Below are 144179 nucleotides of genomic sequence, written 5' to 3'. Positions count from 1 at the left end.
AAACACACTCAAGAAAAACATCTCTAAAAGTATAAAATAAATACTGGTACAAAAAATATGTAGAATAAGGAGATAAAAATCATGGCACTAAAATACTGAAATAGGATCTTAATTAAAAGACAATAAAATTTGATGTAATACATTTAGAGAGATACTTTTCTGCTAAAATTATGCCACATTTATTGTGTAATAAATATTGCCCGAGTCTTCTCTGACTATAATCACAGGTGTGACAATGTATTATTCTCTAGGAAAAGATGCAAAATAAGCAAAGTTATTCCTTCTAACTTCATGGCTTCTTGTTACACTAAAGTAACATAGAATATTTTTCATTAAAAAGGGGAGAGATCCAGTTTGCAAAACATTTTAAGAAAGAGACCTTTTTTTCCCTAATTTTAAAAATTTATTTAGTCTCGATACCTGTGACAATTATATTCTATCTAAATATATTTTTAAATGATTTATCTGCTCTCTATAAGAACATTTGATTAAGATTAAAAATAATTAAGTAAAAATTTATCTGTAATTATAGTCTCAGCCAGGAACGACAATATAATATGATAGAGTGATGCAATTTGATCCACAATATAACCTGATAGAACACTATAATTTTATAGAGACTTGTTATAAAACCGTTCAATTGCTCTCTAGAAATAAAATATTTTTTTCCAAAAAAAGTAATAAATCAGTTTTTTGAATTGTTAAAAAACATAAACAAAAGACACTTGAGGGTGATAAAAAGAGTAACAGATGCTTAAGAGAGAAGGGTGTCCCGTGAAGTTAAGAAAAATAAAATAACTTGCAGTAAACATAATCACTAGAAACTAACTAAACAATTAAGTTCATTTTTTCCTCAGAAATGTGAACTATTTTGCTTCAGTAAAGAACCACTTAAAATTAAAAATAGCAATCATCAAAGCCCCTTCAATAATCATTGTCTTTGTCAGAATACTGATCTGCACATGCAGGTGAGGAAACTACTATAATAAGGCATAAAACCACTACAAACAGTAGATGGTCCAGGAATAGTTAGTCCATATTGGTTCCTGCCATGGTGAAAAGGTCTCCATACATCGAAGCACATTCCTTAAAGTGTATTACCTCACTGGTGGCGTAACATTTACTCTGAAATAAAATGTTGGAATTTGATTTAATAAACTTTAAAACTAGCTTCTAATGGATCATTTAGAAATTTATCTCTACCAGATCAAAACTATCAAACATTTAAAAGAATATAAATAAATAAATAAATAAATAAATAAATAAATAAAGTCCAGTAACTAAGGTAAAATCGTAGTGAAAAGTTCTGAAATATTCAACAAATCATAAATATGTGACATATATGATATAAAATATGGCATATTACTTAATAGACTAAGTCACAGTAATGTCACAGATGATGGAATTAGTAGACTTGAAAATAGCGATTATAAACAGCTTATGGCTATTGAGCTTTCTTTAAGATAATCCTCCAAGGATAGGTTTTGCTATATTTTCTAATTGTATCTGGTTTAGAGAATGCTATTGAGTTTTACAACTCAATATTTTATCAGACAATCTGTTAGACTCTTTAGTTAGTTTTAATATTTGTTTATTGATTTTGCAAGTTTTCTTGCCTGGAGCTTTTGAAAGGATATATCTTTACCATACTTAGCAGTTGCTCTGTATTTCTGTGTGTGAATTTTAAATTTACATGAATAATACAGTTTAGACCTGAAAAAAAAGTAGCTATGGCCAGAAAAACATAAAAGTGAGCATGTGAGGAGGAAAATAAAAGATCTAAACATGAGCCAATATTAAACTACCAGAGATGAAATACGTAACATCTAAAATTAAGAATACTTTGGATAGTATTAACAGATTAGACATACTATAGAAAAATATAATAAACATTAAAATAGTGTAATATAAACTACTCAAAATGAACAAAACCATTCTTCACTCCCCTTACAAAATAAACAAAGCATCCCAACATGCATGTAATTAGATTCCCTAAAAGAGGGAACATCAACAGAAACCAATTTTGAAAGAAATAATAATTATTTTCAAATTTGCTGAATTCTATATATGCCTACGTCCCAGAAATTCAATTAACCAGGTAAAAAGAAAAAAAAAATCATCCCAAACACATAATCAATGTATTGAACTCCAGTTATAAAGAAAAAAACCTTAAAAATTGTAGAAAAGTTTTAAAAACCATATCACCTAATGAATGAAGAGAATATAGAAACAGACTTCTCATTAAAAGTAATGCAAGATAGAAAACAATAAAGTTAAATCTAAAAAGTCCTGAAAACAATACAATCCTTGTAATAAATATATGTATGCCCAGACAATTAAATATACAGCAAACATAATTTTAAAAATAAAGACTAAAGATTTTTTATAGCTACAAGAAACAAGAAAATTAATCTTCTCTAGAAGACCACTGCTTTCCAAAAAATTAAAGGCAGAAGAAAAATAATATCTAGTGGATATTTGGATGTAGGCAAGTGAATGGAGAGTGTTAAAATTATAAATATGTGTGTGATTATGAAAGACGTTTAAAAATGTTATTTAATATCACTAAAGGTTAAATGACTGCTTAAAACCAAAATAATAACTACTATTATTTATTGTATTGTGAAGTTATAACACATAGATGTAAAATATATGGCAATAATAGCAGAAAATCTGGGAGGAGGTACAGAAAGTATACTGTTGTAAAGTTGTTATGCAAAAGATGATATTAATTGCAAACTGAACGTACAACTACAAAAAAAAGGAACACAACAAATATCTAAAAGGCCAATAAAAATGTCAAATAGAATTATAAAATATATTCTACTAATTCAAATTAAGGTAGAAAAGAAAAAAAAGAACAAAGAAGAGATAAGATGAATTTATAAAACAAATAGCAAAATAATAAATTTCTCTTCAAACATATGAATAATCACAATAAATATAAATAGTCTCACTACTTTCACTAAAAGTTAGACATTGTCAGATTGGTTTTTCTAGACATCTATATGATGTCTAGAAGAAACTCATTTTATAAAGAAAAAGTTTAAAAATAAAATGAGAATACACATTTTATAGCAATACAAGTATAATAAAACAGGGGTGACTACAATAACATCAAATAAAGTAGATTTTGGGGGAAATTATTAGAGAAAAATGGTGATTTGATAATTAAAGTTGTCATTTCATCAAGAAGACATAAAAATCAGAAATATATATGTACCTAAGAGCATCAAAGTAAAGAAAGCAAACTGATGAAAATTAAAGGAGAAATAGACAGAGTCCCATTTATACTTGGAGATTATTATGACCTTCTTTTACTAATTGACAAAATAAGCATATAGAAAGTAAATAAGAAATAATAAAGTTCATATTCTTCATGAAAACATAATTCACAAAAATTAAATGTTCTTGTTATATTTTACAATATACAACATGCCTTTTTAAGGTGCTTTTTCTGGGCATTAAAGTTAGGGTTAGGGTTAGGGTTAGGGTTAGGGTTAGGCCTGCATTAATTTTGTAAAATCTTCATCTTTCTTGTTGTTTTTATTTTCTGCAATGCTTTTGCTTATGTACTTTTGTTTAATTTACTTTCAAATAAATCTGTTATAAAAAGTATTAAGCTCAATTTTTTACCTTCATCTCAAAGATTTTATTTGAACTATTTTTATACATAGTCATACAAAATTTCACACACAAAGGTAAAACAAATACTAATCTATTTGATAGCCATCTAAAGAAATTAAATATTATGATACAATTCTATCTATCTTGTCTGCTCGTTTGCTCCTTATGACTGTGACTTCAATTCTTTGATTCTCATGTTCTTTGTAATGATTTTTTATATTTATTATTAAGATATATTATTTTATATATTTTTAAATATTCAACAGAATACACAATATTCTATTAAATATTATGTTGATTTTTATTACATGTGTGCACAATTTCCCACAGTGGTAAGTGACTTAGTAATACCTTTATATTGGATCTTGTCCTTTCCCTATTTAATGTTACCCACTGCCCTTGTGGAATTACCTGGCAATGCTTTTTACAGAAATAATTTGCACTCAAATTTTTTCCTGAGAGCCTATTTCTTTGGGAACTCAAAACAGAGAGTAATATTGTAGCGATGCTAGGCCATATAGCTATAAAAACTACATTACTGGTAGAAGTGAGGGAAATATCACTTGGCATGCAGTACAATCACAATTACTACTATTTTCATTATTGGTGAATTGTGGTGAGGAACAGATGGAAGAGGATGGACTATTCTTGTGCAAAATCTACACTTAAGAAATACGGGACCAATAACGATTATAAGATTACATAGCTGTTAGTTTTGTTTATTACCTTCAACAACGTAAGGTAGAAAGAAAATAAGAGAATCAATTCAGCCATGTATATCTCAGGACACAATATAAAGCAGAAGGCATCCATGACAGGTTTTATTTTTTTATAGTAATTATTTTCTCAAACTTTTGTTTTAGGTTCAGGGGTACATGTGAATGTTTGTTACATAAGTAAATTCTGTGTCATGGGTGTTTGATGCACAGATTATTTCATCATCCTGGTAATAAGCATAGGACTCAATAGGTGGTTTTTTGATCCTCGGATGAGGATCCTCCCTCCACTCTCAGGTGGGCCCCAATGTCTGTTGTTTCCTTTTTCATGTCCATATGTACTCAATGTCATAGCTGCCACTTATAAGTGAGAACATGTATTTGGTTTTCTGTTCTGGTGTTACTTTGCATAGGATAATGACCTTCAGCTCCATCCATGTTTCTGCAAAGGACATGATCTTGTTTTTTTGTTTTGTTTGTTTGTTTTCTGCTGCATAGTATTCAATTGTGTATATATACCACATTTTTTTCATTGACTCTACCACTGATAAGCATTTAGGTTGAATCCATGTCTCCGCTATTGTGAATAGTGCTGTGATGAACATGTGTGCCTATGTCTTTAAGGTAAAATAATTTATATGCCTTTGAGTGTATACCCAATAATGGGATTGCTGGATTGAATGGTAATTCTGCTTTGAGTTCTTTGAGAAATCACCACACTGCTTCACAATGGCTGAACTAATTTACATTCCCACCAGCAGTATATAAGCATTCCCTTTTCTTTGCAACCTGGACATCATCTGTTTACCTTTTGGCTTTTATATAATAGCAATTCTGACTGGTGTGAGATGGTATCTTGTTGTGGTTTTGATTTGCATTTCTTTAACAATTATTGATTTTGAGTAGTTTTTCCTATGCTCATTAGCTGCATGTATGTCTGCTTTCAAAAGATGTCTGCTAATGTTCTTTGTTCACTTCTTAATGGGGTTGTTTTGTTTGTTAGTTTAAGCTCCTTATAGATTCTGGATACTAGACTTTTGTCAGACACATAGTTTGCAAGTATTTTCTCCCATTCTGTAGGTTGTTTATTGTGTTGATAGTTTCTTTTGCAGTATAGAAGCTATTTAGTATAATTAGGTCCGATTTGTCAATTTTTGTTTCTGTTGCAATTGCTTTTCTTACCTTCATAATGAAATCTTTGCCAACTCCTACATCCAGAATGGTATTTTCTAGGTTATCTCCCAAGGTGTTTATGGTTTTAGTTTTTTACAATTAAGTCTTTAATCCATCTTGAGTTGTTTTTTGTATGTGGTGGAAAGAAGGGGTCCAGTTTCAATCTTCTGCATATGGCTAGCCAGTTACTCCACCACCATGTATTGAATAGGGAATTCTTTCCCCATTGCTTGCTTTTGTTGACTTTGTCAAAGATCAGATGGTTGTGGGAGAGCTTGGCTCTCTATTCTGTTCCATTCGTCTATGTGTCTGTTTTTGTGCCAGTTATTTTGGTTACTATAGCCTTATATACACTATACTGTATTTAGAGTACAGTACTTATAGTATAGTTTTTAAAGAGACCCTTATGTCCCATAGCAAATGGGCAAACTGTCTTGAAAATCATAACCAGGACCTAATCTTTGGCTTATCAGAATTACAAAGGATGCTGAATTCATAACAATTATTATTTCTAGCCAGCTCAAATATCCTACACCAAAGCCAAGACATAGGTTTGGGACAGATGGATTGATGTATTTGAGAACCTTGAACCTCCATATTCCCCGAACCCTATAGGTCAGTTGAAGACACCCTTCTCTTTGCTAGACAATTAAGCATCCTCTTGCATGCAGACAGTGGATAGAATTAAAGTTTATAACACACAAAATACTCAATATATGCCCCTCTCACCTTCAAACTTCTAGATCAGGAGTTGTTAACATAACATATATAATATTAATATGTAATAAACATTATATTGTGTATACATTGAGTATGTATTATATAAGTACTCTATGTCTATTTGACAGATAATATATAATAAAAATTATTTTTTCTAAAATCTGTTTCTTTAAGAAATTTGTCATTGGTATTGTTAGGCAAACAAAAAAAAAATGTAGCTCTCTTTTTGTTTCTATGTGGTTAAATAATTGTTTCAGGTCATTAATTAAGCAATCTATAATTTTTCCCATTTCCCAGTGGTATGAAATGCAGTGACATATTAGCTACACATATATGATTATGTCTCTACCTTTCTTTATATGCTAGTTTTCCATCACTGTGTTGTTACTACCTTAATATCTGTTCAAGTGAGTATTTATGACTTTGTCCTTCAAATGTATTTTAGCTATTTGAGCCCAGTATTAGTCCATTATCATGCTACTGTGAAAAAATATCCGAGGCTGGGTAATTTGTAAAGAAAGAGTTTTAATTGACTCTCAGTTTCCACATGGCTGGGGATGCCTCAAGAAACTTACGATCATAGCGGAAGGCAACTCTTCAAAGTGGGGACAGGAGAATGAGTGCAAGCAGGGGAAATGCCAGATGCTTATAAAACCATGAGATCTCGTGAAACTCATTCACTCTCAGGAGAGCAGCATGGCAAAACTGCCCCCGGGGATCCTATTACCTCCACCTGGTCCTTCCCACAACATGTGGGGATAATCAAGATGAGATTTGTGTGGGGTCACAGCCAAACCATATCAAGCCCATTATTTATATCACAGATTTTGGAAATCAAGTTCATACAAACACAGAATTAACCATTGAGATAATTTATTTGAGAATTACTATAATCTTTTCATGTTACAACTATTACTAGGTATATTGTATTATTTGTAGTGTCTCATTCAGTAATTTTAAAATTTCATTTCTGATTGTTATGTGTGTATAAGACTGCAATTTACTTTTGCATATTATTTTAATATATAGCAATTCTGGTAAACTTTCCGTTTTGAATAATTCAGCAATTTCTTTGTTTTAGAAAACAATATGTAAATATGTATATTGCATTAATTAAAATATCAAATTAAACATTAGATTGAAGAGATGTTAAAGAACATCTTTGTCTTGATCTTGATTTTTAAAAATTATTCTAATCATTCATTTTTAAGTAGATAATTTTCTGAAGTTAGTTTCTTGATTGTTTTATTTTGTTGTTTTTTATTTATTTAATAGCTGTTGTTTTTTATTTTTCATCTGATTAAGAAATTTCACTCCCAACACTATGTTGAGTAGGAGTGGTGAGAGAGGGCATCCCTGTCTTGTGCCAGTTTTCAAATTAAATGCTTCCAGTTTTTGCCCATTCAGTATGATATTGGCTGCGGGTTTGTCATAAATAGCTCTTATTATTTTGAGATACATCCCATCAAGACCGAGTTTATTGACAGTTTTTAGCATGAAGGGCAGTTGAATTTTGTCAAAGGCCTTTTCTGCATCTATTGAGATAATCATGTGTTTTTTGTGTTTGGTTCTGTTTATGTGATGGATTATGTTTATTGATTTGCATATGTTGAACCAGCTTTGCATCCCAGGGATGAAGACAACTCGATCGTGGTGGATAAGCCTTTTGATATGATGCTGGATTTGGTTTGCCAGTATTTTACTGAAGATTTTTGCATTGATGTTCTTCAGGGAAATTGGTCTAAAATCTTTCTGTGTGTGTCTCTGCCAGGCTTTTGTATTAGGATGATGCTGGCCTCATAAAATGAGTTAGGGAGGATTCCCTCTTTTTCTATTGATTGGAATAGTTTCAGAAGGAACGGTACCAGATCCTCTTTGTACTTCTGGTAGAATTCGGCTGTGAATCCGTGTGGTCCTGGAGTCTTTTTGGTTGGTAGGCTATTAATTACTGACTCAATTTCAGAACTTATTTTTGGTTTATTCAGGGATTCAACTTCTTCCTGGTTTAGTCTTGAGAGGGTCCATATGTCTGAGAATTTATCCATTTCTTCTAGATTTTCTAGTTTATTTGCATAGAGGTGTTTATATTATTTTCTGATGGTAGTTTGTATTTCTGTGGGATCGGGGGTGATATCCCCTTTATCATTTTTATTGTGTCTATTTTATTCTTCTCTCTTTTCTTCTTTCTTAGTCTTGCTAGCTGTTTATCAATTGTGTGGATCTTTTCAAAAACCAGCATCTGGATTCATAGATTTTTCGAAGGATTTTTATGTCTCTATCTCCTTCAGTTCTACATTGATCTTAGTTATTTCTTGCCTTCTGCTACTTTTTGAATGTGTTTGATCTTGCTTGTCTAGTTCTTTTAATTGTGATGTTAAGGTGTCAATTTTAGATCTTTCCTGCTTTCTCTTGTGAGCATTTAGTGCTATACATTTCCTTCTACACACTACTTTAAATGTGTCCCAGAGATTCTGGTATGTTGTGTCTTTGTTCTCACTGGTTTCAAAGAACATCTTTATTTCTGCTTTCATTTCATTATGTACCCAGTAGTCATTCAGGAGCAGGTTGTTCAGTTTTCATGTGGCTGAGCAGTTTTGAGTGAGATTCTTAATCCTGAGTTCTAATTTGATTGCACTGTGGTCTGAGAGACATTCGTTATAATTTCTGTTCTTTCACATTGGCTGAGGAGTGCTTTACTTCCAACTATGTGGTTAGTGTTGGAGTTAAGTGTGATGTGGTGCCAAGAAGAAGGTATATTCTGTTGTTTTTGGGTGGAGAGTTCTGTAGATGTCTATTAGGTTCACTTAGTGCAAAGCTGAGTTCAATTCCTGGATATCCTTGTCAACTTTCCGTCTCATTGATCTATTTAATGTTGACAGTGGGGTGTTTAAGTCTCCCATTGTTATTGTGTGGGAGTCTAAGTCTCTTTGTAGGTCTTTAAGGACTTGCTTTATGAATCTGGGTGCTCCTGTATTGGGTTCATATATATTTATGATAGTTAGCTCTTCTTCTTGAATTGATCCCTTTACCATTATGTAATGGCCTTCTTTGTCTCTTTTGATCTTTGTTGATTTGAAGTCTGTTTTATCAGAGACTAGGATGGCAACCCTTACTTTTTCATTTGTTTGTTTTCCGTTTGCTTGGTAGATCTTCCTCTATCCCTTTATTTCGAGCTCATGTGTATCTCTGTACATGAGATAGGACTCCTGAATACAGCACACAGATGGATCTTGACTCTTTATCCAACTTGCCAGTCTCTGTCTTTTAATTGGAGCATTTAGCCCATTTACATTTAAGGTTAATATTGTTATGTATGAATTTGATCCTGTCATTATGACGTTAGCTGATTATTTTGCTTGTTAGTTGATGCAGTTTCTTCCTAGCACCGATGGTCTTTACAATTGGCATGTTTTTCCAGTGGCTGGTACTAGTTGTTCCTTTCCATGGTTAGTGCGTCCTTCAGTAGCTCTTGTAAGGCAGGCCTGGTGGTGACAAAATCTTTCAGCATTTGTTTGTCTGTAAAGGATTTTATTTCTCCTTCACTTATGTAGCTTAGTTTGGTTGGATATGAAATTCTGGGTTGAAAATTATTTTCTTTAAGAATGTTGAATATTGTCCCCAGTTTCTTCTGGCTTGCAGAGTTTCTGCTGAGAGATCTGTTGTTAGTCTGATGGGCTTCCCTTTGTGGGTAATCTGACCTTTCTCTCTGACTGCCCTTAACATTTTTTCCTTCATTTCAACTTTGGTGAATCTGACAACTATGTGTCTTGGGGTTGCTCGTCTTGAGGGGAAGTTCTGGCCAGGGCAATCAGGCAGGAGAAATAAATAAAGGATATTCATTTAGGAAAAGAAGAAGTCAAATTGTCACTGTTTGCAGATGACATGATTGTATATTTAGAAAACCCCATCGTCTCAGCCCAAAATCTCCTTAACCTGATAAGCAACTTCAGCAAAGTCTCAGGATACAAAATCAATGTGCAAAAATCACAAGCATTCCTATACACCAATAACAGGCAAACAGAGTGAGTGAATTCCCATTCACAATTGCTTCAAAGATAATAAAACACCTCGGAATCCAACTTACAAGGGATGTGAAGGACCTCTTCAAGGAGAACTACAAACCACTGCTCAGCAAAATAAAAGAGGACAAACAAATGGAAGAACATTTCATGCTCATGGATAGGAAGAATCAACATCGTGAAAAAGGCCATACTGCCCGAGGTAAATTATAGATTTCATGTCATCCCCATCAAGCTACCAATGACTTTCTTCACAGAACTGGGAAAAACTACTTTAAAGTTCATATGGAACCAAAAAAGAGCCTGCAATGCCAAGACAGGCCTAAGCCAAAAGAACAAAGCCGGAGGCATCACGCTACCTGAATTCACATGATACTACAAGGCTACAGTAACCAAAACAGCATGGTACTGGTACCAAAACAGAGCTATAGACCAATGGAACAGAACAGAGCCCTCAGAAATAATACCACACATCTACAACCATCTGATCTTTGACAAATCCAACAAAAACAAGAAATGGGGAAAGGATTCCCTATTTAATAAATGGTGCTGGGAAAACTGGCTAGCCATATGTTGAAAGCTGAAACTGAATCCCTTCCTTACAGCTTACACAAAAATTAATTCAAGATGGATTAAAGACTTAAATGTCAGACTTAAAACCATAAAAACCCTAGACGAAAACCTAGGCAGTACCATTCAGGACATAGGCATGGGCAAGGACTTCAAGTTTAAAACACTAAAAGCAATGAAAACATAAGCCAAAATTGGCAAATGGGATCTAATTAAACTAAAGAACTTCTGCACAGCAAAGGAAACTACCATCAGAGTGAACAGGCAACCTACAGAATGGGAGAAAATTTTTGCAATCTACTCATCCGACAATGGGCTCATATCCAGAACCTGCAAATAACTCAAACAAATTTACAAGAAAAAAAACAAACAATGCCATCAAAAATTAAGCAAAGGATATAAACAGACACTTCTCAAAAGAAGACATCTATGCAGCCAACAGACATATGAAAAAATGCTCATCATCACTGGCCATCAGAGAAATGCAAATCGAAACCACAATGAGATACCATCTCACACCAGTTAGAATGGCGATCATTAAAAAGTCAGGAGACAACACATGCTGGAGAGGATGTGGAGAAATAGGAACACTTTTACACTGTTGGTGGGACTATAAACTAGTTCAACCATTGTGGAAGACAGCGTGGTGATTCTTCAATGATCTAGAGCTAGAAATACCATTTGACCCAGCCATCCCATTACTGGGTATATACCCAAAGGATTATAAATCATGCTGCTATGAACACGTGAAGCACACATGAACATGTATGTTTATTGTGGCACTATTCACAATAGCAAAGACTTGGAACTAACCTGAATGTCCATCAATGATAGTATGGATTAAGAAAATGTGGCACATACATACCATGGAATACTATGCAGCCATAAAAAAGGTTGAGTTCCTGTCTTTTGTAGGGATGGATGAAGCTGGAAACCATCATTCTGAGCAAACTATTGCAAAGACAGAAAACCGAACACTGCATGTTCTCACTCATATGTGGGAATTGAACAATGAAAACACTTGGACACAGGAAGGGGAACATCACACACCAGGGCCTTTCATGGGGTTGTGGGAGGGAGGAGGGATAGCATTAGGAGATATATCTAATGTAAATGACAAGTTAATGGGTGTAACACACCAACATGGCACATGTATACATATGTAACAAACTTGTACGGTGTGCACATGTACCCTAGAACTTAAAGTATAATGAAAAAAGAAAAAGAAAAAGGAAAAGAAATTTCACTGCTATTTTTTTAATCAGTAAGGGTGTTGGGTTACATTTAAGACTTTTCTACAAGTGTTGCTTAATAGAGTCAATTAAAGTTAGAAGTACATATTTAAACATTTCAACCAAAATTGAATCTGAAAAGCATGAAGATTTTACTATATTAAGGGCTTCAGGAATTAACGGACAATATATTTTAGTCTTTACATACTTGCTTTTTGGGGGGGTGCAAATGGAAACATTTGAAAGTGTTCAGTTATCTGTGCTCTATTTAAATGTTCATGCAACTACCATAGGCTAAAATAAATTAATTTTTGGCAGCAGGAATAGCAAAATATCATTTAAATCAATACAATTAGAAATGTATTAGAATTTGCCTAGATATTTTTGTGCTTTTTAAATCTGTTCTCATGTGACAATAATTTTGCCAAACTTTAGTATAATTCCTCAACTATATTGATGAATTTGAGTTCCTGGAATATCTGACCCTATTTAATTTGATGTCTCAAAATATTTTCAAGTGAAATATAACCAGTTCTATCAAATTCAATGCATACTCCCCCTTTCAACTTGCATACACAACACAGACACACAAACACACACACACACACACACACACGCACACACACACACTTTCCCCCAGGCTTTTTCTCTGTGAAATGATATTTTCTCATGGAACTATGATGATTATACAACATGGATACAAACTCTCTATTTAAAAATCTTCAATCAAGTTTTTCTGTAATTTGAATTTATATAGACCCCTAATTGAATGACTTTGAACAAATTAATTCTTACGACCTGGAAAATTATCTCTCATTTAAACTCAAATGTGAGCGATTTCCAAATGGCATATTAAAACACAATAACGCTAGGCTTACAATGTCTCATTTATCATTTTGTTGTTATTGTTATGTTAACTTTGTTACTTCCTCAGGAAACTAGGTATTGAACATTTTGAGATGAGACAATACTATTTTCCAGTATTATTGTGAAACTTAATTATATTTTAATTCAATGATCTTGAAAATTATATCAGACAATCCTGGATATTAATTACATTTTAGTGGAAATAGATTTAGAAGTTTTAATATACAGTATTGAGTAAAAATTATGTCATTTTACTGTTTAAAATTATTTTAAACCTGTTAATGGAGTCTATATGTTGCTAATGAAATCAGCTTAAACCTTTAATGTACTTATATCTTTGTTTTAACTTTAACTTATAAATAGCACTAGCTCTAACCTGAAAATGTCTTTCTTGATAAATACCAAACAAACTAGAGTTTGGAGAATAACCACAGAATTTCCCAATAAATATATTGTGTGTGTTCATCTCGGTTTTGGGGAGAGAGAGAACTATTATTTTGCCATCAACAAAATTATTAAATTCCTAGTAATTTGGACCCGTCACACTTATTCAGCACTATCAACCATCATCCACATGAGGGCAGCATACCCTAAAGGATGCGGATTTTTATATTAAAGTTTTGAAAGTGCTTTTACACATCGTTTCACGTTGAACCCTAGCAAAAGTTCTCTGATCCTAACTTTATTTTACTGATGAAGAAATCAAAATCAGAGAAGTTGAGAAATCCCTGGTGATTGGAAACTGGAATTATATTCCATTTTCACCAATTACATATTTCTTATTCACTTACCTTTTAACTACAAAACAGTAGTAAAAAAAAGTATGGGCAAGAGCTTATGCATATGTTTCTTACTCCACTATCATTAATTAGAGGTGCCACATACACCGGAGGTACTTTCAAGTGGGACAATGAAACTTAAAGACCCTTCCAAAAAAATAAAAATCTTTGGCAAAGAAATTTCAAAGTGTCATTAGTTTTAGATTTGTGTAGTAATGACAAGCTACAATCCTAGCTAAACAGGGAATTGACAGCTTGCACTTCTCCATTTATTATTTCCCTTAATGAACTGTTGCATATTCTAGTTAGAAGATAAAAAGATTAGTTTTAATTATTATCGATACATAATAGTTGCACATATTTATGGGGTACATGTTGTTTTGGATGCAAGTATAAAGTGTGTAATGATCAAATAAGGATAACTGGGATTCCCATCACCTCAAGCATTTATTGTTTTTGTGTTGGGAAAATTTCAATTCCACTCTTTCAGTTCTTTTAAAATATACAATAACTTACTGTTTACTATGGTCACTATATTGTGCTACCAAGTACTGGATATTATTCATTCTAACTTGATTTTTGTAGCCATTAACCACGCTCTCTTTAAACTCCCCATTCTCACCACACTTTCCAGCCTCTGGTGACCATCCTTCTACTCTATACGTCCGTGAGTTAATTTTTGTTTTTAGCTCCAACATAAGAGTGAAAACATGCAATATTTTTCTTTCTGTGCCTGGTTTATTTAATTTAACATAACTGGAGGAAACGCCAGATCTATCCATGTTGCTGCAAATGACAGGATTTCATTATTTTTATGGCTGAATATTAATTCATTGTGTATTATGTACCAGGATTTCCTTATCCATTTGTCCATTGGTAGAATGGATTTCATATCTTGGCTATTGTAAATAGTCCTGCATTAAACATGCATGTGCACATATTTCTTCAGTATATTGATTTCCTTTATTTGGATATATACTCAGCAGTATTAATTGCTGAATCATATGGTAGTTATATTTTTAGTTTTTTGAGGAACCTCCACACTGTTTTCCATAACGGCTGTACTAATTTACCTTTTCACCAACAGTGTACAAGGGTTCCCCTTTATCCACATCCTTATCAGCATTTATTATTGCTTACTTTTTTGAGTAAAAGCCGTTTAAACTGGGATAAGATATCTCATTATAGATTTTATTTGCACTTGTCTGATCAGTGATGTTGAGCATTTTTTTCATATACTTGTTGGCCATTCTTTTTTTGAGAAATATCCGTTCGGATATTTTACCCATTTTTTGTTTGTTTGTTTGTTTGTTTGTTTGTTTGTTTGTTTTGAACGGAGGGAGTCTGGCTCTGTCGCCCAGGTTGAAGTGCAGTAGCGCCATCTCCACTCACTGCAAACTCCTCCTCCCGGGTTCAAGCCATTCTCCTGCCTCAACCTCCCGTGTAGCTGGGACTACAGGTGCCCGCCACCGCGCCAGGCTAATTTTTGTATTTTTAGTAGAGATGGGGCTTCACCCTGTTAGCCAGGATTGTCTCAGTCTCCTGACCTCGTGATCCGCCCGTCTCAGCCTCCCAAAGCTTTTACCCGTTTTTAAAATTGATAATTTGCTTTTTGTTTGTTTGTTTGTTTTTTCTCCTACTGAGTTGTTTGAGCTCCTTATAGATTCTGCTTATCAATCCTTTGTCAGATGGGTACTTGGCAAATATTTTCTCCAAATTGGTAGGCTGTCTTTTCACTTTGTTATTTGTTTACTTCACTGTGCAGAATCTATTTAGGTTGATGTTATTTGATTGTCACTCTTTGCTTTGGTTGTCTGTATTTTTGAGGTCTTACTCAAGAAATCTTTGTCCATAACGCTGTCCTAGAGTGCTTCCCCAATGTTTTCTTATAGTATTTTCATAGTTGAGGTATTAAATTTAAATATTTAATGTTTCTTTATTTAATTTTTATATATGGTGAGAGATAGGGGGTCTAGTTTCATTTATCTGCATATAAATATCCAGTTTTCCAAGCACTGAAAAGTCTGTCAATTCAGCAATGTATATACTTGGCATACATTGTCTGTGTAATCTCTTTATAGCTTCTCTTACTGTGCAGTTCTTTAATTTAATTATGTCCCACATGCTAATTTTTGTTTTTGTTGCAATTGCTTTTGGAGACCTATTCAAAAATATTTTACCTAGGCTCTTGACAGGAAATTCTATCCTAGGTTTTCTTCAAATATTTTTATAGTCTGAAGTCTTCCATTTAAATATTTTTTATAGTTTGAAGTCTTTCCTTTAAATATTTAATCCATCTTGAGTTAGTTTTTGTATAGGGTGAAATATAAGGGTACAGTTTCATTCTGCTACATGTGGCTAATCAGTCATACCAGCACCATTTATAGAATAGGGAGTTCTTTTCCTATTTCCTGTTTTTGTCCACCTTTGTCAAAAATCAGATGTTTGCAGGTGTGTGTCTTCAATAGTGAGTTTTCTTTTCTACTCAATTGGTCTGTGTGTCTGTTCTTGTAATTGTACCGTTCTGTTCTGATTACTGCAGTCTCATAATATACTTTGAATTTGGGTAGTATGGTGCCTCTGGCTTAGTTTTTTGGCTTAGAATTACTTTTGCTATTCACACTCCTTTTTTGGTTCCATATGAATTTTTTTTTTTCTGTGAGAATTAAATAATATTTATTAAAATGCCAGCACATTATCTGGCACATAATAGGTGCTCCATAATGTGTCTTTTTCTCTCTCTTTTTCTTTATACTTTAAGTTCTAGGGTACATGTGCACACCGTGCAGGTTTGTCACATATGTATACATGTGCCATGTTGATGTGCTGCACCCATTAACTCATCATTTACATTAGGAATATCTCCTAATGCTATCCCTCCCCCTTCCCCCCACCCCATGACAGGCCCTGGTGTGTGATGTTCCCCTTCCTGTGTCCAAGTGTTCTCATTGTTCAATTCCCACCTATGAGTGAGAACATGCGGTGTTTGGTTTTCTGTCCTTGCAATAGTTTGCTTAGAATGAGGGTTTCCAGCTTCATCCGTGTCCCTACAAAGGACATTAACTCATCCTTTTTTATGGCCACATAGTATTCCACGCTGTATATGTGCCACATTTTCTTAATCCAGTCTATCATCAATGGACATTTGGGTTGGTTTCAAGTCTTTGCTATTGTGAATAGTGCTTCAATAAACATACGTATTCATGTAAAATACGCATTGTAAATGCGTCATTTACAATCTTTGGGTATATACCCAGTAATGGGATGGTGGGGTCAAATGGTATTTCTAGTTCTAGATCCTTGAGGAATCACCATACTGTCTTCCACAATGGTTGAAATAGTTTACAGTCCCACCAACAGGGTAAATGCATTCCTATTTCTCCACATCCTCTCCAGCATCTGTTGTTTCCTGACTTTTTAATGATCGCCATTTTAACTGGTGTGAGATGGTATCTCATTGTGGTTTTGATTTGCATTTCTCTGATGGCCTGTGATGATGAGCATTTTTTCATGTGTCTGTTGGCTGCATTAATGTCTTCTTCTGAGAAGTGTCTGTTCATATCCTTTGCCCATTTTTTGATGGGGTTGTTTTTTTCTTGTAAATTTGTTTGAGTTCTTTGTACATTCTGGATATTAGCCCTTTGTCAGATGAGTAGATTGCAAAAATTTTCTCCCATTCTGTAGGTTGCCTGTTCATTCTGATGGTAGTTTGTTTTGCTGTGCAGAAGCTCTTTAGTTTAATTAGCTCCTGTTTGTCAATTTAGGCTTTTGTTGCCATTGCTTTTGGTGTTTTAGACATGAAGTCCTTGCCCATGCCTATGTCCTGAATGGTATTGCCTAGGTTTTCTTCTAGGGTTTTTATGGTTTTAGGTCTAACATTTAAGTCTCTAATTCATCTTGAATTAATTTTTGTGTAAGCTGTAAGGAAGGGATTCAGTTTCAGCTTTCAACATATGGCTAGCCAGTTTTCCCAGCACCATTTATTAAATAGGGAATCCTTTCCCCATTTCTTGTTTTTGTTGGATTTGTCAAAGATCAGATGGTTGTAGATGTGTGGTATTATTTCTGAGGGCTCTGTTCTGTTCCATTGGTCTATTTCTCTGTTTTGGTACCAGTACCATGCTGTTTTGGTTACTGTAGTCTTGTAGTATAGAATAGGTTTTTTTCTTCTAATTCTGTGAAGAATGATTTTGGGAGTTTTATAAGAATATCATTGAATCTGTAAAATGCTTTGAGCAGTATGGCCATTTTGATATTCATTCTTTCAACTAATGAGCTTGGAATGTTTTCTAGTTATCTCTATCATATCTGATATCTGTCAGCAGTGTTTTGTAATTCTTCTTGTAGACATTTTTCCCCTTTTTTGGTTAGCTGTATTTAGAGGTATTTCATTTTCCTTTGGTTTTGTGTTCTTTATTTGGTTCTCAGCCTGGAGGTTATTGGTATATAGAAATTGCTGACATTTCTACATTGGTTTTGTATCCTGAATCTTTACGAAAGTCATTTATCAGTGCATCAGTTGTGAGCATCTTTTTTGAACATCTTTATGGAGTCTTTAGGGTTTTCTAGGTATAGAATAATATCAAAGCAAAGAGAGATAGTTTGATTTATTCTTTTCCTATTTTGATGCCTTTTCTTATTTTCTCTGGTTGATTTTCCTGGCTACGACTTTCAGCACTATGTTGAATAGGAGTGATGAGAGTGGTCATTCTTGTCTTATTCCAGTTCTCAAGGGGAATGATTACAGCTTTTACCATTCAGTTGAAGTTGACTGTGGGTTTGTTACAAATGGCTATTATTTTGACATATGTTCCTTCAACTCCTATTAGTTGAGGTTTTTACACTAAAGGTATGTTGGGTTTTATCAAATACTTTTCTGTGTCTACTGAGATGATCATGTGGCTTATGCATTTAATTCTGCTTATGGGGTGAATCACCTTTATTGATTTGTATATGTTGAACCAACTTTGCATCCTAGGAATAAAGTCCACTTGATCATGGTGAAGTAACTTTTGGATGTTCTGCTGGATTCGGTTAGATAGTATTTTGTTGAGGATTGTTTCTTCTGTGTTCATCAGGGATATTGGCCTGAAGTTTTCTTTTCTCATTGTCTTTCTGCAAGATTCCAGTGTCATAGTGATGTTGGCTTCATAGAGTGATTTAGGGAAGTGTCACTCTTCCTCAATATTTTTGGAATAGTTTTACTAGAATTGGTACCAGTTTTTCTTTGTAGATCTGTTAGAATTTAGCTGTGAATTCATCTGGTCCAAGGTATTTATGGTTGTTTTTTTTTTTTTTTTTTTTTATTACAGATTCAATTTGAGAGCTTGATACTTATCTATTCAGGGTTTCAATCTCTTCCCGATTCAACCCTGGGAGAGTGTGTGCTTCCAGGAAATTATCGTTTTCCTGTAGATTTTCTAATTTGCGTGCATAAAGTTGTACATAGTATTTTCTGAGTATCTTTTCTATTTCTGTAGGATCACTTGTTATGTCGTCTGTGTCATTTCTCAATGTGTTTATTCAGATATTCTCTTTTTTTATTTATTAATCTAGCCAGTAGTCTATTAATCTTGTTAATTTTTTCAAATAACCAACACTTGGTTTCGTTGATCCTGTAGACTTTTATGTCTCAATTTTGTTCCATTATTCTCTAACTTTTGTCTTTTCTTTTCTCCTGCTTTGGGGTAATGTTCTTTTTTTTTTTTTTTTTTTTTTTTTTTTTTTTTTTTTTTTTTTTTTTTCTGTTCATTTGGATGTGAAATTAGATTGCTTATTTGAGTTTTTTGTTTTTTTGTTTGATTTTGTTTTGTTTGATTTTGTTTTGTTTGATTTTGTTTTTTAGATGAAGTTTCACTCTTGTTGCCCAGGCTGGAGTGCAATGGCATGATCTTGGCTCACTGCAACCTCTGCCTCCTGGGTTCAAGCGATTCTCCTGCCTCAGCCTCCCGAGTAGGTGGGATTACAGGCTCCCACCACCATGCTGGCTAATTTTTGTATATTTAGTAGAGATGAGGTTTCACCGTGTTGATCAGGCTGTTCTTGAACTTCTGACCTCAGGTGATCCACCCACCTTGGCCTCCCAAAGTACTGGGATTACAGGCGTGAGCCACTGTGCCCAGCGTATTTGAGATCTTTCTAATTTCTGGATGAAGGTGTTTCACACTATAAACTTTCTTCTTAACACTGATTTTGCTAAAACTGAGAGATTTAGAGGAAGTTGTGTCTCTATTTCATTAATTTCAAAGAATTGTTTTATTTTTTTCTTAATTTCACTGTTCATCAATGAGCCATTCAGGAGCACTTTGTTTAATTTATATGTATTTATTTAGTCTTAAGAGTTATTCTTGATATTTGATATGGTTTGGCTCTGTGCCCCCACCCAAATCTCAAATTATACTCCCTACCTGTTGAGGGCAGGACCTGCTGGGAGGTGATTGGATCATGAGGGTAGTTTCCCACATGCTGTTCTTTTGATAGTGAGTGAATTATCACAAGATCTGATGGTTTAAAAGTGTTTTTCAGTCCCCGGCCCTCTCTCTCTCTCTCGCTGCCTGCCCTGTGAGAAAAAAGGTACTTTTCCTTCACCTTCTGCCATGATTGTAAGTTTCCTGAGGCCTTGCCAGCCATGTGGAACTGTGAGTCAATTAAATCTCTTTTCTTTACAAATTACTCAGTCTCAGGTAGTTCTTTATAGCAGTTTGATAACAGGCCAATATAAGATAAAGTATTGTTTTTATCACACTATGGTTCGAGAGCATGCTCTCTATGATTTTTATGTTATTAAATGTGTTGAGACTTGTTTTATGACTGTATTATTCCATTCTCATGCTGTTAATAAAGATATACCTGAGACTGGGAAATTTATACTGGAAAGAGGCTTAATGGACTCACAGTTCCACATGGCTGGGGAGGCCTCACAATGATGGCAGATAGCAAATGAGGAGCGAAGTCACATCTTACATGGCAGCAGTCAAGAGAGTGTGTGCAGGGGAACTCCCCCGTTACAAAATCATCAGATATTATGATAATTATTCCCTTTCATGAGAATAGCATGAGAAAGTCCCGCCTCCATGATTCAATTAACTTCTATCATGTCCCTTCCATGACATGTGGGAATTATGTGAGCTACAAGTCAAGATGAGATTTGGGTGGGGACACAGCCAAACCATATAAATGACTAAACATGTAGTCAACCTCAGAATATATTCTATGTGCATATGAGAAAAATGTATATTCTGTGATTGTGGTGCAGAATGTCAGTTCCAATTATTTAAGTATTGAGTTTAAGTTTAGAGTGTCTTTGTTAGTTTTCCGCCTTGATGATCACTCTAATGCTGTCAGTGATGTGTTGAAGTCTCCCTCTGTTATTGTGTGCTTATCTCAGTGTTTTCATAGGCTAATAAAACTTACTTTAGGAAGAAGTGTGCTCTGATGTTAAGTGCATATATATCAGATAGTCAATTTCCTTGGATTGTACTCTTTATCATTATGTAATGCTCATCTTTATCCTTCTAAATTGTTATCGTTTTAAACTCTGTTTTATTTGATGTAAGAATAGTGGTTCCTACTTTTTGTTTCCCATTTGCATAGTAGATCTTTCTCCACATTTTCAGTTTGAGCCTGTGGCTGTTGTTACATATGAGATGGATTTCTTGAAGACAGCATATAGTTGAGTCTTACCTTTTTCTCCAGCTTGACACCCAAGTCCTTTTGGCGGGGTGGTTAGCTCATTTACATTCAGGGCTAGTGTTGATATATGAGATTTTGATTTTGTCATCATATTGTTAACTGGTTGCTACATAGACTTGATTGTGTAGTTGCTTTATACTGCCTGGGGGCTACTTGCTTATGTGTGTTTTTGTGGTAGCAGATATTGGTCTCTTGATTCCCTGTTTAGCACTCCCTTAAGGAACTCTTGTAATGTTGGTCTAGTTGATTTGAATTCCCTCAGTATTTGCTTGTCTGAAAACGATTTTATTACTCTTTCACTTATGAAGCTTTGCTTGCTGGGATATGACATTCTTGGTTGGTTGGAATTTCTTTTCTTTAAGGATGTTGAAAATATGCCCCCAATCTCTTATGGCTTGTACAATTTCTGCTGAGAAGTCAGCTACTAGCCTGATGAGGTTCATTTTGTATGTGACATGACTCTATTGTGTTTACCTTGGTGCATCTGATGGCTATATATTGCAGGGATGGTTGTATTGTTTAGTATCTAGGCAAGGTTTTCTATATATTTTTTTGAATTTGCATGTCAATCTCTAGTGAAATTAGGCAACTTTTCATGACTGTATTCTCAAACAAATTTTCTACGTTACTTATTTTCTCTCTTTTTCTATCAAGAATGCCAATGAGTTATAGATTTGGTCTCTTTACATAATCTCATATTTCTCTAAGGTTTTGTTGATCTTTAAAACTCTTTTAAATTTATTTTTGTCTGACTAAGTTGATTCAAATAACTCACCTTTGAGCTCTGAGATTGTTTTCTTAGCTTGGTCTATTCTTCTGTTAATACTTTCTACTGTATTATGAAATTACTATGAATTTTTCAGCTCTAGAAGTTTAGTTTGGTTCTTTCATAAAATGACCTTTTTGCCTTTAACTTTTGGATCATTTTACTGGATTTCCTGGATTGCTTGGATTAGGTTTCAATTTTCTCCTGAATCTTTTGAACTTCCTTGCCATTATACATCTGTCATTTCAGTATATTTAAGAACCCCTGCTAGGAAGCTACTGGACTCATTTGGAAGAAAGGGAACCTTCTGGCTTATTGAATTGCCAAAATTTTTGTGCTGATCACTTCTCAGTTGGGAGGGTTTGTGTCCCTTTAACTGTGGTATAAGTTGAGTATAGTCAGTTGACTTCATTTCTAGATGTTTTCAAAGGGTCAAGGCTAAGTACAGGGTTTTTATCTGTAGTTGAATTATTGCCCTTGGTTTCACAGGGGCGTATATTAGTAAAATATATTTGGTGTTATACTTTGGGTTGCGATTCAGTAAGTAGTACTTAAGAGTAAGGGGAAGTAGGTAAGTTCTTACTTAGCCATATGGCTCCTTTGGATTTCCTTGCATTTGTAGCCGTGTGCTGTGGTGCAATGGGGAGAGAAGTGGCCCCTTCAACCAGGTCTGCTCCTGGGCCTTAATGGAGCCCCCTCCAATTACTGGCACTGCACCCATATTTCTTTTTATTAGGTGCTCCAGGTCACAGGACTCACTCACCCTTTCCAGGCTGGCTTTTTTAATGGAAGCACACCAAACTCCTACTCCAGCCCACAAACACAAGCATCTCATTTTGCTCAGTGCTTTAAGAGTGTGGGCTACTTTCTGCTCAAATTATGGCCACATATCTCAACTCCACATTTCCAAGCTTCATGACACATCCATGGGTTTCCGGATCAGGGTGTGGCTCTGTCCTTTGGAGTTAGGGAGCATTTTGTCAGCTCAAAAGTCAACGGGGAAAATGGGGTCCTCTGTAGCTAAAATCCCAATAGTCTCATATTTCCTTCTGTTACTCATTTGCCAGAAGCCATTCAGGACTGGAAAGTAGCTCTAGCATTTGGGTATCCCACATGGGGTTACCAGCTTCCTTCTTTAGCTTAAGTATTTGCAATGTGTCTTCATCTACTTTCAGCATTTTCTCTATGAAGATCTTTTCAAATTATGTTTGTTTACTCAAAATTTTGTTATCTCTGTGGGAGTGACTCTTCCTGGCTGCATCTAACTGGCCATCTTCGCGTTTTGTATTTTATTTTATTTTTAATTAATCAATTAATCAATTAATTTTTGAGATTGGGTCTCACTCTGTCACCCAGACTGGAGTGCAATGGCACAATCTTGGCTCTCTGCAACCCCCCCCCCCACCCGGATTCAAGTGATTCTCCCACCTCAGCCTCCTGAGTACTTGGGATTACAGGCACCCGCCACCATGCCTGGCTAATTTTTGTATTTTTAGTAGAGATGGGGTTCCACCATGTTAGTCAGGCTGGTCCTACACTGCTGACCTCAGGTCATCTTCACCTTTCTCATTTCTTGCACCTTTAATAAGATCTGTCCTTCAAATCCATAATTGTTATATTTGTTTATGTTTAAATTTTACACATTCTTGATTTCACCCTAGTTCTATTTTCCGTAAGTTTTATGACTATATTATACTTAGTAATTAAATGTACCATCTAATTTAGAGTACTTAGTTAATTAGCTCCCTCATATATATCATAGAGCTATAATGGTACCTTGGAATACATTTAATGAAGGAGGTGAAAAGAGCTCTTCAAGAAGAACTCCACTGCTGAAATAAAAGATGACACAAATAAATAAAAACACTTTATGCTTAAGAATTGGAAGATCAATACGATTAAAGTATACTGCAGATTTCATGCTATTTTTTATCAAACTTCCACGTGATTTTTCACAGAATTGGAGAAAACTATTCTAAAATTCACATGGAACCAAAAAGGGGCCGGAATAGCCAAAGTAATCATAGGCAAAAAGAACAAAGCTCAAGATAGTCACACTACCTGACATCAAAATACAATATAAGGCTACAGTAACCAAAACAGTATTATACTGGTACAAAAACAGACACATAGAACAATGGAACATAATGGAGAGCCCAGAAGTAATGTCACACACATACAACTATCTGGTCTTTGACAAGCTCAATAATAAGAACCAATCAAGAAAGGACCCCCTATTCAATAAGTGGTGCTGGAATAACTGGCTAGCCATATATAGAATATTAAAACTGGACCCCTATCTTTCACGATATACAAAAATTAACTCAATGAATTAAAGACTTAAAGGTAAGAGCTAAAACTACAAAAATCTTAGAAGAAAACCTAGGAAATACAATTCTGGAAATTGGTCTTGACAACAAATTTATAACTACATTGTTAAAGCAATTGTAAAACCCTCCAAAATTTACAAATAGGATGAATTAAACTAAAGAGCTTCTGCACAGTAAAAGAAATTATCAACAGAGTACACAGACAACCTACAGAATGGAGAAAAAATGTGAACTATGCATTTTATAAAGGTCTAATATCCAGAATCTAAAAGGAACTTAAACAATTTAATGAGCAAAAAACAAATAACCCGGCTAAAAAAACAGGAAAAGGATGTAAAGACACTTCTCAAAAGAAGACACACATGCAGCCAACAAATATATTAAAAATGCTCAATATTCCTAATTATTTTTATTTTTTATTTTTTGAGACAGAGTCTTGCTTTGGAGCCAAGGCAGAAGTGTAGTGGCATTGTCATTGCTCACTGCAGTCTTTAAATCTGGAGCTCAAGTGCACCCCTTATCTCAACTTCCTGAGTAGCTGGGACTACAGGCATGTGTCACCACACCTGGTTATTAAAAAAAAAATCTTTTTTTGTACAGATCAAGTCTCACTATGTTGCCAGGGTTGAACTTCACTAATTATTAGACAAATTCAATCAAAACAAAAACATACCATCTCACACCAGAGTGGTTATTATTAAAAAGACAAAAAATAACAGATGCTGGTGAGGATGTGGAGAAAAGGGAACACTTATACACTGTTGGTAGGAATGTAAATCAGCTCAGCCAATGTTGAAAGCTGTGTTGAAGTTTTTTTAAATAACTTAGAGCAGAACTATTATTTGACATAGTAATCTCATTACCGGGTGTATACATACGCAAAGGAAAATGAATCATTCCACCAAAAAGACATATGTATTCATATGTACACCACAGCACTATTCACAATAGCAAAGACATGGAATCAAAGTAGATACTCATCATTAGTGGACTGAATAAAGAAAATGTGGTAAAAGGAATGTTTTAAGAATAAATACAATGGTACAAGATCAGCTCAGTACTTGGAACTTATGAATTATTCAATGGTAGTTATTACTGTTATATTTATGATTTTTAATTGTCTTATTTGGGAAATTATATTCAGTATACATTTCATGATAGATTATTCTAATTCCTTTCTTGTATATTCACTCAGCTTTGTTGCCTCTCTCAGCCCTCAGCATATTTGTTTTGCAAAATCCCAAGTCTAAATTCAACATTCCACCCATTTTGTACTCAAATATGGCTAAAGAAAACACATTGCTATAGTGACTGGTCTCGTTTTATATTCATGGCATGACCATTCCCATGGCTCTTCCTATGTTTTCCTACACTTCTAAAAAATAACATTCTACATCCTCTTTGCTATTTTTCCTTGCTCTACTTTGTGTTTTACTTTTAGGTCCCTATTTCTCATCTTCTTTTTTGATAAATTTGCTAACCCATCCTTTCCAGAGCATAGTGAGCCATGAAAGCCACATATGTGTGAGATAATTAAATACATAATTTAGTGCAGCACATACTGACGTTCAAGTTTGTGAGGGCTTTGTGATAAAATTATTTATAACTCCAATTATAATAACATTGGAGTTATTTATCAGCACTTTGAGGAAAGACATTTATTCATCATGGGACAAAACAATAGCCTTTAACTCACTAGACTTGCACATTATGGTGAAGGTAGTTACACATCTTGGTAGCAGGTAAGGATGCTCAAGTTTACTCAGAATTATCAGGGGACTACCCAGGGTAACTCTTCACAACTCTCAATTAGAAATCAAGCCCCTGAATAAACTCCAGAGTACTAGAGAGAATTAGTTAAGACAACAAAATAAAGCACAAAAGTGAAAGATACTACCAGTGTTTCAAAAAAAAAAAAAAAAAAAAAAGAAAAAGAAATGAGAGGAAAGAGGAAGAACTACTTTCACAACAGGTGCTCTATAACGACGGTGAAAGTTTGTACTTTTCCCCCACTGCTTTCAATAGAGATAAAGAGAAAGCACTACCTTTTTCACTTTAACATTGTCCTGAAAAGTAACTAACCTAATGGGTCTGCAGCCTTCCCAAATATACACCTCTTTTTCATCTTTTATCAAGAGGGCACTGTATTTTATCAAGAAACTTTTGTTTCTCAAACTTAGCTCTAGGATTTTTCAGAAAGTATATGATTAGGAAAAAACACTGATAAATCTTTCAGCAATTTTTCAAAAACAAGACACCACACAAGCAGTGACAATAAAATTTTTAAAACCCTATGTATCCAGTCTTTCAGTTTCTCTTAAAGAGTAACCTTACAGAGCTCAGGGGCACCTGAAACCAGATCTGAAATGATTCACTTAATCTCAGTAGCACTGTTTCATTCCCCATTGTTGTACTTTAGTCTTCTGAAATACTCCTATATATATATATATATATATATATATATATGAATTCATATTAAATGGTCCAATTTTAATTGGGAGAATTTCCAATATTGAACTTGCCTTTTACTCTTTATTTCATTGTAACTGACCATTTATAAATCAACAGTAGGCAGAGTGCGGTACCACACACCTGTAATTCCAACTACTTGGGAGGCTGAGGCACAAGAATTGCTTGAACATTATGTGTCTGGAATTGGTGGCTTCTTGGTCTTGTTGACTTCACCAATGAAGCCACGGACCCTCGCTGTGAGTGTTACAGTTCTTAAAGATGGTATGTCCGGAGTTTGTTCCTTTAGACATTCAGATGTGTCTGGAGTGTCTTCCTTATAGTGGGTTCATAGTCTGGCTGATAGGAATGAAGCTGCAGACTTTCGCGGTGAGTGTTACAGCTCTTAAAGGCAGCACATCTGGAGTTGTTTGTTCTTCTCGGTGGGTTCGTGGTCTCGCTGGCTTCAGGAGTGAAGCTGTAAACCTTTGAGGTGAGTGTTACAGCTCATAAATGCAGCATGGATCCTAAGAGTTAGCAAAGAGCCGGTTGCCACTGCTAACTCAGCCAGCCTGCTTTTATTCCCTCATCTGACCCCACCCACATCCTGCTGATTGGTCCATTTTACAGAGAGCTGATTGGTCTATTTTACAGAGAGCTGATTGGTCCGTTTTGACAGCGTGTTGCTTGGTGCCTTTACAATCCTTGAGCTAGAGGCAGAGTGCTAGACAGGAAAGTTCTCAAAGTCCCCACTAGGTTAGCTAGGTACAGAGTATCAATTGGTGTCTTTACAAACCTTGAGCTAGACACAGAGTACTGATTGGTGTATTTACAAACCCTAAGCTAGACACAGAGTGCTGATTGATGTATTTACAATTCTTTAGCTGGATATAAACGTTCAAGTCCCCACTAGACTCAGCAGCCCAGCTGGCTTCACCTAGTGGATTCTACATGGGGACTGCAGGTGGAGCTGCCTGACAGTCCCTAGTTGCCCTTGCACTGCTCAGTCCTTGGGAGGTAGATGGGACCGGGCGCCATGGAGCAGGATGCGGCACCCGTCGGGGAGGCTCGGGTGGCGTGGGACCCCATCGGGAAGGGAGCTCGGACATGGCAGGCTGCAGGTCCCCAGCCTTGCCCCGTAGGAGGCAGCTGAGACTGGGCGAGAACTCAAGCGCAGTGCTGGCTGCCAGCACCCTCTGCAGCTGCTGGCCCTGGTGCTAAGCTCCTCACTGCCCTGGGTCAGGGGCGCCAGCCAGTTGCTCCATGTGCTGGGCCGCCTAGCCCGCGCCTGTGCCCGCAGGAACTCCTGCTGGCCTGGGAGCCAGCCAGCGCCTCTCCCTCCACACCTCCCTGCAAGTAGAGGGAGGTGGCTCCACCTCGACCAGCCCAGAGAGGGGCTCCCACAGTGCCCTGGCAGGCTGAAAGGCTCCTCAAGTGCTGCCAGAGTGGACAACCAGGCTGAGAAGCTGCCAAGAGCCAGGGCTGCTAGCACATTGCCACCTCTCAATAGGAGGTGGAGTTTCAGTCAGCCGAGATCCAGGGCTGCACTCCGGCCTGGGCAACAGAGCGAGACTGTGTCTCAAAAGAAAACAAATCATTGTTAGTACTAAAGAAACTAATTTTTAAATTACGTATTTTAGAAAATATTTTTTCTAGTTTTACCTGTTTTATAGTTCTTAATCTGGCCTGAACACATTTTCTATAAATGATTAACTCCTTGAAATGTTATATTTAAACTATTCTATGTGCCCCAATATAGAGTACATAGAACGTGCATAGAACCTGCAGTGTGTGCTTAGAGTTCCAACCTGGTGTTTTGAGGGTGGTAGGTGTTCCTGTTAGTTCCTCTTGATGACTTTACACCCTGCACATTTTATTCAGACAAATATTAATACACATAGGCTGAAATAAATGAACATTTTCATCTCTACTGACTCAAATGTCAGAAAAAATAAAATTATAAACATCTGGAGAGAATAGAAAGGAATTACCATTTTATAATTTACCACTTCCTGTTTTTGCCAAATCAAAAACTGCGTGGAACTGACCCACTCATAATATTTATGAGTTCTAAACAAGAATATGAATGGAAGTCCTAGCCCACAGCACCACCCAACTCCACTCACCACCAGAAGGGTCTCATATAAATATATTTGAACAAACCATACCTCAAGTTAAAGCTCTGTCCCACCCTTTCTTCCATGCAAAGAGCCACCATGGGAAGAAAGCCTCATAGGTCTGCTAGTGGGCCGTGACCATATGGGCAGAGAATTTCTGAGTTCGGGACACCTGAAACATGGCCTACATAGAAGGACAGTCCCTGGCTTTCTGTCCATAGTGAGGGGTACAGCAAGAGAAAGGCCAGAGTACGAGCCCCTGAAACTTATGGCTCTCAGCAGATAACAGCTAGGGTTATATTTCTCTCAGTCAAAATGAGACTAACCTATTGGATAAGGATTATGGAGGAGATAAAAAGTAAATAGTAATAGCACCATAAATGCCCAGACTGGTGAGAGATGAGGCGAAAGGGCTTAGCCGTGAAGGAAGGTTTCATGTGTGACATCCTCTAACTGTTTGTGTTTTTATTTTCTATTTGAGTTACAGAAATTACCCTATTGCTTCAGGGTTTATCCTGCACAACTAAGCCTTTTAATCAACACTTTGCTTTCTAAAACTCTACAGTACTAATCAGCTGTCTTACAGCTTTCCTACATGGCAGGTAAGAACTCACGGCATTGTTTTCTGTGATTTCAACATTACATAAAAAACAAGGGAGGAGTAATCAACACTGCTTCCTAGAGATTGTGCAATTATTTTGTTTCATAGAATTGATAGGAAGAAAAGTAGTCACAATTACAATTGAATAATATTTGTATTCCAATGAATGAAATAAAAAGCAATGGACATTTCAACTGTAATAGAAAATTTTGTTTCAATGTTAATTATTAGTTCTATTTGTGGTGATATTTTTAAATGATGTTAATTTGTAACAGTCTTCTAATGAGAGGGGTCTTTGTTACCTCCGCTTGAGTGTGGACAGGCGTCAATCAAAAGAGTATATCAAAGTGACACTATTTAAATCCTGATTCTAGGTCATAAAATGCTGTGTAACTATCCCTTTGTCAGAATACTTGTTCTCGGAGCCCTGAGTTGCCATATAAGAAGAGGACACTATTTTGTGTGAGAGCCCAAGCCATAAGGAAGGAACACAGGTAGCCCCCTGGTGTTCATTACCAGTTGAGTATAGTCTTCAAGTTATCACAGCCCAGACTTCCAATCTGTGATAGAAGACACCTCCAAAATATTTCAGCACCCAGTCATTTGAATCTTCCCAGTGGAGTCTCCCAACGTTATAGAGGGAAGCCAAGCCATCTCTCTGTACCTTGTCTGGATTCCTGATCCACAGTAATTTTAAATATGTTTTTTCATACCACTATATTTTTGGGGTAGTTTGTTGCATAAAAGCAGATAACCTGAAACATTTTAACAATTGTGTGTGCGTGTGTGCATGTGTGTGTGTGTGTTCTACATAGGTACAAATATGTTAGATGAGAAATACTCAAATATTACAATAACTAATAAAGCTATTTAAAATTTCATTATACAGTTCATTTTATGTTTACTTTTAATTGAATCTCTTAGTATAATATTTTGTTGCAAAGGATGAGGTGTCATGGACCTTTCTTGACTTTTCCCATTTAAAGTTCTATAGTTGTGGATTCATTTGTAGAGCTGTGTTAAAATTATTACATATTTTGAATGTGCTCATCTTCTTAGTGTTTGAAAGAGTAATTTGAAAAATGTTATGGCATTTTAAATAACATTTATTATATAATACATACATCTAGGGGAAGAAGAAACTGAGATTATTCAGTCTTAAGCAGTTTGAGAAGTACTAGCATACAGATTCTTTAAAACAAAACTTCCTTTCAAAGTTGTAATAAAAAGAAATAAAGCAATGATTATTATGCATAGAAATTACTTAGGTAATCTAGATCTTCAGGGGTCTTTACATGACTTTAAATCTTCAATTCAACAGTATCTGATTTAGATCTTTATACCTTGGAGAGTTCTTTATTATACATTTTCTTCATTTATTTTTGTCTCTATTTTCTGTTTTTCCCTCACTTCCCATTTGCTACTGGCCACTATATTATTAGAAAAAACTAACCTAAGTAAAGCAAACATACTACTGCAGTTCTGCTCATTTATTTGCTTTTAGGGTGAGATATTTTCTACGTCAATATTTGCATCAGATGAGAGCTAATCAAACCAAACCTCAGTTACTTTTTTTTTTTTTTTTTTTTTTCTTTTTTTTTTGAGATGGAGTCTCACTCTGTTGCAAAGGCTGGAGTGCAGTGGTGCATCTCGGCTCACTGCAAGCTCCACCTTCCGGATTCAAGCCAACCTCCTGCCTCAGCCTCCTGAGTAGCTGGGACTACAGGTGCCCACCACTAGGCCTGGTTAATTTTTTTGTATTTTTAGTAGAGACGGAGTTTGTGTTAGCCAGGATGGTCTCGATCTCCTGACCTCGTGATCTGCCCACCTCAGTCTCCCAAAGTGCTAGGATTACAGGCGGGAGCCATCGTGCCCGGCCCTCACTTACTTCTTTTAACTTCCTTGTAGATCATCTGCTTGAACATCTCCAATATCTCCTTCCTCTGGAGACATTATGGTGTTTTTTCCCAGAAAGAACCTTTACTTATGGGAGAATGACATTTGATGATTTTTAATACTTCTGATGAGTGGGATGGTTTGGTGATTTGGGACAATTATACACAGATAAAATGTGATTATGCCCAGTCTGAGAAAGAAGAAACTAGGCAAAGAAAAATAAAGTGAGTTTCTAATGATCACATAGCTATTAAAGCAGAATTAGAAATCAGGTTTCACTTCTAAATGTTTCTGCTCAATTCATGCTGTTCATTTTTTGTCAGTCAGACTTTCTAACTCTTCTGCATGCTGAAGGATATTCTTTTTAATTCCATCAAAATAGAAGCTCTTAGTAGTATTTTAATCTATCAAAGTTTAAAATTTCAGAAGTGGGTTCATTAAAATGCATTTTGAAAAATCGATAGATAAATGATTCATTTAAGAAAGGAAACTGATTTTCCTACTGATTGCCTGTAATACTTCCATGCACTGATTTTAAATTAAAAATTATCTGGAAAATGTGATAAAGTTAATGGGATTATTTTTAACATATGTGTGGTGAGATAAAAGAGGTAAGAATATACTGATATTGAGTGAGAAAAAATTTGAGAGCGAAGGACAATTTTTTTTTTAAATTTTAGAATATTTACCAAAACCCCTTATTAAGCTGTATTATTTCTATGTAATTTTGCAAGATCTTTGAATATCAGGACAAAATGAGAAGATATGCATGAATTTAGTTTGAAAATTATTTATACCTCTTTAATGAATCTGTATTTTGTAAGATTATTTTCACTTCAGAAAAAAACTACCAAATTGTCTCATTGGCTTTCAGGACTCAAGAGTTCTTTTGTCTCTAATAGAAAAACTGTGAAACATGAAGTTATACTCCTGTTTATTTCTTTGGGTTTCACTTACTCTTCAGAAGATCTACATGAGCTTCTTAAACCTGGCTTGTATAGCACTGTTTTTGGCAATGCTAAAATCATGTTTTTGGCACATCACACACTATCTCATTATTACTCATGTCAGAATGTTCTCACTATCTGGGAAATTTCCTCTATAAATTCTTTGAACTAAACACACCCGTGATGGCTGGCTGGGGCAGAATCAACACAGCTATGAAATAAAGTGTTGCCTAAGGCAGGAGACGTTTACAACTGCCTTTCAGTTCTAGGCATGTTGGAGTTTGTCTCCCTTTTCCTTTTCTTTACTTCTTTTTGTTATTGTTGAGTGTGTTTTTAAGTGTGCCTTTACACCAGATAATCATATTTAATTTCATATTTCATGGTATACATGTGACAGAATAATTTGATGGAAATTCATCAAATTTCATCAAAATTGACTATGAGTCAATATTCTACATGTTTCTCCCATTAAGATATATTTGTTTCTTTTTTTTTTTTTTTTTTTTTCAAAATGAATCATCTGGATTCAATTTTATGATAAGGGTTGAAATTCTCATTTGGATATTATATTTTAAAGTTAAAAATATATTTCTGTCCATTAAAAATCAGAAAAAAATTTACTCATACAAGACATATTTGCTCTGTGTGTGTGTGTGTGTGTGCCTTTCCCATTCTGCCATGCTAATTTTTAGACAATTGTCTCATGCTTGCTTTTAGAAAAAAATATGTTGCTTTAAGAGTTTTGTTTTTGCCAGGCTAGTCTCCAGCAGATAACATTCGTTCTCTAAAATGATATTCACAGATGAGATGAGTAACATTTCTTTAGATCTACTATCTGTGAGTAACTTCAAAGGGCTTGACATATGCTTTCTAATTTTACTCTCATTACACTCTCATGAGCAGCCACTATAATTGTGCTCATTTTTAAGGAAGGAAACTGAAGCAGAGGCTAAGCTACCTGATCATATCACCCTGCCAGAAAGTGGCAAAGCCCACAATCTTAACTCTCATGTACTACTTCATTATATAATTTCAAAAATAATTCAAATAATAATAGTAATTACCATTTTTACATACTTTTTATGTACTCTATGTGAGATTTTGCATATGTCATTGTATTTTATTCTCTTCATAATGCCATGAAATACTTTTAGCAATGTGGAAATAGAATCAGACATGCTAACTAATAAGCCAAGGTCATGAAGCTAGTAATTGGGAACATACAGATGTTAACCTCTATATTAGTCTGTTCTCATGCTGCTAATAATTAAAAAAAAAAAAAAAAAAAGACACTCCAGAGTAGATAATTTATAAAGGAAAGAGGTTTAATGGACTCAGTTCCGCATGACTGGGGAGGCCTCACAATCATGGCCAAAGGTGAAGGGGTAGCAAAAGCATGTCTTACATGATAGCAGGCAAGAAGATGTGTGCAGGGGAATCCCCCTTTTTAAAACCATCAGTTCTCACGAGACTTATTGACTGTTACAAGAACAGCATGGGAAAGAACTGTCCCCATGATTCAATTATCTCACACTGAGTCCCTCCTACAACATGTGGGAATTATGGGAGCTACAAGTCAAGATGAAATTTGGATGGGGAGACAGCCAAATCATATCATTTGGCCCCTGGCTCCATCCAACTCTCATGTGCTAACATTTCAAAACCCATCATGCCTTCCCAACAGTTTCCCAAAGTCTTAACTCATTTCAGCATTAACTCAAAGTCCAAGTCCAAAGTCTCATTGGAGACAAGGCAAGTCCCTTTCACTTATGAGCCTGTAAAGTGAAAAGCAAGTCAGTTACTTCCTAGAAACAATGCGAGTACAGACATTGTGTAAATGGCCACTCATTCCAAATGGGATAAGTTGGCCAAAACAAAAGGACAAGATGCTCCATGCAAGTCTGAAATCCAGCAGGGCAGTCACATCTTAAAGCTCCAAAATATCTCCTTTGACTCTTTGACTCATATTCAGGTCACACAGATGCAAGAGGCGTGTTCCCATGGTCTTGTCCCTGTGGCTTTGGAGGGTACAGCCCCCCTCCTGGCTGCTTTCACAGGCTGGCATTGAGTGCCTGTGACTTTTCCAGGTGCACAGTGTAAGCTGTTGGTAGATATACCATTCTAGGGTCTGGAAGACAGTGGTCCTTTTTTCACAGCTCCACTAGGCAGTGCCCCCTAGTAGGGGCTCTATGTGGGGGTTCACAACCCACATTTTTCTTCCACACTGCCCTAGCAGAAGTTCTCCATGAGGGCTCTGTCCTTGTAGCACACATCTACCTGGACATCCAGGCATTTCCATACACCCTCTGATATCTAGGTGGAGGTTCCCAAACCTCAATTTTTGACTTGTGCACAGACCCAACACCACCTGTAAGCTGCCAAGGCTTGGGGCTTGCACTCTGAAGCAAAGACCTATGCTGTATGTTGGTCCCTTTTATCCATGGCAGGATGCAGGACACCAAGTCCTGAGACTGCACAAAGCAGCAGTCTGAGGACTGGGCCTGGCCCAGGAAACCATTTTTTTCCTCCTAGGCCTCCAAACTTGTGATGGGAGAGGCTGCCTTGAAGACCTCTGACGTGTCCTGGAGACATTTTCCCCATTTTCTTGATGATTAACACTTAGCTCCTAATTACTTATGCAAATTTCTGCAGCTGGCTTGAATTTCTCCTCAGAAAATTGGTTTTGCTTTTCTATTACATTGTCAGGCAGCAAATTTTCTGAAATTTTATTCTCTGCTTCCCTTTTTAAATAAGTTTCAACTCCAAACCATATATATGTGAATACATAAAACTGAATGCCTTTGGCTATACCCAAATCACCTCTTGAATGCTTTGCTGCTTAGAAATTTCTTCAGTCAGATGCCTTTAAACTATCTCTCTCAAGTTCAAAGTTCCACAAATCTCTAGGGCAGGGACAAAAAGCTGCTAGTCTCTTTGCTAAAATATAGCAAGTAACCTTTGCTCCAGTTCCCAACAAGTTCCTCATCTCCATCTGAGTCCACCTCAGCCTGGATATTATTGTCCATATCACTATCAGCATTTTGGTCAAAGGTATTCAGCAAGTCTCTAGGAAGTTCCAAGCTTTTCCACATCTTCCTTTGTTCTTCTGAGCCCTCCAAGCTGTTCCAATCTCTGCCTGTTACCCAGTTCCAAAGTCACATTTTCAGGTATCATTACAGCAGCACCCCACTACTTGGCACCAGTTTACTATATTAATCTCTTTTCATGCTGCTAATAAAGACATAATTGAAATTGGGTAATTTATAAAGGAAAGAAGTTTAATGGACTCACAGTTCTGCATGGCTGGGGAGGCCTCACAATCATGGTGGAAGGTAAAGGAGGAGCAAAGGCACATCTTACATAGCAACAGGCAAGTGGGCTTGTACAGGAAAACTCCCCTTTATAAAACCACCAGATCTCTTGAGACTTATTCAATAGCATGAGAACAACATGGGAAAGACCCACGTTCATGATTCAATTACCTCCCACCTGCTCCCTCCCAGGACATGTGGGAATTATGGGGCTTACAATTCAAGATGAGATTTGGATGGGAACACAACCAAACCATATCGACCTCTTTTCATTTTAATTGAATGACTAAGCTCATTTTACTTTTCTAATTTGCTGTTTTTTCTATCTGTTACTTATTTTATATTTGTGTGTGTTCCTCTGTGTGTGAGATAATAACAGGAAAAATGTGGATGGTTTAATAATATATTTCAGCTTCAACTAAAGGATTGAATCTAAAGCCAATTGTGCAGACAAAAAATATTGCTTTGAAGGGAATTACATACCTTGGGGAAGAAACTAGATGAGATTTTTCTGGACTAGCCAAAAACTAAAATGCTTTTAATGTCCTAGGCAAGTCACATAAATGTGAGAGCGACTGAGAAGGATAGTGGGGCTTATGTTGAACTGGAGATTATATGCCCCCAGCTAAAGATATTCAAATTCTTAAAAAAGTAAATGCCACACAAATACCTGAGTACCAACAACAACACTGAAAATTCTACTGGCCAAATAGAATACTTCCAAAGCCAAATTCCAGTGAAGAAATTCTAACTTGCCTCTTCATTGCAGATAATAATCAACACCTCATTTTCAAAACCTAGTTATTATATTAGGAATCCAAAGTAAGTAAAAGACACTTTTTATATATTTTGTACATAAAGTTTTCAAAGTAGAGAGAAACACCAATTTGTTAAGGGGAGAGTGAGGAATTCCCAGTATTCCAGGGAAGAGAGGTGCAGAAGCAGCTAATGTGCACAGATGAATTCATGAGAAGAGACTGAGGTCCAGGAGAAGGCAGGAGAGCACAGTGGTTAAGACTATGCTCAGGTATTAGACTACCTGCTGTCAAATCCCAGCTCCACTTCCTCACAACTGAAATACAATAATTTTTTTTTTTTTTTTTTTTTTTTTTTTTTTTTTTTTTTTTTGAGAAAAAGAAAACCTAGGTGGAGGGCAATATCTAACTCAAATGAATGAATGAACTGGTGGAATCAGGTAGGTCGTCAGAGATGAGTTTATTGAGGAAAGATTTCTTGCCAAGAGTTTCAGTATGAGCTGTTGTTGTGCTGAACTCCTGTCTACTCCAGTAAGGATGGTACCAGGTTCAGGAGGCCAAAGAAGAGACCAGAATGAGCAAATGACACATCGGGTTTTACTAGAGACTTACCTACAGGCCTAAAAATCTAGTATTAGTGGGCTGGACAGGAGAACCAACCACATAGCCCAGTGACAGTGGACTGGGCAGAAGACTGAAACTCTTGCAAAAGGAATGCAGTTTGTACAGGATTTTCACATAGTATCCTTTCCCTAACAATTTCCACCTGACAACGTTTATGCGACCCAAAACTCACTTCCCTGTATGTCCCATGTTCCATAGGAGAAGCCAGGGTCTTAGATGTTCCTCATAGCCAAGAAACAAATCTCTGGATGGCTACTCCAAGATTCTCTAGCTCTAGCTCATAACACACATTCAGGTGCATGTACCATGCAGGGTCATTCTCAGAATATGCTTAAGTTATTGCTATCAGGTGCATTTACCATACACCTGTGCCTCATCTCAGAGTGGTCAAATCCTACTCCTCAACTTCCCTGATATGGTTTGGCTCCGGGTCCCCACGCAAATCTCATCTAGAATTGTAATCTCCACGTGTTGAGGGGGTTACCTGGTGGGAGGTGGTTGGCTCATGGGTGTGATTTTCCCCATGCTTTTCTCTTGATAGTGAGTGAGTTCTCAGGAGATCTGGTTGTTTGAAAAGTGTCTGGCATTTCCCCTGCTGGCTCGCTCTCTCTCCCTGGCCCCTTGTGAAGAACATGCTTGCTTTTCCTTCACCTTCCACCAAGATTGTAAGTTTCCTGAGATCTTCCCACCCATGTGAAACTGTTAATCAATTAAACCTCTTTTAATTATAAACTACCCAGTTTCATGTAGTATCTTTATAGCAGTGTGAAAATGGACTAATACACATCCCTGCCTCCTTGGGTCATGTGTTGGTAGGCAGATGAGCCTTCTTCTAAGAAAAGGAGGAGAAAGAGGTCTTTCTCGAGCCCCTCTCAAGGATCAGATTCTGCTGACGTTTTATCATCTAATTTCATCCTCATAATACTATGATCCTATGACCTATCCTTGATAGAGGTATTCTTTGTCCTGGTGTTCATGCAATTGAGGAAACTGAGATTCGGCAACAGTAATAGCTTGCATAAGATGAAAGAGTTAGTACGTAGCAGAGATGGGATCCAAACTCTGGTGTGTTTGACAGGAAGGCCTGTGCTTTTCCTCTACAGTACACCATCTCCCTCTGCCACTTCGTTTTACCAAATGACACTGCTGCAACCCTGGCTCTTGGCCCTAACTGTGAGGTTAATTTCTATTCTGCTCAGAACCCTGGTGGAAGAACCTCCTGTAGGCTCTGGAAAGCTGCAGGGGCACAGTGATCCTCCCTATTAACAGCATCAATCTTTTCTTCAAGGTAGAGGGAACTTAATCAACCAGGTACTACACAGGAAACAAATGGCTAAGGGGAAAAAGGAAGGTCATAAGTAAAAACTGGTAAGTATGCAGAGGGGTCACACAGGAACATGATTCAACTTGCTGTCCTCAAAAGGTGGTGCTACCTTGGATAAAATTTTCCCTAACAAATATAAGAAAATAGTTTGGGACCCATAAAGAGAAATTAAAACTTAGTTACTGGAGCTATTTTCTTGTGCATTTATTTGATCAACTGTTAAAAGAGTCTGGATATTTTTCTATTTCATTTCTCTTCACCCGACCTCTGGGACACTTGTTTCTGTATATGAAAGGGATGGGAAAATGCCCTTACCAAGGTCCAGACAATGATTTCAGAAAATAACCTCCAAAGCAATGTGAGCAGGCAATGGTGGATGGGTTCCATGAGCCAGAAAGCGCTATGAGATGCCCAGGAGCTGAACCCTGGAATCCTGCTCTCTGATTCTGTATAAAAATACAACTGATGAACAAATACAAATTATATATATTCAAGGGGTACAAAGTGATGATTTGATTATCATGCAATGAGCATCAGCTGTGGGCAGTGAGCATCAGCTGTGGTAATCATTACACAATAATCCTGCAGCAAGTGTCATCTGTGTAATAACTTGTGTAAAGATTACCATGGCTGATGCTGACTGCATGCCTGCTTGCCTGCTCTTATTGCAATGTAGCAGCAACAGAATATCTCACTTCCTGGCATGCAGAAAGTCCCTGTATAAACAGCACTGTCCCTATAATCAGTGGAACTGGATTTGACCCTGGCTTTCAGGTATCAGCTCTAATTTTGTGAAAGTTACTTAACCCACTGAGCTTCGGGTATTCTTACCTTTAAACAGGATAATATAAGACAAGAAATTAAATAAATTTGTGAATTAAGTAATAATACAACTTGGCACTTCAAAAGTTGTAGTGTGGCAAGCCACAGTGGCTCATACCTGTAATCCCTGCACTTTGAGAGGTTGAGGAGAGAGAATCACTTGAGGCCAGGAGTTTGAGACCAGCCTGAGTAACAGAGCAAGATCTGTGTCACTACAAAAAATGTAAAAATTAGCTGAGCATGGTGATACACGTCTGTAGTCCCAGTTACATGGTTGATTGAGGTGAAAATATCACTTGAGCCCAGGAATTCCAGGCTGCAATGAGCCATGACTGAGCCACTGCCCTCCAGTCTGGTTGAAAGAGCGAGACCCTGTCTCAAAAAAAAAAAAAAAAAAAAGACAAAGAAGTTGAAGGGTGAAGATAAAAAATGTTTCAAGTGAATTATATTGATATGCACATATTAGAACATTTAAATCTTGAAATTAGGAGAAATATGTTCTGGTGTTCACAGGAGGGTGACTGTGGTTATGAATATTTTACTGTATATTTTTAAATGGCTGGAAGAGAACATTTAGAATGTTCTGAACACAAATAATAAATGAGGTGATGGAAATCTCAATTACCTTGATTTGATCATTACACATTATATGCATGTATCAAAATATCACATGTACTCCATACATATGTACAATTCTTACCTATTAACTTTTTCTTTTCTTTTTTTTTTTTTTTTTTTGAGATGGAGTCTTGCTCTGTCACCCAGGCTGGAGCTCAGTGGCATGATCCTGGCTCACTGCAACGTCTGCCTCCCGGGTTCAAGCAATTTTTCTGCCTCAGCCTCTCAAGTAGCTGAGATTACAGGCGCCCACCACCATACCTGGATAATTTTTATATTTTTAGTAGAGGCGAGGTTTCACCATGCTGGCCAGGTTACTCTCAAACTCCAGACCTCAGGTGATCTGCCTGCCTCAGCCTCCCAAAGTGTTGGGATTACAGGGATGAGCCACTACATCCTGTCATAACAACTTTAAAAGCTGAAAATTAATGATCAAAGCTTCTATAGCTAGAAACTTGAATACAAAACAATCCTCAATTAAGAAAAATATAAAGATGGAATGTAATGAAATCCTACATGTAATGTCAAAAAAGCCAAGTAAATTTGGTATTTTTTAAGAGTAATAAAATTGATAACTACCTGGCAAGACATATTAAAAAATAGAAAGAGAACAATCATCAATATTACGGATGAAAAAGTGGGTATCACTAATTTTCCATAGAAAATATAAAGATAAAATAATTTAAGAATAAATTAAAATTTTGAAAGAAATGGAAAAATTACTCAAAAAGCACAACTTGTTAAAACTGGCAGAGAAATAGAAAATTACAATATTTTTGTATACATTAAAGAGCTGAAATTATTATTAAGAACTTTTCCACAAAGAAAATGCCAGTCACTAATGGCTTCACCAAAGCTTAAAAGAGAAATATCGTCAATCTTATTCACACATTTCATAGACTAGGAGTAGATAAACACTTTCCAGTTCTCCTTATGAGACTCCCATAAATTGATATAAAATCTAACATGGGAAATATAAGAAAAAATATTATATATTAGCCTCATGAATATAAGTAAAAATATCTCAAAGATTTGTAAATTGAATGTAGGAATAAACAGGATAATCCACAACAACCAGGTGGGTTCATTTCAAAAATGCAATATTGATTTTACGTTATTTTACAAAAATTAGTCATTCACCTCTATTAAAATTATAAAAGGGAATTAAATAATCTCAATATATGCATAAAGATACAATTCTAGCAACACATAGTTAAACAAAATGTTCTTAACAAATTGAAGAATTTCAATTTATGAAATACAAAAAATAGAATTAGTGATAAAATATTAAAAGCTCTACTTCTGAGACTGAAAACAAAAGCCTAAGTTCTCAATTCACTATTTTTAAAATATTTTATTAAATATGCTAGGCAGCACAAGAAGAACTAAAAAAATACAAAGTTTTTAAAGGAATAATTATAAACTATCATTGATAACTGACATTATACTGTATGTAAAAAGACTTGATAGAATCAGTAGACTTTTAAAATTAACAAATGAATTTAAGAAGGTCTCTGGATAAAAGGTTAAACAAAAAATCAATTGCATTTCTATATACCAGCAACAAAAATTATAAAATAGCCTTTAAAGAAAACATCATTTAAAATGACCAAGATAGGTCAAATATAGAGAACTGAATCTGACCAAAACATATGATTTCTACACTGAAATAAGAAATTATTAGAGGGAAGCAAATAATTCCCAAATAAAAACAGTTTTTTTGTAATCATGTAATTATTTGACTAATTGATCAATAGATTAAATGCAATCCTAATACAGATCATAGCAGGGTTTTTTTTGGTTTTGTTTTGTTTTGTTTTTTGAGGGAAATTGGCAAGGTTCTTATAAAATGTATATGCAAAAGCAAAAGGCCAATAATTGACCAGGCATTCCTGAGGAAAAATGAAATTGAAAGAGTTCTACTATCATTCATTCAGTCACATTGTTAAGCTATATTAATTAAAGCAATATAGTGTTAGTGTAAACATTTATAAAAGACCAATGGAATAAAAAACAGTCCAGATACAGACCCACATTTATAAGGACAACTGATGTATGACAAACGTGCCTGCAGTAAAGTGAGGAACGAATGGCCTTTTTAGTAAATTGTGCTAAGTCAACCTATCTCTAGGTGGGGAAAACCACTGGAGTTCTACCATATAAATATTCATTCCAGATATATTTTAGATTTATATGTGAAAGGCAAACAATAAATCCTGTATTTTAAAAAAGCATATTTATGACCTCATTACTGACAAATATTTCTTATGTGGGGTACAAAATGCTTATTCTGCAGAAAAAAAAATATAAATTGAACAATATTAAGACTAATAATACCAAAAGACACTGTTAAGTGACTAAAAACTCAAGTCATAGAATAAGCAGATGAAATAGCAGATGCAATATCAAAAAAGCCAACAGTTTTGTGTTTCTTAAGAGTAATAAAATTGACAACCACCTGGCAAGATATATTTAGAAAGAGAGCAAGAATAAGCATCAATATTGAGGATGAAATAGGAATATCACTAATATTTCTATAGACAATATGAAAATAAGTAAGATGCTTGAAAAGAGCAAAGATATTAAAAATCTTAAAAAGGAAAGATATATGAGATACCATCTCACACCAGTTAGAATGGCAATCATTAAAAAATCAGGAAACAACAGGTGTTGGAGAGGATGTGGAGAAATAGGAACACTTTTACACTGTTGGTGGGATTGTAAACTAGTTCAACCATTATGGAAAACAGTATGGCAATTCCTCAAGGATCTAGAACTAGATGTACCATATGACCCAGCCATCCCACTACTGGGTATATACCCAAAGGATTATAAATTATGCTACTACAAAAACACATGCACACGTATGTTTGTTGCGGCACTATTCACAATAGCAAAGACTTGGAATCAACCCAAATGTCCATCAGTGGCAGACTGGATTAAGAAAATGTGGCACATATACACCATGGAATACTATGCAGCCTTAAAAAAGGATGAATTTGCGTCCTTTGTAGGGACATGGATGCAGCTGGAAACCATCATTCTTAGCAAACTATCACAAGAAGAGAAAACCAAACACCGCATGTTCTCACTCATAGGTGGGAACTGAACAATGAGCTCACTTGGACTCGGGAAGGGGAACATCACACACTGGGGCCTATCATGGGGAGGGGGGAGGGGGGAGGGATTGCATTGGGGAGTTATACCTGATAAAAATGATGAATTGATGGGTGCTGACGAGTTGATGGGTGCAGCACACCAACATGGCACATATATACATATGTAACAAACCTGCACGTTATGCACATGTACCCTAGAGCTTAAAGTATAATAAAAAAAAGGAAAGATATATATATATATATATATATATATATATATATATATATATCTTTGAACAGACTGCTTTGAACAGACTTTATATCTATTTATATTATATGTTTCTATCCCTTTTTTGTTTGCTTTCCTTACATTTTGGCTTTGTTGCAGATGCCCAGTGTGGTTCAAGCCCAAGACCCCAAAATATGACAATAAGAACAATTCAGGTGAAACAATAAGAGAGTATAGTTTTATCACATACTAATCTTTTTAGAAACTTAGTTTTCAAAAAGTGGAAGAAATAATTACCCTACATAAAAATATGTACATATGTGTAAGCAAACATATGCACATGCACACTCATAAATAGACATGCATATTCTTCAAATCAGTGAAAAAAATAGGGCAACACATAAAAAACTAGACAAAAGATTTGAATGGGTACTTCACAAAAGAGGTGTAACAAATAAGAAATATGATGAATTAATGTGAAAACTGACTCAAAATTTATCAGCAGTGAAATATCAATTATAACCAGAACTTAATACACATTTACCAAGATGACTAAAATGAAAATCATATAAAATAATAGGTGATAAGTATAAAATCTGGGACTGGAATGCTTTTGTACAGCTGGTGTAATTTTAAATCAATATAACCACTTTGGAAAAGTATATGCTGGTATATCTTAAACTTATGCACATCACATTATTTAGTAAATCAGTACGTAGGCTGCACTCAAGGAAAATGCACCTAAAATATATATACCAAAAATGTAAATAATATGTTCACTGTAGTACTATTTGTAGTAAACCAAACTCAAAATTTTGAAATGCTTACCAAAAGCAAATAAATATTGGTATAGTCTCACAATGGAATCCTATATAATAATAAAAATAAAAACTACAACTACATGCAACAACTAGGATAAATCAGTAAAATACAATGTTGAGCGAAAAAAGTCACAAAGTCCACAGAGTCCATCTGTACGATTCCATTAACATAACTTTCAAAATAAAAGGCAAAAGTCATCCATGATGTTAGAAATCAGACTTGTGGTTTCCATTGGGAGTAACATTGACAGGAAGAGTGAGGCTCTGGTAGAGATATGAAAACTGTTACTCGGATGTGTTTATTTGGAAGGGTTCTCTGTATACCTATGATTTTTGGAGTTTTCTATCTGTATGCTGTACTTTTTTAAAAAAAGTAAAACTTCAATGACCACGAAAAATTTAGATATTGAGATGAAATTTTGGTACCCCTAAAATATGCCTTGACCACTAGGCTGCTCTGAACAGACTTTATATCTATTTATTTTTATTATATGTTGCTATCCCTTTCCTCACATTTTGGCTTTGTTGCAGATGCCCAGTGTGGTTCAAGTCCAAGACCCCAAAATATGACACTAAGAACAACACAGGCTTCTGCGTTACCAATGGTAGAATATAGTTTTATCACATACTAATCTATTCAGAAACTTACCTTTCAAAAAGTGGAAGAAATAATTACCCAGGGAATAAGAAAAAAATGTTCTCAATGAAGCCCAATGTATACTTATTGTTTAAGCAAATGAATAGTATACACACTAAGCAAACTGTGCTGGGAGAGTTGCCCATTTATTTTATTTTGAAACACACTGCATATTTGTCTAAAGGCCAGTTTTAAGCTATGTGATTCACTTAACTTCCTCTTTCCCTTCAATTATATTTAGGCATTGGCTTTAAGTTTTATGTTTTCATTATTTCATTTTTCTGCATTTCTAAATATGAATTTCATTCATACAAAAGGAGCTACTTTGTAGCTGTTAAATCTGGCTATCTATCTATTACTTGCAAAATGAGTAGTTCATCTTCATCACTTGGAAATTGCAATATATAATGAAGCTACTGAGTTACCTCTGGTGTCTTATAAAATGTGTAAATTAGAGTCCCTCTCCAGGCTTTCTTAATCAGAATCTCTAGAGAGAGCTACAAGAATCTTTCTTTTACAAAAACTTCTAAGATGCACAGCAGTTTTGATACTCTTGCCAATAGTTCTAGAGGAAGGGAGGGAGGGGATATAGAGGATGCAAGTTGTGAGAAAATAGTTTGCTCCCTCTCCTTTTTTCCCATATTCAAAGTTACAGGAGAAGCTTTTTCATAAGATTTGTGACATCTTGTTCTCTTTCTCTCAATAGAAGAGAACATGACAAGGTACAGTTAGTGCCCTTCTTATGAATAGACTGCATTATCTTATTAATCATTTGTTGGGACTCTATGCATTTTACCAGAGACATTCCTTTCTAATGAGTTAGTTTTAAAATCAACACTTGAAACTCAAATTAACCTGGATGAGTTTGAACTATAGTATTGCCGTCATTATTTAAGACTATAAACAAGCACCAATTATGACAGTTCATAGAGAAAAAGTACGCACGAATCTAATTTTCATAAGTTCTCAGGCAGTGTCCTTGCAATATGAGGTCTCTAAGAGAGAACAGAACTTGTAAATTTAGCATTGTCAGCTCAGGCACCATTACTTAATTATTTCCATGACATGTTTGAGAGGTAATCTAATATCTGAAGTTGATTATTTACACACAATTCTACAAAGTATCATGTAATGTTGAATGACATTTTGAAGACAAACAGACTTATATTTGAATCCCAGTTCTAAGCCTCAGTTTGCTTGCTTTAAAATGAAATATACTGATACTTCTACAGTATTGTCTGATATCTAATAAATTATCAGTTAAAATGGTAATAAAATATAAAATATAATAATTATATATCATTCTACATATCGTATTAATGTTGAATTAAATTACACAATTGTGTACATGTAATTCTATTATTATATTCTATAATGATTAAGAAAATTATTTCTTCTTGTAAACTAATGAGAAAAGGCTGTGATCAGCCTTAGGTAAGATGATAAAGTAAGAGACAGAACCCATTTGGGTTTAGCCGTTTCCACATTCCTGACCAATAAACTTATGATTTGAATAGGGCCAAGAGAACTTGCATTTAAGATTTTCAAACACATTTGAAAATCATTTTCTATGTGTCCGCTGGCATTTTCTAAAAAATGCTGAGACATGGCCTTTCCCAATTGCTACCAAAATGATTACAAAGCATTACTGATAGAATATATATGTGAATGTCATAACACACAAATGCTAAGTTTGACAATGTAGACTTTATGGCTAGGCACGGTGGCTCATGCCTATAATCCCAGTGCTTTGTGAGGCCGAGACTGGAGGATCACTTGAGGCCAGGAGTTTGAGAGCAGCCTGGGAGACATGGCAAAAACCTGCTCTACAAATTACATAAATAAAAATTTAAAATTTAAAAAATAGGCTTCCCCATGTAACAAAATTCCCACTGAGAAATTTCAATCTACCTATGTCACAGTAGGTAACTCATCTTTATTTTTTTCAATAGCTGGATTATTACAACCTATACGTCATTTACAGTGTTATTCCAATCTTTACAGTGTTGTACTTTTCTATCGAATGATGATCATTAACACACATTGAAAATATTAAGTACTTGAAAGTAATAACTTAAGCAGGAGTACTTGACACATGTGAAAAATTTAACTTGGCAAACAACAAAAGAACAATGGAAACAGTAATGGAGCCAGAAACCTCCTTGCCTCCCAGTAATTTGCAAAATGTCTGTACATTTTGAAGCCAGCTAGCAGTGTGGAACAAGAAATCCGATGCCTCAATCCCATTTAAATAAATACAATTTCAAGATTTTCACAATGATTACCTTCATGGCAGCTAATATTAAATGAGCACATTGAGGTATGCTAGGCACTGTTCTAATTGTTTTATACATTATTTCATCTTTGCAAGAAATACTCATTGTCTACATTGTACAGATAAGTAATTGAGCACAGAAAAGTTGTGACTTGCTCAAGCTTTCATGGCTAGAAAGTGGCAAAGACCTAATTCTAAAATGGCTTTATAATTACAGATTTTGTGCTCTTATCTTTTGTTCTGTATTGCTTGGTCTTCAATGTTGCCTCAAATACCCTCCTGATTTATCCCCTGCTCCATACACAAAAACAATATGCAGGGTTATTAACTAGGGAAGAAGCTGTTAATTTTTATGATTTTCCTACTACAAAGATACTCGTCTATATTTCGAGGGTGGAAAATTAAAATAGCCACAAAAAACAGACATGAGATTTCAAAATATAAGCCAATTAAATGTCATAATGGCACACAAATAGTCATCAACAGGTTTACTATAGCAAAATACAATAAATTATATTGTGTTCATTAAGTGGCAGCTAAAAAAGGATTACTTCACTGCTGAAAGTAATGCCTAAATAGTGTGGAAATTTTACATATATATGAAACAGTTCTAATGATCATACATAATAAGACGTGTGAAGACAGCTTACATAATAAAAACAATTTATACATGGGTCCATTGATCACCACCAGTATCTCTCCTTTTCCCCTGGCCTTTCCCAGTTATCTGAAGATCACTCACCAAATAATTGTTTTCCCATATATCATTAATATCAAGCATTTTGAAGAAATTATACTTTTTTTTCTGTGCATGAAAGGAGTTACAAAATATGGAGAAGAGTTGTATGTTTATTAATGGTGAAATGGGGCATAATACTTAACCTTCAAAAGCCACAAATGATGCAATTTTTATCACAGAGAACATAGGGTCAATGGGAAAGGGAGTGAAGAATGTGGATAGAAAATAATTTGGGAAGATAACACAATAGAATAGAGTGGAGTGAAAGGGAATACTTGACACTTTCCTTTGAGTGTCTGAATATGAGTGTCTATCCATGTCATGATGAAAAGTTCTTGGAAGCAATGCTTTGGCTTTTTAGAAAATAGCCCTTTAGTTGATTAAGGAGAATTTCCATGGATGAGGAAATAATCATATCATTGTCAGATATTTGTTATCACTATCCTTACATCATGGTTCTATTAGAGAAAGATAGTAATATGAGATTAAGTGTTTTCATCTGGAAATTGTACTGATGATTCAATAGGAGAAATAATGATAAAAGCATTGTTTTAGAAAAATTAATTGTGCAGTATTCTGAATGATTTCAAAAGATATCAAATGTATTTGAATCATACAAGTGCCACTGTGTGGTGTTAAACATAAACTGAGGAATTAGGATAGTGACATTTGCATCATAGAATAAATATATAAGAGGCAACAACCTATTAAAAAGGAAAGAAAAATCTAAATTCTATTTTTATCTCTACTCTTCACTCAGTGCATAGAACCATACCTGAGGCATAATTACAACTTACTAAGTTGTTGAATACAGTCAAATTACAGAGACGTATTTCTACATAGTAAAACTAGAAAAAGTGGAAATTATTTTATCTTGCTAGTGAAGAAAGTGTAGCTAATCTATTCCACAGATTAGAGGATAGTTTAGTGGTGTTTTTTCCCCCAGTAATAGACTATAATATCAGAAATCCATATATATTCAGGCCACACTAACTTATTATTTAATAAAGATAATAGAGGAAATAGATACATGATTTTAGTTTACTTCTTGTGGACAAGGGTATTGGAGAAACCTGGAACTAGTTCACAATACCTTTAGATAGTCACGATTAACTCCTATAAAATATGTTTCTGTGGAACATAAACACAAATTATATACTCAAATACTTTATAATACATATTGTAATAAATCTATAGAAGCAACTATCTCCAGAATAATAGGTGTACTACTTCTATGGGGTTTGTGGTTAACATTAGACAAATCCTTTGCTGGGGTTGGAAAAAGAAGCATTACAGCTTAAGGAGCTATTTTAGCTATTCCTGGCTGACAGCAGAGATTCACCTGTGAAGTCAAAATACCATAAGCCATAGCTACCTCAGTTGTGACTCAGAAAGTCTAGCAATGTGTCTGAACCACCATCCCCACCCCTTTAAGAACAAGTAAGGGCCCAGGGTACTCTACCTTCAGCTTGAGAACCATGGCTTGGCATATAATGTGGCACTTGTGATCTGATCTCAGGAAAAATACTTTGTTGCAAATGGATATATAAACAACTACTTCTAATGCAAAGTTGGAGTTGATGAACAAATGTCAAAAAAAACATAGATCAGAGGCCAAGCAAATAGACATAAGCATGTAATAATAAGTAGAAGGAACATTGGGTCAGGAGGGCAGAGTGGAGATCCAGTCTAGAGAGTCCTCCTTGGGCACCAGACTGGGAAATATTCTGCAGAGGTTATGATTATGTGTAGGGTATTAAAGGTGCTATTAAAGTATCCACATCTATTCAAACATAAAATTAAGTAACTGAAGTTCCCAAATGGTGACCAGAACACAGCAGCAGATGATTTCTCTGAAGTTCAAACGGGTCTGTTGGGAAAAAGAGGACTCCCCATAGGAAGCAGGTCACAGCCCTCAGGGTTGGTTTTCAGAACAAGGCTCCAGTTCCCAGGAAAGAATCCTACAGAGACTATTGTAGATGTTTGCCTTTGGGAGACTTAGACATTAGGCATGATATAGAAAAAACATTTCCAATATCTGAACTACACGATCGGGGACATGAACTATGTTATCCAAATAGAGGCACTGCAGGAAGATGAGCTATGACTCAGAGAACAACTTGAAACTCGGTAGACAGGAGTGGAACACAGTGTCCTGGGTCAAATTTTCAGCAAAGGGAAATTGGGGCAGAGTTAGGAAATACAGTCTCATTATGAAACCAGCATTTCTTGGACCATGGCACTAGGGAGGGGAACTTAATTCTAAATCGTAATATATGGGAGATTAAGTAAAATAAATCCCTTCTTTCTTATTAGTTCTAGTGTAGAAAAAGGCAGGAAGAGCCTGTGGTTACACTGTTCCTTTGTTACAAAAAGTTAACAATGAACTTTAGCCTTAGAGAATTTGGAACCTCAGAATCAAAGGAATAAAATTGGGATCTGATTAATAACATTGAAAAGAATCAACATATTAAAAGCATATTATTCTCCTTCATAAATTCATTTGATTGCCCAAATCAATTCATAACTGCCCTCGTTTCAATCAACTACAGACAATGTCTTATTTCTTCAGATTTGTGATTTAGACACGTGAAATCTCTGTGCGGAATTGAAGTGCAATTTCAGACATTTCCGTCTTATAAATTGCATCAAATTTCTCATTTTGGGCCACTGTGAAGTAATTCTTCCAGTCACCAGCCGTCCCTAAAGATAAATTAAAAAAAAATAGGAGAGAATAAAATATTTCCATAAGAAGAAAAAGCAGTATATACCAAAGGAAAAGGTTAGAAGGACTAAAGAAAGACTTTCATTTTATTTGAATGAATTAAAACAGCCTTTAGATTGTATTAAGCTTTACAATTTAAGCCTTTTAAAAATTCAATAATTTTCTTCCATCTGGAAAGGTGGCTTATAACTAAATAGAGTCTGACATTTGAAGAGGCATTCTGAGAAAGACTAATTTTCTTGTTTAAATTCCTGAGCTTTACAATAGTTTCCTGAGAGTGATAATTTCACTGTTTCTATTGGCCGTGGGTCATGAGGTTATCACGGAGCACTTGGATCAATAGTCACGGCATATTTTATTTCATAAAGTAACTTTTGGAAACTAGACAAAAAATTAGTCATCAGCACAACAAAACTGAGAAATAAAAAGTTGGTAAGTATCACTTCCTAGAATTTATAAACAAGGATGCTATGATATGGAGATGATAGTTGTTTTTCCTAAATTCACTAGGCTTGTTCTTTATTTGTAATTTAGGTAGGAATAATAACATTAATATCAAATACACAACATCCTGGAACCATGCTTTTTAAAGTAAATCTTTTAGGATAAAAATTTAAATTTAATCTCTCATACTTGGGTATCTATAAATACGTATTTGGAAAATGAACAAACTTTTAATGTACTACCAATATTTTTAGAGAAAAACATCTTAATATTTTAACACATCATATTAAATTACAAGTTATATTAATCCACAGTGGTTTCATAAAACTCCCAAGTCTTTTAAAAGAAAAACATTCTTAAAGATATGGTTGTTTCCCTACTTGTTACATTTTGTTCTATGTTCACCAGATGTCAATAGCTCTGGAATTCAACATAGGGTTGAATAAGGGTTCAACATAAACATATTGGGGCTAATGCATCCATAAGGATGTCATTAAAAACAGAGGAGAACACAGATTTAAGCAATTAAAAGTTATACATAAATCATTCCAGTGATCTGATCTGCATATAAATTTTATAATATACACAAACACCTTTGCTTCCCAAAAAAAAACTTGATAAATGCTGGTCAAAGGACAAGTTTTTCTGTTTGTTATAATTTAGGACATATGAATAAACATTGGACATAATCTATCCCACCCTCATAATAATAATATTGATTTATCTAATATGGCGTCTTTCAAAATTAGTGTACCTGGCACATTTGTTCATACTTCACTTCTTTCAGCATTCATTTATGTACATGCCCCTTGCACTACATAGTGAGCTTCTTGAGTCAAAGATATGTATCATTTACCCTTGAATCTTTTAAAGAATATGTGCTGTATATAGGTATTCATGAAGAAGTTTTTCTTATTAATGAATGAATGAATGAATTAATTAATTAATGAGTACTCTAAATGTTTACTGGATACATCAGGGAAGGAAGGAAAGAAGGAAGGAAGGAAGAAGGAATTCTCAAACTATTTGACTAATAATACTTTTTACTTCTGTATGCATTATTTATTGTGAGAAAATATCCTAAATACTTGCATATTATTTACCATAATCCTCCCCAGAAACTTGTGCCACAGGTGTTATTATATTATCTATTTTGCCAGTGATGTAATCAGAGCTTTGGCAGGTTAATTAATATATTCAGGGTAATAGGTTCAGGGAATGGCATAGCCTGGATAAATCTCAGATCAATCTGACCACAAAAGTATGTTCTTAACCCCCTAGAGAGGGGATATAAAGACTGTCTTCAATATTAGAACAGCACGTGCTTTTTTTCTGTTGAGGTTGGAGAAGTCATAGAATCCAGATACTGAGCTTGTCTTCTTTATGTCTACACCATAATTAGATGTCATGAAATGGCATCAATTTTCATATGATTTGAGATAAAATTTCTGGGAAATTATATTCAGGTATCTATCACAGTGAGAATTTGCCATGTTTAATAAAGATTTATTTTCTGATTCTTCTATCAGGAAAAAGAATATATATGTACATGTACCAAATTGACCCTTGAACAATACAGACTTTCACTGGCCGGGTTCACTCATATGCAGTATTTTTTTTTCAATTAAAAGCAATAAAAAATACAATATGTGCATGATGAGAAACCCACTCACATGTTTGGAGTGCCAATTTTTCATATAGGCAGGTTCTAGTATATTCAGAGGCAGAGTTCCTGGAACCAATCCCCCACAATAACAAGGGATGACTGTACATACACATACATTTACATCTGTGTATAAGCATACAGATGAGATATATATATATATATATATATATATATATATATATATACATCAGTCTTCTTTGTTCAAACTTATAATGCATACAATTTTTGATGAAAAATATACCTGCTTTCATACTCTGTAAGTTATTTTTAATAAGTTAAATGTATTGTTTTTAGAAAAGAAAGAGCATAATTTGAAAACACTAGGACTATTTGCTACCTTAATAAGTTAACAAACAACTTTTAAAAAATATCTATCATATTACTCAAAATCAGTGGTTTTGTTTCATATGTTCATATGCACAATACATTCCTAAGGTTATGCTTACTTCCTAGCATATAAATTGAAATTCTACCCTTCTCCCTCCAATTCAATCAAGGATATTGAAAACCGATTGTGGCATTATTAGGTGGATAACTTCTCAAAGTTATTTAAGTTTATAATTTGTTAAATGTATTGTTATTATTAACACATTTTTGACATATATTATGTATAATGAGCCACAATAAACAGACTACTTAAATGGAAGTAATGTATTTCAACAGTAAATGCCATATTCTTCTAAGTTAAATTTGGACTCTATGTTACTAATAGTTTAAACAGTATTTGTAGAGGGCTAAAACTTCTTATAAGGTCAAATAAAAGTTTCTCCTTTTGATGAATTAATTTTAATGTGATTACCATGGTTTTCTAAGTGATATAGGGACTTTAAAGACTATGGTACTGTACTAAGTGAAATTAGCATTTCACTGAGGAGTGGAAGGAAGCTTATCTATGCCATCTTAAAGATTTAAGGGAGTAAGAAGGACAAACTTGGAATTGCTCACATCAGAATTGCCAAAAGCACTCTCATTTAGCACAGTAGTAAATAGGAGAATAAGTATTTATCAAATATTCAAGATATCCCCATAATATATTTAAATGCATTGTTTCATTTAATAATTTTGAATCTCAGCAACTTTTGGTTGTATGTATTTACTGTGAAGCTTAAACAGGCTAAGCAACTTAGTAGAGATCACAGGACTAATCCTTAGCTCATGATAATTCATGAGAAAGTACAAAAGAGAAATTAAACCCAGCAAAGTATTTACCTTTACGCATAAAAGGGGATTTGCTATGATCCATCACTGTAGTTGGTAGATGTGTATAATTTACCAAAGGATTGTCCTTCATCACTTCGAATGAGGTATGATTGATGATCCTATCCAAGATCTCATCATTCAGGTTCTTCTCTAGAAATCTAATGATCTTCTTGATTTCCTCCTTTGGATTCTATTAGCGGGTAAAACCCAAGACAGTAAACAAGTAACTCACACAATGTGAATACTTACAAAACATTTATAATCTGTTTTTCTAAATGTTAACTCTGAATAGTATAGGAAATCCATATTTGTTTGGGTTTATTTTTCTTAATTTTTAAATAAACTTATCATAAAATATTAAAAATCAAGAATACCTGTTTTATTTTCTATGTCAGTCCTCTCTGACAGAAGAATGAGATCAGAACTTAAGGTGTGTCAGTGGTTAGAATGAGTAAAAGAGCAGACGTGATGATAGTAGGGATAAGCCCAAAAGAAAAGATAGTAGCTGTGCTAGGTAAACACATAGATGGACAGGCAAATTGAGAACATTTTCGTTTTGGGGTCAAAAATATTTGGAGAATAATTTGGCTAATTCTAAAATATGAATGATGATATTAGTCCAGGAGTCCCCAACCCACTGGCCGCAGAGCAGTACCAATCAGTGGCCTGTTAGGAACTGGGCCACACAGGAAGATGTGAGTGGTGGAGGAACAAGCACTACTGCCTGAGCTCTGCCTCCTGTTAGATCAGTGGTGCCATTAGATTCTCACAGGAGAATGAACCCTATTGTGAATTGAGTATGTGAGGGATCTAGGTTGCACACTCCGTATGAGAATCTAATGCCCGATGATCTGATGAAACAGTTTCATCTGGAAACCATCCATCTACAGCCCCCTTGCACCCTGTTCATGGAAAAATTGTCTTCCACAAACCCGGTTCCTGCTGCCAAAAAGGCTGGTAGCTTCTGTGTTACTCTACAGACCAGTGGAAGTTAAAGAGACCTGGCTCTGGTCTGAATCTTCTCCTGATCTGTTACTCTTTTACCTCACTTATTAGGAATTTATAAACTTATAAGCATGTTGTAAATTACTGGATTTTTTTCCAATTTTATTATTGATGTATATTCTATAATTTTCTTCCATTATTGTTGTTGTATTAAACTTCTCTATAACATTATCTACAAATGATTGTATGGCAGAAGAAAAATATTGTCTGTTAATGCAATGTATGTTGCAAGTTTGAAGGAAACTGAAAATATATGGATATGCTTAAAAAGGTAACCGGGTTAGACTATAAATCAAAATGAGTAAGTTTATTTAAAAAGCATTTTAGCTAAATAAAGACAGAAATGGTCTCAAATATTATGTGGGAAACAGTGTAATGGTTGATTTGGAATTTGAATAACAGCCAAACAGAGAAAATGTATTTCTTAGACTTATGGAGAAAAGGGACTATTGCCAGAAGCTAAAATTGTTCTTTTCATAAAACTTTTAAGTGCTGCTCTGCTGTCCAAAACATGAAGAGAGATATTTGTTAAAGAGCTGGAATAATTTTCTCTCTTATGAAGAATTTATAACTTATGTCTGGCTAAACAAGCTCTCAAGAGATGTATCACTTTGTTACAGTAGTTTCATAAACCATGCAAGGTTTTGCAGCTGTATGGTGTGAGCAAATTAACATTAATAATCTCAAACCCTGTATAAAGGGACAATGATAAGACATAGATCACAGATTCTTTATGGGATGTGGACAACTGTGATGGAGAAGGAAAACTTGGGCAGTGAATAAAAACTCAGAGGATTCTTTGTGCTAAGATACAAGAAACCCCTGGGAGTTTCTCAAAACTAACTAAAGCAAGGAATATTTCACATGGAGTCAAATTTCTGTGTTATGCAAAGTAGGATTAATGCCATTAAAGGTTTGGATATTACCACTCACTCATTTATTTTTTGAAGCAATCAAAGATCCATGCAAGTAACTTTGAGCCCCTGTTTATGTGGTATGCACTATATTAAGTACTGGGATGTAGTTACAAAGAAGACAAACTTTGTAATTTTCATTGTAGATCTGAAAGTATTCTAATTTATATGTTCAGGATTTTATAAGTAAAGGAATTAATTTCAACATGTTTTCCTGTTGTGTGTGTCTCTGTGTGTATTTGGCCAATTTAAGTAGAAGAGTTCCATAATGGTGGCATGAAAATTTGTAGTTGTATTTAATTAATACTACTTCATACTAGATAGATGATTACAAGTTTCTACACTGAGTGAGGTAATGAGGAAGTAAAGGAGGGAATACTTTGAAAGATACAGTAGATACACAATCTGAACCAATTGAATGTGCGAAATATAGGAAACAAAGAGAATAAGAATAACTTTTATTGTTGAGAGATAATAAAATAGAAAAAAAGATTACATGTTGGAGAGAAAGAAAATAAGTTTAATTTTGAGTATGTTAAATTTAATACAAGCATGGACTAGAAAATAGAGGTAGAAGTAAAAATGGAGGCACAGATAACGGATGATTAGCACATAAATAGCTGTGAAAACAGTAAACGTGAAAGGGGTAACTCAAATATAGCAAACAATTTTAAAAAAACAATTTTAAAATATTAATGAGTAGATATCTAGAGGATAACCATAAGTGTGTGATATCCTGGTAAATGTAGGAAATAATTGCAGAAGAAAGAGTGGTCACTTACAATGCAGTGGCTAAGAGATAACACAAATAAAAATAAATAATTGATTTCACAATTAGAAAGTCATTAATTATAGCAAGATTTGGGTAAAAACACATTGTGAATAGGCAAAGCAATCAGCATTTTGGACTCCATAAACTAAGCTGAAAAGCAAATATCAATCCTTTTACACCATGATGCAGTAGGGAAATTATCCAGAATCTGTATCTATCATTTTACCTCTTTCATATCTTCATAGTACAAGAAAAGTATTGGGTGTTCTTCATTTTTCTTCCACCAGTTTTTAACATGAGTAAACCAGGAACCATAGGCCACTAAAACCAGATAAAAGTCTATTTTCATAAACATTCATCAAATTAAATATTTCTGTCCGAACAGTAAATCAAATTGTGAAAATATTTTGTGGAATTTAGTAACCAAAGGAACTGAGAATATGAGGCCAATTTTAAAAAGTAAAATTAGCTAGTTATGGATATATAAACATCAGATATTTTTTAATGTCAAGTACAAAGAAAGCATTTCAGACAAAAATACTCTGACCTCCAAAAAGTTATGTTTAGTCCCATAAAGAAGAAAACCATTATCTTACAAAGTACTCATATCAACTATTTACCTAAGTATTATAAATATATAACATGCGCATTAACAGATCTAACTAATTGCTTAAGCAAGTTAAACAATGTCTATTGCGAGTAGGGACTGAGAATGGATTTCTAGTAACTGAGAACAGATTATAGAATACTTTCTTATGCCAATGATTAATACTAGTTTTATAAATTGAATGTCGTGGTAAAATATTAGATGCATTAGATTTAATTTTTTAGATAATATTTGAACATACTTTTCACTGGGTTGGAAAAATAAATATTTTGGAAGTCATAACAGTTATTGTTAATAGTATTATTAAAATAAAAAATACTTATCAATTTTGAGATAAAGTCCATGTACCTTTTCCGGTTATGAATTTCTCCAGATATTCTTCCCAGGTACCAGGAAAAGGTTGTAAATTATTCATTAAGTCGAAATGGTAATATGAGACTGAAACATCCTTGGCATTACGAGCCAGATAAATCATCTGCAGTGGGGGGCGGGGGGTAGGAGAAAAAAATAAAATAAAAGACATTTTATTTAGGAAAATATTAACCTATAAGCATGTAAAATAGCAGAGTACTTTTTCAACTGGAAATCGTGGGCCCGGAAGGCCCTTCTATTAGCAGCTAAAATACAGAATCAATTCAAGTGATTTGCAATACAGCAATGAATTTTTGAGATTAGAAACATTGAACTATAGAGGTTTTGAAACAAAGACTTCAGTTTCTGGTCACTTGACACGGTGAAGCACAAATAGACCACGGTGTCTTCTGGAAGAACTGCAAGGTTCTAGAACACACATTATCAAGAAAATGACACTGTGAGTAGAGAGAATACCAGCAAATTGAAAATAACAAAATAGTGAGGAAAAAAATAAAAGTTTTCACTTTGCACTTCTACCAGTTAAATACCCAGAAAAATATTAGGTGCTGATAAAAATATATACAAAGGAAAAGAAGGTAAAGATAGTAAAAGACATTAAAATAACTGGCATCCAGTTCAGAAACTAGAAGGTATAGACTCTAGTTTATATAGACTATTTTCTGCCTCGTTACTTCTCTCTCGGCTCATTGTTGCAAACTCCGCCTCGCTGGTTCAGCCCATTCTCCTGCTTCAGCCTCCGGAACTACAGGCGCCTGCCACGACCTCCGGCTAATTTTTTTGTATTTTTAGTAGAGACGGGGTTTCACCGTGTTAGCCAGGAAGGTCTCAATGATCTGAGATAGTGATCCGCCCGCCTCGGCCTCCCAAAGTGCTGGGATTACAGGCGTGAGCCGCCGCACCCGGCCTTCTCTATTCTTAATATCACTAAAGCCCTGGAAATTATTCAACATACAATGATACAAGAACTCTAAAGGCATACTGGATAAAGAGCTGAGTAATGCCAATGTGGTGAGTTCCTCCTAGATGTCCTTTTTATCTCCTGTATACTCGGACTGGGCAGCAAAAAGGACTGTGACCTGAAACAAACAAACAAACAAAATCTAGAAAAACCTGCTCTCCCTGGTCAAAGGATTAGGAAAGAGGAAGCCCAACAGAGACAGAGTGGAGAATCCCAAACTCTGCTCCACACTCCAGGTCCCTGTAGGTGAACTAACTCACTGCCAGTAGTGGCAATGAAGCACAGGGCCATTCAAATTCCTGTGATACAAATGGGGTTTCATGGGCAGTCCCACCCATTCACAGTGATAACATCAGAGAAGCCCTGTTTCTCCCAGGCCCCAAGGCTTCTCTGCTACTTTCAAATGGTCAGCCAACAAGAGCGGGAAGTCCAGGAAAGTACCTTATACCCCTTTTATGTGGCATCAGCAGGGATGGCACAGTATGTCCAGCAGCCCCAGAAATCAAATAAGCAAGAAAAACAAAACTGAGATGAATCAAATGTTAAATTGTCTGACAAAGATTTAAAGGAGCTGTCATAAAAGAGCTTCAACATTCCATTAAAAATTGCCTTGGAGGGTGGACCAAGATGGCTGAATAGAAGGCTCTGCCAATCATCCCCCACACCTCAAAAGGAATATCAAATTTGCCAACTACCTATACAGAGAAAGTACCTTCATAAGAAACAAAAATCCGGTGAGCACTCACAGTACCTAGTTTTAACTTCATTTCACTAAAACAGCCATCAAAGATGACAGGAAACACAGTCTTAGGATTGCCACTGCCCAACCCTGAGTAGCAGCCGTGTGGCATGGTGAGAATCTGTGCACTTGGGAGAGGGAGAGTACAGTAATTACGAGACATTGCATTGAACTCAGTGCTGCCCTGCACAGTGGAAAGCAAAACCAGATTGAACTCAGCTGGCAGCCTTCCATGAAGGAAGCATATAGACCAATCCTATCTAGAGGGAATCACACATCCCAGTGGTAGAAATACGAGTTCCAGCAAGCCTCACTACATAGGCTAAAGTGCTCTGCACCTGTAAATAAACTTGAAAGACAGTCTAGACCATATGCTTCTAGGCATGTGCTAGTGCTGAGATGGCCTCAGAGCCAGTGGACTTGAAGGTTACAAGACATACTGCGACATACAAGACTAAGGGAATGCTTGTACCACCCTTCCCCAAACTCCAGGCTGCATAGTTGGTGGATTCAAAACAGATCCCTTCTTTCCACTTGAGCAGAGGAGAGGGAAGAGCAAAGAGGACTTTGTCTTACATCTTGGATACCAGCTCAACCACAGTAGGATAAGGTACCAGTCTGAGTTATGAGGCTCCTATTCACACAAATATATATGCCTACAGTGTACCCACAAAAGTTAAAAATTGAAAAAAAAAAATTAAAACAACTGAAAAAATAGAAAAGAAATTTGAGTTACATTTGTAAATTTAAATATGTGGAAAGTATAGATCTGCAATATATAATAACTGAAATAAATAAATAAATCACTAGAATAGTGTAATGGCAATGTTAGAGGACAGAATCAGCGAACATAAATGCATATCGATAGAATTTACTCAATGTTAACAACGCAGAGAAAATAGAATAAAGACAATAAAGAGAACCTTAGGAATCTGTGGGACAATAACAAGGGGCCTAACATTTGTATATTTAGAGTTACACAATTATAGGTGGAAGAGTAAGGAACTGAAACAGTATTTGGAGAGTTGGTGACCAAAAACATCCTGTAAGTGTTGAAATAAATAAATCAATATATCTAAGAAGTTGTGTGAACTCCAAAAAGGAAAAAAAAAAAAAAAAAAAAAAAGTCAAGAAACATTATAAAAATACTTCTAAAAATTAAAGATGAATAAAACTCTTAGAAAAAAGCCAGATATACAGCACATTGCATAATAAAGATCACCAATTCAAATGACAACAAGTTTCTCATCTAAAACCATGAAGGCCAAAAGGAAATAGCACAATAGTTTTTCAAGTGCAGCAAGTAATATGTTGTCAATTCCTAATCCTATATCCAGTAAAACTGTTCTCAGTCAAGAAGGGGAAAAAGACATTCTCAGAAGAAGGAAAACTAAGAGAATCAATTGCTAGCAGACCTATCTTATGGAATAGCTAAGGGAAGTTCTTTGAACAGAAAGAAAATGACACTAGAAAGATGAAAACTTTAGAAAGGAAAAAGAAAAAGAGAATGGGTAAAAATATAAGTAAATGTAATAGCTAATCACTCACCCAGTGAATTTCTTAAGTCATATTTTACAGTTGAGGCAAAAGTTACATTATCTGATGCAGTGTTCAGTTTATGTACAGGATCACTCGGGACCATTATGTTGAAAATACGGAGAGAGTAAAGGGGTGTAAATGGAAGTAAGATATCTACACTTCACTTAAAGTGAGAAAACGTTGACACCATTTGACTGTGATGAGTTATGTATATTTATGGCAATACCTAAAGCACTCACTAAGAAAACTATGCAAAAATATATTCAAAAATACTAGAAATAAGTAAAAATTATTTCCAAAATGTTTAGGTATAGCAAAGGAAAGGAAGAAAAAAAAAGAAATGAAATGCAGAAAGAATAAACACATAACGAGGTAGACATAAGTCCTAAAATGCCAATAATGTCTTTATTTATTTATTTATTTATTTATTTATTTATTATTTTTAACTTTTAGGTCCAGTGGGTACATGTGCAGATTTGTTGCTTATTTGTGTGTCACTGGGGTTTTGTGTACAAATGATTCCATCACGCAGGTAGTGAGCATATTACATGAAAGGCAGTTTTTTGACTTGTACCCTCCTACCACCCTTCATCCTCAATTATGCCCTGGTTTCTATTGCTCCCATCTTTGTGTCCAAGTATACTCAAGGTTTACCTTCCATATGTAAGTGAGAACATACGGTATTTGGTTTTCTGCTCCTAAATTAATTTGCTTAGGATAATGGCCTCCAGCTGCATCCATGTTGCTGCAGAATACATGATTTCCTTTTCTTTATAGCTGTGTAGTATTCCATGGTGTATACACAACACATTTTCTTTATGTGTTCCACCATTAATGGGGATTGTATTAACAAGTTCTCACTCTGCTGTAAAGAACTGTGTGAGACTAGATAATTTATAAAGGAAAAAGGGCCGGGCACGGTGGCTCAAGCCTGTAATCCCAGCACTTTGGGAGGCCGAGACGGGTGGATCACGAGGTCAGGAGGTCAAGACCATCCTGGCTAACATGGTGAAACCCCGTCTCTACTAAAAAATACAAAAAAATTAGCCAGGCGAGGTGGTGGGCACCTGTAGTCCCAGCTACTTGGGAGGCTGAGGCAGGAGAATGGTATAAACCCGGGAGGGGGAGCTTGCAGTGAGCTGAGATCTGGCCACTGCACTCCAGCCTGGGTGACAGAGTGAGACTCTGCCTCAAAAAGAAAAAAAAAAAAAAAAAAAAAAGGGAAAAAGGTTTAATTGACTCACAGTTCTGCATTGCTGGAGAAGCCTCAGGAAACTTAACAATCGTTGAGGAAGCAAAAGAGAAGCAGGCACCTTCTTCACAGGGTGACAGGATAGAGTGAGTCCAAGCAGGGGAAACACAAGACACTTAAAAAACCATCAGGTCTTGTGAGAACTCACTCACTATCATGAGAACATCATGGGGGAAACTGCCCTCATGATCCAATTACCTCCACATGTTCTCTCCCATGACACATGGGGATTATTACAATTCAACATTAGATTTGGGTAGGAACACAGAGCCAAACAATATCATCCTGCCCCAGTCCCTCCCATATCTCATGTCCTCACATTTCAAAACATAATTATGCTTTTCCAATAGTCCCCCAAAGTCTTAATCTGGCATTAAAATTCCAAGTCCAAAGTCTCATCTGAAATAAGGCAAGTCTCTTCTGCCTATAAGCATGTAAATTTGAAAGTCAGTTATTACTTACCGGATACAATGGGGGTACAAGCATTGGGTATAGGCACCCATTCCAAATGGGAAAAAATGGTCAGCAAAAAAGGGGCTAGAGGCTCCATTCAAGACGAAATCCAGTGGGGCAGTCATTAAACCTTAAAGTTCCAAAATGATCTCCTTTTATTCCATTTCTCATATCCAGTTTACACTGATGTAAGAGGTAGGCTCCCACAACCTTGGTCAGCTCCACTCCTATGGCTTTGCAAGGTACAGCCCCTCTCCTGGCTGTTCTCACAGCTAGTGTTAAGTGTGTAGAGCTTTTCCAAGTGCACAGTGCAACTCTCTGTGGATCCACTGTTCTGGGGTCTGGGGGATGGTGGCCCTCTTTTCACAGCTCCACTAGGTGATGCCCGAGTAGGGATTCTGTATGGGGGCTTCAATCCCACATTTCCCTTCTGCACTGCCCTACCAGAGGTTCTCCATGAGAGCTCCACCCATGAAGCACACCTCTGCCTGGACATCCAGGTATTTCCACATACGCTTTGAAATCTAGGCAGAGGTTCCCAAACCTCAGTTCTTGACTTCTGTGCATCCACAAGCTCAACATCATGTGGAAGCTGCCAAAGCTTGGGGCTTGCACCCTCAGAATCCATAGCCCAAGCTGTACATTGGCCCCTTTTAGCCACAGTTGGAAGGTCTGGGACATAGGTCACTAAGTCCCTAGGCAGCACATAGCAGGGAGGCCAGGGTCTGGCCTGTGAAACCATTTTTTTTCCTAGGCCTCTGGGCCTACTATTGGAGGGGCTGCTGCAAAGGTCTCTGACATGTCTTGGAGACCTTTATCACATTATCTAGGTGATTAGCATTTGGCTTCTTTTTAGTTATACAAATTTCTTCAGCCAGCTGGCTTGAATTTCTCCCCAGAAAATGGGTTTTTCTTTTCTACTGCACCGTCAGGCTGCAAATTTTTCAAACTTTTATGCGGTGCTTTCTGTTGAATGCTTTGCGACTTAGAAATTTCAAAGTTCCACTGATCTCTAGGGCAAAGGCAAAATGTTGCCAGTCTCTTTGATAAAGCATAGCAAGAGTGACCTTTACTCCAGTTCCCAACAAGTTCCTCATCTCCATCTGAGACCACTTCAGCTTGGACTTCATTGTATATATCACTATCAGCATTTTGGTCAAAACCATTCAGTAATTTTCTAGGAAGTTCCAAACTTTTCCACCTCTTCCAGTGTTCTGAGCCCTCCAAGTCTCTAGGAAATTCCAAACTTTCCCACATTTTCCTGTCATCTTCTGAGCCCTTCTAACTGTTCCAACCTCAGCCCATTACCCAGTTCCAAAAGACTTCCAGATTTTCTGGTATGTTTAATAGTACTGCCCCACTACCTCAGTACCAATTTACTGTATTAGTTCATTCTCACACTGCTATAAAGAACTGCCTGAGACTGGATAATTTATGAAGGAAAGAAGTTTAGTTGACTCACAGTTTCCCATTGCTTGCGAGGCCCCAGGAAACTTACCGTCATGGTGGAAGGCAAAGGAGAAGCAGGTGCCTTCTTTATAGGGTGGAAGGACAGAGGGAGTTTTAGCAAGGGAAATGCCAGGCACTTAAAAACTATCAGGTCTTGCAAGAACTCACTCATTATCATGATAACAGCACAGGGAAACCAACCCAATGATTCAATTACCTCCACCTGGTCCTGCCCTTGACACATGAGGATTATTACAATTCAAGGTGAGATTTGGGTAGAGACACAGAACCAAGCCATATTAGGCATCCAGGTTATTCCTTTGCTGTTGTGAATAGTGCTATGATGAACATACAAGTACAGGTGCTCCTTGGTAGAACAATTTATATTCCTTCCGGTAACTATTCAGTAATGGGATTGCTGGGATTCATGGTAATTCTGTTTCAATTGTCTTATTTTGAAAAGTGCTGTTCATGTCTTTTGCCAGTTTTTAATAGGGTTGTTTTCTGCTCATTGATTTAAGTTCTTTTTAATTCTGTATATTAGATCTTTGTCAGATGTATAGTTCAAAAATATTTTCTATGCAGAAACTATTTATTTTAATTAGGTCCCACTTCGACATTTTGTTTTTTGTTGCGATTGCTTTTAGAGATTTAATCATGGAACCTTTTTCAAAACCTATGTCCAGAATGATATTTTCTAAATTTTATTCTGGGTTTTCATAGTTTTGGGTAATACATTCAAGTCTTTAATCAATCTTCAGTTAATTTTTTGTATATGGTAATAAGGACTCAAGTTTCAATTTTCTTCATACTACTAGTCATTTATCACGGCATCATTGATTGAATAGAGTTATTTCTTCATTGCTTATTATTGTCAACTTTGTTGAAGATCAGCAGGTTGTAAGTAGGTGTGCATCTTTATTTCCAGGCTCTCTAACCTGTTCCATTGGTATATGTGTCTGTTTTTGTACCAGTACCATGCTGTTTTGGTCATTACAGCCTTGTAGTAAAAGGTGGATATTGTGATCCTTCTGGCTTTGTTCTTTTTGCTTATGGTTTCCTTAGCTATTTGGGTTCTTTTTTAATTCCATATGAATTTTAAAATAGTCTTTTTCTAATTATATGAAGAATGGATAATTTAATTTAATCAACTTTGCATTCTGGGAATAGACTACTCGATCATGGTGGATTAGATCTTTGATGTGCTCCTGGATTCAGTTTGCTAGTATTTTTTTGAGGATTTTACCATCTATGCCGATGAGGAATATTGGCCTGAAGTCTTCTTTTTTGTTGTGTCTCTTCCAGGTTTTGGTATGAGAATGATTATGTCCTCATACAATGAGTTGTGAGGAGTCCTTCTTCCTCGACTTTTTGAAATAATTTTAGTAGGATTGGCATTAGCTCTTTTTTGTACATCTGATAGAATTCAACTGTGAATCTGTCTGGCCCAGGGCTTTGATAGATTGGTAGGTTTGTTATTACTAATTCATTTTCAGGACTGGCTATTGGTCTGTTCATGACTGAAATTTATGGGGGTTTCAATCCTAGTGTTATGAGATCCTTGGGATTTTGCTTTACCAGCCAGAAACCTCTGAGGCCAATGGTGCCTTTGTTCAAGGTTTTCTCCGGCCCTCTGGACTTTGTTCTGACCACTCAGCCTTGCAGGCTGAGCTTGGCTTGTGCTACCAACCTGGATCTCATGCCTGCCGAGGGTGAGCCAGGTGTGGAGCAGCAATGGGTGTGTGAGCAAGCCTGTAGTCTGGCCATTGTGCAAAGCCTAGCACACCAGCTGCGATGGGGTGGGCAGCTCCAGGCACCAGCATGACCTCAGCCTCATTGCCCCAGCTCTCTGCAAGGTTGCAGCTGGACCAGGCACACCATAAACAACTTCAACAGCTGATACCAGGGAACACAGTGGCACCCAGAAGCTTGGAGACACCAGGAAACACAGAGCCCTAAAGAGGGTGTCACAGCCCTGGCTCAGGGAGCTCCTAGGTCTGGGCTCCTTGAAGGGCCACAGCTCTTCTTTCTCTCTTCTGTCTTTCTTGTCGCACACAAGGTGGTGAGCAAGGTGTCTGTTTCAGGACTGTTTGTGTTACAGCTCTTTCAGCCCTGCCATTTGGTGGGTCTCAAGTTCTTGTCTTGCATCCAGGAAGAATGAGGTATGTAGATAAATGGAGGTGAGCAAGATGAAGAGGAGCTTTCTTGAGCATGGTAGTCAGGGTTTCCTGATGCGTGTTCAGCTCTCAGCAGAGAGCAGACCCTGGGGTGAGTACCTTCTCTCTGTAGCTGTTCCTCCCATTGTCTCTTCTAGTCTGAATCTAGGACCTTTTATGGGCCTCAGATGGGAAGAAGTGCAGGCCCAGTGGTCCATGGGCAGCCATGGGTGGGCCCAGAAAAAGCACCGCAAGTTTCCACTGCGGTCCACAGGACCAGCAGTCCAGCTCCCAGGCTTCAGGCCCTTCCCAGCTTGAAGGTGGGGCTTCAGCTGGGACCCACCCTCTTCTGCCCAGGAGCCTGTTTACCGCCTGCCACCCTTCATAGCACCAAGGCTGTCACTGCCAAGGATTGCCTGCAGGCCAGCTTCGACCTACCCTCAGCAGCCCCTTGGCTTCCCACCTGTGTCCTGGGTGCCCAAAGTCCAGAGGGGACCGAGGTGGCAGGGGGCTGGTGTGTCAGAGCTGTCCCAAGTTTGCACATATCCAACTGGGCTATGACAGCACCCGGGCTTGGTGTCAACCACTCTCCAATACTGGAGTGTGTTCCAGGAGTGTGTAGAGGCCAGACAGTGGGAGCAGACACCCCTGAGCCTGTGGGAACAAGGTGGGGGCCTTCTTTGGCCTCCAAGATTGCAGAAATGCCTGGGTCAATAGCTGTGCATGGGTGGCTGCAGATGCTCCCAGGAAGGCAGTGCTCCTGCCTGCTCCTGGTCCCCAAAAGCACAGGGAGCCCTGCGTCCACCACAATTACTTGGCCTGCTGCAACTGTGCCCAGGAGGATGGGACTTCTGCCTGCTCCCTGCTCCCACTGACTTCATGGAGCAGGGCACCACCCCAGGCCCAGCTCTGCCTTGAACCCCTCTATCCCCTTCCCTCCATGTCTAACCACGCTGCTTCCCCATGGGTGGCTGACTGGGCGCGGCCTCATCGCAGTAGCAGGGCGATACCAGGGCAGCAGACTCTCGGGGGTGTCCCAAGGGTGGACTCTCAGGACTCCTGCCTCCTCTCTGTGTTTCCCCACAGCGGAGGTGCAGCGGCCCTGGCCAACTTTCTACAAAGGAACCCGACATAGCGGAGACCCTGGGCCTGGAAGTGGGTCCTGCCCGGCCACGCAAAGGTAAGGGTGGTGCAGTAGGCTACTGTGGGGTCACGGGGCACAGGGGTCCCACTGCTGCCTTTGCTGTTCCTGCGGCCGCTCCTGCCACCACCACCCTTGTCTCCCCACTTCAGCCGATGTGATGGCAGCAGCCACTCTGGACTCCTTGCCGCTGCCATCATTAGGAGGTTGTATTTTTCCAAAAATGTATCCCTTTCCTTCTAGGTGTTCTAGATTGTATGCATAAAGGTGTTCCTAGCAGTTTCTGCAGGTTCCTTGTAATTTTGTGGTGCTGGTAGTTATCCTTGCTTGTGTTTATTTGGATCTTCTCTCTTTTTTTTCTTTATGAATCTAGCTAGTGGTATATATTACTTATTCTTTCAAAAAATAAACTTTTGTTTTTGTTTATTTTTTGGTCTGGACTTTCACATCTCAATTTCATTCAGTTCTGCTCTGAGTTTGGTTATTTCTTTTCTTCTGCTACTTTCGGTATTGGTTTGCTCTTATTTTCCGGGTTCCTGTAGGTGCAATGTTGGGTTGTTAATGTAGGACCTTTCTAACTTTCTAACTTCTTGGTGTAGGTATTTAGCATTATAAACTTTCCTAGTACTGCTTTTGCTGTGTCTCAAAGATTCTGATATGTTGTGTCTTTGTATCTCTGTTTTCATTTGTTTCAAAGACTTTTGAAAAACTTCTGCCTTAATTTCATTCTTTACTCTGTTTCAGGGGCAGGTCATTTAACTTCCATGTAATTGTAGGGTTTTGATAGGGCTTTTTGGCATTAATTTACATTTGTATTGTGCTGTGGCCCAATGGTGCGGTTGGTATGATTTTGGTTTTCTTGTATTTATTGAGAATTGCTTTATGGCTGAGTAAAACCTGTGGTCAATCATACAATATGTGCCATCTGCAGATGAGAAGAATGTATATTCTGTTGTTGGATAGACGTCTGTTAGGTACATTTAGTCAAGTGTAGAGTCTAAGTCCTGAGTGTCTTGCCTTGATGATCTGACACTATCAGCGTGGTGTTGAAGTCTTTCACTAATATTATGTGGTTATGTAAGTATCTTTGTAGGTCTGTAAGAACTTGTTTCATGGATTTAGGTGCTCTAAAGTTGGGTGCATATGTATTTAGAATAGTTAAATCTTGTTGAACTGCACCTTTTATCATTGTATATTATTCTTTGTCCTTTTGATTGTTGGTTTGAAGTCTCTTTTGTCTGAAATAAGAATAGCAACTCCTGCTTTTTTGTTATTGTTGTTCTCTATTTGCTTGATATATATTTCTCTATCCCTTTACTTTGAGACTATGGGTGTTGTTGCATATGAGATGAGTCTCTTGAAGTTTGAAGGCAGCAGAGTCTTCTTGCTTCTTTATCCAACTTGCCAGTGTGTGCCTTTTAAGTTGCTCATTTAGCACATTTGTATCAAAATTCATATGTGAAGATTCGATCCTGTAATTGTGCTGTTAAATGGTTATTATGTAGACTTGATTATGTAATTGATTTATAGTGCCAATGTTCTGTGTATTTTGGTATGTTTTTGTGGTAGCTGCTACGTCTTTTGTTTCCATGTTTAGCACTCCCTTAAGGACCTCTAGGAAGGCAAGTCTGATGCAAATGAATTCCTTTAGTATTTCCTTTTCTGAAAAGGATTTTATCTGTTCATCACTTATGAAGCAGTTTGACTGGATATGACATTCTTGGTTGGAATTTCCTTTCTTTAAGAATACAGAATATAGGCCCTCAATCTCTTCTGACTTGTAAGATTTCTGCTGAGTAGTCCACTGCTAGCCTGGTGAGGTTCCCTTTGTACATGACCTGCCCCTTTCGCTAGCTGTCTTTAAGAATTCTTATTTCATGTTGACCTTGGAGATCCTCTTTCATTCTATATTTCGGGAATTGTTGTCTTATGTAATGTGTGTTGGCTTCTCTAGCAAGGTTGAGAACATTTTTATTTACAGTATCCTCAGATATGTTTTCCAAGTTAATTGCCTCTCTCTATCTCTTTTAGAAATTCCAGTGAGTCACAGGTTTGGTGTCTATATAATCTCATGTTTCTTGGAGGTTTTGTTCATTTTTTAAAATTCCTTTTTAAAATTTTTGTCTGCCTGCTTTGATTCAAAGCGACAAACTTCCATCTCTGATATTCTTTTATCAACTTTGTCTATTCTATTATTAATGTTTCCCATTGTATTATGAAATTCCTTTAGTGAATTTTTTATTTCCAGAAGTTCAGTTTTGTTCTTTCTCAATGTGTCTATGTTTTCTTTCTGCTCTTCATAAGTTTTACTGTTTTCCTTGGATTGGGTTTCAACCTTTTTCTATGGTTCATTGAGTTTCCTTGACATCTAGATTCTGAATTCTACGTCTGTCATTTCAACAATTTTAATCTGGTTAAGAACCATTGCTGGCAAGCTAGTTAGGTCATTTGCAGGCAAGAAGACACTGGCTTTCAGAGTTGCCAGAATTCTTGAGCTGTTTCTTTCTCATCTGTGACTGCTAATGTTTCTTTAATCTTTTAAATTCCTTTCCTTTGGACGGTACTTTTTGCTTTTATATTCTTTGTTGTTCTTGAGGTTTTGACTCTAGTGTAAATTTGGGTTTATTAGATTGTTTTCCTTTTTGGATGCTTTTAGGGGACCAAAGCTTAATTTGGCACTCCAGGGCTATGTGCTCTGTCTCTAGTGGGCTAGAACAAGACCATTTACTTTGCTCTCTGGCCCCTTGAAGTCAAGAACCTGCTTTGCTGGAGGTGCTGATGTGTTCCCACACTACTGGCAACAACATTCCAATCAGGGATGCTGGCAAAGGTGCTTCACTGGGGCATTGGGGATGACATGAGACAGTGTAATCCAACAGGGAAGCAGGGGGCCAGAGGCACATATGTAGTGATGGGGCAGCCACGTGCATCCACTTGCTCATAGGGTAGCAGGATTAGGCTGCAGGTTACTGTGCACTGGTGGGAGAAGGCTGAAAGTGAATCTGCACCAGTAAGGATCCATATGCAAAAGCAAAAACCTGGGCTAAAAACTGGAAGTTAGGGGCTGCTGATCAAAGAACTATGACAGCAGCTGCTGGCAAGTGCTTCAGTAGGGCAGCTGAGGCTGTGCACTAAGTGAGTATGGCTATGCAGGAGCCCTAGTAGAAGCCAGCAGAGAGGAGTGGTCAGATCAGACTGGCCCTGGCCGATGTGCAAGACAGGCCTGCTTTCTCCAGACCTGGGAGCTAACAAAAGCTAAAGCCACCTAAAGAAATATGGGAAGCCTTGGGGGATGGGCACCTATGGCCATGTTCCACTGCAGCTATTCCTGCGCCAAACCCTCTGGACTCCACACAGAATAGAGTACTGTCTCTGCCAATTCTCTGGTAAGTTCTCCCTGCCAACTAAAATGTCTCTGAGAGTCATGCAGTCTCCTGCAGCCAGGATCCTGGAGGTCCATGGTAAGAGGGGGCTGTTCAAGCCTGTTTAACTCACTCCTTCTCTAGGAACTGTGCAGGACCAGGAATAAGTCATGGTGCTCAACAGCCCTATTCAGAATTCCTAGCTTCCTCCCCCTGTAGCTCCACCATCTGCATTCTCCCTCTATTCACTCTTAATGCCTTTTATCCAAAGATCTTTTTGGAGTATGCCAGTTTGCTTGATATTCTGGTCTTTTTTTAGTGGGAGAAGCTCTTCCAGAATTTGTCTAGTTAACCATCTTGGCTCTACCCCATAACTACTTTAAATTTATATAATATACACACATGAATCTAAAGACAAAAATTGGTAGAGTGTATAAAAACTGAACTTAGCTGTATGCTGCTCAAAAGACACACTTCAAACAAAATGACAATGAGACATTGAGAGTAAAAGGGTAGCCAAAATATGTAATGCAAACATTAATCGGTAAAATCTAGGAGTGGCTATATCAATACAAGATAGACTTCTGTGGAAAAAAAAAATTACAAGGGGCATTACATAATGATAAAAGGACGAATCTGTTAAGAAGATAAAGCAATTCTGAATTCCAAATAGCAAACAGCAGAACTTCAAAATACATGAAATGAAAACCAGTAAAGCTGAAGTAGGAATAGACGAATCAATAGTTACAGTTGAGCATGTTTACAAACAACTCTCAGGCAACTGCTATAATTGCTAGACAGAAAAGAAAGGATATAAAAGAACTGAACAACATTATTGGTCAAGAGGATGTAATAAAAATACAGAGAATACATCCACCTACAAAGAAGAATACACAGCCTGCTCAAGTGCTCACGAAACATTAAGAAGATAGAACAAGATGAACCATAAGAAATTTAAAAGAATTGCAATTATGTAGAGTATGATCTTTGACTAAAATGGAATAAAACTAGAAATCAGTAACAAAAAGAAAACATAAAAATCCTCAAACACTTAGAAATTAAATCATACACTTCAAAATCTTGCAGTAAATGAGGAAATTTCAAATAAAATAAAAATATGCATAGCGTTGAGTGCAATTGAAAGCATGACATATCAAAATGTGTGGGATGCAACTAAAGCTTTACTGACGAAAAATATTTACAACACGAAATGTTTATTTTAGAAAGTAGGAAACAAATCAATAATATCAGTTCCTGCTTAAAGAAGTTAGAAAAAGGAGAGTAAAATAAACCCAAAGCAAGTAGATGGAGAGAAATAATAGAGAAAAAAAGCAGTAATCTATGACACTAAAAACAGATAACAGAAATAATTAATAAAGCAAAAAAACTAGCTTTAAAAAAATCAATAAAATATACTTATGACAAGACTGACAAAGATGAGCGAGAGAAGGCACAAATAACTGAGATCAGGAACAAAACGGTATCAGAAAAAATCCTGCAGCCATTAAAATAATAATGAGTATAATATGAACAACTGTTCATTCATAAAGTCAGCAACTTAGGAAAGTTTCTCACACATCACAAATTATCAAAAGTCAGATAAGAAAAAACACATAATCTACATAGCACCGGAACTATTAAAGCAATAGAATTTGAAATATAAAATTTCCCCCAAAGCAGATAAGCAGGAACAAATGTTTAGACAAAGACTTATACCAAATCTTCAAATAAGAACTAACGTCCTTAAGTTCAGTGTTTACAGAAGGCCTGACGATCTAGGGAGAGTTGGGAAATAATAGTAGCAATATTGTGCTGAGATTTTTTTATTCTGTTGCTGCTCAAGTTTGGAAAACTTGAGTATATAAACTCAGACTCAAACTTAATTTTTAATGGAAATATTTCAATGTAGCTCAGTTTTCATGGTCACAAGTAAATGACTTCTGAAGATTTACGTACAATGTGAGTGGGTATAGATTGTTGCAAGTATTTGGTTAAACAAACAAAAAAAATTTTTTTTAAATAAACTATGTGAGTGGGTAAAGGGATAGGGTCACACTAAAAAACTGACTTGGAGTCTGGAGTATACCTTGCAATTGTTCTCCCAGAAAGACTTAGGAAGAAGATCAGTTGGTAGATGTGTTTTCACAATCCGGGGTGATGGATTCTTCTCTAATTGTTCTACACCTAGAAATTTAGTTAAGTATGCAGAAATATTAGAGTCTCTAGAAAGGCTACATTTCCTTATTTTGCCAACCAGTTTTTCAAGACATTTTTGAGCATTATGTAGTGCAGCTAAATTCTGAACCAATCACAAGCATTTCACCACATTACTAGAGTCTGTATTGTGTAACATTCAAGGGTACACATTCTGAGGTTAGTCACCCTGAGTTCAAATGCAGACTCTATCACTTAAGCATTGTGAGACACTTTGAAATTATCTCAGAATCTCTGTACTTCAGTTTCCCCATCTCCAAAACGAGAGATAATAATACCCTCTTAAATAATTTGGAGTTTTATTGTACCTGTGCAATAAATGACTTTTTAAATGTTTTGTACCTGTGCAATAAATGACTTTTTAAATGTTTTCTTCATGCCAAAGAGATATCAATAACTAGTAAGTCTAAAACTGGCTATTGTGTTGTATCAGATACTGTAGCATAGATGACATTAACTTTGCGTGTAATATCAGCTGTTGTATCTACATTTTTATTATATTCTATATGTGTCATATGTCTCTCCATATATGTATGGACAGGAAAAATGTGTAATCTTTAGTTATTAGCTGAGCTCTTTAAATTCATACAACAAATATATGGTAGAACTTGGTTTCAAATTAAGGTCTTAAGATAGATGATACATAAACTTCTTATGCATTCCTTTTTGTTCTACAGTATTACTTATATGCAGTCTAAACTCTGGAATACCTGATAATCTTAAATCATCTTGCCATAGCTGAATACAAAGGCAAACCCACATAAAATTGCATCTGACTCATTGAAAACAATACTTTGTTTTAAATGTTCACGATAATTCACTGCATATGCTAAGAAGTCATTCAACCTATTACAACATTTTTCTTTTAATGTTCTATAAAACACATTTTGACTTAGCAGATTTTTAAATTATTTGTTTGTTTACTGTATGTCCTCATGTCCCTTCCCCAACCTCACTCCTAAACATGCACTAAAATGGAGATTTCATAAGAACAGAGATGTAACTTGTTTTATTCATAAATAAATGTCCATAGAGAACAGTGACTAGCACATGGTCAGTATGAAGAAGACTATTTAATATCAGTAGAGACAGGCTTGGCAGATAAGAAATTAAAAAATGTGAAAATCCAAGTTAAATTTGAATTATCAGATAAATAGCAGATTGTTTTTAGCATGAATATTTCCCTTACAACATTTGGAAAGTACTTGTATACTTAATAAAATGGATATTTATCTGAATTTCAAATTAATTAATTGTCCTGTATTTTATTTGCAAATATAAATGACTGTAAACATAAATTACTGTACAACTCCACCAGGGATTTTACTATGCCTCTACTGATCTAGCAACTATAGTCACTTTACCAAGCATATAAAAATGAGAAATTGTAATCTTCCACAACTCGTTATTACTTAATGGCCATGACATGAACTTATATCTGTTTCTTTTAAGAAGTTTTTCTCACATCTGTTGTTCCTTGTTCCGCATTCAGCTTCCCTGAAGGATTTCTCAATTTCCCCTGTTTTGCAATCATTTTGCCAAGTGAGTCTTCTAAATGAACCCTTTATATCCACAAGTACGAGTGTTAGCAATGTGTAAAGACAATAAAATTATTTACACTCAGGCTCTAGAGTAGATTTATTTATTTATTTATTTATTTATTTATTTATTTATTTATTTATTATTTGAGACAGAGTCTCGCTCTGTCCCCCAGGCTGGAGTGCAGTGGTGCAATCTCGGCTCACTGCAAGCTCTGCCTCCCGGGTTCAGGCCATTCTCCTGCCTCAGCCTCCCGAGTAGCTGGGACTACAGGCGCCTGCCACAATGCCTGGCTAATTTTTTGTATATTTTAGTAGAGACGGGGTTTCACCATGTTAGCCAGGACAGTCTCAATCTCCTGACCTCGTGATCACCTGCCTGGGCCTCCCAAAGTACGGGGATTACAGGCGTGAGCCACTGTGCCTGGCCTAGAGTAGATTTAAATGACACAGTTTACCCTCATCCACCTGTTGAACTTCAGCCATTCACTGTCAGGCAATGCTGCATAGCCTCCCTCTCTATCCCCAATCCTGCTTTCCATCTGTTATCCCTTACTCCCATGTCTCTGATTACTCTGGTTCTGTCACTTTTTTCATTTCATACTTTCTATGGCTCTGAAGTCTTACCTCATTCTTGAACTCATTTGGGTTCCTTGCCCCCAGCATAATCTCTCAGTTCCAAGCTTTCCAAGGATAGACATGTTTAAGAACATCAAGCCATAACATGGGCACGTTTAAGAATATCTCATCATAACCATTTGCTTTAAGAATCTTTCCAGTTTGCATTTTAAGTCCTTGACAAATGTAAGAGTAACAACTTTGTGAGAGTAACAGATTTGCTTTGTAATGCTAAGTAAAAAATGTTGAGTATTTATACTTGAATTTTAAGTTGAAATCTTGCTAAATTTCTAATTTTATTAAAAAATTTTTTTTTAGAGACAGAGTCTTGCTCTGTCACCCAGGCTGGAGTACAGTGGTGGAATCATTGCTAAGTTTCTATGTAGTTTTGGAACATTTAAAATGCCTAAGATTTGCTGTATTTATGAGCTTAATTTATTGGAGTATAAGTACTTGAGAAGGTTTGTCTTGGTCTGATAAAGTAAGTACTCAAGGAAATGAAATATACTGATTATGTAAATGCCACTTAAGTGTTTAAAGGAGCTCGCCGGGCGCGGTGGCTCAAGCCTGTAATCCCAGCACTTTGGGAGGCCGAGACGGGCGGATCACGAGGTCAGGAGATAGAGACCTTCCTGGCTAACACTGTGAAACCCCATCTCTACTAAAAAATACAAAAAACTAGCCAGGCGAGGTGGCGGGCGCCTGTAGTCCCAGCTACTCGGGAGGCTGAGGCAGGAGAATGGCGTAAACCCGGGAGGCGGAGCTTGCAGTGAGCTGAGATCCGGCCACTGCACTCCAGCCCGGGAGACAGAGCAAGACTCCGTCTCAAAATAAATAAATAAATAAATAAAGGAGCTTAATTAAATATAACTTGGATCAAATATTAAACTCCTTTTGTTGTATAAGTAAAATAATAATATTTATAAGCTGAACTTAATGGCTTAGGGAAGAACTGGGATTTTAGATTTGTAACTTTGAAAAATTGAATCTATTTTTTAAACAAAATGAAACAAAACAAAAATTGGCATTTGCTCTCTGACTTCTGGCAGTGACATAGAAGGACTGACATCCTGCCAGTTGATTCGTCTCTGCCTATGGAAGCAACTAGTTCAGTCAGTCTGCTGAGGGGCACTTCCATTACAGAAGAGGATTTGGATATTTCTCTTTACATTGGCATACAGGTCTATCACCACCCTACTGCTTATTTTTATCCCAGGATTCCAGCAGCATTTGACAGTCAAACTTCACTTCTTGAATACCCCTCTCATTTATCTACAAGACACCATACTCTTCCATTCCCTCTTAGCTCATTTTTTTCAGTTTCCTTTGCTAGCCCCTCTTTCTCTACCTAACTTCTGCATGTTGATGTTTTTCACAGCTCGGTCCTTCTCTTCTCATATTGCTCCACAGGCTTTCCCTGGGCAATCACATTGATTCCAATGTCCAATTATGCTGAGCATTGCCTAATGAATATATTTTAACAAGCTCCAAATACCATCATTTTAATTCACTATAATTTTAACTGATTATAATATCCAATGGCATCTCAAGGTTACCATTTCACAACTAAAATATTAATAACCCTATACCCAAATGTGTTCCTCTCCAAGTACTTTTCCTTGCAAGCAAATAGTTCCACAGTCCACTTGCTTGATGAAATAAAACTATGTCATTCTTGATTCTTTCATTTGCTTCATATTTCCTTGAAAGTCCATCAACAAGTCAAAAATATATCTTCTCTAGCATCTTCAATTCCACCTCCACCAAGCGACTTGTGGAGTCTTTGTATTTAAAACAACAACAAAAAAACAAAAACCCTATAATTTTTCTTTGCATAAAACTCTTCAATGTCTTCCTCAATGTTCTTGGAATAAAATGAGAAAATATTTTAAGAATTACAAGTCCTACATGATCTATCCTAGCCTAATTTCCAATTATTTTGCATCCCACTTTTTCTTTCTTTCATGGATCATTTTAGACCCCGGGCTATATCAAGATCTTCCTGGAATATGCTTTCCAGGACTATATCCTGGAATATTCTTTACCCAAGCATGTACTTTTTAATCTCAATTGGGAGTAGATGCCCCTTGTTAAATTTAGACTAAAGCTGTCATCTTACACATTTTAAGTTTGGCTTAAAGGTTTCTCTATACATAGTGAATTGTAACCTAACTGGATGTGTAAACATATTACATTCTAACTTGTGCCAATCACCAAGTTTTGGCCAATCGAAGGTGGCCAACTCTTCAAACTGTGTTCAAATAAGTCAAACACTAAACTGTAATTAAGCCAGCTGTTTCTATATCTCAATTCTGTTTTCTGTGTGTCACATTCCTTCCTTCCGTAAACCATGTAGCTGTTCTGGAATCTCTGAGTCTATTTTGACTAAAGGGGCTGCCCGATTTGTGAATTGTTCTTTGCTCAATTAAACTTGTTTAATTTAATTTGTCTAAGATTTTTATCCTTTATTACCCATTTAAAGTAAGCTTTCCTATCGTTTGCTTCCACAGAACCCTATTCTTTGGCTGTGCAAGACTACTAACATTGACATACTGTTATTTACTTTTTAATGTCACAATATTACTGTAAGCTCCCTATGATACAATATATAATTTCTAATCATTATGTATCTATACCATAGCACAGTGAATAATTCTTTACAAGCATTCCATAAATACTTGTGGAAGAAAAATTAATAGTATTAGTGAATTCTATGTTTTAAGAAAAGTTGCTCCTTGTTTATTAATTACAACAATGTCCTGAATTAGGAACTTACTGATCTAATCTGACAAATTCTACCCAACAAAAGTCAATAAGACAGAGAAAGTATTGTTTATTTTATCAATCAAATTTGTAATTGTTTTGTACAGTAAGACTCTCATCTTTGATATCATACCTGGATATACAACAGACAAAAATAAAGTTTCTTCATATTTCTCAAGAATTTTACATTGTTTTCCAGCTTCCATTTTATGTCACCAAATCTACTCCAGTTTCAGTGACAGTCACACATACAATAATGCATATGCTGTGTAAATAATATTACAAAATAATAATTCCAAGTGGGTTAAATTTACCTGATATTCTTAATCCAGGGACAGTCATTTCCAACATTGGAACTTTTTTGGTAATAAAACCTCGCTTACATTTTTCAATATCTCCATCATTTAGAATCATGTCTGTAATTTCACTAACCCAAGTAGTACCTGTGACAAAAGGCAATATTTTCAAAATAATTACCCAAATTGCACAGGAGAGGGAGAAGAATCTATTGGAAACACTACCATTTTAACACATTCTATTACAAACTTAATTCCCCTTTCTATGCCCCAAATGCCAATTTTAATATACTAAAATAGGTGACCACACTAAATGAATATTAACTTTATTTAGAATGATAATTATTTTATGGACAAGTTGATTTCCAGGAAACAAAAATCGAGGTCGGACTTGAATTTGTCAGGCCACAGAACTCACCTGATTTAGGATAAGTGGCTATCACAATGTCATCTGGTCTGCTATGGAATTGTTCAATATTTTCCCAATTGTTCACAAAAGCACAGGGCATGGGATAACCACGGACCAACTTCAGATCTTCTCGCAGAATATCTTTTGGGGAAAGCATTTTAATACCAGATTGTACAAATATATAATAGATTGACAGTCGTTCTGGAGAAATATAGAGAATAAAAATCAGAATCTGAGTAACTAATGTTGGTCTTAAGACACCGCAATTTGTCACAAAGTAAAATTGGCCTTTTACATTCTGGGCATGTGGAGATCTAAGTACAAAGGGCGTATTTTGTGGACATTAGGTGCAGTAGATTGCAAGAGCAGTAACTGGCTCCGTGACAAGCAGGACAAAGGTCTCTAGTGGAAGTTTTGGAAAGAAATGAAACTGCATCTCTCTCTTTGAGTTAAAATGCATGTTTCACAGAAATATGCCAAAACAATCTGAACAATCTGGACTTAAGGCAAAATAAATCCACCGGCCATTATTAAGACTTCAGCTATACCTCATTTTTCCTTAAAGAAAATTTGCTGTCATTCTGACCTTTGATCTTCAGTTTGTAATTCATCTTCTTTCTTTATCTGCTTCTAAGATTACTTTATCACTTATTTGGAGCAAGTGGATTATAATGTTCCTAGGTGTGGTTATTTTCGTGTGTGTGTGTGTGCACTCACATGCACATTTTAGCTTTATAGAGCTTCTTGGAATTGTGAGTTTACGGTTTCCATCAAATTTGGATAATTTTCAGCCATTATTTCTTCAAATATTTTTTCTATCTCTCTCTCCTTCTGAGACTATAATTACATGTATATTAGGCCATATGAAGTTGCCCACAGCTGAGAGATTATCTATTTAGCTTTTTAAAAAGCTTTTCTCTATGTGTGTTTCATTTGGGATATTCTCTCTTGCTCTGTCTCTGTGATTACTAACCTTTTCTTCTGCAGTGCTTAATCTGTCCTTACTCCTTTCCAATATGTTTTATCTTGGGCTTTGTAGTTTTAGTCTCTGGGTGTTCAATTTCAATATGCTTATATTTTTTATTCTCAATTTTTAAAGCATACTAAATACAGTTCTAATGATTTTTTTTCTTTGTTAACAGTAACATCTGCATAGTTCTATGTTGTTTTCAGTTGATTGATTTTTTTCTCATTATGGTAGTCTTTTTTCTCCTTGTTTACATGTCTGATAATTTTTTATTGGATGCTTGGTGCTCCTGTTACTTCTGCTTGCTTAGAAACTGTCATTGATAATTTTTTGCGTCAACCTGACTGTGTCATGGGGTCCCCAGACATTTGGCCAAACACTATTCAGAGTGTTTCTGTATTGGTGTTTTAGGACTAGATTAATATTTAAGTTGGTAGACTGAGTGATTGTTCTACCTAAGGGGGTGATCTTCATCCAATTAGTTGAAGTCTGAGTAGAACAAAAAGGGTGATGCTCCTAGGAGTCTAACTGCCTTTGAGCTTTAACGAAAACATCGTTGTTTTTTGTTTGTTTGTTTATTACTGCCTGCAGACTCAAACTGAAACATTGTTCTTCCTGGATCTCCGGCCTGCCAGCCTTTTGACTAGAGCTAAACCATCAGCTCTACTGGGTCTCCAGTTTGCCAGCTCACCCTACATATCCTGCAATATGCCTGTATACCTGCCTCTAAAATAATATCATATATGTATGTATTCAAAGGAACTCAGACAGGAAGAATTCCTCTTTACCTCCAGGAGAGTCACCCTTTTGGTTCTATTCAGCCTTCAACTGATTGCATGAGCCCCATCCACATTAGGGAAGGCAATCTGCTGTACTCAATCTACCAATTAAAATTTTAATCTCATCTAAAAACACCCTCACAGACACACACACACACACAGACACACACACACACAGACACACACACACAGACACACACACAGACACATACATGCACATTAATGTTTGATCAAATATCTGGGTTTCCCATGGCCCCATCAATTGGACACATAAAATTACCATCACAAAGAGCTACTCATTATTTATTTTTTCCATTTCATTTCCACTGAACTTTGTAAGTAAAACCATAACCTTGCTTTTAATAATGGTTTTCATTTTACATCAATTTTATTTTATTTTACAATTTATAGATTCCTTCATAATCCATGTTCCATTTATTTCTTAAGATCTGTTAATTTAATAACATAGAACATGTTTACTATTGTATGGATAGAAAGAATTTGAACTAATTGCAGCATAAATTGCATAATATCTTAGAGGAAATTGTGTTGCTTCTAGTAAAATAACTTTAAAGATTGCTAATCAAAAGTTCTTAATTGATTAACTATAATAGTTTCTGGTAAATATTTTGCAAGTAATTTGTGAACCCACAAACAAAACTCACTAACTTAACAGCTAGTGGGAGCTTAAACTAGTTTACCTAACATTAATTGGTACAGAAAGAGGTATGTTTTTGACTAGGAAGAACATGTTATGACAACAGCCTTGTATTTCAAAGCCAACTCTTCCACCATCACTACCCCCATCTACACACACATACACACAGACAAATCTAGGAGGGACAAATTTGGGTAGCCATTTTTTCATTTTATATTGTAAGACATGTATTACGTACCATATTTTTATACATTATGATTCATGTGTTTTACGCAGAAATGCTGTGTTATTTTGTTTTTCCAGTAGAAGTCATTATTCAACAATAGGTTTGTCCTGAAACATGTAGTATGTTATGCTACAAATAGAGTGAAAATTAATAAAAATAACTTGAACTTTGCATTTTCACACTGTTTATTGGGTAATGGAGTTGTAGGCCTCAGAAATCTGGAATAGAAGATATTAATGGAGGAGCAGTCTCAAAATAGATTAGACACAGACAAGTTTAGAGCATTTGAGGCCCTGGGGCAAGGATGCCAATGACAGCTGAGTGAATGGAGCCTTTTAGGAAAATTATATTAAATATTTATCCTCTATATGCTTCTCAGTTATCCTCCATTTCCAGTAAAATGTCAGGTAGTCTTTGTAATATTTCGTTAGTGGAGAGAGTCTTGTAGAAAATATTCTCCAGCATGAAATACTGTGGAACATGTTAGCAGCTCAAGAAAGGAACAATGAATGTGGATGGTCAAGGAGTCAGCAGAAGGAGGAATTTGAAAGAAAAGAAAGTAAGTCTGTAAGTAGTGTACTTGGGATGAAGTTTGTACTGAATAAATTGAATGAAGAAATGAATGAATGATGAGATTTCCACTTCTCACCCAGAATCTTTTCATATCTCAAGAATAGTGCCCCTTCTCTGTTTGGATATAAAGGAATGAGTGCCCACAGGAGTCAACATAGTACATTCAGATATCAGACTTGATTTCCACATGATAAATGAAATAGCTCTTTCTGAAACATTTTATTTTATTAACTTCTTAACAAGTTGTTTCTTCCCAAATTATCTAAAGGTAAAAATCAATGGTACACCTCATTTCAAAAATTGTCTATTCTGAATTAATTGAGAAAAATAAATGAGTCTCTATTCATTGGCTCCAGAATGTAATGTTTAGTAGCAGTATAACTTTGCTTATCAACTCTTACAACACATACATATTATGCAAAATTGAATGAATATTGATGGAGCCGATACCCTTTTCATACTATCTACTAAAATTATATAGACAAATTTATTCCCCATGTAGCAAGTAGCTTATATTATATATTTATAGCATCATTTTTGGTTCCATCTCATGTCTTGGTTCATCCTTTGCCTTTTCTTTATTTATTCATCTTAGTTTAATTTGTACTATTCTTTTATATGCATAAAATTGATTTACAATTTCTATTCAAATTATAGTCCATGTACAAGTCCCATGTGTTACTGGCCTTATCGGAGAGCTTGTTAGAAATGTAGAATCTCAGGCTTCAACCCAGAAGCAGAATCTACATTTTAGTAAGATCCTCAACTAATTTGTTTGCACTTAAAACTTGAGAAAATGACTTTAAACTACCTTTAATTATCTAATGATACAGGGTGTATGTAAATGATTTATCAAAATGAATTCTGTGTCTTTTAAAACAAATTGTGTTGATCGTGCTTTGTGTATATGATCTCTAATCATTACCTACCCTGAAAAGATCGATCAGTCTTATTTTCATTCTGTGGATAAGATTAAGAAACAGATCTTCAGAGGCCCTGCTCAAAGAAGCACAGAAAAGGAGTGGCAACCTAGGAATGTTTGTTTGTCCAGCTCTGTTCATGTGATCATACTGAAAATTTACTGTAGTTTTTAGTTTGTCCAGCTCTGTTCATGTGATCATACTGAAAATTTACTGTAGGCCCAATCCAGTCAAAAATGTCTGTGATTTATCCCATTCAAACAAGAGTGTTTACAAATTGGAAGAGATTTTTGCTTTGACAATGAAAATTCCCTGTGACAAAAAGGTCAGGCTCTTCATGCTGTAAAAATGTTGCTGGAGAAGAATAGAATGAGTAAGAAGATGAAAATAAGGCAACTGATTGTGAATATATGCTAGTCACCTCTGGAAAGTGTGGGTGTCCAATACAGGAAGCTACAGGGTATTAGTCATGAACTAGCATTACCTCGTTATGACCAGTGGATAAATGATGAGTTCTGAATTATATGGGGAGAAGAATATGGAGAGGAGGACTGGAAGATATCAAATAATTGATGTAATTAAACTAGATATGCTGAAAGATGATTTATGAATGACATTTACTTTAAAATCTAAAAATTAGTTCATAAAATATTTTAAACACTATTGGAAAGGAGCAGGCAATTTAAAGTAGTTGTAAATTATACATGGGATCTCAAGACTTCCTATTTAAGATGAGCCATAGGCTGAAAATTAAAATGTCTAAAATTGACTTTAAGAAATATTAATAGAACAAAAGAGAAAAATAAAAAACAATGCCTGTTTTAGAAGAAACAGTCATTTAACATTAAAACTATATTTTTCTTTCAGTTAGAAAAAAACAATTTCTTCCATTTGTCATACCCTGACAAAGTTTAGCTCTATCTGATACACATCAAATCCAGCTACTTAAATAAATGTAGTAAATGACATATTTTATATTCTGGAATGCACCTTAAAGGTGTGGGTATGTGCATATGTCTACATGCATGCATGTGAGTGGGACTGGATGAAAGATGGGAGCAGAGAAACGAAAACTTGAAAAAGATTTCTTTTTCCGTTAAGTGGTTTACAGTTTCATGGGAAGATCTCCATTCCTTGCATGCTTCAGTTTCATTAAATGTAGACAACTAAAATTGAACATTGAAAGCTTCAGAGATGTTAGACAGCATAAACAACAGTTTCCTATAAGAAAATTGGAATTATGCCAAAGACTTTCTAATTATAAAATATGTTCAAAACAGAAATTGTTCTAAGGCACACAATATTCTGCGGGGGTAGGATAAAACTTCAAGGAAAGAAATTGAAAAGCAAATTTTACCTCACAATTTAATGCCTTTGTTCAGTTTTCATTTTCAGCCAGTGAAGCTGTTGTAGAGTAACCATGGGAAATGGTAGTGGTTCCAGCAGGGAATGGGGAGCCCAGGAAGACTCCTGGCGCCAGGAACAAAACAAGTTCAAGGTTTGATCTGAACGTAGCAATCACTGAGTTTACAGGCAGCTAAGATGTAAAAAGGTTAAACTACCCACACCCACAATCACACACACACACACACACGCACACACACACACACGGCAAGCTCCACTGTTTCAACAGCTAGCAAAGCCAGGAAGACAGGAAATGGATCAGGGTGGTGACCATAAGTCAGCACAGGCACAGGTTGTTTAGATTTTAAGCTGTCTGCAAGCTTCAAAGGGTCTGAGAAATGCAGAGGGAAAGAACATGAAGGGTTAGTGGATCAAAATTGTTGCTTCTCTATATCTTATAAGAATGTCTTCTAACAATTTTGGCCATAACAAAAATAAAAATTGGTTTTGAGTGCTTGTGTGCATGTGTCAGTGTATGTTTCCATCTTGAATGAAAGTGAGTTTCTAACATCATTAAATATCAAACATATTAAAGATGAAATGATTTATTACTTTGGCACCTGAAACACAAATACTCTAATCATTTCCACGACTCTTGGCTTTTTCTTCTTTTGGTATGCAGAATCACATAGACAAGAAATGACTGGAAATCAATCCATTTGTTAAGAGCGCTCGTCTCAAACTTACACACAACTACAACCACCAAGTTCTTGCCCCTGAGTTATACCTGTGAAGGCCTGGGAAAGTCAGGAAGACCAGAGGGAAACTAGCACATTCCTTTAGACCATCAGTTTAACTTTTAAATGTATTAAAGAAATGTAAAGCATATTTTCTTCTTAAAAGATGCTGTCAACAGATTCCTAATCTTTGCCAGCCAGGGTTGTTTTATTTTCATTTTGTAAAGAGGGTGGAAGTGTATTACAGAGAGACTACAGAGAAAAGGGGTTTATGTGCACCTATTATAGTTGTATTTTTTTGCCCTTATGAGGAAGCATTATGCTTCCAAATGAATTGGGAACAGGCACATGGAGGGCATTGAGACTGTCATATGTCAATCCATCTCTGATTGAGAACCTGAAATGTTTGACTTTTCTGAGATGCCCCAGCTTAGAAAGTTAGCTTTCTAGACTAACTTGTTTATTTTCTAAATATGATTTTGTGATTTTATAAACTAGGATTTTCTTTTCTCCTTTTGATGACACATAAAGGCATTGGCTCCCACAGACCACCTCTCCTTCCTACCAACCTTCATGCAGTCAACTGACACATTCCATAGACGTAGAGTCTATATAGGTCAACTTTCTGTAGTAGTGAACTACTGAAAACAAAAGCTGAACAAATTATATCTTCATTTGAGTATATAAATCTGCTATTGAAAATTATTTTACAGTGTAAATTTACAACCAATTCAATAGGCAAGATAATAAAATACATTCAGACAGCCTGAAATCTGATAAATTTTGGAAACCTGTGGAATTGTACCTCAGGCTTCCTTAAGTAAATTTATCACTGAAAAAGGTGATTATTCTAACCCAGCCACAACTTGTGAAGATAGGAAAACACACTGAAGGCAGTGGGAGAGGACTAGTGAGCAAAAGGGTGGGCTATAGCACAGGTCCTGGGTTTTAAATCCCAAACACAATCATTAACCAGCCTTGTGAGAGGGACAGAAAATTCAGCCTCTCTGTGCCTCCATTGCCCCACTGGGAATAATAGCATCTTCTTTATACAGTTGTTTCAGTTTACTCCTTTTCTTTTGAATGTGGGAAAATACATATAACATAAAATTTACCATCTTAATGAGTTTTAAGTGTATGTTCAGCAGTGTTAAGTATATTCACACTACAGTGCAATCAATCTACAGAACTGTTTCATCTTGTAAAACTGAAACTATATACCCGTTAAAGAACAATTTATCCTCCCTCTGATCCTTGGTAACCACCATTGTACTTCTGTTTCTATAAATTTGATTCCTCAAAATACCTCATAAATGTGTAATCAGAATGTATTTGTCCTTTTGTAACTGGCTTATTTCATGTAACATAATGTTCTTAAGGTACATTCATGTTGTAGCTTGCGTAAGATTGTTTTTTCCTTTTTAATACTAAATATTTTACGGATACTATAATTTTTAAAAGTAATAAAAAAGTGGATACTTGGGTAGCTTCTACCTTATGGTTATTGTGAATAATGCTGCTATGAACAGGAGCATGCAAATTTTTTTTATGAGATCTTGCTTGCTTTCATTTCCTTTGGATGTGTGCCAAGAAGTAGGATTACTGGTAAGTATGTTTTTAACTTATTATTATTATTATTATTATTATACTTTAAGTTCTAGGGTACATGTGCACAACGTGCAGGTTTGTTACATATGTATACATGTGCCATGTTGGTGTGCTGCACCCATTAACTCGTTATTTACATTAGGTATGTCTCCTAATGCTATCCCACTCCCCTGCCCCTTCCCCCCTCCCCACAATAGGCCCCTGTGTGTGATGTTCCCCTTCCTGTGTCCAAGTGATCTCATTGTTCAATTCCCACCTATGAGTGAGAACATGCAGTGTTTGGCCATCAGTGACAGACTGGATTAAGAAAATGTGGCACATATACACCATGGAATACTATGCAGCCATAACAAAGGATGAGTTCGTGTCCTTTGTAGGGACATGGATGCAGCTGGAAACCATCATTCTCAGCAAACTATTGCAAGAATGTTTTTAACTTGTTAAAGAAACCACCATACTGTTTTACTTGTCTATATCATTTTACAATCCCATCAACAATGCACAACAGTTCCCATTTGTCTACATACTTGTTTTGATTATTAAATGAGTTAATATAAATATTGTACTTAGAACATATCCTATCCATCACATTCTTTCAAAGAAATTTAGTCATTATAATTAAAAGTTTGTTTAAAATATAGTGTTTATTGTTACGAAGATACAAATGAGCTGAAACCTTAGCATCTGTCCTGTGAGAAAGTCCTATATCTGATTATTCTAGCAGCACCATATGAGATACAATCTACAAAGCTTAAAGGAAACAGCAGAATTTTTAAAAAGTATATTTAATTTTCATGGGTCTATACTACATTATATGCTAATATTTATAGAGTATCTATGAAGTTTTAATACATGCATACAATATGTAATAATCTTTTGCAACCCAAAAGAGAGAATCAAGTTTAGAATTAATTTAAAGAAAAGTAAATTCTAGCAAAAATATGTTTCAATTACTTAATTCTTAATTGGTGTGAAATTTAAAATCATCTTGGAAGATGAGCTGTTACATCATAGAGTCATAGGGAAGAAAATGGTGAGGCTTCATGCTGCAGATATGGACCATGCTGTCTGGGCAGAAAAGGAAGATGTGTCGTTATGCAAGGACACTAGAAATTAGGTCAACTGCATATCTCAAATACATAGAGCAAAAATAAAGCCCTAATGAAGAAATTTCTCTTACAATAATTAGGCTTTTGCTATGCTTGTTTACTTATTTGTTTTCATTTAAAATGTAAAAGTAGTATCTGTGTGTGTGTACATGTGCAGAGATGTGTTAAAATCAAGCAACACTTTATAAAAAGGAATATAAATCCTGGTTGTTATTTTATTTTTAATGAGAATAACATTGAACATTTACTGTACTACACTGATGTTAACTTAATAAGGTCTCCTTATTTGTGTGGAATTGTAGGGTTTATTCAAGAGAAAAATAATCTTCCATCAGAGACTCTTGGAAACAAATTAATTTCTCTTTAGAAAATATACATATTGAGCTTTCATTAAAAAATAAATTTCAATAAACTGCTGCAATGCAAACCTACATGGTTTTGTTTATATAAGAAAATAACCTGAGAACAAATTAAGAGATTTCAAAGAAGAAAATTGACTGTGGAAACTATAAGAAGCTCAAAATTAGATTTACAGTGCCACTTAAACAATGTTATTATCAACAATGTTCCCACCCTGGGAAAATATTATAAATATATCTAAAAAAAAACTAACAAACTGATTTATGTACAACCTTTCAGCAACATCAGGAAACCACCCAAAAGGCCTCCACCTGGTAGCTATGCATAGTCTTTGGCAAAATTGTTAACATTTATATTTAGGGCTTCTTATGACAAATAAACCAGTGAAAACAATATTGCATTTTTAATCCATATATTCATAAAAGCCAGGGTTCTCAAGATATTGTGCTGACAAAGAAAGGAAGTGAAATTGATTGCGAGTTTAATCTGATGTTTATTATTCTTCAATTCATGCCAAATTTTTAAAATATACTTAGTGCAAAGGCATTTCCTTAACTGATTGAAACAGTTTAAAGACATATTTCCCTTTATGTTTCTCATTTTAAAGCTGGTCTTTTAATTTTAGAGAAAATATAATAATACAGAAGGAAATATTACATAGATTTAAAGAAAAGATACAATGTTTCAAAAAATATTATTCTTGAACAAGTCATTTGAGCTATGCCCCTTAACTTTTCTTCTTTCCTCTCCTCGTGCCTACAGTCACATTTACATTCATCTCTAATTAGAGAGAGTATCTTCAATATTAACTTTGAACGGGGCTGACATTAAGTCTGGAGTTGCAAAAACACATGCCTATGAATAGGGTGACCCATCAGTTATCATCCGAACCAAGATATTTTGGGGAATAAAGAAGAGGCTATGAATAATTATGTGGTGACAAAAGATGTAAACTGGGCCTCAAACAAACTGGGAGGATGGGTTACCCATACATTCATGGAATATTCATGAAACAGTTTGAGATTAAGCAAAGTAATAGCTCAAGCAAAACAATAAAATAATAAACTGATATATGGTCTCCATTTTGGAAGAATAATATGGTAGTAATACTGGAGAGGCTAAAGTCCAGCATATTCTTTTATTATTATTATTATTTTCTTTCTTTCTTTCTTTCTTTTTTATTTTACTTTATGTTCTAGGGTACATGTGCACAAGGTGCAGGTTTGTTCCTTTTTTTTTTGAGATGGAGTCTCACTCTGTCGCCCAGGCTGGAGTGCGATGGTGCCATCTCAGCTCACTGCAAGCTCTGCCTCCTGGGTTCACGCCATTCTCCTGCCTCAGCCTCCCGAGTAGCTGGGACTACAGGCGCCCGCCACCATGCTTGGCTATTTTTGTGTGTGTGTGTGTTTTTAGTAGAGACGGGGTTTCACACCATGTTAGCCAGGAAGATCTTGATCTCCTGACCTCATGATCCGCCCGCCTCCGCCTCCCAAAGTGTTGGGATTACAGGCGTGAGCCACCGCGCCCGGCCATGTCCAGCATATTCTTGTCATGAAGAACAACAAGGCAACATTTTAAAGATTTAGATTCTCCATGAGAAGTGTGCATACAGTAGGTGTTTAAATATTGATAACCAAGCACATGCACCAAACACTTTTGTATGGCACATGACGAGGTGCAGTTTGCAAACTTTGACATAAGGTATTAGTCACATAACAATTCTACTTAAATGTACGTAGGTTACCTGGAAACCACGTTATTAATTAACTAATTAAACTCCAAATCAGTATTGACAAGCAACCTAGAGAAGAGATTCTTAAATTTTAGAATGCTTCAGAATCACCTTGAAAGTCTTGATAAAGTACGAATTCTGCTTCCCCCCAATACTCAGTGTTTTTGATTCAGTTGGTCTAGGGAGGAGTCTGAAAATTAGCAATTCCAACTTGCTCCCAAATGATAGTAAGCTACCAGTTTGAGGACCATACTTAGAAGCACAAATAAAAAAATCACTCTTGCTTCAAAGATTTCTATGGTTAATTCATTCATGAATCATTCTTTCATGTACTTGTTCATTTAGTTACCAAATTTACCAGCTCCGAGATACTACATTAGGAAAAAAAGGCATTGGATTTGTCCCTCAACTCATAAATAATAATTTATTGACGGCATTCCAAATCTGTTAATAGCTCAAATTTTACCTATGAGGAAACATATTCAGAAATTCTAAGGGATTTGGTTAAGTTCTTATCAGTATTAGGTAAAAAGTCAGGCTCAGAAAACTACTTGTGACTTCTAAGTCATGTAGGCTTAACAAATAAAATGATACAGACAGAAGAGATTTTTCAAAGACTTAAAGATTCACAGTGAATGCATTTCTTTCTCTATAGTTGGTCCTGAATGCATATCATCCAGTCTACACAGAAGTATTTAAGAAGTTTGGATTCTTTCAACATCACTAAATTTCTAGGAATTTAAAAAAAAACTATTTAGAGTTGACTAAAAATGAGAAAGAATGTTTTTCCTAGTTTACTTTATAATTTGAGGACATTTGTTTTACTTTTCTCATCTAGAGACATGCATTTTAATATTAGAATGTGTAAATTTTCCAAATGTATTGGTTCATTTACCGGCAAATTCTACATGCATTTTTTTTTTTTTCCAGTTACCCCTCTTCTGAATGTGTGAGTTCAAAGAAGCAGACATTTTTTAATGCAGTTATTTGCATCCATATAAGTTCCTGTCCACAGGGTTATCATTTTTCTCTTGTGATAGAAACAATGGTAAGATTCACATCCTTGACCTCCCTCGTTTCATCATAGCTCATCCACCTGAGAAGTCAGGGATTAGAATGAAGATGAATCTACTTTTCTCTCTGAAGGTGTGTTCCACTGACAGGTGTCACCAGAATGCTTTTTCTCATTTTCTTTTGCACAATTGAAGTCTCTCATCTGAATATTGATCTCCCTGTATGCCCTGACTTATCTTTAATGAGGAAGAAGGATGGTAACAGTAAAGGGACATTGTTAGATAAAGTAATATCCAGAATAAACAAAATTTTGACATTAGAAAATAAGTGAAATATTCAAAAGTAGGCTCATAGAATTTGGATCTCCCTTCTTTAGATATGTTCAGAAGAAAAAGAATCTATTTGCTCAACACTAGCTCAGTGTCCTTTCATGGCAACACCTCTGACTTTTTCCTCTTCATTTCATAAACTGACTGTTTTCAAGATCCCACTTAGGGACACCGTGCTGTGTGCTGTGATATGAAATTTACTTCCTGGAACTGTGAAGTGCACAATATGCACAATCATAAGTGCTGGTGTCAGAGGTTTGTGAACTAAAACTACTCCAGCTTAAATAGGAACTAGGTAAAATAAGGCTGAGATCTACTGGGCTGCATTCCCAGACAGTTGAGGCATTCTAACTTACAGGATAAGATAGGAGGTTGGCACAAGACACAGGTCATAAAGACCTTGCTAACAAAACAGCTTGAAATAAAGAAGCTGACTAAAACCCACCAAAACCAAGATGGTGATGAGAAGTGACTTCTGGTCATCCTCACTGCTGTGCTCCCACCAGTACCATGACAGTTTACAAATGCCGTAGCAATGTCAGGAAGTTAACCCTATATGGTCTAAAAAGGGTAGGCAGGAATAATCCACCCCTTGTTTAGCATATTATCAAGAAATAACCATAAAAATGGGCAACCAGCAGCCCTCGGGGCTGCTCTACCTATGGAGTAGCTACTCTTTTATTCTTTTATGCTCCTAATAAACTTCCTTTCACTTTACTCTATGGACTTGCCCTGAATTCTTTCTTGTATGAGATCTAAGAACCGTTTCTCAGGGTCTGGATCGGGACCCCTATCCTGTAACATCTTTGGAAAGGACGATGCTAAGGAAACCCCTGACCCAAAGGCTAACTTTGAGTACGTGGTGGGATCTAGTAACATCTTTCTGGCAAGCTTGGAAGGGACAATACTGAGGAAACTCTGACCCAAAGAAAATAGACTGCAGCACTGATTAAATGACTTTGGGTAAGCGGGGTGCATGTACCCGGGTAAAAGATGGGACTGGGTTAAAGGCCCAACTTAAGGGAGTGAGAATGTCTCCTAAGACAGAGTGGGTTAAAGGCTAGTCTCAGTAAAAGGTAAGGAGGCTTCACTGACCTTGGGTTAGAGGCCCAACTTAGGAAGGTTAGAGTCCCTTCAAAAATTTCAGTGGTTAGAGGCCCTTCTCCGTAAACTTCCTCTCTGTAAAGTCTCTTTCAGCTGAGAATGGGTTTGGCACTCTGAGGTGTTAACTGCTGTTCTCTCTGGATTGATCTGCCTTGCGCTTTTTGCTGACAGCTATGGGTGACAGGATTAAGCATGCACGGGATCGTGGTACATGGGGAACTTTTGCCTCCCTAAAAGGGAAAACTTGAGAGCTGATGGGACTGCTGGAAAAGATCCCTCTGTGACCAACAAGCAGCCGGCTGAAATTTAAGTGTCACTGCAATGAGTAGGCCTTTCTCTGGCCTCCCTGAGTGCTTCGCCTACACCACCCTGCCAAGGCAAAGCTTTACTCTCTCTCCTTTCCCTTTCTTTTCTTTTCTACTACTCAGGGTAACCTTCTTTCCCAGAGATCACATGTTGGAGTTCCTGGTCCGAGGTTGGATTAATAATGATGGGGACCCAACTGGGGCCAAATTTGAGCCTTGCCAGCTTGATATTGAGTGGCTAATGTATATGTTTTGTCACAGGTATCTTATTCTGGCCAGAAAGGAAAGAGATAATTTTCCTTTGTGTTGTGACTCAGCCCCCAGGGCTGTGGTGCAGCCAGAAGGGTAAGTAGGGTCAGTAGGACCCCAGAAGAGTCAGAGAAAGGGAACCTTGAAGCTTGGTATGCTGGTCAAAGGGTAAGAATTTCTTACCAGACAGACTTCTGGCATGTATATGTGTGTGTGTGTGTGTGTGTGTGTGTGTCTGTGTGTGTGTGCGTGTGTGTGTGTAAAGTGTATGTGGTGTCCTTCTGGTTCAGGGTTCAATTCTTGGCTTAGGGGATGATCCTTTGTCTTCTATATATTATGTGTGTGATGTTTACATATGAACAAGCTTTAATTGGTTTCATAATAAAAGCTTAAATCAAATATTTTGTCAGAAAAGTAAAAAGTGTAATGCCTTTTATTTAGTTCATGTGACTTAATTAATATTTGGGAAATAATGATACCTTTAAAGATTATTGGTAAAATAGAAATATCTTCAAAAATGTAAACTTTTAGTTTAAATTAGGCAGTTCAGATACCAGGTTTGCTAAATGCTTTAAAGTCATAAACTGCTTCTTTGACTCTTGAAAATTGTTCAATTTATTTCAGACCATTATATTCTAGATAAGGATTGGGGACATAGGGAATTAGCCATGCCTCCTAGTTATGCAAAGAGATTTGTACATTAAAGAGATTTTATATAAGAAATGATCTTGTATGGCATATTCTTGTGTTAAAGTAAAATAACTGGTTGTTTTAAAAAAGAGAATTTATGCAAGAAATGTTGTACAATTTAAAGGTGATTAAGCCTCCTAAATGTTTAATTAAATGCCACTATGACTCTTAATTGTACAACCTGCCTGCTTTACAGCTAGGTAAGGCCTGGGACACATGTAGTTAAACACTAGAAAGAGTAGGCCTTATCTGTACTTCTGTATGCTGTCCTAGGCTCCATACCTAGTAGGTAATTAAAATCCTGAACTTAACAACTTTTCACTAAATGTAAAAGTCACTAAGACCTCATAGTGTAACATATAATTAAGACTACCAAAGAAACAATTCTGCATGCAAGGCATGTAAGGAAAGTGAAGTGTGTTTTTGGTAAAAGATTATAAGAAGGCATGGGAATGAATGTGGATTTCCTGCCTAAATTAAAGGGTTAAAGGATGGTTTTAGGTTAAATAGAATAAAGCTAAAGGTTTGCATAAGTTGTGGAAGCCTTATGAAAAAAAATTAATTGTAAAAGAAACTCTGTGAATATATTGGCTAAAGTTAAAGGGGTATTGTTCAGTTTTTCTATAAACTGAACATTAAAATAAAAGCATAACAGGTTTTTCTGAGAGCAAAAACCTGCTTATGATCTCTCTTTAACAAAAATTTTAAAGGTTTATAAAAAGTTTATTAGAATCTTACCTTATGATCAAGCTGATTAAGATTGGACAGATTTATCTATAAAGTTTTATTAAGAATTGAGTTTGACATAAATAATGCACTAATAGAACAGTGAAATTTGGCTTATTTGGCATAAAAATCATACAAGAAGCATTGTCAAATATGAAATGATGTTTGGCTTTCTTTGGACTATATTTGTATAAATATATTATTGGTATTGTTCCATAATAATGGGAAACTCCTATAATTCTAATATGATTTAGGGCATATTATTAATAGTTGTAATTGTTATGTAAAATTGTTATATGCCACAGAAGTAACCAAATTTCCTTATCAATTGTGACTTTAATAGTGACTGTCCTAAGATGTTTTGTCATCTACAAACAATTGTTGTTTTAACCCTCTTTAGTGGGTGAGTTTATAATCAGCTATGAAACTCTAGCAGGTGTTCTTGAATGCAGGTTTCTGATAACTTTGGTGATTATGACATTAAAATAGAGGGGAAAACTTTCAATACTCAAAGAAAGCTGAAATGTTCATGAATATCAAGCAGAATAAGAGCAAACTGAATTAACTGAACCAATAGAAAACTGGAGTAAACTCTAACTTTTTTTGCTTAAAATGTTGCTGATCCTTTGCTTTGTTTCTTCAGAGTCAAGGAAAGTTTTGAGCTATTTACAGCTTGTAGAAATTGAGTAAAGTGTACTTCTGTAAACCAAATTTGGAGTATATTTGTTTCTCTCTATCTGATTTCTCCAGAATTTGGTAACTATTTGTGAGTATCTTAATTTATGACACTATAATTATTTGCGTAAGTGCGATAAGAATCTGTTTTTTTTTTTTTTTTTTTTTTTTTTTTTTCAATGAGACACAGAGAAATTGATCATTTTACCAAGGCTTTGACTGGAATGGTGTGCTTTCCTTTAAGGAATCAAACTTGAGTTGTAAAGTCAATAAAAGCCCTTTGGGGAACTGGCCTCATACCTTGCCTACACAGTCCCTGTACAGAGTTTCTGACCTGTGGTAAGGGAAGAATGCCACTTTTTCTTTTCCTTTTATTTTTATTTTTTTTTGAGATGGAGTTTGTCATCCAGGCTGGAGTGCAGTGGTGCAATCTCGGCTCACTACAACCCCCACCTCCCAGGTTCAAGCAATTCTCCTGCCTCCCAAGTAGCTGCAATTACAAGCATATACCACCATGCCCAGGTAATTTTTTGTATTTTTAATAGAGACGGGGTTTTACCATGTTGGGCAGGCTGGTCTCGAACTCCTGACCTCAGGTGATCCCCCCCCACTTTCACCTACCAAAGTGCTGGGATTACAGGCATGAGCCACCATGCCCAACCAAGAATCTCACTTTTGAACAGTTCCAGGAACCCCAAGTTATCTTGGGGACCCAAGGGAAGAGGAATTTACCCAATTCTTAGGTATTTGAGGGTACAAATAGCAGGATTCAACTTCAAAAATGTCTTATCTCAGATTTTTTACTATAGAACAGGGTTTCATCAAAACCAATTTTAAAAAGCCTATGTGAAAAATAATTATTCTTGCTGCACTTTATACAAGTAATCACGCAAAGTATAATAAGGCAAATCAGTCTCACCATGATTTGTCTTTAGTAAAAGTGGGAAACTAGAGAGAGAAATATTACATTTCAAGAACTATGTTATATTTGCTCTTAGATTCTAGTCTCCTCGGTTGTTTTTATGTTTCTGCAATTTATGGTAATCCTGAGTATTCCTGTGAACAAACCAGTGATCTCTAACTGCTGCTCAGTAGAAACAAGAGGGATGGGTAATGAAAAATCTGGATCAGTATTCTTATCCTGGGCATATACTGGAATCACCTAGCAACCCCATATCAGCTTGGTTCCAACAGTTGCCCATTTCATGGAAAGCCCTGTGATTCAGTTTACTTGGGATAATTTTACTTATTTTGCTTTACTGTTGTGGAATATATTGCTGTTTTGCTCTTTGCATAGGTATTCAGGACAAGCTTACTGAATGTTTTATTATATTGAATACTTATTAGTCTTCCAGATATCATCTTTTGTCAGAACTTGGAGTTATATATGGCACCAGCCATACCAACACTTTCTGACTGAGCTTCTCTCTATTCTAAATACAAGAGACTCTCATGGTTAGGCAGGAATATCATCACCTTTATTCAGCAGAAAAAGTTACAGAAGATGGATCTTCATCCCTCTGCTCTCTTAGGATAAAGGGTTCTCCTATGAAGGGGAGGGGGTAAATGTCAGAGGCATGTGAACTGGAGCATGCCTTTTAAATAAGAGCTAGGTACAATGAGACTGAGACCTACCACGCTGCATTCACAGACAGTTAAGGCATTCTAACTTATAGGATGAGATAGGAAGTTGGCACAAGGTACAGTTCATAAAGACCTTACTGATAAAACAGGTTGCAGTAAAGAAGCCAGTTAAAACTCACTAAAGCCAAGATGGTGACGAGAGTGACCCCTGGTTATCCTCACTGCTATATTCCTACTAGTGCCATGACAGTTTACAAACGCTGTGGCAATGTCAGGATGTTACCCTATATCTTCTAAAAAGGTGAGGCATGAATAATCTACCACTTGTTTAGCATATCATCAAGAAATAACTATAAAAATGAAAAATGGGCAACCAGCAGCCCCCAGGGCTGTTCTGACTTTGGAGTAGCCATTCTTTTATTCCTTCACTTTAAAAATAAAAACAATTTTTTTTTTTTTTTTTTTTGGTCATCAGGCTGGAGTGCAGTGGTATGATCTTAGCTCACTGCAAACTCTGCCTCCTGGGTTCAAGCGATTCTCCTGCCTCATCCTCCCAAGTAACAGGGATTACAAGCATGCTCCACCACGCTCGGATAATTTTTTGTATTTCTAGTAGAGATGGGGTTTCACCATGTTGGCCAGACTGGTCTTAAACTCCTGACCTCAAGTGATCCACCTGCCTCGGCCTCCCAAAGTGCTGGGATTAGAGGTGTGAGCCACCAAAGCCCAGCCTCCTTTTCTTTATTAATAAACTTTCTTTTGCTTTGTGCTGTGGACTAGCTCTGAATTCTTTTTTGTGTGAGATCCAAGAACCCTCTCTTGGGGTCTGGATTGGGACCCCTTTTCTGTAACACTGGTACTGTAGACTAATACTGATCCTAGCCTTTAGAATGTACTCAGTAAAGGTATTTCTGAATGAAAGGCTTTTAGGTATATGTTAATAATCATAGAGCTATGTGACATATAATAGGAATTTTCAGTCCTAGGTATAGAAAACAGATTAATTTTATTGAGCCAATTGTACTTGCTAAATACAATCATGTAATTGTTATCACAATTGTTTCATCTCTAATTATTTATTTGTCCCCAAACCAACTAATCAACTTTCAATAGAAATGTAGTACAGTGGTGAGATCATGAACTCCAGTATCAGAAAGAAAAGACTTGAGTTCAGATCAAGATTCTCCAACTTACTTGTTGCTTGCTGTGTGAACGCAATTGAAACCAAAATGAGCACAAAATTGAATTCTCATACACAACTGCCACCAACCAATATATTCACTTCTTTCTCCAGAAAGGGAGATGTATCAGTTAGGCAAGACAAGATTCTTGGGGCTAAGCAGATAGGTATGTATTTTTTTCTTTCTTTCTCATTGTTAATAAAAATAAGTCTATAGAACACTAGACAATGAATGTCTCAGTACCAAAATTGTAGTAATCTTGGGAATGACATGAGTGCTTACTTTCTTAGCTGCCAAAGAAAGAAGACCTGTTTGAGGGCTATAATTTTTCTATTTACTTCTGGCCTGTTTCTTGCACTTGGAGAAGGAAATAACAAAGCTAATAACCTTATGCTCATTTATACGTGTGTTTTTTCCCCACTTATACACACCCAATTCTACCTAGAGCACACATACACTCACAATCCTTTTCTTGGCAGAATAAAAGAGGATAAGAGAGTTCCTACTTCCTCAGGAATCAGACCAACACGCACACTCTAACTTACAAAAATACAGGGAGGCTCACCTGCTTCTTCTTTACCATAAAAGGGATTGAGTTGCAAGACTACCTCTCCTTTTTATGCCAAGGTTGGAAAGAAGCAAGGGGAGACACAGATGGCCCTTTTATTCTTTTTGTAGCCTTAGGAAAGATGAGCAGCTGCCTCCACTGCCCATACATCTGCCTGTGGTTTCCATTTCAAGAAAAAGAAACAACAAAAGCTTAAAAGAGTGTGTTTTACACTGAGATCTCTTAGGTGGCTTCAGTAAAACATAAAAATTATATTTTTATTAACATGTAATTTGCGTTTTAATATCTCCAACCTTTACCCCATTATCCCCTCCTCTGTGAACTCTTCACCTTTGGAGATACTGGCCACATCTCTGATCCTCATCCATTCTCAGCCTGATGAAGTTGTTCCAATCTTTGCCTGTTACCTAATTCCAAAGTCACTTCAGCATTTTGGGGCATTCTTATAGCAGTGCCCCACTACCTGGTACCAATGTCCTGTATTAGTCCATTTTCATGCTGCTATGAAGAAATATTGAAGACTGGGTAATTTATAAAGGAAACAGGTTTAATTGACTCACAGTTCCACATGGCTGACAAGGCCATAGGAAACTTAACAATTATGACATAAGGGGAAGCAAACACATCCTTCTTCATGGGCAGCAAAAGAGAAAAGTGCAAGCAGGGGAAATGCCAGATGCTTATAAACCCATCAAATCTCATGAGAACTCACTCACCATCACAATAACAGCATGGGATAAACCACTGCCATGACATGATCACTTCCCACCAGATCCCTCCTACAATATGCGAGGACTATGGGAACTACAGTTCAAGATGAGATTTTGGGGAAACACAGCCAAACTATATAAAAGTGTGCAGCTAGGCAAGTGTCCCTATTGAATACATTGCTTCATGTAATTTTTAACAAACGAAGAATGGTTTATGTATTAGATTGAATGCAGTTATTTGTACATACATCAAATGAATCAAAATACCACCAAATCAATTTTTAAAAACATATTTAGAAATTATTATTTTACCACTGAACAAGTCTTTAGAAGAGACTCCTGCTGCCTTTTATCCATCTGCCTTCTAGATTTTCCTCAAATTGCCTTTGGAGATGATTAGCTTCGTTTACTTCTTAAAAGTTGTATTAAATCTTTTGAGAATTTTGACTTTCCTAGCTAGATGAGGTAAACTTATCAAAGAGTGACTAGTCTAAAATGGTTGTTTTATGATTATTTAAAAAACAAAATGGATGACTACTTTTATTTACCCAGAGGAAATAAAATTATTTTGAAAGGTATAATGATTTATTTCACTTTGAGTAAAATTAAGGTGATATTATGTATTACAGCTGTTGAGCTTTCCAAGTTTACATTAAATAACTTAAAATATATGAGAACTTTTAGGTTTTTATATATTTTTAAAGAAACAAAGAAGTGAATCTAGAGTTAATTTTGTGTCACCTGGCTATACAATGTTGAACTGACATACGTGGTTTAATATACACCCTGTGCCTATCATAATGCTCATAAAATAATAAACTTTAACCAGTAAATAAACAGAATAGTGATTCAGACTTCTAATGTAGCTGGTCCATTTTTAATATTTCCGGAAGAGCTGTAACTTCATGGACAGGTTGAATATACTGCAAATCCATAAGGGGTAAAGTAGAGAAAGTATAGAATGCTGTATTGCAACTCACCCACTGCCTGAAGCACCATGTTTTTGTGTCTTTCTTTCCAGGCTATGCCCATGTTTTATTTTGTCACAACTTTATTTTTAGATCTCCTTAACTTTCTAGTTGATACTGCTTCTTTTGCCAATTACATTACAGGTTTAGGGTTTAAAGTCAAAATTCAAGATACTTTCTAACCTGGTCTCTGCTATTTTGTTATCAATATAGCCCATGAAATACCTTTTAACAACTCCAGTGTCAATTTTCTAATTTGTAAAGTATAGATTTGGGGTCCAGATAAGGTAGGATTTTTATAGCAAAGTAGAAATGTCTAGTTTCAAATCCCAGTTATTTCAGACATTGGGGAAGTTACCTAATATCTCTTTCAGTTTTATTATATATTAGTGGGGATAAAACTGCACCTAATACACAGAGACGGTGTGCACATTTTCAAAGATAATGCTTGTGAAGCACTTAGTACTATCACTGATGGTCAGTATTATGCAAGTATAGGCTTTTGTAATTATTATTTTTGCATTCACTTTCTCATTAAGTAACAAAATAAGCTAGAACAATGAAGATGGCTTCTGAGCAGTGGGTTATGGGGCAAAATAGGCTATTTAGTAGAACTTTTAATGAGCCAGATGTCTTCATGCTCACAAAGAACGTTGTTCATGACAGTAGGGACTGTATCACTGGCTTCTTCCTCAACTGTACTACAGCTACTCTTCTTTAGAGATCAGTTCTTAGAAATCACATTTGGTTTTTTCATTCCATTGTCCTAGGAAACTCCATTCCTGCTACTACTATATACCTACATGTACAAATAACATTTCAGTGTATGTGTGCATCCTTCACCTTCTCTGGTTTTCTTACTATCTTTCCTCTTTTCTGATAACACTTCAACTCAAAAACTCACATAACATAAACATCCACAGCCTCTATTATTCCCCAGATAGCCTCTATTATTCCCTACTCATATTTGTTCTTACTAAATTTACTCTCAGGAATTTTGAAACCATCACAGTGCCTCAGATGTAGAAGTTCTTACTGTGGACACTGTATATCCTCTAGAAATTGTGGCCTATATTTTATTAAGAATGTATTTGCTTTTCAAATAAAACTATACCATGAATTTCTGAGTTAAGCTATGATTTTGGTTTGTTAGGCTTCATGTTATAATCTTTAGCAGCTATCTAACAAGGGGATGTAAGTAGGGCACAGATATCATGCAAACTGATTGTCAGAAACATGCAGGAACCGATGTTATCCTTCTCTGACACTGTCTGAAAATGAGGAGTGTTTATGAGCTGAGAGTGAAGTCAAGCATGGCTTCATAATTACTAGAACTTCCTTAACATGAAGCTGTATCTTTTCTTTTCCCAATATTGCTCCGGCTGAACACTAATGGAGTCTGGTCTCATGGGAACATTTTTGGGAGTGTTGCTTGCAATAGAAATCATCACAAATATTCAGACCATAGCAGTCACTCACAACGTAGTGCTGACTATTGAACAACAGAGGCCAGAAGGTAATAGAATAACGTATTTCTAGGACTATGAGAAAATATCTGTGAAATTCAAATTGTGTGCACCAAAATGCTAATTGTAGGGATATGTAGGCTATTAAGACAAATTCTAATTGTCTTCTATTATTCGGAAGAAAAATTAAAGAGTTTCATTATTTTTATTTATTTGTTTTTCTTCAACTTTTACTTTAAGTTCCAGGGTACGTGTGCAGGATGTGCAGGTTTGTTACATAGGTAAACGTGTGCATTGATTATTTTTCTACTTTGTTAGTTGTATGTGGACAATTTTGAGAGAAGCTACCAAAACAAAAAAAAAAACAAACAAAAAAAAAAATAATAAGAAACCATATAACTTCCAAACAAGTACAGGTAGAAACAAGAATAGAGAAAAATCAATTCAAAAAAATTAAGAAATAAAAAAGAAATAAAGGAGAAAGAGGAGGAGGGTGGAAACAAGTTTAATAAAATAAGAACAAATAGAAAGTATAAAACAAAATGGTAGAAATAAATTCAAACGTATGCATAATTGAAAAATATTTAAAAGTATTTAATTGTACCACCTAAAATATAGAATATTACATCAAAAAATACAATAAAAGTATTTTAGAGTAAAACACCAGCAACATAAAAACAGACTAAAATTTAAAGAATGTTAGTATACTTGCAAAATACTAATCAAACAAAAATTATGTTAGCCATATTAACATCAGGTAAAATAAGAACACCCACAATTTCGATGGAAAGGCAGGTCATTGAATAGTGATATATGTATATTTCAACTCACTTGAAAACTATGATCATTCTAAAATTGTAGGCTACTAGACACAGACATTACTACACCTTTCACCAAACTTAACAGAAATGAATCACAGATCTAAAGGTAAAAGGCAAAACTATAGAACTCCTAGAAGATAACATAGGAGAAAATCTAAATGACCTTGAGTATGGCAACATTTTTTGGATATGACACCAAAGGCATGGTCCCTGAAAGAAATAATTAATAAGCTAGACTTCTTTAGAATTAAAAGTTTCTGTCCTATTAAAAACACTGTCAAGAGAATGAAAAGACAAACCATGGAATGGGAAAAATATATTTTCAAAAAATATAGCTGATAAAGGACTATTATATAAAACATACAAAGAATTCCTAAAACTCAAGAATAAGAAAACAACTTGATGAAAAATGGGCCAAAGACCTTAACATATACCTCACCAAATAGGATATACAGATGGGAAATAAGCATAGGAAAAGATATTAGTCATCATGGAAATGCATATATCACTAACAGCCATTAGAATGGCCAAAATCTAGAACACTGGCAACACCTAATGCTTAAGAGGATGAAAAGCAATAAGAACTTGAGTTCATTGCTGGTGGAAATGAAAAACTGTACAGACATTTTGAAAGACAGTTACTTATAAAACTAGAAATACGCTTACCACATGATCTAGCAGTCTAGCTCTATGTGATTATTTACTCATTATTTACCCATATTTACTATATGATTATTTACCTAAAGTAGTTGAAAATATGTCCACTAAAAAACCAGTACACAGATGTTGATTGCGACTTTATTTGTAATTGCCAAAACTTGCAGGCAAACAACATATCCTTCAGTAGGTGAATTAATAAATTATGGTACATCTAGACAATGGAATATTAATCAGTGCTTAAAAGAAATCAGCTAACAAGCCTTTAAAAATGTAGAAAACTTAAACGTATATTAATAAGTAAAAGAAGCCAATCTGAAAAGACTATATACTATATTATTCCAACTATATCATATTCTGGAAAAGGCAAAACTATGGAGATGGTAAAAAGGTCAGTGATTGCCAAGGGATAAGGGGAAGGGATGGATGAAGGAGCAGAACACAGAGGATATTTTAGGGCAATAAAACCACATCATATGATACTACAGTTATAGGTAGATCATTATAAATTTCCTCAATCCAATACAATGTGGAATCCCAAAAGTGAGCTATAATGTAAACTATGGTCTTTGGATAGCAATGATGTGTCCATGTAAGTTTATCAGTTGTAACCAATGTATGAGTCTGGTGGCGTATGTTGGTAATGGGGGATGCCATATATGTGTAGGGGAAGAGCACATATGTGAAACCTCTGTACCTTCCTTTCAATTTTGCTGTAAACATAGAACAGCTCTAAAATCTAATCTATTAAAATTTATAAGCTATTAAAAATTTTTCTTAAAATGTTAAGAAACACTGACTAAACATCCCAGAAAAATTTAATAAACCATCATATCTGTGGAGGATGCAACATACATTTCTGAGTTGTTGAGAGACTAAGAAGAACAAAACGTATAAGGCTATGGAAGACTTAGATGGAATTACACAGAACCCTATATCCAAGCAATCAAGATCATATATACTCTTAGGTTTGCATAAAGCCATTACATATTTTAAAAAGTTGAAATCACATAGGTCTCATTTTCTGACTACAATGCAATGTTTCAAACAAAAAGTTAACATAAAATATCAGCATTTGAAAAATAAAAATCCCATTTTTATGTCATGTATGATTCAAAAAAGAATCAATGGTGGTAAAAAAAAAAAAAAAAGCAATTATCACTGAAAAATAACGAAAGTCACTACATATCAAATTTGTAGAAATCAGCTAAAGTAGTACTAAGTAGCATATGAAGCAAAATGTATGGCCTTTTATATTTACTTTAGAAAAAATAATACTCAAAAGATGATGAGTGAAGCCCCAATAAAACCAACAAGAAATAACCAAAACCAAGTAGAAGAAAGGAGTTACTAAATGGATGAGAATTAATTAAAACAAACAAGAAGGATTCACTAGATAGTATCAGAGAAATAAAAGTTTTTACTTGGAGCAGTTTAATAGATTATAAATGTCTCTGGAAAGCTTGGCTGTAAAACAAATAGAAGAGAAAAACAGTATTAGGAATAGAAGAGACTGCCACAAATTGCAGAAATTTAAACACAGATGAGAGAAATTTATAGACAATTTCATGCCAGTAAACATAAAAAATAATAGAAATTAATAAATCAAAAGAAAATTATGCCTAATAACTGATTCAAGAAGAAATAGAGAAATGCACTTTAATCTTTAAGAGAATTACATCTGCGATGACAATTCATCCCAAAAAGAAATTGCCAAACCTCAGTGGTTTAAGGTAAAAATTCTAATTTTTAAAAAATCGCTTTAATGTTTTTGTTGCTGTTCAAAAGTTTTACAACTGTTTGAAATATTTTCATTTTTTTATAAACTCTTTCAGAGAAGAAGGAATCAGAGAGTACATCCCAGTTTATTCTGTGGAGCTGATACAACCTTAGTGTCAAAACCAGATACCAACAATCTCAGAAAAAATACATACAGGCCAATCTCAATAAATACAAATGCAAAAAAACAAAAAATAAAATACTGGCAAACAGAATTTAGAAAATGTAAATGATGAAACATATTACAACCAAGTTACTTTATTTCTGGAATGAAAGTTTTGTTTAAAAGTAAAAAGAAACCTTATTAATGTAATTTTTTCCATTAATATCTTAATGGAATAAAACCATATAACTACCTTGACAGCTGAAAGAAGTCAATAAAATCTGGCAGTATTTTATAAAAATATCTAACACATTAGGAACAGAAAGGAATATTTTAATGTAATTTAAACTTATTAAGGTTATCTATCAGAATCTATAATGAACCTAATGATAATCCTTTAAATGAATCCTCTATAAAGTCAGGATAAAGATATATACTAACTGCTGCTTATATTTAAAATAGTGAAAGGTCTCTGCTGCTAAAATAAGAGAAGAAAACAAAAATAAATTGGAATGAAAAAATAAAATGTTATCATTTGAAGATGCTATCATTGGAAAGCTAAAAAGATTGTACTGACCAATTATTAGATGACTAAGATGCTTCAGCAAGTTTGTTGTATAAAGAACTACATACCAAAAAGAAATTGTATTTTCACACTGTCAACAAAAGGTAGATTATATTTAAAATATTGATAATATACAAAACTATTAAAATAAAAACAAATATAGCATCATGTGAAATATGGAGAAAATATAAAACTATAAAGATACTAAGAAGATCTAAATTAATGAGTGAATTTCTATTATTAAGGTAACATGAATACTGGTAATAAAATGAATTTCCAATTATTCATTCTTATTTCCGTCTTTTCCTTTATGAGTCTTTTGTCAGTTTGTTTAGTTAAGTCATCACAATTTTGATTAATATCATTACAGTAATCTTCTAATTCTCCCAATATAACCAGGCATGTTAACTTATAAGCCATAGTAACTAAACTTGTCTTTGAAAAAGTGAATCTGGCCATGACTAAATTCCTTAAAATAATTCAAGGATAACCTCCATAACTTTTGGTTGAAGTTATAAAACCTTATATTTGCATAAATACGGTACTTCTTATAGGTCATGGTTGAGATTTTTTAAATGTAAGATACTTTCCACTTTCTTTGACAGAGTATCTCACATGTTTTTTTCACTTTGAAAAATTAGAATTCCAGACCATACTAACATGTAGGATTCATAAAGTTAGTAATTTTTGGTTTAAATTGTTCAATAAATTACACATAATTCTATATTTGTTAAAAATGATCTAGCAGACAAATGTTGGTTTCTATTATTGATAAATTTTATTTCCCTATAGAAGATAAATAAATGGAAGGAATGAAATATAAATTTCTCTTTCTCACTTTTCATGCAGTAGTCTTGTGGGAGACCCTATGTAAAACATAGTATGCTCAGTCTCTTTGTCTCTCTCTCTTGCCCTCTCTCCCCCACACCCCCCCCCACACACACACAAATTCTTTACAATTATTTTAAAAATAGATTCCTCTTTTAGAATTTAATTTATATATATATATATATATATTATTTTAACGTAGTTATTGTTCTGATTCTAGTAATTCCCCCCACATCTTCTCAGTCCCTGTCTTTTCACATATAAAGCAGTTTGTTTAGATGACATTAATTTTTTTAAATTCTAAATTAAAATGCTCCTCTCATTCTCTTTCTAGAGACAAAAGGGGTGTCAGCATACAATATGCACTCTGTCTCTTACAGCTGAAATAAATAACATATCAGAATTCCTGAGATATGTAATATTTGAGCAACACAAGTGAACATTTAATATGTAGTCTCACAGTTCATTTTGATGCATTCATTTGGAAGCTCCCCAAAGAAAAACAAGTTATGTACTCTGCACTTTTTATTTGTTCTTTTAACAATGACTAATAAAGTGATAAAAATATAGACACACATGTTCATTAACTGATTGATGGGAAGAAGTGAAAATCAAAAATAGAAAAATGTACATTAGAGAAAAATTTCTGACAATGTTTCTTTCAGAGTTCTCTTTATTGACATAGCTTTAATTTTGGTAAATATTGCTATTTTTGATAAAATACATATGCACTTGTATCATACATATTTTTATTCCTGTTTTTATTCCTTAGCAGTAACATTAGTTTTTGGTTTCCTTTCTTTGGATTCTGCATAGGCAATAAACATCCCAAGACATTGTCTAAAGTTACTTCACTTTGTGCGTGTATGTGTGTGCACACACACACATATTAATCTTTCATGGTCATTGAATTTATGGAACATATTGCACACTTTCTAGTTATCAAGTTATCAACTGGAGAGTGCTTATTTAAAATTATGTAGCAGTAGGTTATTAGTTTGCTGAATTAATTAATATCACAATTAAAAATGATTACATATTCATTGCAACATAGTAGGACAATTACTTTGAGCAATCACCTACAATCTTAACCTTAGGTATCTATTACATGTATTCTCAGTTTATCTTTAGAAGCATCATGTGGCTGTACTTAGATTGATATCAGAGTAACTGTCTTATTATTTGTCTTAGTTGATTGTGAGATACTCAAAGCAAAACTATCTCATTTTCTAGTAGAGATCAGGATCATGCCAAGCTCAATGACTCAACCTCTAATTCTGCTAATTCCAGTCAATTAAAATGTCTTCATCTTAAATTAGAGCTCTTGATGATTTTTCTAAAATTAGAATAGTTGAAATTTAAAAAGGACTTAAGTATTAAAATCATAGGACATTACTGTATTTATCAATAAAAGTTCCTTCATATAATTTGTATATCAAATGTTTTACATTAAATGTACATTTCAGATAAACTCATTTGAACACTTCCATTTCAACTGAGTGATGTCACTAGACAATACTTAATATTTTAATGCCCACAGTATTATTTTTCTTCTAAGAATTGTAAGTGCAGTGCCACTGTTTTCTGAATCAAAATACTGGTGACATAGCCTAAAAGCTACTCACATATATATGAGGGAAAGAAAACAAAATATCTGAAATGAAAACTTCTATGGAAAAATTTGAATATGTGGTTATTATAGTTCATAGCATTGTTTTCTTTACTGTCGATGCTGTGTTTATTTATAGCTGCAGCTATGTTGGGATTCACTCAGGATGGTGGCAGAAATATTAAAGGGAAATATGAGGGAAAGTTATAGGGAATAGTCACACACCTTTTGTCGGGCCAAAAGGTTACATAGCTTATAATAATTGAACACGCTGAAGGCAGCCGGTTCTTACTTTAGAGCATTAGGTCTTAGGGTAAATAGGAGGGACAACAGAGGCTCCCCCAGTTGTTTGTTTACCCTACCTGCATTAACTAACCTTTGAGCCAGATGGCCCTCTCAGGAGGTCGACTAGGGATCGCCCCCTAATGGTATTTATCTTAGACTACGGATACCTGAGCTTTAATCATTCATAGAACTACTCTCTTAACCATGTTAATTATCTGCAAGTGTGTTGACTCAAAACTTCTGTTGTTAATTGTATACTAAATAAATGCCGGAAGTGTGAACTGCTCAGGGTCCGCAGTGACAAACCTCTCTTGGTGTGTAGGAGGTCGGACACTCAGCAGGACTTGCAAAGCAGAGCATTTGTGTGTCAGTGTATGTTTTATTCATCCATCGTTTGGGTCAAGGTCTGCGGGCAGACCCCCGCAGCTGATGCCCTCAAGTGTGAGGAGCGCTACAACTGGTGTCCCGTGTGAGGACCGCGGAGTGAGGACAGCCGTGTGAAGAGCCATCCTCAACTGGTGCCCCATGTGAGGAACCGTGTGAGGAACCGTATGAGGAACGTTAGAGGTCTGCAGAAACAGACTACCAGCAGGTAGAGCCCCTCATGGGGCAAGCTGCAAAGGAAGTGGGAGGAGCAGTACCTCAACTGGTGCCCCCTGTGAGGACCGCCGTGTGAGGAAAGCCGTGCGAAGAGCCGTACCTCACAGCAATAACGTGGAATGGGATTCATCTTTTGTCCACAGTTGAAAGACGTTTATATTTTCTATCAATTTTAAGTGTTTCATGTCTCACTGTTATTGTACAAAAAAAAGCCTGAAATCTAGCATATTTTAAGCCAAAAATAAACAAAAACAAAAACAAAAACAAAAAACACATATTGATATATTCAAAATGATGGCAACCAGGGCCGTCTGGAGCAACTGCTGCCGTCACGCTGGCCACTGCAGGGAGGTCACGGGAAGGAGGTGACCACCCACCCCACAGCCCTGGGGGCTGCTTCATTGGGACTGGGCTGGGTTGCCCTCTGATGGGGGAGCAGCACAGTCAGGAAGAGAGCGGCCCCAAGGCAGAGCTGGGCCTGGGGCTGTGCGGCACTCGCACGTGGACTGTAGGAGCCAAGCCTGGGGTGTGGAGCTGGGGCCACCCTTCTGGGACCGGGAATGGGAAGTGGGAGCAGTGCCTGCTTCTGGGACCTGGCCAGTGGCGCAGCAACTGCACCCACCCCTCCGAGGGTGCCTGGTTCCTGTGCCTCCAGAGGAAGCTCTGTGCGGAGCCACATGCCTGGGTTCTGCCCTGCCATGAGTGACTGCTGAACCTGACACTCCTGATGGCTGGGACCAGGGCCTGCAGCCCACCATCCGCTCCATTCTGGGCTACCTGGGAGCACTGGGGCAATATGGGAAGCTCCTGGCGATGTTGCCTATGCCCTGAATACAGGCCCTGCTCCAGCGAGGATATGGAGCTCCCAGCCCAGGCTGCAAGGGAGCACAGCCAGGATGCATGTAGAAGCTGGGAGCAGGTAGCAGCCCTGCTCTTCCAGTTGGGGTTGTAGAACCGGGCCTCTGTGTGCTCTTGTGGATCCAGGAAGGCACCATCCTTCCCTTGCTAGCTCAGAAGTGCCTGCTTCTACTGGCTGGCCTCTCCCCACTCCCAGTGCCCACTCTGATCTTGAAGCAGGACTGGGGCCAAGCCCAGGCACTGTCACAGCCTGGCTGGGTGTATGCACACTCAGGTCCCGGCACCTTGGGCAGATGCGTGTCTTGCAGGGGTGAAGAAAAACCAGAGGGTTGGGACAGAGGGTGACTTGTTGCTGACCTGCAGCTGCCCCTTGGCACAAGCAGCCTGGATGCCATGGACATCAGCAGGAGGCAGACTGGCTCCTGGGTGGAAGGGGGCCAGTCCCCAATGAGGCCCAACTTCAAGCCAGCAGGGCTGGGCCTCTAGTTGCTCAGACTAAAGTAGGGACTTCTGGTGCCTTTTCCAGGCCTGCCCATGGCTACCCATGGATCAATCAATGCACACTTTCTCCCCACTGAGGCCCATAAAACCCCCAGGCTCAGCCAGAGCAGAGTAGAGGATGGAGAGAGGATGGGATGACCAGCTGCAGAGAGATGCTAAGCTCTCTGCTGATAGCTGAAACTTGTTGGGATGTCTGCCTGAAGAGAGGAGCTACCCTCTCTGCTAGGAGTTGAACACTTGTCAGGACAACCTGGCTACAAAGAGAAGCTTCCCACTGTGGGTCTTCTCTGAGCTGTTCTGTTGCTCAATAAAGCTCCTCTTCAACTTGCTCATCCTCCATTTGTCTGCATACTTCATTCTTCCTGGTCACAGGACAGAAACTCAGGACCCACTGAATGGCAAGGCTAAAAGAAGTGCTGTAACACAAACAGGGCTGCAATATTACCGTTGCTGGTCACGTTGTGGATAGCTTTCCCATTTCAAAATACATGTTTTTCTTTAACCTAGAAAGAATAAATTTCCTGTTCACATGTTTCACTTTATTAGAGGAACACAGTTAAACAAATCTAAAATAATGAGAAAATTTATTGGAAGTAATTGTATTTCTAAGGCAGGTAGGAAGTAATTGTATTTCTAAGGCAGGCAGGCAACTATGTAATATTCTAAGCTATGAACAGAGAAAGTCTGAATGATTTTTAGAATTTCATACTAAAAATACAATAGAAGTTTTAGAATTGATGCAAAGGAGCACTTTCAAAATAGGTAGGACATTTGATTTTACATTGGAGAATGGACTGAGAAGTGTTGCTCTAAGGATGGAAAAGGTGTAATTAAGAAGATGTAATAAAGTAATGAAGAAGAACAAAAAGGCAGTGAACCTTGCCTCAGGAAATAAGGAAAAGATTTACCCCCTCCCCGCCCCGGTTTAAAAGACTCAGTCTTTATACCTCAACTGGGTTATATTCCTTTTCCTTTTGGAACAACCTGAGTGTAGATCTTTTTTCTCCCTGAGAACTCAATCTCTTTAATCAACTTACATTAATCCTCCTTCTTATAAGGGATTAATGATGAATCATTCACTCACTACTTTATATGTAATTGAATAATGTGAGAACATTATTGTAAGACCACCATAATGCTAACAGGTATTATTTTCCTGAATTCACTATGCCAAAAACAATAATGGAAAGGTCAAACTACTGAGAAAAAATACTTGGCCTAACCTTCCGTCAGATATAGGATATTAAATCAAGAATTCTTCACATACAGATGCAATCACCACAGAAATCATGTATTGAACCCCAGTGTAATTAGAGAGTCAGGTCCACAAGTGCCATATGCAAAATATGAGAGAGACACAGGATTCACAACCATGCATGTGATCACTTAAACAGGATTTTATTTTATATCATTTTTTGAAGGGTCAATTTTGCTTTCATTTTCTGAGACGACTAACTCCCTTCACCCTGACTTCCTTTTCTCCCCAACTATGACAGGAAGCACAATTTTTGCAAAGCAACAAGAACATCCTAAATACATGCCTTGGTTGTGTGACTTTATGGCAAAATGATTACTCCCTAATCCCTCTCACCCATCTATGCCCCATTCTGAAGAGACTGTATAGTTGTTTGGCTGTTTTTCCACACTGAGGGAATGCTGGGTCACGAGGCAAAAAGAGGCTGCCTGGATCCTTGCCCAAAGTCTTTGTAGTGAGAACAGCTTTTGGGCCAAAGAGACAAAGGAAACCAAACCCAAAAAGCAAAGCTAAATGCTAATCTCTATTGTAAGAAACTGTATTTTCATACATCTGGGAAAGTTCTTCATCCCTGAAACCAGCAATTCTCCAAATAAGTAGGGAGTTTCTTTCTTGAGAGTATGTAGTATGGGAAGAGCCTAGAAGTGCTGGAAGTAAAGATCATTTTTATTTTTACCTGAAAGAGTTCCATGCACATATTCAGTGGAAGGCAGAGAGGATTTTGCCATGTATAGAATATCTATTGACCAAATGACATCTTTGTGATACTCCTGGTGTGATACTAATAATAGTAATAACCACTCCCTTTCTTTCTTTTTTCTACTTATTTTATGTCATATATTTTGTGCCTATGATTTATTATTCTTTTTTAACAGTATCTTTTTTCTTAGTCTCTTACCAAACCTAGAATACTCCTTAGTCATTGGATACTAAATACAATAAAATCTTGTATAGTCTTCAGGTTTACATCCATGGAGTGAAAGCAATTCAGACACAAAACAGCAAATGGGTCCTAAAATAGGTGAGGCTTGGATGACCAGATAAAATAATAAATAAGATTGACCTGGGGACAAAAAGCGACCATGTATAGTCATTTTGGACAAGTCAACAGAACACGAGTAATGTAGTATACAGTCCTATTCAAATTCTGAGGGGCAAAGTCATGGATCAGAATTATCTGTTAGAAGCCAAAGCTGAGCTACACACTAAAAGAAAGGCATGGATGGGAAGCTTGGCAAACCAAAAGCAAGTATGGATAATAAAAATATCTAATAGCAGGCACAAATAAGTAGGCAAGAATGTTGACTCCCTCAGTTGTGTGGTACTAACCTATGAGAAGCTTTCTGTAATTACTAAAGTTATAGATCAGTTAGTATATTGGAGTGAGGCATTGGATATGGTCCAGCTTTCTAAAGGAATTAAATATTTCAGGGTATAGATGAAGTTAAGCTAGTTAGCACTTGATAATCACATAGAATTATCTGATCATTTGTCTAATTTTAGGTCACTGTGTCAGACTTCAGAGAAATTTGTCTTTTTAATATAAAAATTTCATCATGGGAAGTGCAGAGTTCTTGGGTTATAGCCAATATAATGCTAATGAAATTTAAAAGGTATCAGGATTCATTCTTTGCAGTAAGGCCTTTGCTATGAAAAATTCCCTTTACACAATTTAGGAAATATTTGGTTTCTAGAGTAACTCTATGATTAGCTTTGGAAATATCTAATGTCTATATTTCCCAGAATATGAGGGTTTGCTTAGTGTGCATAGACAATTATTTTCTCTTTTTCCACATTATAGATTCAGACCCTGTCATCTACTTCTCTGGGCTCAGAGTAGAATGACAGAATATTCCTAGTCAGGAGGCCAAATAAAATGCAAATTGAAAGATAGATTTCTGCCATGTCAATCAAGAACATTCTTCAGTAAGTGCTAGGGTTTGAATATGTCCTTAGAATTCATGTGGTGGAAACTTAATCCTTTTAATATTTTAAAGCTAATATTTTAAAAGTACAGCATATTCATTTCTGTATCCCTGGGGCTTAGAGCCAGCTGAACCCTGTGCTCAGCTAACCAAATACCCAGTAACTAGCAGACGTGTTTCTCTTTAAGACTTTCTAAATCCTAAGGATGTTCCTTTACCAAGGTTTAGAACTCTCTTAAATTCTACCATAACTGGTTTTCTTTCCCTAGGCTTTATTTTAGGCTATAATTACCATCACTTGCTTAAAATTGTTTTTTATTTATTTTCATTTTATTTTATAATATTTTAGAGATACGGTCTTACTGCGTCACCCAAGCTGGAAAACAGTGTAATCACATCTCACTGTAGCCTCAAACTCCTGGGCTCAAAGAATCCTTTCACTTCAGGCTCCTGAGTATCTAAGATGACAAGTGCACACAACCACCCTCAGGTAATTTTGTTTTTTAATTTATTGTAGAGATAGGGTCTTGCTATGTTACCCAGTCTGGTTTCAAACTCCTGAACTCCTGCTCTCAGCAATCCCCCTGCCTCTGCAATGCAAAGTGCTGGGATTACAGGTGTGAGCACTGTGCCCAGCCTGTTCTTTTCTTTTTTTTTTAAATAAAATTTTAAAATTTTAAGATAATTGTAGGTTTACGTGAAGTTTTAAAAATTATACAGAATCACAAATGCTCCTTACTCAGTTTTCTCTAGTGGTAACATGTTGCAAAACTGTCGTATGATATCAAAACCAGAATATGTATAGTTAATATATGACTATTTCTGTCACTACAGTATCCCTCAGGTTGCTTCTTTATAATTATATCTAATTCCCTCCTGTCCTTTTCATAAATTCTGGCAACCATTAATTGGTTCTCCATTTCAAGAATGTCATATAAATAAGATCATATAGTATTTTACCTTTTGAGATTAGTTTTTTTTTTTTTCACTCAGTGTAATTCCTTTGAGATCCATTCAAGTTGTTTTGTGTATCAATAATTTGTTTTTCTTTTTTAGTCCTCAATAGTGAATCTTGGATAGAAGAGTTTATATCTCAACTAGTGCTGTTTAATGCCAGAGGGAGCAATGCTATAGTAAAAGCACCCGGATGTGGGCCGGAAGCCGAGTGAAGAAGATAAGAGGTCTGACGGAAATGTGATTTATTGTATACGAAGACCCTGACAGAGGTGATTCAAATCTGATTCAAATGTTGTGGACAAAAAGGTAGTCATTGATAGGAATATTTTGAACAAATATCACCAGATACAGCAGTTGAATTTTACAATAGCTTCAATTTGTGTCATTAAGAACACTAATGATTAGATTACCCTAACTTACCAAATTGCTTTAGATGCTACAGAATTAGTTGTGTTGGCTCATTCTTTTAAAATTTAATGTACCTGAACTAGCCATAAAGGGGAAATAAGAAAGTCTGACATCATCAGCTTGATTATATTGCCTATGTCAGTCATGATATCTTAAGATATAAAATAACATCAGATTAAGTTAAAGAGTTAATTTGAGTTTATTTAATGTAAGTTCTGTCTAAATGCCAGAGTAATCTAAATGCCAGAGACAACATCTTTCAGAAACCTGGGTTCTAAGACCATGAGAGATTGAGTAAAAAGTAATGGGAAACTTTTAGTCACTAAAAGGTAGTTTAATGTGGAGCCTTTGAAAATAATATGTTGGCAGTAAAGAATTGAAGAGAAAACTATTGATAAATGTTCCTGAAAGGTTGATAACAAGCAGAGGATTGTCTGTGATTTACAGGATTGTTCTTTAAAGTAATATACATATACTCCAAAGAGTACCTAGGTTCATAAAATGTGGTTCAAGAAGAAAATGTTAATTTATTTTTCTATAAATACATGTGTGTATATATATTTTTTATTCATGTACAAAAACTTATCTACTTGTGATGAGTCTGCATCCTGGTATACCCATCATAAAAAAATATATATATTGTAAGTTGAAAATGCACTGAATGCTGGCAAACCCCAGTTTACAATGGTTTTACTTACAATTTTTCAATTTTATGATGGTGCAGAATATGTTATTCGTTCAATAGCAACTGCAATTCCATTGCAATTTTTGAAGAACTCTTCAACTTAAAATGGGATCGTATCATGATAAGCCCATTGTAAAGTGGAAAAATCATTAAGTCAAAACCTCGTAACTTGGGGACTGTCTACACACACACACACACACACACACATATATACACAGTCCCCAGTTTACCTGATTATATGTAATTATACATATATTTAATGATTATACATAATTATACATATATAGTGATTATATACAATTTTACATATATAGTGATAATATAGAATGATATGTAATGACAAAAATGAGAAAGAAATTGATATTTATTCCAATACAATTTGCAGATTCATACTAGAATCCTCATTTGTTCCCTATGTCAGAAGATTATGGAGTATGTATAGTAGTACCACCAATATTCTAAGAAGAAAGGGGAGTTCCAAGGAGACAGAATAATTGACAGTGGCATTTTCAACTGTTCTGTCTTGTTTTACTTTCAGCACACTGAAATGGGTTACTGTTTGCAGAAAATTGGCTATCATGTATATAACTAACTTTATAAACACAATGTTCTTGAAGAACAAATTTTACCTTTTAAAAATATGAAGATAAATCATACAAATATTTAAGCACAAAAGTTTTGCCATTTTTAAAATTTATCCTTAAAAATGTCCTCTCAAATTGCTGACTCTTTATGAAAAAAATGCTTGTCAGTTATATGTTTTCAGAGAAATTTAATATTAACAATGAATAGGATAATAAGGATTGCCTAAAACATAAGTAAAATGTGAACTAAGGAGAGGGACTTTTGAAAATTTTGGAAATTGATGGTGAAAATAATGTAGATATATTATTTTAAAAACTCTAATATAAATGCATTTCCAAAAACTGGAAAACAACATAGTTATTTAACTCATTTAGAAATGTTCATGGACTTTCAGTAGGTTTTGATTCTCCTTGTTAGAAACAAACAAACAGAAATGCAACATGAATGATATGTTGCATAAAGACAGAGTAAAGATAGAAATGTATTACCATATTTCAGCAAAAACCTTTCTGAAAAGGTGAATAAGTTTTAGTAGACATAGGAAGAATTTGCAATTCTTTCCTTTATGCCTATTTTTTTTTTTTCATTTTTATATTTACTGCAACCAAGTGCTGAAATAATTTGAATTTAGAACCCTAATTCCAAATCAAGGTGTCAAAGCAAGATCTTTTAAATTAATAAAGACATTTTAATCACATTTTTCTCATTCTAAAGTATAACAATTAAAATATTTTAGTAAGAACAAATGTGCTTTTTATAGTTAACAAAAATGTATTCTAGATTATTCTATTTTGTATATTTTTTTACTTATGTGCATTCCACAATATGATTAATATATTCATACAACACACATATGTGTAATTTCCAAGAAATGAATGCGTGTATATTTTTGGAGAATACTGAAAACTTTTTATTGCAATGGTGAATATTTCAGAAGATTTGGAGATTGCTAGATTAGAGCAGCAAACAGTCCCATAGAAGATATGAGATTTGCTATTCTCATGTCAGGAAAGATTTTCAGCTGTCTTTGTAAATGTAATCACATCTGAATTAGCCATAAATTAGAAGATCTGATTAACCCGCAATGGCAGATATGTGAGAACATCAAAGAGACAGGACACCTCCTAAGGGTTTAGGGGAATAAGGGTGAGTAACTGAGACTCTTAACCCATTATGAAGGAAGCCCAGGAGGAGTGGCAAAGTGATCATGCCCTTGAATAGCCACTGCACTCCAGCTTGGGCAATGTAGTGAGACTTTGTCTCTTAAAAAATAAAATTAAATTAAAAATCAAACTATTCTTTCTCCATGCTTTTACTGAATATCTTACATGTGTGCTTGGGTATTTTATTACCCTCTCTGTCAGTTTACTTTCAGTAAAATTAGGAAAAATTAAAATATATATGTTAAAAACTTGAACGAATATCAGTTGAACTAAAGGTATGTAAATTGTATAGCATAGTTTGTGGCACAATTTAAGTACTCAATAAACGTCAGCTGTTAGTATTGTGGCTGTTTTGTAAGTTGTCATAATTATTTCTCTGTGTATATATTTTTATTCTGTTTTAATTTTTTTGAGAGACTCTTATATTTTTAAAGCAGTTTAAGTTCAGAGCAAAATTTAGTAGAAGGGACAAAGTTTTCCCATGTTGTCTTTTTGTCGCTCACCTAACTTAAAGTTCGTTTGCATTCAGGGTTACTGCACAAGAGGTATTTAACACATTTTAATCATTTTGATATTATTAAAACTAACTGATTTTTCTCTCTGACAGTAAATAATACATTACTATGCAAACAATACTTCATTCAACACATTTTCTGATTACTTGTTTGGTATTATTTTAGATCATTAACATACAAAATATGATAGTAAGATACTATGAATAATAAACTATTCAAAATTTAATCTATAGTAAACCATTCTAGGACAATAAATTTCAGCGAATTCCTTGTACAAAGATGTTGTCAAACTTATATTACACTGGGATTACTCTCAGCATAGAACAAAGAGAAATTAAACCTTCTTTTCGTTCTGATCCATTAATCTTGAAAACTGGCCTAAACGTCTTCTTCGCAAATCTAGCAATTCAGAATTAGACTTGAAAAATAAAGCAGGTAACTTTGTAGATTTTAAACTTTATTTTATATTTTAATTTGTAAGGCGAGCAAAAACAGAGTGGAAGGCAATTAAAATCATAGAGATTCTGTTGGGTTTTCCTATGTAGACTTTGCAATTTTTTTTTTTTTATTATTCTATTGTAAACAATCTGGGTAAATAAGAAAACACATCACTACTTAATTTCCCTTTACCAAATACAGGAAATTTTTTTTTCTTGTAAATTAAGTGCTAACTAACGGAGATTGAGAAAAAGCAGATACTTCTTAGATTTCTGATCGAAACTATAGTGTGGACTCTTTCATTTATTTTTTATAATCTTCTTCAAATTTATCATACTGGACTACAGTGAATTGATTCTTCCAGTCTCCTGAAACACCTAAAAAGAAATATAAAACAGCACATTTGAGACTAATGTAAAATGTTTCTTCTGAAACAAGTTTTAATTTGAATTACTATCCCCTTTATTTTTACCCCTTTAACATTTGGATGTCATATCAGTGCCGTATCTCCCATCCTAAACTTCCACTACCATACTTCTAGACCTTGTTAGTCTTCAAAAAACTTCCACAGATTTTTTCAGTATCCTGTGTAAACAAACACACATATATAAACACAGACAGTTCCCAGTCTATATGATTATATGTAATTATACATACATTTAATGATTATACATAATTATACATATATAGTGATTATATGTAATTATACATATATAGTGATAATATAGAATGATATGTAATGACAAAAATGAGAAAGAAATTGATATTTATTCCAATACAATTTGCAGATTCATACTAGAATCCTCATTTGTTTCCTATGTCAGATGATTATGAAGTATGTATAGTAGTACCACCAATATTCTAAGAAGAAAAGGGAGTTCCAAGAAGACAGAACAATTAACATTGGAATTTTCAACTGTTTTGTCTTGTTTTACTGTTTAAGCAATCCCTTAAATAGCTTATAGAAATGTCACTGGGGAAAAAAAAAAAAAAAAAAAAAAACGCGTCTCAAAATCTTGATTCTTTAGCTTCAAGAATTTTCTTAACAAAAGGTATACTCTAAACATCTCTCTCAAATGTAGGGACTTAGTGATTGTCTACTTCCGATATTCTTTTTCACCACTTTACATTTTACATGTTGTACTTAACCATTTGTAGATCTCTAACATATCTCTTGCTGTTTCACATCTCTTAACCTATGCATATACAGTTTCCTCTCTGTGAAATGTCCTGTATATGTGAAAATGCCTTTACTCTTTCTTCAGGATGCTGACCAATTTTTTTCTCTATAAGACTTCTTTGCCAAATAGAATCTTTTTACTTAATGTATTAGAATATTTTCTAATACATTAAGAAATATTAGATAAGAAAGAATTTACCTCATTTGATCGATAATAATTTTTCAAATATATCTTACTGATAGGAATTATTTTTCTTACTGATAGTTAATTATTTTATCTTACTGATAGGTAATTATTCTTCAAATAGATTTATCTTTTTCACACTACTTAAGGTATTCCACAGGACTATATGCTAGGTAGGACAAAGGTCACTGACTTCTTTAACCATTGCCCAGTAGGTTACAGGGAAGTGACTGGCATGCAGAAGAAGCTTGATGGTATTTGTAGAAGTTAAACAAAATTAAATTAGATGGCAGATAATGTATTATTTATGTTGTATTTATAATACCAGTCACAATGTTTGGTACATACATAGTAACATTTCCATAAATGATTACTAATTAAATGTTTATTGACTGATTTTGCTTATGAAAAGCTGAAACAGATAGAGTTGCAAGGAGAAATAAAGAATTTATGGTCAGATTTCAATACACGTCTCCAAGCAACTGATAAAATATCATGGAGAAAGTGGGTCGGCCATGGAGTGACTCATGTCCATAATCACAGCATTTTGGGAGATGGAGTCAGGATTGCTTGAAGCCAGGGTTTCCAGACCAACCTGGGCAACATAGCAAAACCCCATCTCTAAAAAAAATATATAAAAAATTATCCAGATGTGGTGGCACGTGACTGTGGTTCCAGCTACTCAGGAGGCTGAGGCTGAAGGATCACACCAGCCCAGGAGTTTAAGGCTGCAGTGAGCTATGTTTATACCATTATACTCCAGTCTGGGTGACAGAGTGATACTTTATCTCTAAAAGAGAAAAAAAAAAAAAAAAAAAAAACACGAAGAGTGACAAAGGTGACATCTGGACAGATTCTGCAAATATTAAAGGAATATTACAAACAACTTTATTACAAAAATTTGACAATTTAAACAAAATAGATTTTTTTTTGAAAGATACAAAATACCAAAGATTAAGGCAGGAAAGAAACATAACCAGAATGCTCTTATTTCTGTTAACTACAGTGACTTTGTAGACAAAAAAAAAAAAAAAAAAAAAAAAAAAAACAACGAAAAAAAAGACCTTTCAGACAAAGAAAATTTCAGGTTCAGCTGGCTTCAATGTACAAATTATTTAAGACTGAAATGACCTGAAATGACAATGATACAACCAAACACTTCTGAAAAATTGAAGAAGAGCAAATACTTAAATATTTTCCAACTCATGAGGCCAGAACTACCCTAATATAAAAGCCATTGTAGCCAATGACAAAGACATCACAATAAAATAGAACTATGGATCAATATCATTCATGATCAAAGGTCTATTTTTAAACTAGATAACTAAATCAAAGAATATATTAAAATATAATAATACACATAACTAAAAACAAGGTGTGTAAAGTCATTTTAACATTTGAAATCAACTGATGAAATTTATCATATTAATAATGACTAAAATAATGGAAAGTCATATGATAGATCTTAATGGAGAAAAAAAATTAGACAAAATTCAATGCATACAAAGTTGTTTTAACATTGAAAAATCAGGCTGGGCAGGGTGGCTCATGCCTGTAATCCCAGCACTTTGGGAGGCAGAGGCAGATGGATCACCTGAGGTTAGGAGTTCGAGACCAGCCTGACCAATATGCTGAAGCCCTGTCTCTACTAAAAAATACAAAAATTAGCCAGACGTGGTGGCATGTGCCTGTAGTCCCAGCTACTTGGGAGGCTGTGATGGTAGAATTGCTTGAAACCAGGAGACAGAGGTTTCAGTGAGCCTAGATCACATCACTGCACTCCAGCCTGGAGTGCAGCCTGTACTCCAGAGCGAGACTGCATCTCAAAAAAAAAAAAATCATTTAATGTAATTCACCATATTAAAAGACAAAAATAATGGTAAACCATGTGACGGATCTTAAGAGACACCAAGAAAGTTTTAGACTGAATCTAGGATGCGTGCCTAATAAAAACATTGGAAAGGAATTTCCTCAGCCAAATAAAAGTATCTACAAAAATAAAACAGGTAATACTTAATAGTGAAATATTGTGTGCACTTTTCCCAAAATCAAGAGTAAGACAAGATGTCTGCCCTCACTACTCCTACTGACATTATAGTAGACATTCTATCCAGTTTATTAAGGCAAGATAAAGAAAGGAAATATACCCGGATTAGGCAAAAGGAAGTGAGAATATTTTTATTTGCTGAAAGCAGGAGCAGATATATACAAATTTAAATGGAATTTATAAAAAAGCTACCAGATTTATTAAATAAGTTTAGCAAGATTTTGGAAGAAAATATCAAATTATAAATATTACTTTTATGTCTATATATTATTGTGAAATTGAACTAAGCTTGAACTAAACCTACCTCCATGCATAGCAAACTGTAACATCACTTAATGCATAAACACACTGCAATCTAACCTAAGTGTATACTCTCCTAACAAGTTGCTGAGTTTCAACCAGTCATAGCAACCAAATGTTAGCCAATCATAGGCTGAAAGCTGCAAACTATGACCAAATAAGGCAACTGCCAAACTGCAGCCTACTAAGCTGTTTCTGTATCCCATTTCCATTGTTTTGGCTACAAGTGTTGTCACTCACTTTGTGGCATGTAGCCTCTGAACTACTTTTGATCCTGAATTCTATCTGGTTCATAAATTTTTTTCTGCTCAATTAAAATCTGTTAAATTTAACTTGTCTTGGATTTTTTCTTTTACACTAGCAGAAAACGTTTGGAAAATAACACATGGACTTGTGCATGTGTGCGAGGGAGAAAGGGTGATACAGATAATTATTATTTTGTTAGAAATTTTTGAAAAGACTATCACTCCTTATAAGTATTAAACATATATTTGGCTCTACATGTAATAACTAAAACAATAAAGCCTCTAGAAGTAAACAGAATGGAGAATATCTCATGATTTGGGGTAGGCGTTTTTAAAAACAAATAAAAAGCCCTAAACATAAAGGAAAAACCATATATATTGATCACAAAAAGAAAAGTGAAAATACAAAAATAAAACAGTAAGTTAAGATATAAAGAAATTTAATCATCTCATCAAAGAATTTGCATCCAGAATATATAGAGAATTTCTTCCTTAATAATAAAAAGAAGGGACCCCTACAGAAAAAGAGGCAAAAGATTTAAACAGATATTTTAAAAAAGATGTCTGAATGGTCAATAAGCCATGTAAAGGGGCTTAATCTCATAAGTAATTAGGGAAATACAGAGTAAAGCAACAGTGCAATGCCACCAGACATCTACTAGTATGGCTAAAATTAAATATTATAGCTATATTCTGTGTTGGCCAGGATGGGGCATAACTTCAAATGTTATACAATGCTGATCAAAGTGAAAACTGGTGCATATGCTTTGAAAAGCATTTGAAGATACCTCCTAATTCGGATAAGTGCATAACCTAAGATCCAGCAGTTTTATCCCAAGATACATAACCAAGATAAATCTGTAAGTATATGTGAAGTAAAAGACTTGTATAAAAATGAGAAGAGCAACACTGCTTTAATTACTGAAAACTGGCAACAATCCAACTTCACATCAATAGTACCGTGATGATATGGTTTGGCTGTGTCCTCACCTAAATCTCATCCTGAATTGTAGCTCCCATAATGTCTATGTGTTGTGGGAGAGACTCAGTGGGAGGTAATTGAATTATGGAAGTGGGTCTTTCTCATGCTATTCTCATGATAGTGAATAAGTCTCACAAGATCTGATGGTTTTATAAATGGGAGTTTCCCTACAAAAGTTATCTCATTCTTTCTTGTCTGCCACCATGTAAGATGTGTCTTTTACCTTCTGACATGATTGTGAGGTCTCTTCAGTCACATGGCACTGTGAGTCCATTAAACCTCTTTTTCCTTATAAATTACCCAGTCCTGGATATGTCTTTATGAGGAGTAAGAAAACAGATTAATACAGTAAATTGGTACCAGCAGAGTGGAGTGCTGCTATAAAGATACCCAAAAATGTGGAAATGACTTTGGAACTGGGTAACAGGAAGAAGTTGGAAAAGTTTAGAGGGCCCAAAAGACAGGAAAATGGGTGAAAGTTTTGAACTTCCTAGAAACTTGTTGCATGGCTTTGATGAAATGCTGATAATGATATTGACAATGAAATCCAGGCTGAGGTGGTCTCAGATGGAGATGAGGAACTTATTGGGAACTGGAGTAAAGTTGACACTTCCTACCTTTTAGCAAATAGACTGGTGGTATTTTGCCCCTGCCCTAGAAATTTGTAACTTTGAACTTGAGAAAGATGATTTAGGGTATCTGGGGGAAGAAATTTCTAAGCAGCAAAGCATTCAAGAAGTGACTTGGATGCTGTTAAAAGCATTCAGTTTTAAAAGCAAACACAGCATAAAAAGTTTGAAAAATTTGCAGGCTGACAATGTAGTAGAAAAAAAAAAAAACACACACACACATTTTCTAAGGAGAAATTCAAGCCAGATGGAGAAATTTGCATATGAGGAGCCAAATGTTAATCATCAAGACAATGGGAAAATTGTCTCCAGTGAATGTCAGAGACCTTTGTGGAAGTCCCTCCCATCACAGGCCCAGAGGCATAGGAGGATAAAATGGTTTCATGGGCCAGACCTAGGCACCCCTACCCTGTGCAGTCTAAGGACTTGGTGCCCTGCATCCTAGCTGCTCTAGCCATAGCTAAAAAGTGTCAAGATACAGCTTGGGCTGTAGCTTCAGTGGGTGCAAGCCTCAAGCTTTGGCAGCCTCCATGCTGTATTGAGCCTGTGGATGCACAGAAGTCAAGAATTGAAGTTTGGAAACCTTCACCTTGATTTCAGAGGATGTACAGAAATGCCTGGGTGTCTAGGAATAAGTTTGCTGCAGGGGAGGGGCCCTCATGGAGAACCTCTGCTAGGGCAGTGAGGAAGGGAAATGCAGGGTGGAAGCCCCCTGACTGAGTTCCCACTGGGGCACTACCTGGTGGAGCTGTGAGAAGAGGGCCACCATCCTCCAGACCCCAGAATGATAGATCCACAGACAGCTTGCACCTTGTATCTGTAAAAGCCACAGAAACTCCCTAACCAGACTACAAAAGCATCTGAGAGGGAGGCTCTATCCTGCAAACCCAGAGACAGAGCTGCCAAAGACCATGGGAACCCACCTTTTGCATCACTGTGACTGGCATATGTGATATGGAGTTAAAGAGGATAATGTTGAAGCTTTAAGATTTGACTGCCCTGCTAAATCTTGTACTTGAATGGGGCCTATAACCAATTTGTTTAGTCAATTTCTCCCATTCGGGATGGCTGTATTTACCCAATACCTATACCCTCATTGTGTCTAAGAAGTAACTAACTTGCTTTTGATTTTACAGGCTTATAGGTGAAGTGACTTTCCTTGTCTCAGATCAGACTTTGGACTGTAGACATTTAAGTTAATGCTGAAATGAGTTAAGACTTTGGGGAACTGTTAGGAAGGCATAATTCATTTTGAAATGGGAGGGCATGAGATTTGGGAGAGGCCGGGGCAGAACGATGTGATTTGGCTTTGGGGAGGGTGTCCCCAACCAAAGCTCATCTTGAATTATAGCTCCCATAATTCTCACATGCTATGGGAGGGACCTAGTGGGAGGTAATTGAATCATGGGGGTATGTGTTTCTCATGCTATTCTCATTATAGTGACTAAATCTCACAAGATCTGATGGTTTTATAAAGGGGAGATTCCCTACACAAACTCTCTCATTCTCTTTTGTCTACCCTCATGTAAGACATGTCTTTTACCTTCCACCATAATTATGAGGCATCCCCAGCCACGTGGAACTGTGAGTCCATTAAACCTCCATTAAACCTCTTTTTCTTTGTAAATTACCCAATCTCTGGTATGTCTTTATGAGCAACATGAGAACAAACTGATACACATGGATAAGTAACTTGTGGAAAATTCACATACACATAATGGAATGGTTTCAGTCAATCATAGGTTTTCAAATGTAAGAATGAAGCAATTTCACATGAGAATCTTGTTAAAACTCAGATTTCTGAGTCCCATCTCCATAATATTTGATTCAGTAGGTCTGAATGGGGCCTAAGATTTTGCATATTTAACTAGCAACTTTTGCTCCCATCTTGGGATCCAACAGGCTTCATCAAAGAAAACAAAACAAAAATAAAATAGCAAGCACAACAGTGACAGATCTCACAAATATTACGTTGAATGGAAGAAGTAAAATATTCAAGAGTATATACTCTACAATTACAGACAAAAAAAAAAAGGCAAAGTAATTTATGAAAACATTCAAGATAGTGGTTATCTTTGAAGATAAGGGTTACTGACCAGAAGTATGCAGGAACAAAGCTTTTGGGGTGCTAGTAATATTCTACGTTTTATCTGGGTGCCGATTTCATGGGTACACTCACTTCATTAAAATTCATCAAGCTACATACATAGGATTTATGGACTTTTCTATCTAAATACTACACTTGAATTAAAATGTTTATTTTAAAAAGTTTAAAATAAATTTTTAAATATAAAACCTTATATAATGTATAGCCCGTATCCAATTATAAATTCGTATTTGTAAACTACAATCATGCTAAATAATGAAGAAGGAGTTTAGGAGTTATTTGAATATCTGCTGTTTAAAAGCAACTGACAATGAATCAAAGGACTTAGAGAATGACAGGTGTGTTTGAGAAAAGTTGACAGGTTCTCAGTGCTTGGGTATTGAGTGTAACCCCTAGCTACAGCATTGGTGTCTACTGTTGTTACTTTGATCTGTGGGATATAAGAGCCACATTATTATTTTGTAATTGCTTATCTAGAGCTTGCAACCACTCACCTTGTGTTTCTACATAATTGGTAAAAAAAATTTACAATGCAAATAAGCATTATTTCTCTTTAAAATTCGCTAACTTACAGTCTTTCTTCCAAAATGAAGAAGGGAGAAGTTGAACAGGCAGGTATGTTTTCACTAATCAAGGAGACTGCATGCTTTTCAACTGCTCAACACCTACAATCACAAAAAATTAACAAACTACCATGTAAATGTGAAATTATAAATATGATTTACAGTATAATCTAAGACTTTCTAAATCCCACTATATGGCTTAAAATGGGTATATGACTTCATATACTCTTAAAATCTACACTGAGATTTAAAAAAATGATAAACTCTGAGAAGACTCTATTATGCCTATGAGGAAAATGAGACTATTGTCTTCATAAGTGGTTATAAAATCCTCAGATAGAACACCTTGATGAGGCAGAAAGAGCTACAGTTCAAGAGTCATAATGTCTAGAATTTTTCCTCATTTATATTCTTCTGTTTATCATTTATGATTTGAGAAAATTGCACTAGAGGATTTCAAAATCCCTTTTCAGCTCTCCCATATTTGAATTCTAAGATTGAACTAGGCCATGAAGCTTATGGCTATTTTTTCTAATTGCATAATGCAAGATCGTATATCCATATCTCTTTTTTCCTTGAGTTTGTAAATATGAGATAACTTGTAATATATATGATTCTATATTGAATCAAACATTGAAGTTTGTCTATATAATGATTACCTAGTAATTAAACATTGAAAACTTTCATCTATCTTTTAAAGAAAACATGCTATACACATTAAAATCTTCTCTTATGCAGATATTACCCTTGGATGGAGGAAGAGTGTAATATGATTATTGGCACAGTCAGATTCTGACTCCCTTATTATAGATGATTATGATTCAATTGTCCAAGCTTGTCATTTTCTATCATGACTCCTCCAGATATCACAAAAAGATAAGGGAATTTACTCTTATAGTGAAAAGAAACATTTAAAAAATTACCATTTGTGAGTCCAGGAATTATAAGTTCCATGAAAGGCACTAGCTTGTATATTGCATCCTGTTTACATTTCTCTGCATCCCCATTGTTAAAGATCAAATACAGTATTTCACTGATCCAGTTCGTTCCTGAAGAAAGAAAATATTAACAAAACTTTAAACTTCTCTGTCAAAAGGAGTATCTAAGATAATCAGTGGATATAGAGAAGTTGTGTAACAATATCTAAAACAGAAATGTGCTCTTTATTTCCACTCCCTTTCTCTCTTCTCCCCTTTCCCAGGAACCATCCTTATGTATCTTTTGTTTTTGTTTTTTGACATAGGATCTCACTCTGTTGCCCAGACTGGAGTGCAGTGGCAGAATCATGGCTCACCGTAGCCTCAGCCTCCTGGACTCAAGCAATTCTCTCATCTCAGTTTTCTAAGTAGTTGGGACTACAGTCGTGCACCATCACTCCCAGGTAAATTTTAAAATTTTTTGTAGGAAAGGTGTCTCACTGTGTTGTCCAGGCTTTTATTTATCTTGAACATACACATATGTTTTGTGTGCATGTAAAATCTGATTAAAATATCATACAAAGCAGACCCAAAAAGGAGGTAAATCAGAAAATATTAAACATAGTGGATAAAAATGTATTAAAATATTAAAAATGGGTAGAGGAAGTAGCCAACTTCAATGTGTATCAATTTGTAAATTTCCTATTAATATCAAAAAGTTTATTGGAATTGAATTGTATTTCAGATAAAAATGTTCTAGATTTGGTGAAAGAGTAAAGAAGGAAAAGAAAAAGAACTTGGAAATTTTCCATGCAGTGACCAGCATGCCACTCACAAAAAAAAAAAAAAAAAAAAAAAAAAAAAAGACAACAGATTCTGATTGAGTAGAGTGGATCAAGGTACTCTGACAATTATGATATTTTGTCTCACCAGTTATTTGAGAAATGTATCTAAATCATATGTACCTATGGTGTACTTAATTGTACATTCAACAGTCCGGTTATTGAGGCACTGCTAAAAAAGAAATATAAGACATAGAAAATAAGTATCTCCTTAACTGTTTCCATTTTCTTCCTCTTTACCAAAGGTATAATGATAAATTAAATAATAGGAGGCAGTAACTAAAATAGTAAGTTAATTAGTTAATCATTTGATTAAGCCATGCACATGACAACATTTTAAAATAATAATCTATATGTAGATACACATTTGGATTGGACCCAGATACTACAGCCCATTAGACCCCGTTTTGTTCTTTTCTTGTGGTCAAAACCCTTCCTCCTTCTTGTCCCCAAATCATGAGTACCTGTACTAGGGAATCTCCCCAATCATATCACAGAGAGATTTAGTACTAAAAAACAGATGAGCCAAATCAGTACCAATCTTGAACATTTTGCTGCTTAATCTGGTTTAGGCTTAAGCAACGATTCATGAGTTAAAAGAGAGAGAGGGAGAGAGAGACCTAAATTTCAAAGTACAATGTAACTTATTTTATCTCTTATTGGGGAGAGGTTTAAATTGTGGCCCTTGAAGTCTGATTGAAAGAAATACCAATTTAGCTATTTTGTATGCTTTGTAATGAAAAAGTTTGTGGACTTTAGGGAAAAAAAGAGCACATGGTTTAGCTCATCTGAGGAGATAGTTAATGTGTATCTTTTATAACAATATTAATAAGGCACTAATATATTAATAATTTTAAAAATTTAAGACATGTTCACACCTATGTGTAAAGGAAGCAACAAGGACAAATACCTACCCAAGAGAATGTTAAAATATGTGCATACCTCTCTGCAGAGTTCACAGAGAAAAATAAAATAAAAATAAAAATAATCTACGTGTAGTCATTTAGTTTTATTATATTAGAAAAAGTTTACTTTCAATTAGTATCTTGTAGAAGAGCTATTTGTATAATGGTACCTTTCAAAGGTTATCTTAATGGTTTTCTTTTGAATATATCCCAAAATAACAAAACCAAAAGGGTATGTACAATCTCAGTAACTGCCTTCCCTTCTCTAAACACTTATTTGAACAATGAAATGTGGTTTTGGTCTTAAATAATTTGGTTTGGTGAACTACTCAGAAAGCAAGGTAAGTAGTAAGAAAATAAAGATGCTTTGTCAAAACAAGTTTGTTTTTTACATGTACCAAAGTCTGTATTGTACATTGTTTACTTCCTAGGAGAAGCTCTTTGTTCTCATACAGGTTTATCATTTTCACAGATTAACATCCATCAAATTCAGGGCTTTCCTCCTGAGACTTGTGACACATTACTTTAAAATAATTTTGATATTTTTGATAATTTTGGTATATATAATATAAAATAATCAGTACACAATATATTTATTTGAAATGTATTTCTTTAAGAAATTAAATAGGAATATAAAGGAAAGTTGACTTTAGAGGGGTTGGTAATTATGGAATAGTTGCTTAATTATGGGCTAAAGTAATTTAATTAAACAAAAGGCTAGAAAGAGCCTCATCTGTGATCTCTGCACAACTATCACTGGGTAAATCAGAAGATTCTGTCATAGTAGATACGGAGAAATAAAAATTGTTTATTCTTAATGAGTCATCTTAAGTTTTGCTAAGATTGTATACTGAAGTCAGCAGTTGTAGTATAAACAAAATATTTAAACATCAAAATATATAGAATATATATATTCTAATACATCTGATATGTGTGTTTATATAATGGAATATACATATTCTAATGTATCCAAAACATATATATACAGTTTTAACAATTTGTATTTGAATTTAAAAAGAAAAACAAGAAAACAGCATTAATTTTTCTCTCAGATATATTCTCTATTCGATTGCTAGCCTTTCAGAATAGGAAGTATATTAGTCTAACTTAAGATGACACTCTCTCAGCAACCACCACAGGGTTTCCTAAAAAAATTGTTTAATAATTTCAAGTTAGACCTGACTAATAATCTGTAGATCAGTGGTTTTACACAAATGGAACACTATCAAGTCATTGAGTACAAATAAATGAAAATGTCTTACCAGATTTGGGAGAGGTAGAGATAAGAATATAATTTGGTCAGACCTCAAACAATTCTACTTGAAACCACTCTTCAGCAATGCTCCAGAAAAGGCAAATCCCCTGGACATCCCCTAACTCTCTTCTGAAGACACGCTGCTCACTGTCCATTTTGAGGAAACTAGATTTTGACCAAAGTGTAGTATCAATCAAATCAAACAATAAATATTTTAGTAGTATTATCATTACTCTAGATCCAGCAGCATTAGATTTGAAGGGGTGGCCTGCTCCTCCACACTTGTGGGTGTTTCTCGTTAGGTGGAACAAGAGACTTGAGAAAGGAAATAAGACACAGAGACAAAGTATAGAGAAAGAAAAGCGGGGCCCAGGGGACCGGCGCTCAGCTTACAGAGGACCCACGTCGGCCCTGGTCTCTGAGTTCCCTTAGTATTTATTGATAATTATCTTTACCATCAAAAAGATAAGGGAGTAAATCAGCAGTAAGACATATAGATAAAGATTTTTGTAACCTGAATAAGTTCAAGGAAAATGCTGTGCCTTGAGATGCATATGCAAACATCTCCATAAACATTTTAGCAGTATTGTTCCAGCAAATCCCACCTTATTCCTAAAGGCGGTTTTCTCTTTGCTCAGTAAACAAAGCACACAATGGGTTTTACACGGATATGTTCCATTGCCCAGGGACGGGCAGGAGACAAATGTTTTTCTCTTACTTGAGATTAAGAGAATGGTGATGACCTTTAACCACAAGCAGCCTTTAGGCACTTGTTTAACAAAGCACATTCTGCACAGCCCAAAATCCTTTAAACCATAAGTCACCACAGCACATGTCTCTTGCAAGGACAAGGTTGGGGGTAGGGTCACAGATTAACAGCATCTCAAATACAGAACCAAATGGAGTCTCTTAAATCTACTTCTTTCTATATAGACACAGTAACAGGCTGACCTCTCTTTTCCCCACAAGATTTTAATACTATGGGTTTTGTACTGTTCATTTATTACGTAAGGCTAGCACTTTTTATTTGTGAAATGACTTTTATAGCATTTCCTCAGGCAAAATTTGCTGGGATATATAATAAATTTACTGAACTTTGGAGTCAGGAGAAAAGTATCTTAATTGCAGTGCCATTGTGTCAGGCAGGTCTTGCTAACACAGGCCTCCATCACAACTGCTTCAGCACTGACTGGGTGGTTAATTTAGATATTAAAAGCTCATAGAGGCAGTACCCTTATACAAAGGCTGGAATGTAAAAAAAGCCCACCAAGAGTTTTGGCTAGGCCTTTCCTGGGCCTTGAAGCATGGCAAGATAAGGAAGGAATTCTTAACAGGACCCATTTAAGATTAAACAAGCTTTATTGGGGATCTGAAGAAATCCCTCAGGCCTCCACAAACAAGTTTATTGGGGATCTGAAGGAACTCCCTGAATCTCCATGATTTAGCAAGGGACAAGGGTAATCACCCCAGCACCAGGACCCATTTAGATTAAGTAAATTTACTGAGACTGCAAAGGAATGTCTTCAGGACTCAGATCTTAGTTACAGATTAAAAGAAGTTAATCACTTATGCCTTGAGATAAATGCACACTTACTTGTAGACATATAGCTTAGAAGGTGTATAAGCTCTGGAAAAACTGTGACTTTGAGTCAATCTGGCAATAATTTCCAGGTCTTCTCCCTGTAATCAGTTACAGAAATAAAAACTCCCTTCTCTCTCAATTTATCTGCATCTCGTTATTGGGCCACAGGAATAAGCATCCCGACCCTCAGTTTGGTCTGGGAATAACGTCAATTCATTGCAGTGGGAACTTAAACAAATTCTGTAGCTGCACGGATCTTCTTAACTATAAAATCAAGGGTGGCCTAATCAATACTTCCCTCCCTTAAATTATAGGTGGACCAATGAATTATTGTATCTAAATTACCTATAACAGACAAAAGTGTGAGAGAAAATGTGCATTGGGGTGGGGCTGTTATGCCCAGACCGTTTATTCCCTGAAGAAGACCACCAGAGTCCAGAGTCAAAGCCAAGCAGCAAGGATCTTTATTGCAAGTTCGAACTTGGGCCCTCCGTTCCACAACATACAAGTGGGCCTCGAACAATGCGTGTGCTCGCTTCTTATAGCCCAATGTAAACAGGATATGTAAAGTTACAGAGAAACAAGGGAATTCTTCTGGTTACAGCATTACAATTGGTTTACATTTTAAGTTATACTTTTAGCAATTTTCTTATTGGTTCCTGCGCTTTTACAATCGGTTGTAACCTTATCAGAGATCTCAAAGCTATGATATATGGAGGAATGTGTTTGTGTCGGGCCCCGGAAGTGGAGGCATATGGGGGGATGTGATGTGTCAGGCTCAAGGCTATGATATATGGAGGAATGTGTTCTTTCAGGGCAGCATCTAGCAAAGAAATTAATGACAACAAATAAGGTTAAAGAAACAAGTTTAAGGTATGTGAAGTCTCGGAGAGATAATGAATACCTTGTGTAAGAGCTAAAGAAAGGGGAAAGAAACGTGAAAAAAACTCTTGCTTCTCAATTTCTTCATTTACAGAATAAGAGATTGAGATATACTCTGACTGAGAGCCCTTCCAAATCTATTTTTTCTATGAATTTGTGACTATTTTTGAACTCTAAATCATGGGTTAGCCAAAACGAAAGTCTGGTTATGATCTACATTATGATACTAAAAAAATCTAAACCCAACAGATGAAATATAATCAAATGTATCAGATGATTTTTCAAGAGATCATATCACAGTACATTTATATTGCAATTACATATTAAAGTGTGCATAGATATATATAAGGCACGCTGATCAGTACATTCATTTCATTGAAAGCTTTAAATATAATTTTCTATGTATTATAGTCAATAGTTATTGAAGCACCTACCATGTGCAATGCATACACAATTATTGCTTATTTTTGTAAGATCTGGTCTCAACAAATGTGCAATTCTTAAAAATAAAATGTTTATATGCCAAAGCTAAATGGATTTAAGTGTCACAAAATAGAATGATACAATGATAAAAGTTCAAAGGAGAGCATCTAATTGGGGACACTATGAGAAACCTAAAGAATTGTGATGGCATTTGAGATCAGGTGTCAGAGATTGGTCGGAATTTACCGAGCATAGACACTACGATCATTCGTGTAAGTGTGCAATGCATAAGCAAAGGCAAAGGAGAAGAAAAGTGTGAAAAATAATGTCCAGTGTAGAGTGAGTAGGTCATATTGACTGGAGGTTACTACATGTTTAGGAGTTTAGCTCATTCATTCATCGATAACTTTAATAATATCTATTAAGTGCCAACTGTGTTCCAATGATTGCTCTGGCATAAGACAGAAAAGATTTTGCCTACATAAAATTTGCTTTCTAGTGGATAATCGAAGATATGACTAAAAAAATTGTTTTCATTGTGGACAGTTGTGAAGTTTGGGCTTCTAAGGGCTACTTAAGGTTGTCAACAGAGAAATGATAAGATTTAACTGGTAAGGAAATGTGAGAAAGGTTAAGAGGGGATGAATGTAAATAAAGAAACGTGATTTTTCTCATAAACTCCCAGTGCCCTTTCAATGTTGAAACACAGTATAAACAGTAAAATCCATATGTGTCTTTATTTTTATATGGTATTTGATATTTTTGACCATGTATTTTCCTTGGAACTCTCTTCTCTTGATTTCCATGTTACTGCATTCTCAATTTCCCAAAGGAATATTTCTATTTTATTTAGGCCAGAAATGCTATTTTTCTTTGGAGCTCCATACTTGGCTCTTTTATCTTACTTTGCACACTTCCCCATGGTTTTAACAACCATCTATAAGCTGATGCCTCAAGAATGTAGATTTATCTTTAGTTTTATTTTATGGCCTGAGTTCCAGACCTATGGAGCCAGCTACTCTTGCCCAGTTTCCTCTGGAAATTCCCTGGGCATTTCAAATTCAATAACATAAATTTAACCCATTAGGCTTACTCTCCACTGAACCAGTTCTTGTCCCAGATTCCTGTGTACTTAATATTTTACTGTAACAATATGTACCCTATTGCTCAACTCAGAAATATGGAAATAATTTTAGAATCTTGCATATTCAATTGACTCACAAATCTAGTTGTTTTATCTTCTAAGTATCCTTCAGAATAGCAACTTTTCTTCATGAACTGGCTTCGTGGTTAAGACTATATGGTCTCTACATTCAGAGTTCGTATGTTAGGTCTGCTAAAAAATGTGATTCTAGACAAATCATTAACCTAGGTTTCAATCTCCTAATCTTAAAATGGAAGTAATAATTTACTTTATAGAGGTCTTGTGATGAAGAAATAAGATAATGGGTTCAGTGTCTATATTGATAAAACATAATAAATGATAGCCATTTTTAATATTACCATTATTATTGCCAAAAATAACCTGCCTTAATTAATTTCCTTACTATTATCTATCTTGTACTATGGCAAAGGTCTTAAAATTAGTCCTCCTATTCTCAAGCTTAGTTCCTCCCCTTCCACATTGATTGAGATCAATGAGATCTTCCTAAAACCTGATCACAACACCATCATCTAAATGACAAAGTTTAAAGATCTTTACCGCGGATTTTACATTTAAACTTCTCTGACTTTCCCTCTATTTCCCTCTAGCACACTTAGGCTTTAGCCTTCAGCAAGAAGGCTATTTATATATATATATATATATATGCACACACACACACACACATATAGCTATATATGTATATATACACACACACACAATTGTTATATATATATATAGATATAGATATTATATATATCTATATATAATATATAGATATTTATATATATATAGATAGATATTATATATATCTATATATAATATATAGATATATATATATAGATATTTAAGCATAAATCCATCCCACTCACACTAAGCTTTTGCACTTGCATGTCTCATTTTCAATTTTAGACTCTTCATTTCTTTGTCTGTCTAGAAAACTCCTATTCATTTCTCAAAAATCTTTTACAAGTCACATCCTCTGAATAGTCTTTCCAGTGGTCCACAGATAAAATGAGTTATTCTCTTTTCTCCATTTCTGTATCTTGAATATGATGCTATTATTTCATATATTCCACTGTGTTATTATTACTTATTTAATCTGTTTCTCCAATTAGAGTTTAGATTTCTTGTCTTAGGACTGGGACATATATTTGACTTTCTAATTTCAAGACCTATACTTAAGGTAAATACATATATATTGAAATGAAATGGAATTTCTGTAATACACTAGGCAAAACAATCAGGAATTAAGTTATTTATGTTTACCATTGTATAATAATTTTGATCAAGTTACCACTTTAGGATATACTGAGAAGTATTAATAGGTGTAGTGAATTCTTACAATTTTATGTTTCCTCTGCGTCTATTTTGAATATAAGCCATACTTTATCATATCAGAAGCAGTAGGCACCCTTGACACAGTTTCCAATTCTCTGTCCCCTCTCAGTCCCTCAGTGTGGCGACCACCTCCCTATGGGACAGCAAGAGACGACCTACTTACTCACCCTACTAATGTCCACACCCTACATGGACTGCACAGAAACACTGCAGGGACCATCTCTCAGTCACAGTGTGCACATGGAAGTTGCTCTTGCTTGCCATAAACCCACCAATTAAAACTTCCTGTGGGAAACCTGCTTGGGTAAATCCCTGGACCCCACTAAAGGATTTGACCATGACTCCCTCTCTCTCTCTCTTGCTCCCTACTTGCAGACTGAGCACAAGTGTCCTGGACAGCTCCCTCCTTCTCTCTGGTGCTGTGCGGCATACTGCCCTCTTCTCTTTGGATCAGTAAGTAATAAACTACTTCAGTTATTTTATGTGTTTTGTTGCGTTGCCTCCTCTGTGTCTATCTGACTGACACATCCAAGTCTGACTTCTTTTCTAGTCAGAGTTCTCACATAATGGTTATCTTGTTAGGAATAAACTTGACGTTGAACAGATAAGAGCCACAGGGTTGTCTGCCAGTATAAACAAATTTCCTATGAGAGAGACACATGGTCTCAGGTCAGATCCTTAAGCAGTAGATTGTCCACCAGAATAAAGAAATATCCTGTGAAAAGCACATTGTAAACATCCACATCCAAATACTCTGGAGCCCCAACAGGGCACGGCAAAAATTGATAGCCATTCCCCTGAGAGAGATCTCAAGACCAAATTAAAAAAAAAAAAAAAAAAAGACATAATCCCATTCAAAATGAAATTATGATATTCTAAATGATTACTTAAAACAAACACAACAGTGCATATATTATGTTTTTAATCTTCATTTAAAAATCTACTAAGTTTAGCTTTATAATCCAATTTTAAGGCTACTCTGTCAAAAGGTGGCAGAATAGATTGGATTGGAACCCAGATACTTTGACTCCAAGGCCTGCAATCTTAATCACTATTCTATACTGTCTTATAAACATTGAAAAGACAAAAAAATACAAGGTTACGTAAGACAAGTGCCAAACTATGGTGAGGCGGTTGGCAAAGCTATAATAAAGACTTTTGACCATGAAGTTTGCTTAAATGAAGATACAGAACAGTATTCTAGGTTGAAAAGATAGGAAAACAGTGTCATATTTGGCTCAATATCTCACGCAATGAAGTACATTATAAATATATGAGAGTGTATACTCATATGTGAGGTTTATACTAAAGAGCAGATGAAATAACTTAGAAAAGCTGAATCGCACTGCTAATTTGTTCTAATATTTGTCTTCCTTTAGTACTCACATATTTTACCTGATTATATAAAATGTAAAATTCAATTTGCAATCACTTCTGATGGGATAAATTACACATTTTGAACCTTGTTTCATGTGTGAAAATCATTATGAAATACATTTTAATTTGACTTATATACAGTTCTTTGTAACTTCTGAAATATGTGATTTGTCAATATATGATGATTATGGAGCACACTTTGAAGCGGAAAAGTCAAATCAACATGTTCTAATATTTCCTGAATCCGATTTAAATTTTGTATATGAGTTCAATATTGTAGATTAGCATGATTATTCCTAAAAGACTCACAACCAAAGTATGTATGGAAGAAATGTAGTCAAATTAAACTTACCTTTAAATTCCTGAGAGCTTTTAATGAATATTCTCTGAAGAAGAATCAGAGCCAAAAATGTATTAAAATGATAGTGCCCTTGAGTGGTATATACTTAATATGTGAAAAAAATTGAGTTGTTGAAAGCTTAGGAAATGTTGAAAGAAGATTATTGTTTCCCTTAGGCCTCTTCTTTGTTTACTTCTCTGAACATGTCCCTTGAAATATAATGTCTTCCGGAGGATAATTATAAGATCCTGGGAACAATGCAACATGTCACATGTTGATGATAGTCAAGGTTAGTCTATGTTAACCTGAACAAAACTATTGACACGCATATCCACTAATGTGTTAAAATAAGCAAATATTGCACCTAAAGATACTGTGTATTAACCATAAAAAAGTGAATACTAAAGTGGTAATAGTCAATTCATTATTCTCCTAAAAAGTGATATTTTTATATTCAACTGATCCTTGACATAGGACAGGTTTCATTAACTCTTTTTTAAATATGTAAAAACTAAAATATTTTAATAGTTGGAATGCTGTTAATTTCTGGGGTTCTTCTAGGCATAAGATCAAGAACCTGAAAAGAGGCATTTGGGTCCAGTTCTTCCACAAACCAGCAGTGTGACCCTGAGATACATATCTCATAATGCTGAGCCATATTTTACTTGTCTAAAATATATGAGAAATGTATAAAATTATCACTTCAGTGTGTGTTTTTTTCTTTCTTTTTTTCTTTTTTTTTTTTTTTTTTTTTTTTGCTTTTTACTGAATTTTTTTTTTTTTAATTGTTATTATACTTTAAATTCTGGGGTACATGTGCAAAACATACAGGTTTGTTACATAGGTATACGTTTGCCATAGTGGTTTGCTGCACCCATCAATCCATCATCTACATTAGTTATTTATCCTAATGCTATCACTCCCCCACCACCCCTCTGCCACCAACCAGTCCCAGTGCGATGTTCCCCTCCCTGTGTCCATGTGTTCTCACTGTTCAGCTCCCAATTATGAGAACATGTGGTGTCTGGTTTTCTGTTCTTGTGTTAGTTTTCTGAGAATGATGGTTTCCAGCTTCATCCATGTCCCTGCAAAGGACATGTACTCACGCTTTTGTATGTCTGCGTAGTATCCCATGATGTATATGTGCCACATTTTCTTTATCCAATCTGTCATCGATGGGCATTTGGGTTGGTTCCAAGTCTTTGCTGTTGTGAGAAGTGTCACAGTAAACATACATGTGCACATGTCTTTCTAGTAGAATGGTTTAAAATCTTCTCGGTGTACACTCAGTAATGAGATTGCTGTGTCAAATGCAATTTCTAGTTGTAGATCCTTGAGGAATCACCACACTGTCTTCCACAGTGGTTGAACTAATTTACACTCCCACTAATAGTGTGAAAGTGTTCCTATTTCTCCACATCCTCTCCAGCACCTGTTGTTTCCTGACTTTTTAATGATCACCAGTCTAACATTAGACAAATCTGAGTAAAATGAATGTTCTTTGATTACTAAATTGTACGCTTTAATGAATCACAAGAGCAGAAACAAGAAACAAATGAAGAGTTGAACAAAACACCCATTTATTGCTAGAAAATTCCAACACAATATCACCACTTAAAACAGTTTCACTTTTATAAATCTCAATGTTTACATAATTTATAAAAACTTAAAATTAATGCAAAACTATCCCATATTTTTCACACAATGTTTAGCAGTTTATCACTGTAATAAATAACCCAATTTCATATCTTATGATTACTATTTGTTTGATAGTCTGTTGATACCTAAGAATAAGGCTGTATTATTTTTCCATACACTATACCTTACAAAAAATCTTAATTCATGTTATCAAATTTGATTGGCATAAAACTACATGGAGCAACATTAAGACATAGATATGAAAGGGTTAGATTTGAAGTTAGGACTATTCGTCGCTTATACAGCCAAATTATCTGTCATTTGAATATTCTTTGCTTTTCTTCACTTTTCTCCTGTCAGTTAATACAGAAGACAGTTTCTCTATAAGTGAAGATCCATGGCCATCATACCTAGATCATTCCATTCTGACAGATACTTTCATTTGTGTGTCCCTAACCTACAAGTCTCAAGAGGATGCTCTCATTCCTAGCATGGGAGCCTCAGGCTACCCAGCTGTCCCTGGCTACTTTTAAGTGTGCATTAAACAATGTAACCGTGTATATATCAAAGTTATGACAGTAAACATGTTTTAATTCTAATCTCTTAGTTTCCATTTCCTATTTTCTGTCATATAAAAGAAATATAATTTAAAGCTTTGGGGGTAAATGGGAAAGAAATATTAAAAGCTCATAACCATTATATTGAGGTTCAATAATTAAATCAACAGATATTATAACTGATATATCAGAACTATATAGTTGTAATCGTTAGGCTGTTGTTAATTATGTATAGTTGTTCACTTGTGAACTATCCAGATTGAATAACTTGGAAAAGCAAAAAAATGGTCCTTCTATGCTCTGGATCAATATTAACCTAGCTATAGCAGTGAAAAGAACAAACATTTATACAATACTTTTTATTAAACTAATATCAATTAGGTCTTATGTAATTACTGTGATATAACTAATTCCCTCAACAATTCTATTGTTGGTAGACAATGAAACAGATCAGGGTAACTTATTCATTTAATTCAACACCAACTTAAAGGTAGGTACTATTATTATCATTTCACAGGTAAAGATACTGAGGCTCTACGTTAAACTATTTGCCTAGTTTGCAGGAATAGTAAACAGAGGAGCCATTGGTGGCTCACACGTGTAATCTCAGCACTTTGGGAATCCAAGGCAGGGGGATAGCTTGAGGCCAGGAGTTCTTGACGAGCCTGGGCAACATACCCCATCTCTACACAAAATACTAAAACATTAGCCGAGTGTGATGGCTACTCGGGAGACTGAGAGGCTGAGGTGGGAAGATCATTTGAGCTCAAAAGTTTCAGGTTACAGTGAATTGTGACCATTCCAACCTGGACCCTGTCTACAGAAAAAGAACAAAAAAGGAGTCAAGAATTACTCTAGGCTCTGTACTGTAAGATTTTCACTACTTTGTTAGGGTGTTTACTGCCTACAATCACTTTTATTCATCCCCATCTTGTTTTATGGTGACTTAATTACATTGTTTGTCTTCTGTCTAGACCCTAAGTTATTTGAATGTGGAATACATTTCTGATTTAGCTTTCCCCCCACCATTGTATCTGCCATAGAGAACTGCTGTACATGGGAGATGTTCAGAAGAATATGTATTGCACAAATAAAGGAAAAAGTGAAAAAAAGGCCTGCAAAATTAATGTAGAGCAGAGGATAATGTTTATTTTACTTTTTACAATAAAACAGCCCTGAAAGGCCATGCTGAGTATATCCATAATTCCTTGTGGAATTATGATGTGGTATGAGGAAATACAGCAGTTGCTTTGATGCTGTTGTTGTGGAAAAATCAAAAGGGCAAGAGAGACCTCGGGGTAAAGCAGGAGAATCTTTATTGAGTGCACTCAGACCCAGCAGACTCAATGTCCAAAGACTGGACCCCGAACAAAGGCAAAGTTTTGCTTATATACCTACTCCTAAGTGGCACGAAAACAAATGTACAGAAGCAAGAAAAAGGCAGTTAATCAGGCTATCCCAGGCTCATAACTCAAGTTTAGTATATCCCTTACCATGCAGCCCAGGTGGTCGTATCTGGGCCACTATTTCAGGTACAGCTAGCCTCCCATCGGAGAATTTTCACCATCCTCCTTCAATGTAGCTTCCATTTTCCTGGGCAAACCAAGCTCTTTCATTTGGAGTGTAGCTTAGGGTCCCTGGGAGGGGAATCTCTGGGAGGAGAGACATAGTTAAGGCTTCCTCTTTAGAAGGTGGACTCATCATTGCAGCCCGCTTTGCCTCTTTGTCTGCCTTTCTGTTTCCTTTAGCCTCTGATGTTCCTGCCCTCTGGTGCCACCTACAGTGCATCACTGCCACCTGCTTTGTGGCCTATACAGTGTCTGAGAGCTGTAGAATTTCTTCCTTTAACTTTATTTATTTTCCTCCAGCAGTTGAAAGTCCTCTTTCTTTGTAAATAGCCCCATGAACACGTAAAGTAGCAAAAGCATATTTAGAGTCTGTGTAAATATTTGCCTTCTGGTCTTTTGCTAGCCAGAGAGCCCTTGTCAGAGATATTAGCTCTGCTTTCTGAGCGGAAGTTGCTGTAGGCAAAGACTGTGCCTCTACTACTGAGTCCAAAGTCAGTACTGCATACCCCTGTCAGCGGACAACCCCCCCGCAGCACCCCCGCCTCCGCCGCCAGGAATGAAGTTGCTCCCATTAGTAAAATATTCAATGTCCGGGTCCCTGAGGGTCAGATCTGTCAAATTACTCTGGCTTGAGAACACTTCGTCTACCACATCCACACAGCAATGAAGGGCGTTTCCTCACACTGACTCATTGGGGAGCAAGGCAGCTGGGTTTAGGGTATTCACAGTCTCTAAAGTTATTCAGGCATTTTCACATAAGAGCCCTTGGTATCAAGTCATTCTCAGATTTGATAACCAATGGTGCCCTCTTTGGTCCATCAAAGTTACACCTGAGTGTGGTACCTGGATTGTCAGTTGCTGTCCTAAAGTCAGTTTATTAGCTTCCTGTGCCAGAAGAGCAGTGGCAGTTAATGCCTTAAAACAAGGAGCCCATCCAAGTGCCACAAAATCTAATTGCTTGGATAAATATGCCACCGGGCAGTACCTTGACCCTATGACTTGAGTTAGGACCCCTATGACCATTCCTTTTTGCACATGGATATATATATATATATATATATAAAGGCTTAGTAAGATGTGGTAGTTCTAAAGCTGGGGCCTGAGTCAAGGCTCCTTTGATTTCTTTAAAAGTCTTTTCCTGGTGTGCCTCCCAGAGGAGAGACTCCTTTTTTCCCCACTTTGTGGCTTCATATAATGGCTTAGCCACGAGTGAGAAATTTGGGATCCAGATGCGGCAGAACCCTGCTGCCCCTGGGAACGCTCTTATTTGTCACTGGGTGGTTGGAGTAGGAAGTGCACAAACAGCCTGCTTCCATTCACTACCGAGCCATCTTTTCCCTTGGCTTATATAGAAGCCTAAACACTGAACACTTTCAGAGCAGATTTGAGCCTTATTCCCTGACACTTTATATCCTGCCTTCCGTAACAGGTACAGGAGGTGTTGGATCCCCTGGAAGCAGTCCTCTTCAGTTGGGGCTGCTAGAAAGAGATGATCAATGTACTGGAGCAAGACACAGTCACTGCTTGGTGGGGTGTATGCTTTAAGGTCTGAGGCCAGTGCGTCTTCAAATATTGTGGGATACTTCTTAAATCCCTGTGGGAGTCTTGTCCAAGTGTACTGTGATTCACCCCACTGAAAAGCAAAAATAGGCTGACTAATCGGTGCCAACTGGAGACAGAAAAATGCAACCTTTAAATCTAAGACTGTAAACTAAGTGGCACTTGCTGGAATATGTCCCATTAAAGTATACGGGTTTGGCATCACTGGGTAGATGGTCACTGTAGCTTGGTTTACTGCACACAAATCCTGCACTAGCCTATATTCACCAGATGGCTTCCACACTGGCAAGAGAGGGGTGTTCCATGGTGACTGACATTTGACTATGACTCCATGCTTATGAAGCCACTCTAAGTGTTTGTGGATTCCCCGTATGGCCTCGGGGAGTAGTGGGTCTGGTACCTGATTTACTGCCAGTCCAGGCAGGTTACCTTCAGCCCAAACTCTGGGAATTTTAGTAAGTAACGTGTGTGTTTCATTTACTCCTGGTTCCGGGGTCTTTTCTGCATATAGCCTCCATTCCTCAGCTTGCAGGGCAGTAAGGGTTAACACCATAGCCTCTGGACATGCTAGGTTTAAAGTTACATTCCCTTGAGACCCAAAGGTAATCTCTACCTACAGGTTTTCTTCCAAGCAAAGGAACTGGACAATTTGGCAGGTATAGGAATTCATGTTGGACTTCTAGTCCTTCTATAACATACCTCTTTGGCTGACAGAAAGGCCCATTTTCTGAGACTCCAGTGGCTCCTACAATAGTTGCACAGTTTTTGGATAGTAGCCCTGTAAGTCGGGTCATTACTGAGTGCTCAGACCTGGTATCTATCATAAAGTCCATCAACTGCCCCCTACTTCCAAAGTGACCATAGGCTCCTGGAGGCCCAAAGAGATAGAGCTCCGTCAGTCCTAGTCCTCATATCCCTCAGCCCCTGCCAGTTCAATCAGATGGGTGTCTGGATCGTCCCAGGTCCAGTAGCCCCCTGCTGGTGGCCTTCCCATACCATGGTCCTGACCATTGTCCTTGTTATCATTCTCTGGACACTTGTCTTTACAGTGTCCTTTCCTTTTGCACCGGCACATTAATCTCTTTCTAGTCTCAGCCGACTCTCAAATCCCTGTCCAGTCTGGCCTCTTCCACGCCCACGTCTGTGTCTCTTGCAAAGCCAGCTTCCCTTACAGTAAGGGCTGCTGTCAGCAAATCAGCCTTTTTCTTAAGCCTTCAATCAGCCTCCCTCTTTGTCTCCTGATCTTGGTTAATGTACACCTTGGTGGCTACCTCAATAAGCTGAGTAGCATTCATGCCCATGAAACCTTCCATCTTCAATATTAGGTAATTTTTACCTAATATTGCCCTGGGCCTGCCTTACAAATGATGTATTTACTGTATGCTGATTCTCAGTATCCCCGCGTTGAACGGGATGTACAACCGAAATGCCTCACAAAGTCTTTCATCATAAAACTGGCTTAGACTTTCATCTGCTCCTTGGAGCACCTCAGATATTTCCTATATTGACTGCTTTCTGCCCACTGTTTTTTAGCCCATGCGGGATTGCCTCTAGGTACCGCTGCAGATGCTGCAGCTGAGTTGTGTCACTCGGGTCTCAGTTGGGGTCTGTTTCAGGGAACTGGCCCTGCACATATGCCTGGGCATTAACTGTGTCTGTAGGAGTATTCACTTCTAGCCACTGGAGGGCTGCCTGGCCTCCTCCCTATTAGTGTCAGAAGAAGCTGTTTGCAATCTGGCCAGGTTGGATTCCATGTCTGAAAAATGGACTGCATCAAGTCTATAAGAGCCTGTGGCTTCTCTGCATAGGAGGGAGTATGATGCTTCCATCCAGTTCAGGAGATCAGTCGTTGAAAAGGGCTGGAAAACAAAATCTCACTCTCTCCCATGCTCATAATGATAGACAGGTCCTCTCATTTCCCAAAGAGTCATTTGCATGACTGGGGCACAGTCAGACCTGAGAGAGCCTACCTGACTTTCCAGGCTTTCCACCCTAACTTTCTGGAGCTCTGATTCCTCCTTCTCAGGTGAGGCTGGGGCATGTACCCGCACAGATTTAACTCCTCTTGGGCAGCTGGGGCAGTTGGCCTCACAGATGAACCAGCAGCAAAAGCAGTTGGTCTCGGTAAAGGGGGGTAGGTTGGAACA

General features: G+C 36.0%; 1 protein-coding gene across 1 annotated transcript; it reads right to left on the bottom strand.

Moving 5' to 3' along the window:
* Nucleotides 1-50236: 50236 nt before the first annotated feature.
* SULT1B1 (sulfotransferase family 1B member 1) lies at nucleotides 50237-84091 on the bottom strand. The gene is made up of 8 exons (XM_023198352.2): nucleotides 83829-84091; nucleotides 78358-78549; nucleotides 77958-78086; nucleotides 72597-72694; nucleotides 57435-57561; nucleotides 56706-56800; nucleotides 53798-53978; nucleotides 50237-50456 (listed from the first exon to the last, which is right to left on the bottom strand). The coding sequence occupies exons 2-8, from the start codon at nucleotides 78503-78505 to the stop codon at nucleotides 50335-50337; spliced, it is 900 nt and encodes a 299-aa protein (XP_023054120.1). The 5' UTR covers nucleotides 78506-78549; nucleotides 83829-84091; the 3' UTR covers nucleotides 50237-50334.
* Nucleotides 84092-144179: the final 60088 nt, after the last annotated feature.

Source organism: Piliocolobus tephrosceles, chromosome 3, assembly GCF_002776525.5.
Source record: "Piliocolobus tephrosceles isolate RC106 chromosome 3, ASM277652v3, whole genome shotgun sequence".
NCBI classification, from domain to species: domain Eukaryota; kingdom Metazoa; phylum Chordata; class Mammalia; order Primates; family Cercopithecidae; genus Piliocolobus; species Piliocolobus tephrosceles.
Note: the sequence above shows the minus strand (reverse complement) of the source record. Positions and strands in the feature narration are given on the sequence as shown.

Coding starts and splice junctions, on each gene's coding strand:
- SULT1B1 (XM_023198352.2), bottom strand. CDS start 78,505: ATGCTTTCCCCAAAAGATATTCTGCGAGAAGATCTGAAGTTGGTCCGT. Junction 53,979..56,705: donor ACTATGAAGATATGAAAGAG/GTAAAATGATAG, acceptor ACCCGCTAATAG/AATCCAAAGGAGGAAATCAA. Junction 50,457..53,797: donor ATCCCCTTTTATGCGTAAAG/GTAAATACTTTG, acceptor ATTTATCTTTAG/GGACGGCTGGTGACTGGAAG.